The 138,104-nt window shown below is 38.4% G+C and overlaps 5 protein-coding genes across 6 annotated transcripts in view; 1 reads left to right on the top strand and 4 right to left on the bottom strand.

Annotated features, from left to right (window-relative positions):
• The window catches only part of LOC146315127 (lutropin-choriogonadotropic hormone receptor-like), a 16,045-nt gene extending 2,525 nt beyond the window's left edge, over positions 1–13,520 (top strand). Inside the window, exons 3-11 of the mRNA XM_084736277.1 lie at positions 2,858–2,932; positions 3,193–3,267; positions 5,929–6,003; positions 6,287–6,364; positions 6,555–6,623; positions 7,032–7,106; positions 9,747–9,935; positions 10,108–10,161; positions 11,967–13,520. Of these exons, the coding sequence (XP_084592403.1) occupies positions 2,858–2,932; positions 3,193–3,267; positions 5,929–6,003; positions 6,287–6,364; positions 6,555–6,623; positions 7,032–7,106; positions 9,747–9,935; positions 10,108–10,161; positions 11,967–13,116 (1,840 nt within the window). The 3' untranslated portion in view covers positions 13,117–13,520. The remainder of the gene's footprint in view (positions 1–2,857; positions 2,933–3,192; positions 3,268–5,928; positions 6,004–6,286; positions 6,365–6,554; positions 6,624–7,031; positions 7,107–9,746; positions 9,936–10,107; positions 10,162–11,966) is intronic.
• A 1,607-nt stretch (positions 13,521–15,127) lies between these two features.
• gtf2a1l (general transcription factor IIA, 1-like) lies at positions 15,128–21,192 on the bottom strand. Its single transcript, XM_084736276.1, has 9 exons — positions 21,062–21,192; positions 20,360–20,461; positions 20,065–20,188; positions 19,804–19,856; positions 18,797–18,890; positions 18,138–18,703; positions 17,132–17,371; positions 15,804–15,893; positions 15,128–15,713 (listed from the first exon to the last, which is right to left on the bottom strand). The coding sequence occupies exons 1-9, from the start codon at positions 21,083–21,085 to the stop codon at positions 15,606–15,608; spliced, it is 1,401 nt and encodes a 466-aa protein (XP_084592402.1). The 5' UTR covers positions 21,086–21,192; the 3' UTR covers positions 15,128–15,605.
• Positions 21,193–46,450: 25,258 nt separating this feature from the next.
• On the bottom strand, positions 46,451–63,033 carry ston1 (stonin 1). Its single transcript, XM_084736225.1, has 4 exons — positions 62,849–63,033; positions 49,843–51,758; positions 48,634–48,836; positions 46,451–47,826 (listed from the first exon to the last, which is right to left on the bottom strand). Exons 2-4 carry the CDS (start codon positions 51,671–51,673, stop codon positions 47,761–47,763), a joined length of 2,100 nt encoding a protein of 699 aa, XP_084592351.1. The 5' UTR covers positions 51,674–51,758; positions 62,849–63,033; the 3' UTR covers positions 46,451–47,760.
• A 2,934-nt stretch (positions 63,034–65,967) lies between these two features.
• On the bottom strand, positions 65,968–90,568 carry ppp1r21 (protein phosphatase 1, regulatory subunit 21). Of its 2 annotated transcripts, none has more exons than XM_084735698.1 (22): positions 89,902–90,568; positions 87,673–87,741; positions 86,227–86,343; positions 85,892–85,993; positions 85,625–85,789; positions 85,488–85,546; positions 84,104–84,198; positions 83,818–83,870; positions 83,059–83,208; positions 82,815–82,916; positions 82,148–82,236; positions 81,937–82,073; positions 81,440–81,532; positions 77,953–78,080; positions 77,201–77,350; positions 74,818–74,910; positions 72,346–72,600; positions 71,902–71,937; positions 71,651–71,767; positions 69,402–69,500; positions 69,190–69,318; positions 65,968–67,498 (listed from the first exon to the last, which is right to left on the bottom strand). In XM_084735698.1, exons 1-22 carry the CDS (start codon positions 89,959–89,961, stop codon positions 67,469–67,471), a joined length of 2,328 nt encoding a protein of 775 aa, XP_084591824.1. In that variant the 5' UTR covers positions 89,962–90,568; the 3' UTR covers positions 65,968–67,468. The 2 variants fall into 2 exon arrangements, with proteins under 2 accessions (XP_084591824.1, XP_084591823.1); XM_084735697.1 differs by having other exon boundaries at positions 86,197–86,343.
• Positions 90,569–93,815: 3,247 nt separating this feature from the next.
• On the bottom strand, positions 93,816–121,663 carry foxn2a (forkhead box N2a). Its single transcript, XM_084735815.1, has 6 exons — positions 121,520–121,663; positions 105,654–106,231; positions 101,165–101,289; positions 100,832–100,881; positions 100,120–100,188; positions 93,816–98,421 (listed from the first exon to the last, which is right to left on the bottom strand). Exons 2-6 carry the CDS (start codon positions 106,215–106,217, stop codon positions 97,997–97,999), a joined length of 1,233 nt encoding a protein of 410 aa, XP_084591941.1. The 5' UTR covers positions 106,218–106,231; positions 121,520–121,663; the 3' UTR covers positions 93,816–97,996.
• Positions 121,664–138,104: the final 16,441 nt, after the last annotated feature.

Consider the following 138,104-nt stretch of genomic DNA (forward strand, 5'->3'; position numbering starts at 1 on the left):
TTCAAGGACTGAAATATCAGACCAGAAATATCATCACCTAAATGTAAGTGAGCTGTTCCTTATAGTTATATATCGTACTAAAAACAGACAGAAGAGAGAAAACATGACTTCTTTTCATCTTAACTGCTGATTAATTATGTCTCATCTTTATCGTGTTTACAGCCACTAAACACTCAGTCCTAAAGCTACAACATGAGCCTGAATTGTTTCAGTTTAATTAATATATGGGTTTGATGAGCAGATAACGTCTGTTAGCCTGCGGTGAAAATCATTGTGAACTGGAGCCGGTTTGTGTCGAGCGTGTTTGACTCTGCTCCCTCTGCTCCTCAGGGACGAGTCTTATCAGTCTCAGATACTTACAGTACTTACATGTGATAGGTTCATTATGTTCCAATTTTGTCTCTATCGCAAAATAGTTGGAAGCGATAAAATACATTCAAGTTTAAATGAGGTTACTGTCCTGAAGCCGCAGCCCTTCATCCTTTTGCAGCCTGTAGTGGCCAATAAAACCCGTGTCAAGGTGGAACGGCACGAGGAGCTGTGTTGATGACGCAAACTGTAAATCGCAGCTTTTTACGAGCTGTAAGTGGTCATTTTGACGCTATAAATAATGCAATCAAAAGTATGTAAGCAGTGCAGATGATTTAATTGTTTCTTCTCTTGAAATGGAAGCAGAGTGACGATAACCTTAGAAAAGTGTCGGCTGATTACAGCAGAGTGGGAGCCGTAAAGCGATGATTAGATGAAGAGCGGCTCTGAAAAGGAGCCATCAGAAAACAAAAGTGTTCAAGGACAAATCAGGAAGTCTTGTTGACTTTGTTTGTCTCCGACGGTCTTTGTTTAGTCCTCCTTTTTAAACATCTTCACTTAGTCTTCTTGGCCCAGATGCATCGGTGATGTATCTTTGGAGCTTTTCCAAACATGAGGTGAAGCGTGTGTGCGTGTGCGGCGCGGTGCCCTAGAAGTATGAAATGTTGTTGGTGGTATTTTAATATTTCCCTCATGGATTGTATCCCAATATCAATCAACTCTGTCCTATTTCTAAAAGAAGTGCATTAAAATGTAAGGAAGGAAAGGGAACCAGTGTCACTCTTAATATGAACCCCAATTCCTAAATGCAAATAAAAATCAACTTGCATTCAAGATATTTTATTGTATTTTTGTAAATAAAGACTAATTTTGAATTTGATGCCTGCAACACGCTCCAAAGAAATTAAAAAAAGGAACAACAGAAGACTGGGAAAATTGGTGAATGCTTAAAAAACACCTGTTTGGAAAGAAAAGTGAGGGCTTTATTGATCAGAATAGTACATCAGTATAGATAAAATTCATACCACTGAACCCTGAGGCGCCACTTTGTGAGAAACTGCATGGACAAATATTCCAAAAACCAACCTTGCATACACGTGACCTTTTACCTCTCAGGCGGCGCTGCGTTAAAAAACCCAGATGACTGCTTACAGGATACACTGTAAACACTGTAGAAAGTGTCTGTAAACACAGGTTATTGCTGCATCTACAAATGCAAGTTAAGACTCTACCATATATAGTGAAAGCCAAGTCTCAACAACATCCAGAAACACCGCCAGCATCTCTGTGCCCGAGCTCATCTGAGATGGAGCGTAAAAGTGTGCTGTGGTCTGACGAGTCCAAGTTTCAGATTGTTTTTGGAGGTCAGTGAAGGGCTCATTCATGCTGAAAGACACATCCCAGTGAGCATTTTTCAGTTGAAAAGACGTTTAAAAGACGACTATGGTCACCACTGACGAGAAGTTTTTTTGCCTAATTAGGAAAATACGTTGAAATTTCTCAGTTGAGAGCCAGAAAAATTATTTGGCTCATGTTGGTCGTAAATTCAGGTCAACCGGTCAACCAACACCACTTCCTGTCCTCTTACGTATGTTTATCGCTCTTAATGTCACAGTGCATTAATCTTTGGAGTAGATGAAGTTGTAACCAAATGCCCAAGTTCTTACACGTGTGCATTAGGCTCCAGCAAGAAGCGATTTTTCTTTATTCTTACATTAAGAACTTCATCAATTTGATGTCCTTTTTATACATTTCTTTTTCTTTTTTTTACAAAATTTTGTACAAATTTTATACAAAAAAAGTTGTTGTTGTTGTTATAACTACACTTTAGCTGGATGAGAAGAGGTCTTAGACATTCAGACTGAATACCAACCAGTTTTCAGCAAGAATTCGATATTGAAATCCCAGCTGGTGCTCACTGGGATACAGGACATGGAGAAACACATGCTGTCATCCAGACGACAGCAAGACAACGCCAAGACACATTCTGCACGTGTTAAACCAGCGCTGATACGTCCTAAAAGAGTTCAGGTACTGGACTGACCTGCCTGCAGTCCAGATCTGTCTCCCACTGAACGTATGTGGTGCATTATGACGCACAAAATACGACAACAGAGACCTCAGACTGTTGAGCACCTTAAGTCTTATATCAAGCAAGAATAAGAAAGAATTTCACTTTCAAAACATCAACAATTACTCTCCTCAGTTCCCAAAGACTTACTGAGTGTTGTTAAAAGAAAAGCTGATGTAACACAGTGGTAAAAATGCTCAAATCTCAACTGATTTTTGGAACATATATTTACAAAAACAGTTTGAACTTTAAATAACTTGTCTTTCAGTGCAATTGAATATCAGTCAAAAAAGGATTTGCACATCATTGCTTTCTGTTTTTATTTACGCTTCATACGGCATCACAACTTTTTTTTGGAACTTGTGCCTGTTTCACTAAAATTCCACATTCACCACCAGACGTTTCAAGAGTAATTTGTTTACCAGCTCTTGTTAATCTGTTGACTGATGTGGAGCCATTTTTTTTTTTGTGCCACAGCGAGATCTCCCAGAGCGACTGCATCACGCAGATACAGCGACATGCCTTCCTTTCCCTCCACAGCCTGGCTCAAATGTAAGTGACACTTTACCTTCCACCGCACGTCAAATTCAAGCTGCACGGTGAAGGCAATTATTCATTTGAACAGCTGGTATGTGTTTTGCATTTCATTTAAGTTTCACAGGATTAGCCTCTCCATTACAAAGCAGCGTGTTTAATCCTCGACTTTCGGAGCGCCTGACGTGTGAATGGGCTTCGCCGTGTTTGTTTGTTGACAGCCACACTGACAGCAGTATTGTAATTACTGATACTTTCCCTCATTTTTATTCCTGCAGTTCAGTGCGGAATATCAACAGTCTGAGGGTTATTGAAAAGGGGGCCTTCACTGACCTGCCAAAACTGGAATATTTGTAAGTAATTCTGTTTTACTTCATTATTATTCACCTGTTTAAACCTCGCTGACGAGCAGGTGGGCCAGTCATTAAAATCTTAAGTCTCTGCAGCCATGATTTGTTCAAAGTCACGTGAGTTTACCTTAAATTTAGTGGAGATCCGAAAGTTTCCATCAATGTCAAATAAATGAGGCTGAATTTATTCCAAATTTGGCAGATATTCGTGCAGAGCTCCAACGATTCTATGATTCATTGATTAGTTGGTTGAGAACCCAGTTATCAATGCAAAAAAAACACCAAGAACCCAGATATGAAGGCTGAACTTGTCCAGATTCTCTGATCTCAGCTTCTCAGATGTAATTATGTTCTGGTTTCTTTAGTCCTCAGTGGCAGTAAACTGAATATCTTTCGGTTGTGGACAGATAAAGACATTTGAGGACGTCTTCTTGGCCTTCGGGAAAAAAATTATCAATGTTTTTTCATTTTATGGACCAAACAACTAAGCGATGAATGGAGAAAATGATCAACAGCAGCCCAACATTCATGGTCCCCAGATTAAGAATCCTAATGACTTTGGTTAACCACTGACGATTACTCCAGCATCAGGATAATATTTTTGGTTTTGAGTGAAATGTTTCAACAACTATTGGATCATATGAACTGTAAAAAACTTTAGTGACCTTTTAACTATTGATTTAGTGTTGTTTGGTGAAAATTATTATTTTTATGATACCTTTTATGACAAAATACCCGCAAGGAAATTAAATAAAACACCCACCAGCCTCAGCTGCACTTTGTATTTTGTGCTAATTAGTAAATGCTAGCATGCAAACATGCAAAGATCATGAGCATGGAACATATTATACCTGCTAAACATCTTAAAAAATTTCAGCCCAGAGCACCGCTGTGTCTGCGTGCAGCCTCACAGTATAACAGCATGGCTGTAGACTCTAGTCTTGCTATTGTATTACTGGTCATGTGTGTTTTTCTATTGAGTTGCATGTATTTTTATAAAGGTCCATGTGGTCAAGGGCATCTCAGACAAGCTCAGGCTATAAATGCTGTGGTATGTGGTATTGGTCCACACTATGTACTCGTCCCTGTGAAGATAAACATCACATAAACAGAAAGAAGGGTTGAAAAAACCCAATACAGAGTAGTCAGCACTGCAAGACTGTGTCGAATAGGATGCTGCACAAACGGGCAAATTAAAGGGGCAAGACTGAAGAAAGATAGTTGATTGTTGAGTCCCAAGTTGAGACTCAACAATCAACCCTTTTTCTTCAGAATCACTCTCCGCACCTTTAAAGGGGGACTCCAGCCAATTATGTCTTCAGGGTTGTTTTGAGTTCAGCTTCAGACTTCAAGTATTCGACAAAAAAAACCCTGCAAAATAACTGAGGTCACGGTGCTTAAAGCATGAAAGAATTTAATAAGCAGAGAGCGTCTAGCGTGAGGGTTGCAACCTTTAATATCAAAAGAGGGAAAAAAGAAAGAAGAAAGAAATCTGACTTACGCCACAACTATTAAATTCTGCATTTTCCTTCAGCGTTCACAATTAGCCGAGTCTCAAGACTAACCCCGGGCAAAATTTAAAGAAAAAGGCACCAAGCAATAGACGTAGGCTGTGACACACATTTTAGTTGATGAAATATTGAAACATTCCTTTTATGTAGAGGCTACACCTTTTTATAGTTTTACAAAGAATCACTTTAGGCCTACAACAATAAAATCTGAAAATTAAAATGTTAGAGTAAAATAGTATTATTATAAGTGTATTTCCATATAATTTTTCATCAGAGCCACACTGTGGAGGGTCAAAAGAGCCACAGGTAGCTGATCCACAGACTCATAAGAAGTGCTGTTGAATTGCATTATGGGAGTTGTAGCACACAATATTTTGAAGACTAAGAATCACATGTTTTTTCTAAATCTTTTTCTCTTTATTGTTGTTATTATTTTTCCATGTCTCTGCGTTGAAAAGCACAGATGTGTTCGATATTAATGTTTTTATTTTTTCACTTGCCTGGTTGTGCAAGTGGGTCAGAAATCTTGGTCACTCAAAGTTTTACTATCCCCTGTACAAAGTTTTACTTCTTAGTAGTTATTAAATAACAACAAAGACTAAACTTAACTGTTTAATCTAGGGCTGCAACATGTCTAAAATGTCAGAAAATAGTTAAAAATCTCCAAGGCTTTGTCTTAAAATGTGTTTGTTTTGTCTCAAACCCCAAAATAATATGATAATAAACTTCAAAAAGCGTGAAATCTCCACATCTGAGAGGCTGAAAACAGCATTCTCTGCCATTTTGCATGAAAAATAACCAATTATTAATCGATTATCAATGTGGTTTAATAGGTTAATTCTTTTTCTTTTTACCAGTACCACTTTGCAGTAATTTTATTGTGGCATCTTCCTGCAGTCACCTACTGTTTGGACTGTTTGTTAATGAGAATTCAAGTCAAGTTAAATGCGAAGAAACGCGTCAAAGGTCACGATCAGGCAGCGACATGATGTGATGAATCACATTTAACCTGGAGTGTTCTTATAGAAACGATTCCCGAAATTTCTCCTGCAAACTAAGACAATCTGCAACTCTGTGACATTTCGTGGGCACTTTGAAGATTTGTTTCTCATCCGTTCATAATCATTTCTCACTTTGATGCTCGTCTTCACAGGAGCATCTCTAACACAGGAGTGATGCACTTCCCAGACTTCACAACTGTCTCCTCCTTGGCGGCGAACGTTATTCTGTAAGTAATCACATTTAAAAATAGTGTTAAGTAAGTGGATTAAGGTCTTCCCGCGTGTTGCACGACTACATGTTCTTCTCTAAGCGGAGCCCAAGTTGTTTATTCTGAGCCCAGTTTTACTTTTATCTATCAATGTCACGATGCCACCGACCCTGCCGCAAATCCTCCGGCTGGGTCACAGTTCATCGCTCTGCTCTTTTTTTTTTTCTCTTTCTATGAATATACATAATTTTGTCTGACTGATAAAAACAGCTCGAGTGTTCGTTATCTCCTCTGTCTCCAGAGAAATGGCAGATAACATGAGGATCGACATCATTCCCGCTAATTCTTTCCAGGGTATCACAGAGGAGTATGTTGACATGTGAGTACGCTGACCAAATTCTTTCTGCTGCCACAGTATCGGAGCTAAGAGCAACAGTTTGTCACATTTTGGGAAGAATGTGTTTTGATGTGTCTCAAAATGCTTATGTAATTGGATGTTCAGTTCTCTGACCTTGCAGATAGGTGCCTTTGAAAGCAAACTGAAACTTATAACATCGTGTCCTTCACAGGAACCTGGTCAGAAACGGCTTCAAAGAAATAAAATCTCACGCGTTCAATGGGACCAAGCTCAACACACTGTAAGCATTTTAATAATCAAGATTATTAAGCTAACAACAACACAACATACACAGAGTGTTGTCCAGGTTTAAGGCTTTTATTTTCTAATCATGAAAACTGTACCACCAAACAAACGTTATGTAAGACTAAACAAAGATTGGATGCCCCGTTGTTTTCTTGCTCTGCCCCGTACTGCTGAATGTCGATGGGGATGAGATATGTGCAGACACCCTGTAGTCTAAAAATAATGCTCATCTCCCTCAGTGTCAAGTCGAGAAAACAAAAAGGAGATGAAAAATGGTTCGGGGCTTTGTTGGCCATTAATGTGTCGTCTTAAATCTTTTGCACGTCGACTGTAAAACTACAGTTTGGACTCGAGGTCACCTCTGTTACAGTTCTTTCTTTTTTTTTTGTTATGTCTTTTGCAGAATTTTGAGAGACAACAGGTATCTCCGTGACATCCAAGAAGACGCTTTTGAAGGAGCCACAGGTCCGAGTTTTCTGTAAGTCACTGTAATATAAATTAATAAAAACAATACAATCAAATCCTTTTATTCAAAGCTGCTCTAATCACAAGTGGAGGTAACTAATTACAAATACTCAAATTACTGCAATTAGTAGTAGTAAATCATTTTTTATGAGAAGATTTTCAAGTATGTAATTTTACTCGTACTTAAGTATGTATGTCACCATGTAATCTGTTTAGTCACATTTAAAGCCATAGTTGAGTACTGAGTATAGTTTTAATTCATATCTAAACCTTTCATCTGCATTTTAGTAGCCAATCAGGTAATAATTAATATACAGAATATAGAATATACACAGAAACACACACTTTTATTAATGATCCGTCAAAAGTGGATAATACAGGCAGGATATTTTACAATTTAAAAATAAAGTTTATTGTCCAAAATTATATCAGAGCACTGAAACAGAAAACTTGATCCAGATTTTTTAATCATTTTAAATAACATTAAATAAAAAAAAACACACTAGAGCAAAACACGTGTGTTTATTAAACCTGAATCAAGAAAAAGGATCAAACCTACGCAGGATGCAGCCTGTAAAGGTAACAGTTTTTTAAAAAGAAATCCTCATTATGTTCTGTTAAAAGAAAAAGTTTTCATATCAGTGCATTTTGGAAAACATCTACATGATACCAGCATGGACTGATAGCTGTGAAAGAACAATATCAGGTCAACTGTTATATCATTCAGGCTCTAATTTATATACTGTTGGGCTGTTAATCTATAAAAAAACACCGTAATTTATAATATATATGTAGAAACATTGTCAGACAACTGTAGTGGAGTACAAAGTACAGTTTCCCTCTGAAATATAGTCAATTATAAATATAAATACTAGAGTAAAATTGTACTTGAGTAGGCCAAATGTACTCAGTTACTTTCCCCCACTGCTGAAAATGAATCGGTCCATAAAAAGGTTCATGTTTCACAGATAAGAGGCTAAAATCGAGGAGCAGCAAATGTGATTGTGTTGCGAAGTTAAATATGAGAGAAGACGATCATATATTCTCTATCTTCTGTTGTTTGAATCAACAGCATTAAGGCGGCCATATTTGAACTGGGTCAGTGAAGCAAGATTAATATTCATAACAGTGTTTATCATTTTATTGTATAAACATTAGGGCGGTGACAGTCTGTCTGTGTAAACAACCAACAAGGCAGGCAGGACTGCTGAATACTGATTAGTGAGCAAACAGGCCGGTCTGCAGAGCATGCAGCTTACAAGGTCTCTGATTTCAGGCAATCCACTGTAGTAGAAATGAAATTTCCTCTTATTTTGGTTATGAATTAGCATCTGTGGTATTCACTGACACGCAGGAAATGCCAGAGGTCTTTGTTTTGCTTGTGTGGGGTCCAGTGTGGTGCTTCTGGGTATTTTTCCATTTGATGAATGTCAGATTCCAAGTAGACCAATCAGACAACAACAAAGGAGATCCTGAATGTTATTTTGCTCCGGATAAAAAGTATTCAGGCCTCAGTAAATGTTAGTAATTGCAGCCGGTATTTCTGTGATGAAGCATTTTTGTTGTGAATGAGCGTCTCGAGTATCGGTTTGATGAGTATGAAAACTAAATTAGGTCTTGGCTGCTGCAGTCAGGAGAAGTGAATGAGCGCATCTGTGGGAGATTCAGCAGATTTGCCTGAAAAAAAGCGTTTCTTGCCACCATCAACAAAACCAAATGACGGCTCCTTTTTGTTGGAAAGACCGGCTTTGTAAACCTCCGACTAAATTTAAATTTACATGAGAAATCCCAGACAAGACAGACCCAACCTGTTCTAGTGGCTTGTGCATTAATTTGTTGAATTAAATACCAATACCAAAAACTCAGGGTGTGATAATACCACAATAAAAAGTCAACAATACAATATTTATCATATGGTAAGTTATTCTACAAAAGCTATTTATTGTTTTTTATGTTAAAAACAAAGAAAAATGGGGGATTGGAAAAAAAAAAACTCCTATATTAAATAATTACTGTGATGTGTGCACCATTTTTTGTTGGTGTAAAATTAGTTTTTCCTTTCAACGTCAAGTGTTTCTGCTTTCCTTCTTTATAAAATACAATAAAATAACAATAACAACTGCAGTACAGTTACAAGGCAGTCAGTAGCAGTCCTTTTATGATATAAAATAAAAATAATTAAACCCGTAATATCATCGTATTATCGAAAATGTGATCACTTTTACCTGTTTCCGCCGTACACGGTCACATTGACCTTGCAGAAATTGCCATGTTTATATTCTTAACCTTTTTTTGCGCAGCTGGCGATGCCTCTGGTTGCTTAGCAGCGTCTCTGTCAAAGAAATGTCGCAAGCCTACTAATTAGCCTACATTAAAACGCAAATAGTCAAGTTAAATTGTCCTAATCAGTAGAATAATTGAAGGATTTTTGAGGGATGTAAGGAGCGGAGACCAGGGACGGTTGCAAAAACATGCATTATTTAGCATTATTCTGGGGTAAATACTGATGGAAATCTGGCAGTTCTAGTGGTCATGGTGGTTATTTCACTGTCTTCACTGAAATATATGTGTGTGTTCTGTGTGTGTGTGTGTGTGTGTGTGTGTGTGTGTGTGTGTGTGTGTGTGTGTGTGTGTGTGTGTGTGTGTGATTCAGGGATGTTTCGTCCACAGCTCTGAGTTCCCTCCCCCCGAAAGGCTTGAGGCAGGTGAGGTTTCTGAAAGCCAGCTCTGCGTTTGCTCTGAAGACCCTCCCTCCTCTGCAGAGCCTGGCCGAGCTGCTGGAGGCCGAGCTCACGTACCCCAGCCACTGCTGCGCCTTCCACACGTGGCGTCGAAAACAAAGGTAACCGACAAGCCGCCCGCCAGAGGTGTAACTAATCCATTCACATCTGCATTAAGAACAAAAGCCCCGTCCAATGAATACAGATCGTCGGTTGTTTGGTAATTAGCAGCTGAGTTTATTGACATTTTGTGTTGCGGTCTAACCTTTTCCCTTCTTTTTGTTTTATTTAAAGGGAAAGTGCCTTAAAGAACTTCACAAAGTTATGTGACCTCAACAAAGCTGAAACGTAAGTTACTTCACTGCTCACTTGGGGATCATATAAAAATTATTGCAGTGCAGAGGGGCTGAATTTTATAGTTTCATTTTTTAAAAATTACAACCAAACATTAATATTTTCTCCAGTCCCTGCCCTTAACAGAATAAATGCAACAACCTCCCTCAATATCTCAGAATAATGTGACACTTCAGATGATCAACTCTATTTTACACTTAATTGAATAATAATTTTCACATCGCACCCAAATTGAATCAAAAGTTTAGAATTAACATTTGGGAAAATTATTGAAAAAATAACCACATCATGTATACTGTTGACTAAATATTCCAGCCATCCTTTATTCTTAAATAATGTCAGTGTCACATTTCACATTTTTTGACACATTTAATCCTGAATAAAATTACTTAAATAACAAACATCCACCTCTAATCTGTTTATATAATGATATATTGATCCTACTACCTTCCAGAAGATTTTAATCAGAGAAACCCCTTAAACAGAGACAATTGTTGTATTTATACACTAAAAATAATCAAATTGTTTTAACCTAAACAAAAGTTAATGTCCAGGGAACCTTAAAATTGAAAAGAAAAGTTAATTAAATTCAGTTGTACTTCATAAAACATGTTCAATAAGCTTAAAATATTAACTTGAACCTTCAACTTTTAAAATCAGATGTTCATTTCACACAAAGAACTAACAGCTGCTCCTGTTGGAGATATTTTGTTCCAGCATTTTAACAAAGACAAAATGTTTAATTTTGATGTAAGATGGTGGAGACTTAATTCAACACTAACCTTCATCAGGGTTCGCAGTGTTTTCATTACTGTGAAAACAAACAACCATTCTCAAACTTAAGAACGCCGAGGGTCAGTTTGAAATCTGAAACTCTACTTTAATCATAACTCTGGTGTAAATGTGAGGGATCTCCAAAATACCTGTTGAAATGGGTCAGACAAATGAAGAGTAACATGTTATTTAAACCCCAGAGCTTTGTTTTATTAAATCTGATTAGCTTTTCAAATTAAAATATTTCAGAGACTCTCCCTTGATAAACAAGACACGGGAACTTCTTGTACTTTTTCTGCAGTGTTTCTGTCAGCAAACTGTACGTTTACTGCCAACACTTCTAAACTTTAATCTTTCTGCTCCGAGCTCAGCCACCACCACTTTTTGTCTTCAGATGCTGCAGTGCTTCTGCATCATGTTTTTGAAAAATGAGTCAAGTTTACACAATGCATTCTGGGAAGTCAAGTCAAAGCGTTTATTGTCACATGCACAGTTAAAAGCGAGTTTCCCTGCACAATGAAATCCTTCCTTTGCCTTTGAATGCTGTTGAAAAATTAGACAAATATAAAAGTAAAGACAAATATAAAGTATAAAAAAATTTCAAAGTACCGATATAAAATATAGAAATACAAGACACATAAATAAAGATCAGGAGGGATAAGAGAAATACAAGACACATAAATAAAGATCAGGAGGGATAAGAGAAAGAACATAAGTAACTGAGGAACGCCAAAAATGTGCGCAAGATGCAACGTCCAACACACAATAACCGCTGTCAGAGACAACCAGCAAACTAGCAGCATTTTAAGAAATTAATCAGCATAAAAATAAAAGTATCAGGAATCTTTTTAAACGCAATCTAATTCTGGAATGAGAAGAACTGACCCTTCCTTCAGCAAAAAGAAAAATTAAATGTATTGTCTCCTTTCCAGACTCCCCTCGTCCCCATCACTTTCATGCCATCACGTCCTCAGATAGTTGTTCTGGGATTTGTATGCTAATCTTAACATCTGTGTATATTTCAGAGAGGCCGCTGCAGATGGCGTGAATCTTCTTGACGACATCAACTTTCAGTATCCGGACCTGGAATTCGACTGTCTCAGCAACCCCTTTGTGAAGTGCACACCAAAGCCGGACGCTTTTAACCCCTGTGAGGACCTGCTGGGCTTCCCCTTCCTGCGCTGTCTCACCTGGATCATCACGGTCTTCGCTGTTGCCGGTAACCTGGCTGTCCTGGTCATCCTGCTAATCAGCCACCATAAGCTAACCATCTCCAGGTTTCTCATGTGTAACCTGGCAGTCGCCGACCTGTGCATGGGGCTCTACCTGATGCTCATCGCCTTCATGGACTACCACTCCTGTCACGAGTACTACAACCACGCCACAGACTGGCAGACGGGGCCCGGGTGTGGCATCGCGGGGTTTTTGACAGTGTTTGCCAGTGAGCTGTCTGTGTACACGCTGACTGTGATTAGCCTTGAACGCTGGCACACCATCACCAACGCCATGCATGTGAACAAGAGGCTGCGGATGCACCACGTGGCGGCCATCATGGCGGCAGGCTGGGGCTTCTCTCTGCTGGTTGCGCTGCTCCCCCTGGTGGGCGTTAGCAGCTACAGCAAAGTGAGCATCTGCCTGCCGATGGACATCGACACGCTGGGCTCTCAGGTGTACGTGGTCGCTGTGCTCATCCTCAACGTTGCTGCTTTCCTGGTGGTCTGCTACTGTTACATCTGCATCTATCTGAGTGTTCACAACCCGGAGCACTCTGCCCGCCATGGAGACACCAAGATCGCCAAGCGCATGGCCGTTCTCATTTTCACAGACTTCTTGTGCATGGCGCCCATCTCCTTCTTCGCCATCTCTGCAGCCCTGCGCATGCCCCTCATCACCGTGTCTCACTCGAAGATCCTCCTCATCCTCTTTTATCCCATCAACTCCCTCTGCAACCCGTTCCTGTACACGCTCTTCACGCGGGCGTTCAGGAAGGACGTGTGCCTGCTGCTGAGTCGCTGCGGCTGCTGCCACGCCAACGCAGACTTCTACAGGTCGCAGACGCTGGCGTCACACCTCAACTCTGCCCAAAAAACATCCACCACTAAACCTCACTCGCTTACTTTCTACGCCTATCACATCAAGATGAAGGGTTGCTTTCTAAACAAGGGAGCCACATGACTGCCAACGTAGAGAACTTATCATGAACTTAAAGGCTAAAAATGTAGCATTTCATCAAAATTTAGGTCGGGGTGGAGCGATTGTCAGTGTTGTACACAACAGGCATCACATCAGATTTGATGTAGGTTAGTTACAAAGTGACAATTTCATCAGACAGCGGCAAGAGACCTAAAACTGAAGACAACAGGTGCTGCAGACTCCACTTGTGCACAGGAAATGTGGTGCACAGCAGCAGATGAGAGGAGGACAAGTGAAACCAGTTTTTTGGTGGTCATTTCACTGTGATTGTACTTTATACGATTGCATATTGATTGTTATGAAGATCAAGATGTTACAAGAAGAGACATTTAGTTCTATTAAAGATCAAAAAGTAGACGTTATTTATTATTCTGTCATAAAAGTTGAGATTTTGAGTCTGAATACAATGAAGTACATGTGATCAAATCTGTGTTCTCAGAGGTGGTTTTAGTGCCATCTGTTGGCCTGTTGCACTCAGGAGACATCTGGACTGGCAGACTTAAAGACTGCAGACATGGCTCAGTCAAAGCTGAGGCCTGTTCCAGGATTTTCCCAATACGATGTTTTAATAAAAGAAAAAAAAAAGTGAGGCCAATTACTTTGCCAAGCATCTTTTTTCAGTTTGCAGAAGCTGTCAGTTGTGTGTTTAGAATATTGATTCTCACACTGAACATCCAGTTCTATACTGCTTCCTTTCTGAGAACATGGTCGAGTTTGCTTTTCCGTCTTGGCTGTTACGAGTGAAATCTGTCATAAAACACTACTCAGCACCATCTCATCAATGATGCCGCTTTTCGCAAACAAGGAGGCAACATGACAAACTAATTTCAACACCCCGAGCAGAAGCATCCAATTGAGCATAAGGAGCCAAAAAAATCCTGCGAGGACAGTTTAACAGCTATTGTGAGATGTTTCTAACCTCATCTGTTTATGACCCTCGAAAAGCAATGCAATATCCATTCGTGGGTGGCAAATTTCTACCAGGTTCTACCAAATTCAACCCTATTTTTCACTGATTTTGATTGAATAAGTATAGCCAGTAATTTGCAATGAAAATGTAATTTCCTGCTTTAGATTTTTTTCCTTACACTCAGTTTGGAAAGTATCCTACGTCTTAATGTGCACGCTACATTATTTTAGACGTAATACTTAAAACTACTATAATGAATGTTTTAGAGAGGACAGCTGAAGTGAAGAGAGGAAAGGAGCAGAGAGACGATTCCACGCAGCAAAAGGCCACACGTGGTAGTCAAACCCACAGCTGCTGCAGAGGACTCACAGTCTCGGTACACAGACCAAATACTCTATCAATTGAGCTACCAGGCTGCCAATATTTTCACTAATGTTTTGTTGATTTTGAAGGCACGTGCAGACAAAAGCGGCTGTGTTTTCACCACCATGACCACATAATTTAACATCAAAAATAAAATTCTCTAAATAAAAATCTGCTCCTGCTTCTTTTTAACCGGCTAATGTATGACTAACTGTGCGTCTGTCTGGTAAAAATGTAAATGCAGGAGTGTTTTATCTGATTTCAAGGAGAATTTGACCCTGGTCTTGTTTTCTTATGTAGGACACAAAGCGGCATCACTAATAAGTTGTTTCACAATATCTCTGGCAGCAGCTTTAACAGAATGATAAACGGCCTGCACCCAAAAAAATTCTTCAAAACACTGCCAATTTGAAAATTAAAACTTGAACAGTAAAATTATTTTCCGAGGACTTGTCACTGAGCTGTTGCAGCAGCTGTCACACCACCCTTAATATATTTTTTTTCCAACTGCGAGAGTAGCCATCCAAACCACAGTCAAAAAATAATTGATTTTAGTGTCCATGCTGGCATTTATAAATTAATTTTGCCATGTTCCAGTGAATTTGTATATAGGAAGCCACTGGGACCCGTTTGGTTTCAAGAGTGACAAGAAAAAGCCTCTTAGTTCATTATAAAAAAACGCTGAGTACATGGCTGCACAGAGAGAAAAGAGTGCATGAATGCAGCACAACAGTGCAGTTGAGTGTATTTGAAGCATGATTAAAGGCAAGACATTACAATGTCTGAAATCAAACAGCACATTAGGTACCTTCAAAGCAACATGATCATAACAGAGGAAAACACATCTCAGGTCAGATTATGTTTTGTTCCACTAATAAATCAAACTATTTGCAGCAAAATATTATACAACATAAATTCATGCTGTTTGTCTCAGCAGATTGGATTCAGAGGCAACGCTGCACGTAATTGGTTGCAACATCGTAAATGACTTGCGGTATTGCTCTGATAATTACATACTGGAAAAAAAAATAAACCAACAGAAGTGGTAGTGATTCTGCACAGTGGTGTTTAAACTGCCAGCTCCGTGAGCCAAATTACACCACCAAGAGGTCTAAATTCACTGATTGTTTTTCCATTTTAAATCAGTTTCCCTACTTTCAATACGATTATCTGATGTGTGCAACAGAACTAAAGCTCATTACCACTCGGCTTCCCCGACAGCTTTGGAGAACACGTAGTCTCTGCCTCCGTAACACATCACTCCATCTTTCAGATGAAACTTCCAGCGGTTCTTGCTGCGGTGAATCTGCCAAAGATAGAAAGTGTCACAATATTAACAATCACCATTCAGCAGTGGGATTTCTTGGGAGGCAAATAACGGCCAATATGTCCTTACTTTGTCATACTGGCAAACGATTACGTTGTCAGTGTCGAAGAGATCCGGGATGTCCTGCTCAATCACATCATCACCCGAATTCAAAGGATCCTGAATGAAAGAAAGGAAAAAAAAATAGTTAAAGGGATAGTTCGGATTATTTGAAGTGGGGCTGCATGAGGTAATTATTGATAGATAGGTTGGCACAGCCTCAGTTTAGACAGGAGAACTGCTGTGGACAGGGTCAACAACAAAGGGTATTTTAGCCACTTAAAAAAAATTCAAAATCAGTTTAATTGTATGCTATATTTAGAGTATTTCCACTGCTTTATCTTGCTGACAGGCTGCCTTTTCAGATGGGAAACTGCACTTATATAAGCAAAAAATTCCCTCCAAACCAACCAAACTCCATTAGCGAAATCTGTAATTTTTACCTCTCAGAACACAGGAGTTGCTGGGCTACTACTGCCTCGATTGTTTTGTTTGTTTGTGTTATTGTGTGACTTCAGTGATTTTAAAAGAATTGTTCAAATTCACACAATAACACAAAAACAGAACGAGGAAGCAATAGACCAACAACTTCTGTGTCCTGTGAGGTCAAATTATTGATTTCACCTATGGAGTTTGGTTGGTTGGTTGGAGAGAGCTATATTTGGCCTGTGTAGCATCTGTTTCCTGGCAGAAAAGGCATCAGACAGCAGTACAGTGATAAAATATTCTAAGTATACACTTAAACTGACATTGATTTTTTTTTTTTTTTGGGTGGACCTTTCTAAGTGGCTATAATATCTTATGTTGCTAACCCCTTCCTTAGTAGCACATTGCTTAGCTTCCATGCTGCTTTTTCACTGCTTGAAATTAAGGACGTCCAATTGTTCCGGGGACAATAAACACAGCACCAGAGACACAAAGATGCAGTGTCTGGGACAATTCTGGGACAGTAGAGAAACCTGTGATTACAAAAACATTGGAGCAAATTTCCAAATAGGCCTTGTTTGGATAAAGTGACCGCATGCAGGAAATATAAATGGTTACATTCTCACTTGTAAAATTTTTAATACTTAATAAAATGACATCAGCCTGACATCACCCTTGTTAAGCAGAGCGAGGTTTGTAACATTTGGCTCTTTGTGTAAATGGTCACGAAAACTAAACAGAATATCTATAAGTACCTCATACAACTACATCAAATGATGCAAAATAACCCTTTAAAATGTCCAATTAAAGGCATTGATAAAGTCTTTTAGAGGAAAAGCTGCACAAATCAGCTGTTTTTTTTTTTTTCATGCACTGACGTTTTAGCAGCAAAAAATAAACCGTGACAAAATGTGCATTAAATTCACTCTCACCTCTTCCTCTACGTTGGCGAGTTCATCCGCCGCCTCGCTGTCGCTGCTGGAGGAGATGCTGTCGCCGTCACTGCTTCCCTCTCCTTCCTGCAGGGCCTTTATGGCCTCTGCGTTGATTATACCCAGAAAGTCGTTCTCTTCCAGGGGAACTCCCTCTTCCTCCTCCATGTCAGAGTTGTCCGCAGGACCGTCCAGCTGAACGATCTCTGACAGCTCACTGTAGCTGTAGTCCAGGTCCAGCTTGGCAGGAGTTGCAAGAAGAAATGTAACAGTTAGGAAGTTGGAGTGGGTCTATAACTGCTATGGTAAAAATTCTATGCTTTGAATAATTCAACACTGAACACCTGAATTGGCTTCAGACAGCACAGCAGTCTGTCTGAAAATGCGATTTTTGTTGAGGACTTCGTAATAAAAAAACTTTGGGAAAGTTTGATAACGTGAATGCAGAATTTATTGTAGCTGGAAACATTTATTTCAGACTGATTAAACTGCCACTGTAATTTAGGATTGAACTTGTATAAAGTGAAAAACAGTGTGGTCAAAATTGACGCCGCAGAGGCAGAGATGTGTAGAATTTTAGTCTTGTGTGTGGGTCAACCACCAAAAATGATCTACTGCTAAAGTAGTATCCGTTATACAGTTATGTGGGTTTTCAATGCAGTTGCCTGAGGGGTCAAAGGTCACAGGTATTCAGTGTTGGTTTTCTGCATTGCCTTAAAGACAAACAATAAATTTTATCAGTTGGAACATTAAATATCTTGCTGTTATCCTGTATTCACTTGACCACAAGTCAAAAATCATTTACAAATCATTGCATTGTGTTTTTATTTACGCTTTACATAACATCCATGCTTTTTTGGAGCCGAGGTTGTACGTATTTCTCATCTAACCCTCAGGAAGAAAGCTAACAAGTCTATTGCCTAAAGTTTCATAATACCCAGCTGCACCTCAACAGGTAACCTTTTCTTTTGTGTTGCTTAAGAAGTGAATATTCTTTTCAAATTACCCCGAGATCAGCCTCAGACTGGTTGCCAGTCTTTGCAGATGCCAGACTCCTCGCCCTTTCAGCTTTCTCCCTCTCCTCCTCAATCACTTCTTTCAGGATGTCATCAATGTCTCTGCTGCTCTTTAATTGTGCCGTCTGTGTCAAAGCCTCCTCGCTGCCGATCTGGAAGTCTAATAACTGCCTGCGGGGCGAGGCGGTCACACTGAGGTTCACAGGTTCGGGTTGTGGACTCGGCTCATTTTCATCCGGCCTGACCTCCGGCTCTGGAGAGCGGGCCCCCTGGAGCTGTGAGGCGTCAGCAGCAGGAACCCGCGGCTGCTGGGAGAGGATGCTCTCTTGACTGAGGCGTAAATTGGTCCTCTGATGTGGAGGCTGTGTGACAGAAGTAGCAGGAACAGAGGACGGCTCCCCCTCCTGAGGATGAGAGGTGTTTGGTGGGACTGCAGCTGACGGAGGAGCGGGAGTTTCTCTCCACTCGGTGACTTTCTGTGAGGGTTGGGACACAGGATGCTGACCTGCTGCACTTTGAGTGACCACAACGGGAACATTGACTTTGTAAAGTTGACCTTAATGAGACAAAAGTGGAGAGTCAAATGTCATTAGCACATATTTAAAACTAAGACAGATTTAGGCCCATAACAGGTGAAATGATTGTGTACCAGAAGCTGTTTGCAGGGTGACTCCAGCTGGGATCTGCACAGGGTAAGCTAATCCAGCAGGGAGAGAAAAAGTAGCCAGTGTCTCCGAGTTGTTCTGCAATGAACAAGGGAATAATTCAGCATAAAAATGATTTACAGAAATCTCCTGCAAAACTGCAAAACACTGCACATTCATGTCTGATAGTGTTTCACTGCGACAGACAGACAGACAGACAGACAGACAGACAGACAGACAGACAGACAGACAGAGACAGATGCTGCCAAGAATAAAATCAAGCCTGAATATGATTGATCACACAGGTTTGTCCTTGGACACTTACTTGGTAACCCTCATGTTCAAGTTTGAACTGTTGGTGTCTGAAATTTACAGATCCAGCTGAAGCTGGTTGATTTTTCAACCTGACTTTGCTTTTCATTCAGAATTGAACTTTCTGAACCCTGAAAAAATAGTTTTGAGGGCCAGAGTGTGGGACTCAGCGGCATCTAGTGGCGAGTTTACAGACTGCAAACACTGAATGTGCAGAAGTAACTACAGTGGTCGTCAAACTCGTACAAAATGCATAAGACCCCCATCTATAATTAGTGTTTGGTTTGCCTGCTCTGGGCTACTTTAGAAACTAGGGGTGTCATGATTCTCCAAATCCACGATTCAATTTGTCTTTTCATTTTATGATCAGAAATCAATTTGATTGACACATTTGCCAGTGTTCGCAAAAAACAGCTCAATTTAAGGTAACATAAATACAACGATTCTTATTTTTAGTTGACTATACACTACTGAAAACACACTTATTGTCATATTTTCCTAATAATTCACCATAAACCTTACACACTGGACCTTTAAAACCAAGTTTCTGAAATTATACCACTTGAAATTTCCTTCTGGGCATTAAAAGAAATCTATGCTATGAATACTTACTCAGTAGTGATTAAATTTAACAATGCGAAATGTAAAAATGCAGCAGAGGTCGTGGAGGCGGCGTTCTGTAAATCTCAGTGACACTTGCCTTGAGCCTCGGGAAACTGTGGATATTCTGAGTTGCAGGAATCACGACTGAAGCTGAGAGCAAAAATCAGAGCAGAGCAGGTGATACAAAAGTCGGTTACATCAGTGCATTAATGCCACAAACACCCAGTTTTAGATCTAATCTGCTCAAAAACTACCTTCAATTCAGGATAGTTTTAAAGTAACGTTTAAATCTGTTTGACAAGCTGCTTTAATGGACAATATAATTAGATTTGTTTAGTCAGAAGCAGCACTGTGTTACCTGTGACCTCTTGATCAGTCTGACTGTAGCCGGCAGGGAGCTGCAGCACAAAGTTGGATGAGTTGATGTTGTTTTTCCTGAAGTCTTCCATTGCTTTTGACTGCATCATCTTTGACTCCCAGAGCTGCACAGCAGAAGACACAGCAGTCTGTCTTCCTGTGGTAAGGTGTACACTTCCTCACTAGATGATCTAACATCGCTGTAACTGTCAACTTGAGTCAAAGTGTTTGCATTTTATATATATTTATGTGGCTTTAAAAAAAAATGGAGCAGAGTTATGCGGAATATAACTCACGTGTCTTAAATCGTCCAGGACGCGGTCTTCAAGCCCCTCATCCAAGAAGAGCTCCCTCATACTCTCTATCACATCATCAATTATGGACAAGTACAGCTTGGCCTGCAGATGTTTACAAAAACTGAGAGTCAGAAGCTGCTGAGCTGCTTGTGAGAATATATCCCAAACAGTTTGTGCACATTTTGATAAGTACTAGACCAAACTCCATTCAAAAAACTGCCTTTTCTGTGTTGCTGACTGTTGTAGACTCATGTGCTCACATGTAACTCAGGATATTCTCTAAACATATCAAAGTTACTCTTCAATTCAGGTTAGAAATGATATGTAAATAACCTGTATTTCCTGCCAAAATCAGATAAGATACCTCCATTAGACTTCACTGTGCAGTCTAGTCAATTCTATAAATCTTAGTCAAATAAAACTCTTCAGGCTTCAGGGCAGACTTCTTAAAAGGGTTGAGTTGGCAATATAGAAATCCATATGTGACCTAAGATTAATTGATAGGTTTTTGAGAGAGATTTGTCTTGACAACATGATGAATTAAACCACACTGAGCTGATCCAAAGAAACGGCTCGAGGCTCAGAATGTGTTTGAAATGGTGCTCTGAGAAGCATACACACAGACCAACACACAACTGTTAGTTAACTTAGCCTCGAGCAAAACTAGCTTTACAAAAAAATAAAAAGAGCAGCTTTACTTACCACCGGGCCTGTGTTGGTCAGCATGATTTAAAGCAGAAATAACAGCTCCCGTGACTTCAGAAACATGACACACACAGGTACAGAGGATGAAGTCAGATAGTTTTTCCTGCACCAGCTTGATGGGAAGTGCAGACACACACACACACACATACACACACAGGTGATAGTAATCAAGCTTCACAGAGAAGTGATTGGAGCTGCTGAGAGCTTCATGTGTGTTTGGATGAGGAGTCAGAAAGCAGTGATAATTGAATCACTGTTTTATATTTTAGTCTATTAGACACTGGAATAAATAATAAGATCTATTACTTGAGATCTAAAAGTAGAAATACAAGTTAAAGTCCTGAACTGAAACTGACCAAGTGTGGATCTGTGTTAGATACACAGAACAACCACTGACTTTAGGTAGACAGAAAGTAATAATATTACATTACTTTAATATTCTGATACTTGGAACAGGTTACTGAGTACAACAAGAGCAATTTAATGTTGTAGTTTGTCAATGTGGAGCCAAGTTTGTGTTTTGTATTCTAACAGGTAGATTAGTGGTTTCGTACTGAATCACATCATAAAAACATTTTATGTTTTTTTTTATGTAAGAAGTGACTAGTAACTATCATTGTAAAATAAATGTAATGGAGTAAAAAGTACAATATTGCCCTTTGAAATGAAAAACTCAGTAAATGTACTTATTTACTTTCCACCGCTGGTATTTGAGTAGTGTCGAAAATATCTGCTTTAACTTAAAATGTTTGTGGAATAATTTGAATTTGAAAAGTTTAGGGTTTCTCATTCATGTTCGATTCAACCTTGGTAACAGTTGATGACATTTGGTCACATTTCAACAAGATTACTTTTTTCCCAGCAGCCATTTTGACATGAAATAGTTGACTAAACACAGGTGTTAACAAAGATACTAACTAAGGTTTTGTTCCATTCAGATCCAACAGAGTCACAGTGCTGCTGCTGTGCATGTTGGCTCACTGGAAAGGCTCTGCTACACTAAATGGAACGGGACCTGAAGGCTACCACACCCACAGGTGGGATGTCAAGTATTGTATTACAGCAGGAGTAAAAGCTACACACAAAAAAAACATTCAAATGTTGAATATGGCTTCAGTACCTTAGTTGTCAGTAGCTTATCTGTGGTTGTCCAGCCCCCCAAATATTTCTGTCCAACACAACCTTTCCAGCTCCAGTTTTCTGGCTACTTTCAATATAAAGGTTACTCTGCTGCACATTTTCCACAGTGCCGGGAGTTCAGTACAGTCTCTCATCCCAAGAGTGCACAATGCCCGGAGTTAAAAATATTTCACCCTTTACAAAACATTTCATTTCAAACTCGGTGTTCAATAGAGTTGTAGCGGCGGCGGCAGCGGGAGCCTTGACCCCTGCTTCCTCCGAGCATCTGTTTGGCGATGGCGGCACTCTTTCAACACTGTAGGTTGACTCCTCTGATGAGGATGAGAGGGGCTGCGGCTGAAAAGCAGCAACATGAGACGCTCCTGTGTACACTGCAGTCGCTGAGACTAACAGAGCCGTCACTTCACTACAAAGACACTCTGGTCTCAGAGGGTCTCCTTGAAAGATGATGCCCTCTTTATTCCCATATATGACTAATACTACATTATCTGTTGTCTAGATTATCAGCCTATCAGTCATTTTTCAAGCAAATTTACTGGTTCCAGCTTCATACACATGAGAATTTGCTCCTTTTCTTTGTTATTTATGAGAGTAGATGAAGAGTCTTTGGGGTTTTGACTGTTGGATGGACAAAAGAAGCTATTTGAAGACATCAATTTCTTGACATTTTATAAATTAAATTAATAATCAAGATTGTTGACAATGAAAATAACTGCAAGTAAGTCAGTAGTTCACAAACGTGGATGAGGTGAGGTTCATCGCTTTGTGAAAAACTGTGAGGTCAAATAGTTCGACAGTTTAAGAACATTTCTCAACACAAACCTGCAGGAATTTAGGGGTTTCACCATCTATAATCCATATTATCATTAAAAGATTCAGAGAAATCTCTGCACGAGGCCAAAAACCAACACTGAATGCTGTGACCTTTGACCCCCTCAGACAGCACTGCAATAAAAACTGCATTAAATATCCACATGACTGTGTAAAGGATACTACATGGACTCTGGAACACTTTGGAAACTCGATGCTGTCAACTTCTCTCGGGCCGAGCTCATCCGAGATGCAAAGAAGAAAAGTGTGCTGTGGTCCAACGAGTCCACATGTCAGATGGTTTTCAGAAATCATGGACGTCATATCCTCCAGGCTAAAGAGGAAAAGGACCATCCAGATTGTTACCAGTGCAAACTTCAAAAGCCAGCATCTGCGATGGTATGACAGTGCGTTTGTGCCCATGGCATCATGGGTAACTGTCACATCTGTGAAGGCCCCATTAATGCTGAAAGGTACGTACAGAATTTTGGAGCAACATATGCTGCCATCCATACATCACTACCAGATCATACAACATAAGTGAAAAATGACAAAGTATAAATACCCAGAGACCCTAAAAAACATAATATCCCATTTTTGCCCTGTCACATCTCCACAATGCATCCCTTTAAATGATGCGATACTTTAAAAAAGAGGTAAAACCATAGGGAACCATTAACAATGCTTTAAGTTGTCACGTGACCTCCAGGAAGCGATTTTGAAACCCTTCTTGGCGGGCTTTTTCTAAGGAGACAGCTCTGCTATCTTGCTGCAAAAAAAGACTCTCAAAAAGTTATTTTTTGTCCCTTTTCCACCTGGAAAAAAATGTCTTCACACTAATAGGTGAGTAAACTTTAAGTTTTGATAGTTTCATGCAACTTATTTACTAATTTAATAGTGGATACTTGTTAAAATGCAGCTGTTGCCCTGAGGCAACAACGTGCCATCATGGAAAGTTGCAATGTTGCCTGCAACAGTGAACCATTATGGAATCACTATAGCAAACACAACACTGACCACTGGCCTATTTGGGTGGAGAAAAAGGGCAGATGCAGATACCCTGGATGTAAGGGTATAGTGAAATCACAGTGCACAAAATGTGTCACCTGCCTGTGCTTCACTCCTGAAAAAGAACTGCTTCATGGAGTTCCATAAGCACTGAGCAGCAACACCACAAGTGATGGCAACACATGTCAGGAAAGACACAGGGGACTGACACAAAACATGCACTGAAATGAAGCAGTGATGATCAAACACTGGAATTTGTTGTTTTTGTTTTTCAAATGGTTATGGTAATGGTTATCTTTGTTGATTTAAGTAGTTTAAAGTTTTATACTTTACACATTTATTTCAATGGGTTATTCCTAAATGGTACAATGTTGCCTACAGGCAACATTTAGCCAAGAAACTTTTTAAATTCTTTTTAAAATTCTTTTTAATTTGAAATTTAAAATGAATTGTGACTTCTTGATGTTATTGAATATTTTTACGTTCAAATTGGAAAAGGAACGTTCTTTTTCACTTATGCACCATTATGGTACAATGTTGCCTACAGGCAACGAACCCCAAAAACTTCAAAAAATAAAAATAAAATAAAATTTCTTCAGATTATGTTTATTTAGTCTGTTTTGAGACATAAAAACACATTTCCCTCACTGGCATCATAATGTGTACCATAGAGGGATATGACCATACATACATACATACATACATACATACATACATACATACATACATATGAGCATACATACATACATACATATGACCATACATGCATACATACATACATACATACATACATACATATGAGCATACATACATACATACATACATACATATGAGCATACATACATATATACATACATACATATGAGCATACATACATATGAGCATACATACATACATACGTACATACATATGAGCATACATACATATGAGCATACATTCATACATATGGCCAAACATGTGACCATGCATACAAGCATACATACATATGACCATGCATACATACATACATACATACATACATACATATGACCATGCATACATACATACACACATACATATGACCATACATACATACATACATATGACCATACCTACATACATATATACATACATATGACCATACATACATATGACCATGCATACAGTCATATGACGATACATACATACACACATACATACATACATACATATGAGAATACATACATACATATGACCATGCATACATACATATGAGCATACATACATACATATGACTATGCATACAAACATATGAGCATAGATACATACATATGACCATACATACATACATACATACATATGACCATACATACATACATACATACATACATACATACATATATATGACCATAAATACATACATACATACATATATATATATAAATTCTTTTTATAATTCTTTTTAATTTAAAATTTAAAATGAATTGTGACTTCTTGATGTTATTGAATATTTTTGCATATGTTTATGAAATAAACAATGTTCAAATTGGAAAAGGAACGTTCTTTTTCACTTATGCACCATTATGGTACAATGTTGCCTACAGGCAACGAACCCAAAAAAATTCCAAAAATAAAAATAAAAATAAAATTTCTTCAGATTATGTTTATTTAGTCTATTTTGAGACATAAAAACACATTTCCCTCACTGGCATCATAATGTGTACCATAGAGGGATATGACCATACATACATACATACATACATACATACATACATATGACCGTACATACATACATACACATACATACATATGAGCATACATACATACATACATACATATGACCATACATACATACATACATACATACATATGAGCATACATACATATGACCATACATACATATGAGCATACATACATACATACATACATATGACCATACATGCATACATACATACACACATACATACATACATATGAGCATAAATACATACATACATACATATGAGCATACATTCATACATATGGCCAAACATATCACCATGCATACAAACATACATACATATGACCATACATACATACATACATACATACATATGACCATGCATACATACATACATGTGACCATACATACATACATACATACATACTTATGACCATACATGCATACATATGACCATACATACATACATACATACATACATACATACATACATATGACCATACATACATACATACATACATATGACCATACATACATACATACTTACATACATACATACATACATACATACATACATACATACATACTTATGACCATGCATACATACATACATGTGACCATACATACATACATAGATACATACATACATACTTATGACCATACATGCATACATATGACCATACATACATACATACATACATACATACATACACACATATGACCATACATACATGTGACCATACATACATACATACATACATACATATATATGACCATACATACATACATACATACATATATATATAAATTCTTTTTATAATTATTTAAAATTTAAAATTTAAAATGAATTGTGACTTCTTGATGTTATTGAATATTTTTGCATACGTTTATGAAATAAACAATGTTCAAATTGGAAAAGGAACGTTCTTTTTCACTTATGCACCATTATGGTACAATGTTGCCTACAGGCAACGAACCCCAAAAACTTCCAAAAATAAAAGTAAAAATAAAATTTCTTCAGATTATGTTTATTTAGTCTATTTTGAGACATAAAACCACATTTCCCTCACTGGCATCATAATGTGTACCATAGAGGGATATGACCATACATACATACGTACATACATACATACATACATACATATGACCATACATGCATACATACATACATACATGTGACCATGCATACATACATACATATGAGCATACATACATACATACGTACATACATATGAGCATACATACATATGAGCATACATTCATACATATGGCCAAACATATGACCATGCATACAAACATACATACATATGACCATACATACATACATACATACATACATACATATGACCATATATACATATGACCATGCATACATACATACATATGACCATACATACATACATACATACATACATACATACATACATACTTATGACCATACATGCATACATATGACCATACATACATACATACATACATACATACATACATATGACCATACATACATATATACATACATACATACATACATACATACATATATGTGACCATACATACATACATATATATATAAATTCTTTTTATAATTCTTTTAAATTTAAAATTTAAAATGCATTGTGACTTCTTGATGTTTTTGAATATTTTTGCATATGTTTATGAAATAAACATTGTTCAAATTGGAAAAGGAACGTTCTTTTTCACTTATGCACCATTAAGGTACAATGTTACCTACAGGCAACGAACCCCAAAAAAAATCCAAAAATAAAAATAAAAATAAAAATAAAAATAAAATTTCTTCAGATTATGTTTATTTAGTCTATTTTGAGACATTAAAACACATTTCCCTCACTGGCATCATAATGTGTACCATAGAGGGATATGACCATACATACATACATACATACATACATACATACATACATACATATGACTGTACATACATACATACACATACATACATATGAGCATACATACATACATACATACATACATACATACATACATACATATGACCGTACATACATACATACACATACATACATACATACAGTACATACATACATACATACATACTTATGACCATGCATACATACATACATGTGACCATACATACATACATACATACATAAATACATACATACATACTTATGACCTTATTACATACATATGAGCATACATACATATGAGCATACATTCATACATATGGCCAAACATATGACCATGCATACAAACATACATACATATGACCATACATACATACATACATACATATGACCATGCATACATACATACATGTGACCATACATACATACATACATACATACTTATGACCATACATGCATACATATGACCATACATACATACATACATACATACATATGACCATACATACATACATACATACATATGACCATACATACATACATACATACATACACACATATGACCATACATACATATAACCATACATACATACATACATACATACATACATACATACATATATATGACCATACATACATACATACATACATATATATATAAATTCTTTTTATAATTATTTTAAATTTAAAATTTAAAATGAATTGTGACTTCTTGATGTTATTGAATATTTTTGCATACGTTTATGAAATAAACAATGTTCAAATTGGAAAAGGAACGTTCTTTTTCACTTATGCACCATTATGGTACAATGTTGCCTACAGGCAACGAACCCCAAAAACTTCCAAAAATAAAAGTAAAACTAAAATTTCTTCAGATTATGTTTATTTAGTCTATTTTGAGACATAAAAACACATTTCCCTCACTGGCATCATAATGTGTACCATAGAGGGATATGACCATACATACATATGTACATACATACATACATATGACCATACATGCATACATACATACATACATACATACATGTGACCATGCATACATACATACATATGAGCATAAATACATACATATTTACATACATATGAGCATACATACATATGAGCATACATTCATACATATGGCCAAACATATGACCATGCATACAAACATACATACATATGACCATACATACATACATACATACATACATACATACATACATATGACCATATATACATACATATGAGAATACATACATACATATGACCATACATACATACATACATACATACTTATGACCATACATGCATACATATGACCATACATACATACATACATACATACATATGACCATACATACATATGACCATACATACATATATAAATACATACATACATACATACATATATATGACCATACATACATACATATATATATAAATTCTTTTTATAATTCTTTTAAATTTTAAATTTAAAATGAATTGTGACTTCTTGATGTTTTTGAATATTTTTGCATATGTTTATGAAATAAACAATGTTCAAATTGGAAAAGGAACATTCTTTTTCACTTATGCACCATTAAGGTACAATGTTGCCTACAGGCAACGAACCCCAAAAACTTCCAAAAATAAAAATAAAAATAAAATTTCTTCAGATTATGTTTATTTAGTCTATTTTGAGACATAAAAACACATTTCCCTCACTGGCATCATAATGTGTACCATAGAGGGATATGACCATACATACATACATACATGCATACATACATACATACATATGACCGTACATACATACATACACATACATACATACATACATATGAGCATACATACATACATACATAGGACCATACATGCATGCATACATACATACATACATACATACATATGAACATACATATATACATACATATGACCATACATACATACATACATACATATGAGCATAAATACATACATACATACATACATATGAGCATACATACATACATACGTACATACATATGAGCATACATACATATGACCATACATTCATACATATGGCCAAACATATGACCATGCATACAAACATACATAAATATGACCATACATACATACATACATACATAAATAAATATGACCATACATACATATGACCATGCATACATACATACATACATACATACATACATACATACATATGACCATGCATACATTCATATGACCATACATACATACACACATACATACATACATATGGTCATACATATGACCATGCATACATACAGACATACATACATACATACATACATACATATGAGCATACATGCATACATACATACATACATATGACCATGCATACATACATACATGTGACCATACATACATACATACATACATACATACATACATATGAGCATATATACATACATACATATGAGCATACATACATACATACATACATACATACATATGACCGTACATACATACATACACATACATACATATGAGCATACATACATACATACATATAACCATACATGCATACATACATACATACATACATATTAGCATACATACATACATACAAACATATGAGCATAAATACATAAATACATACATACATATGAGCATACATACATACATACATATGAGCATACATACATACATACGTACATACATATGAGCATACATACATATGAGCATACATTCATACATATGGCCAAACATATGACCATTCATACAAACATACATACATATGACCATACATTCATACAAACATACATACATATGACCATGCATACATACATATATACATATGACCATACATACATACATACAACATGCATACATACATACATACATACATACATACATATGACCATACATACAGGCATACATACATAGATACATACATACATACATACATATGACCATACATACATACATACATATAGACATACATATATATGACCATACATACATACATACATACATACATATAAATATAAATTCTTTTTATAATTCTTTTTAATTTAAAATTTAAAATGAATTGTGACTTCTTGATGTTATTGAATATTTCTGCATATGTTTATGTAATAAACAATGTTCAAATAGGAAAAGTAACGTTCTTTTTCACTTATGCACCATTATGGTACAATGTTGCCTACAGGCAACGAACCCCTAAAACTTTCAAAAATAAAAATAAAAATAAAATTTCGACATACATATGAGCATATATACATATATACATATGACCATACATACATATGACCATACATACATACATATGAGAATACATACATACATATGACCATGCATACATACATATGAGCATACATACATACATACATATGTCCATGCATACATACATATGACCATACATACATACATATGACCATACATATATACATACATACATATGACCATACATACATACATACAGACATACATATATATGACCATACATACATACATACATACATACATACATACATACATATATATATAAATTCTTTTTATAATTCTTTTTAATTTAAAATTTAAAATGAATTGTGACTTCTTGATGTTATTGAATATTTTTGCATATGTTTATGAAATAAACAATGTTCAAATTGGAAAAGGAACGTTCTTTTTCACTTATGCACCATTATGGTACAATGTTGCCTACAGGCAACGAACCCCAAAAACTTCCAAAAATAAAAATAAAAATTCTTCAGATTATGTTTATTTAGTCTATTTTGAGACATAAAAACACATTTCCCTCACTGGCATCATAATGTGTACCATAGACGGATATGACCATACATACATACATATGACCATACATGCATACATACATACATACATACATGTGACCATGCATACATACATACATATGAGCATACATACATACATACATACATATGAGCATACATACATACATACATACATACATATGAGCATACATACATACATACATATGACCATACATACATACATACATACATACATACATACATACATACATACGTACATACATATGAGGATACATACATATGACCATGCATACATTCATATGACCATACATACATACACACATACATACATACATATATACATACATACATATGGCCATGCATACATACATACATACATATGACTATACATACATATGACCATACATACATACATATGACCATACATACATACATACATACATACATATATATGACCATACATTCATACATACATACATACATATAAATTCTTTTTATAATTCTTTTAAATTTAAAATTTAAAATGAATTGTGACTTCTTGATGTTATTGAATATTTCTGCATATGTTTATGTAATAAACAATGTTCAAATAGGAAAAGTGACGTTCTTTTTCACTTATGCACCATTATGGTACAATGTTGCCTACAGGCAACGAACCCCTAAAACTTTCAAAAATAAAAATAAAAATAAAATTTCGACATACATATGAGCATATATACATATATACATATGACCATACATACATATGACCATACATACATACATACATACATACATATGAGAATACATACATACATATGACCATGCATACATACATATGAGCATACATACATACATACATATGTCCATGCATACATACATATGACCATACATACATACATATGACCATACATATATACATACATACATATGACCATACATACATACATACAGACATACATATATATGACCATACATACATACATACATACATACATACATACATACATATATATATAAATTCTTTTATAATTCTTTTTAATTTAAAATTTAAAATGAATTGTGACTTCTTGATGTTATTGAATATTTTTGCATATGTTTATGAAATAAACAATGTTCAAATTGGAAAAGGAACATTCTTTTTCACTTATGCACCATTAAGGTACAATGTTGCCTACAGGCAACGAACCCCAAAAACTTCCAAAAATAAAAATAAAAATAAAATTTCTTCAGATTATGTTTATTTAGTCTATTTTGAGACATAAAAACACATTTCCCTCACTGGCATCATAATGTGTACCATAGAGGGATATGACCATACATACATACATACATGCATACATACATACATACATATGACCGTACATACATACATACACATACATACATACATACATATGAGCATACATACATACATACATAGGACCATACATGCATGCATACATACATACATACATACATACATATGAACATACATATATACATACATATGACCATACATACATACATACATACATATGAGCATAAATACATACATACATACATACATATGAGCATACATACATACATACGTACATACATATGAGCATACATACATATGACCATACATTCATACATATGGCCAAACATATGACCATGCATACAAACATACATAAATATGACCATACATACATACATACATACATAAATAAATATGACCATACATACATATGACCATGCATACATACATACATACATACATACATACATACATACATATGACCATGCATACATTCATATGACCATACATACATACACACATACATACATACATATGGTCATACATATGACCATGCATACATACAGACATACATACATACATACATACATACATATGAGCATACATGCATACATACATACATACATATGACCATGCATACATACATACATGTGACCATACATACATACATACATACATACATACATACATATGAGCATATATACATACATACATATGAGCATACATACATACATACATACATACATACATATGACCGTACATACATACATACACATACATACATATGAGCATACATACATACATACATATAACCATACATGCATACATACATACATACATACATATTAGCATACATACATACATACAAACATATGAGCATAAATACATACATACATACATACATATGAGCATACATACATACATACATATGAGCATACATACATACATACGTACATACATATGAGCATACATACATATGAGCATACATTCATACATATGGCCAAACATATGACCATTCATACAAACATACATACATATGACCATACATTCATACAAACATACATACATATGACCATGCATACATACATATATACATATGACCATACATACATACATACAACATGCATACATACATACATACATACATACATACATATGACCATACATACAGGCATACATACATAGATACATACATACATACATACATATGACCATACATACATACATACATATAGACATACATATATATGACCATACATACATACATACATACATACATATAAATATAAATTCTTTTTATAATTCTTTTTAATTTAAAATTTAAAATGAATTGTGACTTCTTGATGTTATTGAATATTTCTGCATATGTTTATGTAATAAACAATGTTCAAATAGGAAAAGTAACGTTCTTTTTCACTTATGCACCATTATGGTACAATGTTGCCTACAGGCAACGAACCCCTAAAACTTTCAAAAATAAAAATAAAAATAAAATTTCGACATACATATGAGCATATATACATATATACATATGACCATACATACATATGACCATACATACATACATATGAGAATACATACATACATATGACCATGCATACATACATATGAGCATACATACATACATACATATGTCCATGCATACATACATATGACCATACATACATACATATGACCATACATATATACATACATACATATGACCATACATACATACATACAGACATACATATATATGACCATACATACATACATACATACATACATACATACATACATATATATATAAATTCTTTTTATAATTCTTTTTAATTTAAAATTTAAAATGAATTGTGACTTCTTGATGTTATTGAATATTTTTGCATATGTTTATGAAATAAACAATGTTCAAATTGGAAAAGGAACGTTCTTTTTCACTTATGCACCATTATGGTACAATGTTGCCTACAGGCAACGAACCCCAAAAACTTCCAAAAATAAAAATAAAAATTCTTCAGATTATGTTTATTTAGTCTATTTTGAGACATAAAAACACATTTCCCTCACTGGCATCATAATGTGTACCATAGACGGATATGACCATACATACATACATATGACCATACATGCATACATACATACATACATACATGTGACCATGCATACATACATACATATGAGCATACATACATACATACATACATATGAGCATACATACATACATACATACATACATATGAGCATACATACATACATACATATGACCATACATACATACATACATACATACATACATACATACATACGTACATACATATGAGGATACATACATATGACCATGCATACATTCATATGACCATACATACATACACACATACATACATACATATATACATACATACATATGGCCATGCATACATACATACATACATATGACTATACATACATATGACCATACATACATACATATGACCATACATACATACATACATACATACATATATATGACCATACATTCATACATACATACATACATATAAATTCTTTTTATAATTCTTTTAAATTTAAAATTTAAAATGAATTGTGACTTCTTGATGTTATTGAATATTTCTGCATATGTTTATGTAATAAACAATGTTCAAATAGGAAAAGTGACGTTCTTTTTCACTTATGCACCATTATGGTACAATGTTGCCTACAGGCAACGAACCCCTAAAACTTTCAAAAATAAAAATAAAAATAAAATTTCGACATACATATGAGCATATATACATATATACATATGACCATACATACATATGACCATACATACATACATACATACATACATATGAGAATACATACATACATATGACCATGCATACATACATATGAGCATACATACATACATACATATGTCCATGCATACATACATATGACCATACATACATACATATGACCATACATATATACATACATACATATGACCATACATACATACATACAGACATACATATATATGACCATACATACATACATACATACATACATACATACATACATATATATATAAATTCTTTTATAATTCTTTTTAATTTAAAATTTAAAATGAATTGTGACTTCTTGATGTTATTGAATATTTTTGCATATGTTTATGAAATAAACAATGTTCAAATTGGAAAAGGAACGTTCTTTTTCACTTATGCACCATTATGGTATAATGTTGCCTACAGGCAACGGACACCAAAAACTTCCAAAAATAAAAATAAAAATAAAATTTCTTCAGATTATGTTTATTTAGTCTATTTTGAGACATAAAAACACATTTCCCTCACTGGCATCATAATGTGCACCATAGAGGGATATGACCATACATACATACATACATACATACATATGAGCATACATATGACCATACATGCATACATACATACATACATACATATGAGCATACATACATACTTACATACATATGAGCATACATACATACATACATATGAGCATAAATACATACATACATACATATGAGCATACATACATACGTACATACATATGAGCATACATACATATGAGCATACATTCATACATATGGCCAAACATATGACCATGCATACAAACATGCATACATGTGACCATACATACATATGACCATACATGTGACCATACATACATATGACCATGCATACATACATACATACATACATACATATGACCATACATACATACATATGAGCATACATACATACATACATAGATACATACATACATACATACATATGAGAATACATACATACATATGACCATGCATACATACATATGACCATACATACGTACATATGACCATGCACACATACATATGACCATACATACATACATATGACCATACATACATACATACACACAGACATACATATATATGACCATACATACATACATATATATATAAATTATTTTTATAATTCTTTTTAATTTAAAATTTAAAATGAATTGTGACTTCTTGATGTTATTGAATATTTTTGCATATGTTTATGAAATAAACAATGTTCAAATTGGAAAAGGAACGTTCTTTTTCACTTACGCACCATTATGGTACAATGTTGCCTACAGGCAACGAACCCCAAAAACTTCCAAAAATAAAAATAAAATTTCTACATACATATGAGCATATATACATACATACATACATATGACCATACATACATACATACATACATACATACATACATACATATGAGAATACATACATACATATGACCATGCATACATACATATGAGCATACATACATACATATGACAATACATACATACATACATACATACATATATATGACCATACATACATACATACATACATATATATAAATTCTTTCTATAATTCTTTTTAATTTAAAATTTAAAATGAATTGTGACTTCTTGATGTTATTGAATATTTTTGCATATGTTTATGAAATAAACAATGTTGAAATTGGAAAAGGAACGTTCTTTTTCACTTATGCACCATTATGGTACAATGTTGCCTACAGGCAACGAACCCCAAAAACTTCCAAAAATAAAAATAAAAATAAAATTTCTTCAGATTATGTTTATTTAGTCTATTTTGAGACATAAAAACACATTTCCCTCACTGGCATCATAATGTGTACCATAGAGGGATATGGCCATACATACATACATACATACATATGACCATACATGCATACATACATACATACATACATATGAGCATACATACATACATACATACATACATACATACATACATACATATGACCATACATACATACATACATACATACATACATACATACATATGACCATACATACATATGACCATGCATACATTCATATGACCATACATACATACATATGACCATACATACATATGACCATACATACATACATATTTATGATCATACATACATACATACATACATATATATAAATTCTTTTTATAATTATTTTAAATTTAAAATTTAAAATGTATTGTGACTTCTTGATATTATTCAATATTTTTGCATATGTTTATGTAATAAACAATGTTCAAATTAGAAAAGGAACGTTCTTTTTCACTTATGCACCATTATGGTACAATGTTGCCTACAGGCAACGAACCCCAAAAACTTAAAATAAAAAATAAAATAAAATTTCTACATACATATGAGCATATATACATACATACATATGACCATACATACATACATACATATATATGAGAATACATACATACATATGACCATGCATACATACATATGAGCATACATACATACATATGACCATGCATACATACATATGACCATACATATATACATACATACATGCTTATGACCATACATACACACATACATACATACATATGACCATGCATACATTCATATGACCATACATACATACACACATACATACATACATATGGTAATACATATGACCATGCATACATACATACATACAAAAAAACTTCCAAAAATAAAAATAAAAATAAAATTTCTTCAGATTATGTTTATTTAGTCTATTTTGAGACATAAAAACACATTTCCCTCACTGGCATCATAATGTGTACCATAGAGGGATATGGCCATACATACATACATACATACATATGACCATACATGCATACATACATACATACATACATATGAGCATACATACATACATACATACATACATATGACCATACATACATACATACATACATACATACATACATACATACATATTTCCCTCACTGGCATCATAATGTGTACCATAGAGGGATATGACCATACATACATACATATGACCATACATGCATACATACATACATACATACATGTGACCATGCATACATACATACATATGAGCATACATACATACATACATACATATGAGCATACATACATACATACATACATATGAGCATACATACATACATACATATGACCATACATACATACATACATATATACATATGAGGATACATACATATGACCATGCATACATTCATATGACCATACATACATACACACATACATACATATGTACATACATACATATGGCCATGCATTCATACATACATACATATGAGCATACATACATACATATGACCATGCATACATACATACATACATACATGTGATCATACATACATACATACATACATACTTACATATGACTATGCATACATACATACATACATATGAGCATACATACATACATATGAGAATACATACATATGGCCATACATATGACCATGCATACATACATACATATGAGCATACATACATACATATGGCCATGTATACATACATATGAGCATACATACATACATACGACCATGCATACATACATACATACATATGACCATACATACATACATACATACATACATACATGTGACCATGCATACAGACATACATATGAGCATACATACATACATACATACATATGAGCATACATACATACATACATACATACATATGACCATACATACATACATACATATGACCATACATATATACATACATACATATATACATATGAGGATACATACATATGACCAGGCATACATTCATATGACCATACATACATACACACATACATACATATATACATACATACATATGGCCATGCATACATACATACATACATATGAGTATACATACATACGACCATGCATACATACATACATACATACATGTGACCATACATACATACATACATACATACATATGGCCATACATATGACCATGCATACATATATACATATGAGCATACATACATACATATGGCCATGTCTACATACATACATACATACATATGAGAATACATACATATGGCCATACATATGACCATGCATACATACATACATATGAGCATACATACATACATACGACCATGCATACATACAGCCATACATATGACCATGCATACATACGTATGAACATACATACATACATACATACTTATGACCATACATACATACATACATACATACATGCATGACCATACATACATATGACCATACATACATACATACATACATACATATGACCATGCATAAATACATACATACATGAGTATAAATATACATATATACTTATGACCATATATACATACATATGACCATACATACATACATATATATGACCATACATACATATGACCATGCATACATACATACATATGAACATGCATACATACATACTTATGACCATACATACATACATACATACATACATACATACATATAACCATACATACATATGAGTATACATACATACATATGGCCATACATATATGACCATGCATACATACATACATATGAGTATACATACATACATATGGCCATACATATGACCATACATACATACATACATATGAGCATACATACATATGAGCATACATTCATACATATGACCATGCATACAAACATACATACATATGACCATACATACATACATACATACATATGACCATGCATACATACATATGACCATACATACATACATACATACTTATGACCATACATACATACATAAATACATACAGACATACATATGAGCATACATACATATGACCATACATTCATACATATGGCCAAACATATGACCATGCATACAAACATACATACATATGACCATACATTCATACATACATACATATGACCATACATACATATGACCATGCATACATACATATGACCATACATATATACATACATACATACTTATGACCATACATACATACATACATACATACATACATACATACATACATATATACATATGAGGATACATACATATGACCATGCATACATTCATATGACCATACATACATACACACATACATACATATATACATACATACATATGGCCATGCATTCATACATACATACATATGAGCATACATACATACATATGACCATGCATACATACATACATACATACATGTGATCATACATACATACATACATACATACATACATATGACCATGCATACATACATACATACATATGACCATGCATACATACATACATACATATGAGCATACATACATATATATGAGAATACATACATATGGCCATACATATGACCATGCATACATACATACATATGAGCATACATACATACATATGGCCATGTATACATACATACATACATATGAGAATACATACATATGGCCATACATATGACCATGCATACATACATACATACATATGAGCATACATACATACATACGACCATGCATACATACATACATACATATGACCATACATACATACATACATACATACATACATACATACATGTGACCATGCATACAGATATACATATGAGCATACATACATACATACATACATATGAGCATACATACATACATACATACATACATATGACCATACATACATACATACATACATATATACATATGAGGATACATACATATGACCATGCATACATTCATATGACCATACATACATACACATATACATACATATATACATACATACATATGGCCATGCATTCATACATACATACATATGAGCATACATACATACATATGACCATGCATACATACATACATACATACATACATGTGATCATACATACATACATACATACATACATACATACATATGACCATGCATACATACATACATACGAGCATACATACATACATACATACGACCATGCATACATACATACATACATATGACCATACATACATACATACATACATACATACATGTGACCATGCATACAGACATACATATGAGCATACATACATACATACATATGACCATACATACATACATACATACATATGACCATACATACATACATACATACATATATACATATGAGGATACATACATATGACCATGCATACATTCATATGACCATACATACATACACACATACATACATATATACATACATACATATGGCCATGCATACATACATACATACATACATATGAGTATACATACATACATATGACCATGCATACATACATACATACATGTGACCATACATACATACATACATACATACATATGACCATGCATACATACATACATACATATGAGCATACATACATACATATGAGAATACATACATATGGCCATACATATGACCACGCATACATACATACATATGAGCATACATACATACATATGGCCATGTATACATACATACATACATACATATGAGAATACATACATATGGCCATACATATGACCATGCATACATACATACATATGAGCATACATACATACATACGACCATGCAGACATACATACATACATATGACCATACATACATACATACATACATATGACCATACATACATATGAGCATACATACATACATATATATGAGCATACATACATATGAGCATACATACATATGACCATGCAACTATACATACATACATGCATACATACATACATACATACATACAGCCATACATATGACCATGCATACATACGTATGAACATAAATTACATACATACATACTTATGACCATACATACATACATACATACATACATACATGACCATACATACATATGACCATACATACATACATACATACATACATATGACCATGCATAAATACATACATACATGAGTATAAATACATACATATATACTTATGACCATATATACATACATATGACCATACATACATACATATATATGACTATACATACATATGACCATGCATACATACATACATATGAACATGCATACATACATACTTATGACCATACATACATACATACATACATACATACATATAACCATACATACATATGACCATACATACATACATACATACATACATATAACCATACATACATATGAGTATACATACATACATATGGCCATACATATGACCATACATACATACATACATATGAGCATACATTCATACATATGACCATGTATACAAACATACATACATATGACCATACATACATACATACATACATACATATGACCATGCATACATACATACATACATACTTATGACCATAAATACATACATACATACATACTTATGACCATAAATACATACATACATACATACATACATACATATGAGCATACATACATATGACCATACATTCATACATATGGCCAAACATATGACCATGCATACAAACATACATACATATGACCATACATTCATACATACATACATATGACCATACATACATATGACCATGCATACATACATATGACCATACATATATACATACATACATACTTATGACCATACATACATACATACATACATACATACATACATACATACATATGACCATACATACATATGACCATGCATACATTCATATGACCATACATACACACATACATACATACATATGGTCATACATATGACCATGCATACATACATACATACATACATACATATGAGCATACATGCATACATACATACATATGACCATGCATACATACATACATGTGACCATACATACATACATATGAGCATACATAAATATGAGCATATATACATACATACATACGACCATACATACATACATACATATGAGAATACATACATACTTATGACCATACATACATATGACCATGCATACATACATACATATGAACATGCATACATACATACTTATGACCATACATACATACATACATACATACATACATATAACCATACATACATATGACCATACATACATACATACATACATACATACATATAACCATACATACATATGAGTATACATACATACATATGGCCATACATATGACCATACATACATACATACATATGAGCATACATACATATGAGCATACATTCATACATATGACCATGCATACAAACATACATACATATGACCATACATACATACATACATACATACATACATACATACATATGACCATGCATACATACATACATACATACTTATGACCATAAATACATACATACATACATACTTATGACCATAAATACATACATACATACATACATACATACATATGAGCATACATACATATGAGCATACATTCATACATATGGCCAAACATATGACCATGCATACAAACATACATACATATGACCATACATTCATACATACATACATATGACCATACATACATATGACCATGCATACATACATATGACCATACATATATACATACATACATACTTATGACCATACATACATACATACATACATACATACATATGACCATACATACATATGACCATGCATACATTCATATGACCATACATACACACATACATACATACATATGGTCATACATATGACCATGCATACATACATACATACATACATACATATGAGCATACATGCATACATACATACATATGACCATGCATACATACATACATGTGACCATACATACATACATATGAGCATACATAAATATGAGCATATATACATACATACATACGACCATACATACATACATACATATGAGAATACATACATACTTATGACCATACATACATACATACATACATACATACATACATATCACCATACATACATATGACCATGCATACATTCATATGACCATACATACATACACACATACATACATACATATGGTCATACATATGACCATGCATACATACATACATACATACATATGAGCATACATGCATACATACATACATACATACATATGACCATGCATACATACATATATGTTACCTTACATACATATGAGCATACATACATACGAGCATATATACATACATACATACGACCATACATACATATGAGAATACATACATACATATGACCATGCATACATACATATGAGCATACATACATACATATGACCATGCATACATACATATGACCATGCATACATACATATGACCATACATACATACATACGACCATACATACATACATACATACATATATATGACCATACATACATACATACATACATATATATTTAAATTCTTTTCATAATTCTTTTTAATTTAAAATTTAAAATGAATTGTGACTTCTTGATGTTATTGAATATTTTTTCATATGTTTATGAAACAAACAATGTTCAAATTGGAAAAGGAACGTTCTTTTTCACTTATGCACCATTATGGTACAATGTTGCCTACAGGCAACGAACCCCAAAAAGTTCCAAAAATAAAAATAAAAATAAAATTTCTTCAGATTATGTTTATTTAGTCTATTTTGAGACATAAAAACACTCCAAACATTTTTTCCCTCACTGGCATCATAATGTGTACCATAGAGGGTTAATTCTTCGGGTGAGACTCAGAAGGTCTCAGGTTGCGGCTTTGCTGAGCAGTGACTCATCACCACAGGGGCCCGTGTGAAAATTACTGCATTAAAAAACAGCAGCACTCACAAAAGTATAGTGTTGAACATGGAGTTTTAAAGTGTGTTCCCAGAGAGCCACGTTTTAATTTGGGGTGAGATACTCGTCTGTACCTGTGCACTATCGCAGTTAATCAAATGAGACTATCACACAGCATGCAGCACTTTAAAAAGATCATTTCCTACAAATCATGTCATTTATTGAGCTGCAGACTGTCATTACTCACTGCTGGATGTCTCAGCCTCTCAACAAGTCTGTGATGATGATGACGACGGTGATGATGATGAGTTGAGCTGTGCTGTTTTGACACTCAGTTAGGTGTTTGTGCAAAACTTTTGTTTTTCTGTGGGAAAACTTAAAGCACAATGATTGTTTATCAGGCTCCATTTTAACAGCGCTGTCATTATACACTGTATATATGAAATTTTATTTATCACCTTCGGCATTTTGGATGGCTGTGCAGATGAACAGAAATCAGCCTCAGCGGTGATCTCACTCCTAACAGTAACAGAGTTTATGTCTCATTATACAACATTTGCATGCAGGGTAGATTTAGGAACTTAATTTAGCAAAGTATAAACTAAACAAACTACAAAGTTTGTTTCTGTTCCAGACAAAGACACTAAGGTTCAAATCTGATATTTTGCTCAGATTTGATGTTTTTGTTTGACAGTTAACATTATTTTTTAAATATATAATATGATATGAAATTAGGTTCCAGTAGAGGAGGGAAGTAATTAAGTAAAAATACTTTGTTACTGTACTTAAGTAGAGTTTTCAGTTATCTGTACTTTTTTTTTTACTTTTATTTCCTACATTTTAACACAAATCTGTGTGCTTTCTACTCAAAAAACTCTGGCTTGTTTGTTCAGTTTTAATGCATTTGAGGTAAATTATTGATTATTTTTATTCTGCATCATTTCACGCCACCTTCACAGCAACAAGACCGAGTTCAACCTAAATGGATGAGACAATAACGCAGAGAAAAGATGATTCCTTGGTGTATACATCAGTCCACATCACACACAGCGGATATAACGAGATGAAAGCGACATTGAAAGAAAGCAGCTCCGATAGATTCTACTGCAGAAAGAATTCCTACATGAAAGCTCACAACAAGGTGTGTGGATTATCTTGAGTAACCGGGTCGTGATTTTTGGAAAGAAACACTGGTTTTGAATTTTTCAAATGTACTTTTTGGTGCTTTGAGCAACATAAGCTGAATGCCATTTAGTCCCATTATACTGGAGAGAAGCCAGACATCTCTACAGCCGATGACGCCAAAATTCTGCAACTCATACCGAAAAATATGCCTTTTTTTGATTTAGGTGTGACCTGTCCCTTTAACTAGTTCTGTCCATGCCTCCTCACAACAGTGACTGAGGTCAAATTGCAAAAAAAATCTGATTTGCATCTGTTTTAGGATCAAAAATAAAAGTGGCCCAAATCAGAATTTAAAAGATTAAATTCCATGTGACTTGTGCTGTTCACACGCTCATTAAAAAAATCAGATCTGAGTCACATCAGATTTTGCTTGCAGTGTAAATGTATCCTAACATCCATGAAGAAGTACCACGAGTCATTCGGATTTAATTCAAATTTTACTCTTGATGTACATAATATCCAGCTTAAGCCAGGTACCTCATACATAAAAGTCATCATTGAAGGCCTTGTTGGTCACTATGAAGCTTCACCATTGTTTTTTTTTTTGTTTTTTTTTTTTTATCCAACCTATTCACAACCCAGAGGCAGAAAAAAATCACATAATAAAAGATTTGATTTGTTTAAATAAAATTACAGACCTCCAGAATACAACCTTGGTATAAAGTCAGCTTGAGGTAAGCAACAAAAGTAATGAGTTGTATGTGGAAAAAAAAAAGGAAAATGAATATTAATGATATTAGCAGCTATGTTGCATAGTAAATTTCAGACCTTAATACGCACTTTGTCTCTGTTTGGCAAAAATACGACAGTCACCCTTCAAATATGACATTATGTTATAGCTTTTTTAGGCCAATGCACTTAACTGTAATTTGGGCAAAAAGATTTAATTTTGTGTTTTCCCCCGTTTCTTTAAACCTTTATCAGAGTTTCACTGCTGAGAATAGCTGCTAATTGGCACGGCCTGAGTCAGTTCAACCAAACTGTTGTAATAATTGTGATTAAGTCACTTCAGACAAAATGCTGCTCTGTGGGACTCAGCATGATGTGACCCACCTTTGAACTGCTGTTTCTGTGCAACTATAATTATGTAACTATAGTCTTTTTTTCCCCACAAGGTTTTTACATTGTGTTTGTCTGCTGCTGCCACACAGAGTTTAGCACAAATGTGGAGGATTCGTAGCTAAATGAATCAGTTTGGAAACAGGTGAACTTTCGGCATTGCTGGGCAACAAAAGGTCCTGACCCCTAAAACATCTGCAGATAATTAGCATTTGTCAAACAGTAAATATTGCTCATTACTTAAGCTGTTTATCTCATACAGCCTGTTCGGCGTACGTTTATTAAGGCATATATTAAGGATGCCAATCATTCTGGAGGGCAGTGCAGATGATGCAAATGCAAGCTTATATACAGTACATATATAAACTGTAATCTTACAGTTAATAAATCTATTAAATGTAAAGTGCTAGGCAAAAGGACCATGTTAAATTGTCTATTAGGTCTAGACTAATTCAGTCTCTGTTAAAGGATACAAAATCGGTTAACCTCCATGAGAAATACTACCAGGCTATGTGTAATTAGATGAATGTGACACCGGATATATAAGCAGAAAGTCCCTCATCACCCTCGTTTTTGTTCAGTTTTCGCTGTCCCTTTTCCTCATTAGGAAGATTTTGGCAAATGTCTCGGACCAAAGGGATGACGTCCTCTTCAGAGCTTCTTTAACAATCACTGTGTCATACAGCCAGACTGCCTCTCTGTCTCTGTTTCAATCCATTTCTTCTCCACTTCCACCTACAAAAAAAGAAGAAAATGTAGGTTAGTTGCACTGATAAGTAGATGTTCTCTCATTCTACATTAATGTGATAAATTGGATTATTTGCTGTGGGGTTGTAGGAGGAACTTATCAATAGTCAGTGTGTTACCTACAGTAGATGGTGGTCGGCATGCCCCCCAGTTTTAATGCACACTAAATTTGCAGTATTTGCCATCGGATGGCCGTTTCTGACAGGAAATGGCTGTTATACAAGCCAAATATCGCTCTCTCCAAACCAACCAAAGTCCATGGGTGAAATATGTAATTTTACCTTGCAGAACACAGGAGATACTGGTCCACCGCGGCTTTGATCTGACTGTTAGTGTTATTTTGTGACTTTGGTGAATCCAAACTATCCTTTCAAAACACGAGTCACACAATAAGAAAACAAACTAACAGATCAAGGCAGCGGTAGACCAGCAGCTCCCGATTTCTGCTTTGTAAAATGACTGATTTTGCCAATGAAGTTTGGTTGGTGTGGAGATATTTGGCTTATATAACAGCAGTTTCCCACAAGAAAAAGCTTTCTGACAGAAAAGGAAAGGGGTAAAATGTTCTAAATATTGTATACACAGAGTGGACAATTTTTAAGTGGCTAAAATACCTTTTGTTCACAACAACAACAACAACATTACTTTGCTTCCTTGCTGGCACCCCTCTCTGCTTCCTTCAAACTGACTATCACCAAGTACCTCATACAACCCCACAGTAAATAATCCGCACTATCCCTTTAAGATTGGTGCATGCATTGACCAACATATTATTCCACTGATGAAACATCTTACTTGGCAATGGTAGCGTGTCCAACTGGTCACATGTTTCTGCGGCTGGATGTCGTTGGTGGTGCCCAGTGACTTCACCCTGGTCTGTGACACGACCGCGCCCATAATTTCACATTCCATCGTGACAAAAGGGTACCAGTCACTCGGGATCTCCTGATCGGATCCCAGCTCTAGCTTGCAGGAAAAAGAATGGGGATGATCCACTGCTGCGGAGGAGAAAACAAAGGTCGCTTGTAGTTAGAGAGTCACACCACTGAGTGGCAAACACACTGTACACATGCACAGAAAGCAAAGGTTTAGATTAATCATCACTGATTAATCGGTTTTTGAGACAGAGTTGGTGGCCAAAATAATGAATATTTGAGCCGATATAAAAATAGACCCTTTCTATGTGGATTTTGTACTGATATGACCATGCAAAGGTACTCAGAAGTCTGCCTTCTTGAAGCAAATAACTTTATTATAGAATATCATATATACATATGCTAACCAATTGTAAAAAGAAACAAGGTGCTCCTCTTGTCCTCATAAATGTCCCCCATCATGCTAAATCTAAATCATCCCAAGCTTCATTTTCTGAATTACATGTTCAGTAAAATAGTTTTCATATCAGAGTGTATCAGTAAACATATATCCCAATACTGACCATTATATATCTACATCTATGACAGGTCATAGATCAAAGATAATCATTTAACTGTCATACAGGAGTAAAGAAACCAGGAAATATTCACATTTGAAAAGCTGAAATCAGAGAATTTGTACATTTTTTCTTAAAAAACAAAGACTCAAAATGCTTAACTGATTATCAAATAGTTGGTGATTGATTTAATAGCTGACAACTAATCAAGTTAATTGACTATTTGACAGCTGTCACATTTTCAAATTCTTCTTTAAAATAATAGTCTATATGGTATCAAGAGTGATGTGATATGACGGCCAGTAAGTTGCACTGCATCATCTTAGGAGTTTTTTTTTTTTGTTCAGAAAATCACCTTACTTTAGTGTAATGCAGCCTTTAAAACCAGGAAAACACTTTGGTCATCTCATGATAAAACTATATCAATAATAAATCTAAGAGGATAAATCGTCTCATATCATGATATCGATATAATAATAATATGTTGCCCAGTCCTTCCTACAACTAATCATTGCAGTTGTAGATATGTCAGGCTGTAGTGCAGAGCTAAATTTTAATCTCTCAGAAATTACCCGTGTTCTTTGCCGGCAGTCTGTCGATCCTCCACACGATGGCTGAATATACATTCTCATACTTGACGGTACCGACTGACACCTGCATGACGGGCTGCGAGTCTGCAGCGCTGACGGCGCCCAGGCAAGTGTTTCTGTTCATACGGGCCTTCAGCGACCTCTGCCGCAGCAAGGCCACGGTCTGCGTCACTTTGACCCAGTCGCCCGGCACCGGCACACGGATCACTACATTCTCACACAGTGGGTACGTGTCAGACACCCCCACGGAGGAGAGGAAGGTGGCTGACATGTTGAGAAAGGCCTGGAGCTCCACGTAGGCACCCTGAACTGTGACCACAGCTTTGATTGAGAAGGGAATTTCTGTGCAACCCAAAACCGCCGTCTTGTACCGTAGCAGCTCCACCCTGCAGGCATCAGGAGGCGAGAACTTTATCAGCCGGGATCTCTGAAACTCTGTCTCGTTTACACATTTGTGAAAATAGCTGTCAGCGATCTCCATCCAGAGTTCCTCCTCAGACCCGTAGCTGGAGTTGAAGCGCAGCAGCCCGAGATCATTCAGGGCGAGAAAACAATCCCCTAATCCGTTCAGAAAGGCCAGACAGTGAATCTGGGTGAAGGCTGTCCGCTCTATGACTCCTCCACACTTATCCAGTTGTACCCAGATGTGATCGGTGATCTGCAGCGACAGCTCCTGCTCTTCGTAGTGCCGCCTCGGCTGGTGGGGTACGTTCAGTTTGAAGATCTCCTCCTCCATGGAGACGACCAGGTCCTCCATCTCGTCGTGCACCGTGGAGCCAAACTTGAGCAGCTGCTCTACCTCCGCCTCGTGGCTGACCTCCAACTTGGGGTGGAAGCGTTTCTTTTCTGTGTACGAGAAATGTTCCACCTTGAGCGTGAGGACTTTGCGGGGCTCGCCGTAGCTCTCCAGCTTGAGATCCGATATCCTGCACTGAGGGAGGAGCTGGAACTCCTTGTAGGGCTTCTCCAGTCCTTTCTCATAGTACATCTGCAGCACGCCGCCCGGCAACAAGCGCAGATAGATCGGCCCCCACTGCCGAGAGGACATGCGGTTCTTTTTCTCGGGAATCCTGATCATGACAGACCAGCCGTCTCTCTTCTGGCTACGAAACAGACCCCGAGGAACGAACTGAGATGAACCCTCGCTTAACACCTCATTTTTGCAACTTAGCCGCCTCTCTCCATCTTTTTCTGTCTCCGTCTCTGCTTGCAGGCCCTCCAGTTTGTGGCAAACGTAGGAGAAGGAGCTCTGGAGTTGCGCAGGCTCGCTGCCATCTTTGGTCCGAATAAAGAAACGTGGTAGGCTGTTGTCAGTCTCTGAGTCTGAGGAGGAGCTGTCCACATCTGCGCTGTGTCTCGATCCATCCCAGAAGGGATTATAGTGTCCTGAGTTCGCCTGGAAAGACGGGAAAGGAGTTGGTCCATATGAGGTTTGATTCAGTGCCTCCGGTGCAGGAGAGGGAGCAGAGGTGGATGACGTGCTGGAGAAACTCCGGAAGAAGTCGTTCTTCTCCCATGTGTTGGTGTGAAACGGGGATGCGCTGCTAGGAACCCCACTAACAGGAGTGCAAAAGGGCGTGTTACACGGTACACAGGAACTTCCACTAAGACTCGAGTGGCTTTGAGGGGATTCCAAGGAACTACTAAAGCTCCAGGAAGTATCTCTGATCGGCGGAAGCACTAATTTCAGACCATTGGGACGCGGGACTGATGCTTTGATAAGCCCAGGCGACTGTAGGGGCTTCTGAGGTGATGCAAGCGGTGTGTTGTCATCTTCAAATGTGACCCAGTTTGAGTGATTTGTGGAACACATGGCTGAAGAGGACTGATGACCGGTTCAAAGACAAGGATTCCTCTTATGTTGGGTTTACTGTCCCCGACTTCAGAGGTCTTCTCCTCTGAAAGAAAACAAATGAGAAGAAGAAGAAAGTAATGTATCTATTTTTAAAAATAAAATGTCAAGATATTCCAGAGGTAAAACATCTTGAAACAGATCAGTTTGAAAGCTTTATCGTGTCAGTAGAAAGACAAGAGAAAGAACTGCTGGGGATATAAATAAAACAGATTTGCTTAAGGTGCCTAATTAAAACTTAATGAGCGACTGACCCTTAAACCCTGGAACATGTTTATATATGTTATTACCACAATTAACTGAGGCAGAGAAGCAGCAGGAGACTTTCTCTCAGTGTAACTACAGAGCAGAGCTTTTGTTTATTTCTTAGTTTTTGCAGAAACCTTCATATAAACATTTATAAACTGAACTATCTTGCAAGAGCATGAACAAAAAAAGTATCAACAATCTTTGTGGTTCTGCCATATGTGAAAAGTTCAATAAAACAAAATGCCAGCGGATGTATTTTTCCCTTTTTGTCTATTTGGATTATTTTGCAAGCAAGACAGAAAAGCATGCAGCACTGCAGCCTTTATTCCTCTGGAAATAACTTTATTTAACCATCATTCGCACTGTGGGGTTGAAGTGATACATGAGCGGGCAAACACAACTGCACAGTGATTCTGCATTTATTGCAGCTAATTCTAAATGACACATTCAGAATTTGTGCTAAAAAAAACTGCAGTTGTCGCAGAAAATCTTTCATTCCTGTTAATTACGACAAACTGACGCACAGTTTCTACAAGGATTGTCATCGTTTATTTCGGCTGCTGACTGCTTTTTAATATACAAACACCTATTTCATCATCACACACTCATGTCTATTTTTAACTTTTACTTGTTTAGTTTTGTCCTTACTCTTAGCTGTATGTGCGTACACATACTCTGGGATTTTTTGTGATACTGAATTGATTTGTAGCCACACTAGTCATTGATGGCAATGTCTGTCTGTCTGTCTTTGGTCCAGACTGAAATGTGGGGGCAGTGGTGGCCTAAAGGTTTTTGAGGAACGAGCTTGTTGCCGGTTTAATCCCCAAACTGGCAGGATAAATCTGGGTGGTGGCAGTGAACGAGCAGCGCTTACCCCACTGAAGTGCCCCGGAGCGAGATCCTTAAACCCAACCGCTCCAGCTAAAGAGTGTATTGCTCTCAGTGAAATTCTCCTCAATAAATACAATATACAGCTACATATCTCAACAACAAAAGTTTCTACAGACATTCAGGGTCCACCATTATCAAGTCCAGTTTTTTATTTGTCTAGTTTTCTGGTTTATGATCAAACAAAACTTCAAACATCTCCATCAGCCTCAGCTTTACTTTGGGTTTAGCTTTATTACCAAATATTACCATGACGCTGAACTGCTAAACACGAGCATGTTGTCATTCTGAACATATAACTGTCAAATATATTTAGCTCAAATTTACACGATGTTTAGTAAAGACTCACAGATGGTAGCATGGCTTTAGACCAGGGATACTCAACTTTCTTTGCCCAGGGGCAACTTTTGCAAAATGACACAAGGCTAGGGGTTAGTTAATGAAAAACAATGATAGCCGAATACTTATCAGATAAAATGAATAAAAATTAAAAAGCTGATAGCTCCTCTTTCTTGTCATTTTCAAATTAAATGACTTATTAACGTATTAACTAAATTATCTTGGTGCAGGGATCACTGGGTCTACGTGACAGATAAATCAGATATTTTACTGTGTCTAATAGCTGCAACTGAATTTCAGTTGTTTGACAGAGGTTATAAACATTAAACGCAGCTGGAAAATCCTCCACCATGCGATCACTCAAACGTTGGAATAATTCAGAAACTGAAACCATAAACAAAAAGAATAATGAAAAATATATTAAAGCTCTTTTAGTCTGTCTGTAGGCTGATATGCAACTTCTCAAGCAACAGCCAAGGGACATTATTAAACATTTATTAACTGGTATAAACAAACAAAAAATTCCCAGAGTGAATCAATTTATTTTCAGTGTGAATGGAAAAATAGCTGGTGGGCCACCCAGCAACCCGTCACCGGCCAGATCTGGTCTCCAGGACTTAAGTTGAGTATCACTGCTTTAGACTCTTAGCGGGGCTGCATGATTAATGATAAAAAGAAGAATCCGTAAGTCTGTGCAATCTCATTTCTGAATGACAGTGATTCATTCAGGTCATGCTGTAAACTCGAGACTTTTAAGTTTAAGCCCAGAACTTTGATAGGTGTTATGTTTAAGGCCAGCAATGTGAAAAGTTGCATGTTTAAAGCCCTGTCTAGACAACAAGCGTCTCTCTTAGTTTCATGATGATTCACACATTATGATTCACATTTTAGCAAGAATCGTGCAGCCCTAACTCTTGGGCTTGTTAGTTACTGTCTTGTTTAATCAATCAGTTTGAAAATTATGAAAAATATTGATTCCTAAAACCCAATATGACATCCTTAAATGTCTTGTTTTGTCCACAACCCAAAGATTCTCATTTTATGGTCATAAAAGACGAAAGAAAAAAGAAAATATTCACATCTAAGATGCTGAAAACAAATCATTTTGACAAAAAAACCTAGTCAAACTGATGAATCAAAATAGCTGGCAATTCATTTAATAATGGATTCATAATCAATTAATCATTGCAGCTATTTGTTTTCCCTTTTCTTCATTTTAGGATACAGTGCTGTGGCATTTACTCTAAACTGTGTTTGTTCTGCAGGTTTGAAAGAAAAGAGAACCGCTCTGGTTATCTTGATTTAAGGGCGAGGCCGATAAAACAGAGCTGCGATTCTTATTGTAATCTGATACGTTGAGATTTGCATTGTGAAATCTATTCTTCCGTTAAAACTCTGGAAAACAAAGATTAGTGCGGAGGAAAACTCTCTGGAAAACTGTTTATCTAAACCAAATCCACATTCCAGGTGAAAAACTTTTGTATCCATTAATTCTGACAGACTGACACCAGGTTTCTCAAAGGGCTGTGATGCAGAAGCAGAATATCTGAAAAATCAGGGAGGGGATAAAAGAAAAGGAAATGTTTCTGTTTTCAAAAGGAGTGTAAGTTTAAAAGTTTTTCTGGAAGTTCAAAGGTTTTGTGATGCAAATTGGTGTGGTAGAGTCTTGTATTTTAGACATATTGTGCTTTGATAGGAGCATAGTCTAAATATTTAATAGCAAGCCTGCTCTGAAATGTGTGTGAGAAAAGTTACCCTCGCTGCAAAGATCCTGCTTCATTAACCAGCAGGAAGTCAACTGTAAGCGCCAGGTATAATGTGGCACAGCAGCTCGCAAAGGAACAAAGCTGGTTCAGTGTGTATGGCAACTCCAGACGATGAATGTTTTATCCTCTTTGGTATTGGAGCTGCAGAGCGTCTGTATTAAATGCTGAAAGACTATGGGAATGTTGCTAAACAGGAATGGTATTCAGCTTAATTAGCCGATGGGCAGCAAAGAGAAAACATGTTGTCATCTTTGTTCATTTAATTTCCCTGCTAGTCAATCAATCTGTCTTCTGATGTGCTGTCAGCTCCGCTCTCAGCAACATCCAGCTCAGAGGCCACAGAGAAGCCACTTAAAAATGTCGAAGCCTCATCTTCCCATAAAAATCTTGAAAACAATAATTGAAAGCAGAAAGCCTCAATTACAGCCTCCCTCCTCCCTCACAGATCACAGCCATGACTTGCATGAAGGAGACATCCAGTGGCAAGTTCCTGCAGCTATAAATAAACAGGGAGGTGGGGGCTCCAATTCTGACACGTCTTCAGTCAAACTCTGCAGAACATCTTTCTAATGAGAAGATGTTTGCGGCGGCGCACGGACGTTTCCACGAGTTCATCTCTCCTCTCCCAGCTCGTAGGATCCCTCAGCTTTGGTTCAAAGAGAGGGATGAGTCCTCCGCGGGGGGTTACTGACAGGCTTTCAGACTCATTTCCAGTCGTCTGCCGTCTCTTCCCGGGCTCTCTAGCAGGCCGTACAGAAACGAGACTCTGCTAAATCTACAGAGGACAAAAGAATACATTCCACACATTCCTCTGGGACAAGCAGCTTTGCACACAGGAAATACCAGCCGGCTCCATTCGTGTGAACTGACAACAAATATTATCTTAATGTCGTTTAATTGAATATCAAAAATGCAGCAGATTTGCAGGTCAAACTCTGGTCTGTCTGGTTATTTAACGGTGTCAAACTTAACAAAACAGTGACAAGGAAGGAGCTGAGGGATTAAGATAGGCTTATTATGGTACTCAGTAACGAGGTATGATAATATCTTCATGTTATCAGTATTTACCCGCGAAGGATTTAAAATGAAATAACATATCGACCTGAGATGAACGTTTCCGCCAATAAGACAAGATGATAAGATGAAGCTTTAATTATGTCAGTAGGGATGTTAATGATTGATCTATTAATCTATTAATCGCCATTCAGAATGTAACCGATTAAACCGTCTGGTCGGTTTTGTTAGTCTAGAAATGGTGGTCATTTCTCACCATTTGAGACGAGGGCCTTATGGTTTGGTTATTCTAGGGAGGGAGGGAAAATGCACAAAATGTGCAAACAATTTGTGAAGCAGAGCTGCAAAGATCAATCGATTAATCGACTGTTAATCTATTATTAAATTAATTGCAAACAGTTTTGATAGCCGTTTAATCAGCTTGAGTAATTTTCAAGAAAAAAAGTCAATATTCTCTGATTTCAGCTTCTTAAAGGTGAATATTTTCATGCATGCATGTGATCCTGTGTTATGATGCCCTGTCTGCAATGTCTCAAATTATGATGTTGTCTTTGTTTTGTCAAATAATTACAACAAAAAAATTAAATGTTATAAGAAAATAATCATTAGTTCTATTTTTCATGACTCTGCTGGGCAGCCATCACAATAAGAGCAGTTCATGTTCATTCTAATACACAACAGAATTGATGTTCTCTGCAAAGAGGTGGGAAAAAATGTGCATATACTGGTAGCATTGGAAATCAACCAAAGTGAAATGGATAATATTGAATATCTGCAAAAATCCAATAGTGTGCATCCCTAGTAATTAGATACTTTATAAATATATTAAAAAGTCTGAGGAATTGTTTGCACAAGTTTAACTGTATTATTACTATTATCATCCCAAGACCTGGGATGTGAAGACATCACACACGGTCACAAACCTTCTGTAAAGCTGAAAGAAATGCAAAGACAAGAACAACTTCAAGTCTCTCTCACAAATACTGTAAAGGTTTGGTCCCAGTTAAACTGCAGCAGAGTTGACTAATCCCAGGCACCATCTCAGGTTTATCATTACTGATTATTACTATAATCTGCAAAACCTGAAGGAGGCAAAATGATGTACACACCTCATGCAGAAATTAATTAAAGTCTGAAGTCATTTAATCATAATTACTGGGTCAAACTGAGTCAGAATATGTTGCCAAAGAGATGCATTTATGCTGCTTTAAAAGAGGCCAGTCAGCACTTCAGATAGATCAAAGTACAGGTGACAAAAGTTATTTAAAAGGTCCAGTGTGTAAGATTTAAAGAAAGTTATTGGCAGAAATGGAACATAATATTCATAAGTATGTTTTCATTAGTGTATAATCACCTGAAAATAAGAATTGTTGTGTTTTAACTACGTTCGTGTCCTGTGGTCATTTCTTGCTTAAACTCTTGGCTACGCTGCCCCCACCATTACCAGAGGTACTGCTCCGTTACGTCCGTATCCGCAGTCTTTCAATCAACATGCAGAAATATGGATAAAACAAGTGCAGCGTGCAGACATGAGGCTCTTATGCATATCTAATGTAGAACATAAATGAGCCGGAAAGAAAGGAAGGGAAGGGTGAGGCAGCATGTTTGTTATCTGCAAGCTCACCTCCAGAAGCCTCTAAACCCCACACACTGCTCCTCTGACACTGCTACTGTGTGTCTATAATATCGTGACAGCTTATTGCAAACACAGAAATTTAAATCCACAAAGAGGAACAGCAATCACAAGTCGATACCAACCAACAGGGATATGAAAGAACAAACTACGCCTCAACACTTAACCTGATATGACCTGCCTTTACTGCAGTGATTTTAACAATCATTTATCTCAAGATTAAAGTCCATTTTCCATTAGAAAGTTCCATACTTTTCCAGACTATTCTGTAGATTTTCTGTAGATCTTTGACATATATCTCTCTTTTTCTATTTGAAATCCTCAGTCAGCCATGCTTTATTCTTGCAATAAAATAACAAAGTAAAGTAGTCAGCCAGGTGGATCTAAGCACAGAAAAAATCTGGCCTAAAAAGCCTAAAATTGATGGTCTCTGACCCATTCTAATGCCACTCTTCCATCAGATGCACGGTTCTTAATTATTGCAGATTTTAATAGGTTTGCCTAACTGATTTTAAATATGCAACGACTTATTGTTAAGTAGGCTTATTGTGCATTTTAGCTCACACACAGCTATAAAACATTTAAAACCACTTGTTTTATTGTGTGTTTGCGACGTGTCTGCTGCAAAGAGCTCAAGAAAAATAAAGATAATTCATTCCTTTGTTCATTAATTAAGCACATAAACCTCTGTGTGCTGAATATGGAATAGAGGCAATAGTCTGGAGACAAATATTTTTCCATACTCTCTTTTCTTTTTTTCATACTTATGCAGACTTGGAAATTATCAAAATTAAACTCCATACTTCTCCATACGTCCATATCTTGTGTACTTCCTGTTCTGACTATCATGACAGACAGGACAAACTCCCTGATGACAGGAAGCAGTTTTCAGTCGCCTGACACATGATGACTGAGTGGAAACCGATGTGGTCCAAGAATAAAACTGCTGAATTAAAAAAAAAAGCGCATTTGAACTTTAACTTTGGTCGGCAGATGCTTCCTGATTAAAAGAGGCAACATCCTGTTGGATTCTCTAGATATTCCTGTACTCTCTCACACTACAGAGTCGATGGTTTCCCTCGGAGGAGTATAAATAAACAAACTCAGACACTACCCTGTTTAATTTGACGGCAGAGTACTACTGTTGTGACCACACTGACTGTGTAATCTGGTGCAGGGCTGAAAATGTGATGACCCATTTCCAGTGGCAGCAGTCTGCACAGTGAGCAGCTCTGCCCTCCCATCAAACAGAGCAGAAGAGAAAGTTCATGCTTTTTGTATTTTCTCACGCGCCCACACTGAGTAAATCAGTATTATGTCAGATATATAAACTCCAGAGCTCCCAGCATCTATTATGGGGAAGAGTTGTTCCAGTACAGAAAACCATGACTGGAAAAAGAAACCCAGCATGAATGAATGGGAGACGTGTGTGTCAGTCAGGGGATGTACAGTATGGATTTTCTTTTTCAGCCAATACCATTAACCGATAATAACCAATAAGATAACTGATAATTTCATATTTTTGTATGTTAAGGAAAAGGTCATACAACCTGTAGTTTATTCACACCTGAGGATAAGAAAAACATGTAGTGTGAGCAAAGATGGGTGATTTAAAATTTCATAGCTCTGACTAGGGCTGCGACAAAAGATCATTTAATTTATTGATCAATCTGCTGATTATTTCCACAATTATCCAAAAAAAAATCCTTTAGTCTACATAATGTAAAAAAAATGTAGAAAATGCTCATCACCCAAAGCTGACATCTTTAAATTGCTTCTTTTGTTCAAACAACAGTCCAAAACTCAACTATTCCTCATTTACTGTCATAATAGTATTTAAAATGCTGGAACCAGAAGATATTTGACATTTTGAAAAAAAAAATATCCAAACAGTTGACAACCAGGACTGAAGGATTTTGAACGAACATCTAATTCTGATTAGCCTGACTGATATTGCAATATGATTTATGATATGAATGATTCACTGAAAAACAGTAAAATGATTACGGTGCGATTACGATTTTTGCACAAATCTGTACCAAACCAAGACATTTTCTGTAGAATATGCCGTGTCGTCCAGGATATCTCAGCAGCATGACTATATTTAACTTGAAATGGCATTTAGCAAATATCTCACCTCCTGCAGTTTGAAAATTGCAGTCAATAAAATTTCAAATTACTGTTCAGGGCAAATAATTTTCTTTTGTACCATTAATCGTTGCAGCGTCAGCTAAACAAACCCAGCTGGCATCACGATTACAACAAAAAAAGAACAGCTCTGACTCTTCAAATGTTCATGTATTTTTTTCTTTTCAAGTCATCAAAAGAACTTCAAAAACATCCCCATAGCTACCATGAAGGACACCAAGGTCCTTTCGTATTCCTTTCTTTATAATCTCTTAAAAGAAAGTGATAAATTGCTAAAACTACTTAGTTGTATAAAGTGTTATTGACAAAAGTTGGCATCATCTCACCAGCAGCTCTGCTCGTGCAGCTCATTACATTATGTGACATAGAGCGAACAAGCTGCTCATGTACGGTCGTGTCGCTCTGTGGGCGAGGAGGCTCTCACCTGCAACACTTCATACAAGACCAGTCAACACTGTGTCTGAATACAGTTTGTTTTAAGCACACAGGACTGACTTATCCATGTGATATCGGTGATAATATAGAGGACACATGTCTACAACTCAGAGGAAAAAACAACCTCAGACACGGAGAAGTGCAATGTAATGGTTAATCAACTAGGAAGGTCAGGAAAGATCCATCTAGAACCGAGCTCGCTGACATAAACACGCTTGATAGAAGTCTCTGTGATCGGGCCTAATGTCTGCTATAATCTGTTAAATCAGCTGCTGTGGATGCTTTTTAAGTTCACAGACTTGCTGTACAAACATCAGTTTGCTGCGGATGTCCATCTTTTCCCGAGCAGGAAACACGGACGCCTGCATGAGACGCATTTAGATTGGAAGTCAGGAATACTGACTACTGAACTATTGACTTCCCACCTGCAATGGATTGCAGCATCAAACCCTGGCTATGGCCCCGTTTACAAATATACTTCAGCTTTTATAAAGCAAGAATTAAACTAAATGATTTGACATAATCTGTCAAATCTGATATATTATGGCAGATTTTATTCAATTATCTGGAAAATAAATAAGATTAATTTCCCATTTCTTGGCCCAATATTTATCGTGCATCGCTGATGTCATCTCAATAAACTTTTCCAACATTGCTCTGTTTGTGATTCCTTTTCATCTCAGGCATTTAGGATACACTAATAATAAACAAAACAGACTGCAACTTTTGAAAGAACAAACTTTTTTCCCTTTACAAAACAAAAGCTCCATTCATAAACAAGAAAAACTGCTAATTCAACATATTCAGGGGTTTTACTGCTTTAGTCTTAAACAGTTTGGTAGCGTTTGATTGTTAGAAGGACAGTTCAATCAATCAATCAATCAATAATTCTATATTTTTCCTCTTACCTGTAGTGCTGTTTATCCACCTAGATTTTTTTTGGGTGTGAGCTGCAGAGTTTTGGAGATATCAGCTGTAGAGATGTTTGCCTTTTCTCAAATATAACTAAATAAATACATAGACTAAAATAAATAAACAGAACCGCTTCCTGTCTGCAGTAGAATCGACCAGAACTACTTTAGAATCTACTGGAACGACTTTATTTTCAACTAGAAAGAAAGTAGCTCCAACATGAACCTGCTCACAACCTGCTCTGAGCAGCGCAGGTCCAGCTCCATATAGTTCATCATGTTGGAGAGAAGACAGACATCTCTGCACCTGACATCTCCGAAACTCTGCAACTCACACCAAAAAAGATCTAAATGCATAAACAGATTATCAAAATAGTTCGCAACTACTTTTCTTTTGATTGACTAATCGATAAATCAATTTATTGTTGCAGCTCTCATGATTTCAGTGTTTTATTTTGTATATTAGTGCAGGGAACAACTATCAGAAGCAGACAGACATGTTCTGTTTACTGTAAACAAAACAGAAGATATTCACATTTAAGAAGCTGGAATCAGAAAAGTTGGACTTTTTTCTTAAAAAATTACTCAAATCAATTAATTGATCATCAAAATAGTTGGCAGCTAGGTGCTTAAATAACACTTTTTGATTTGGGGTTGAACTGTCCCTTTAATAAACTTGTCCACCATTACTCTGCAGGCAGTTTACCCAAGTAGTAGTGATTCATTTTGATCTCAGACATTTTGGAAAAACTAATAATAAACTTCTGATATTTTTAGAGCATCCTCTGAGAGAATGTAACTTCTGAAAGAACAACACTGTCTCCCTTTACAGAAAAGAAAAGTTTAATTTATGAGCAATAAAAACTGCTCGATCAAACACATTGAGGAGTTTTACTGCTTCAGCCTTGGGCTTCTTGGTTTGGCATGTTTTGGTTGTTGTTAGCCAGAGTTAAGTCACCTTTAGCTGGATATTTAGGGATAAAGTAATAATAAAGTTACATGTCACGTGTATTTTTCCAGTATCTTTGAAGGAAGACTATGCAACTTCTCAGGGAGGAACACGTTCGTTCATTTTTACAGTCGTAAAGTTGAATTCACTGCTGCTTCAGCCTTGCTCGCGTTAGTAGCTTTTGGTTGTTAAATGTTAATCAACTTTAACTAGATGTTGCTCTGAAACAGACATTACTGGGAGAGTTTGCCGATTGTCACTTTTTTCAAGTTACACGGACACGTTTGCAGTTTTTAAATAAAACACAGCACATAAAAATGTCCACGGAGACACGAAATTCCGACGAATGTCGTCTAAACGTGCAAATAAATGACATCCTCCACATTGAAACACGTCTTGGTGCACAGTTACTCTGTTGTTAGACGCATTCCTGTAGCGTGGGGTCAGTAAATACCAGACAAACACACGAGTTGCCGGTAAACAACTTGATTTTTCTTCGCCCGTAGCAACTCGGACTGGAGAGACAAAACAGTACCAGCATGCTGTCACCCACAACAGAGCCAGGCCCATGTCCCGGAGCACGGAGGCCCACTTCAGGGTCCACTTCTCCGCCTTTGTTTTGATGCACAGCCTGAGTAAAGTTGTCACTCTGCGTTACTTTTGTTGCACTCTACTTTGCGCACGTTTCATTGAGCGCAACACTCACGAACCGAGACTGAGTCGACATTAGAGAAGAGTGGTTTTAACTCGTTTCTAACTATCGCAGCTCCTTGAAAAAACAGTCCAGAGGGGATAAATACTCACAGATTCACAGAGGTAGTTCGGTCTTTCGGGTCATGACTTGTGTTTAATGGACGCAGAGGTCTGAACGCTGATGTCGGCCGGTTCTCCTCAAAATGGCAGAGTGTAAATCCTGTGAGTTTTAACAGCGCAGCGCTTCCCCTCCCGAGTTCACACAGACTGTCTGTCCTACAGCGGGACACTGCAGGAATGAACACAGCGCCGTGCTGCGTTCACGACCGTAGGAAATCCTGACATCAGCAGCGCTGGACCTAGAGAGGGGTTACGCATCAAATACACACCTTCAGGGTAAACAGAACTTCAAATCTGCACTCGAGTACAAATACTTTACTGAAAAATTACTCAGATCAGGTAAAAGAACAAAGTATTTTTACTTACAGTTACTTTTTAACCTTCAGTTTTTAATGCAACTCCTGCTCATTGTACTCGATTATTATTTATTTTAAAAGTAACTAAGTACTGAAGTGTGAGTAAAAGTACAGGCTTGAAAATGCACTCATAACAGTAACCCAAAAAACTACAGTTTTTTGAGTATTTGCAGTTTGTTACTTCTACCCCTGAGGTAGATAATTAAAGGGACAGTCCACCCCAAAATCAAAGATACATATTCTTCCTCTTACTTGTAGAGCATCTAGATTATACAGTTGTCACTATGCCAGAATTTTTACCATAACTTTGTTAGAATTAGAGTATAAAAAAAAATGATACTCGATATTTTGCAATACCACAGCAAAAAGGGAAAAAAGTCCTAGCCACACAAAATAGACAGAAGAGTGTTAATAAGTCGCCAACTGCCTTAGGCTCCATAAAATGCCTCACAAATTTCTGCTTAAGATTTTTCTTTGTAACCTTTCGTTAATTTATCATGTCTGTCTAAAAGCCCATAAGCTAAAATGGCATCAGAATTAGGATGACTAGGATCCCAACAAACCAAATGTGGGGCAAAGATGTTTGTGTGGGACAATGTGGAACACATTAGCAATGATGAGGGGTCGTCTAAAATCTTGATATTAACAAAATAAACATTTCTGTTCCGCTTCTTAGCTTGTAACATTCCTATGCTTTGCCCTCTGGTTGATTCAGCAAACAAACAGCTCAGTGTGGTGTACAAACTTTTGAAAATTAAGCTATGTTTGGTTTGAGTTGTCAAGTTTTGGAGATATCAGCTGTCGAGATGTCTGCCTTCTCTCAAATATAATGGGACTAGATGACACTTTGTTTGAGGGGCCCAAAATGCCAAAAAAAAAAAAAACACAGACCTTGTTGTGAGCATTTTCCAGGGGTGGATTTAGTCATTTTAGGGCCCTGGGCAAACACAGGCATGAGGCCCTTCACATCTCTGGTTCTCCCTCTTTTTCAGTCCTTGAACAAATAGCCCGAGACCCGTAGTCTGCAGGTACGGCAGTGGATACTTCTCTATCTCTTTCCAGATGGCAGCAGGGTGATGTGGCTGGGGTGGGTTTTGTCTTATAGTATCTTCCTGCTTTTTTTGCACCACTGGAGCAGCTTCACTGAATTTTTCAACAGTCAGTCTACACAAGTTGGCTGCAGTCTTCCTGAATTATTTCTGCAGATGTGCAGTAAGATCAGTGACTAGTCCAAGTTAGCCCTGACACACTCATGAATTAAGCATTTTACCGTACAGATTCTTAGAAAGAGTTTAAATAAAAAGCCCTTTCTTAACCATAAGTTTATGAGGTGCTTTATGGTGACCTTGCCTAATGTCCACCCCAGGTAGTTTCATGTTGGCACCATTTTCAATCCAACTGTATCACCGTGCAGAAAAAAACATGCATCTACTCATGGACGAGAGGCTCCTGCTCTTGATAGTGCAGGATGTAAACATTAATGCCGTCCTCCTTGGTCAGAACCTCTCATCCATGAGTAGATGCACACTTACTTCTGCACAGTGATACGGTTGTTGGGTGGTGTTTGGCAGAAAGAAAGTAGTTCCTACATGAAACTGCTCACAAGAAGGTCTGTGGGTTATCTTAATTAACCAGGTCATTAGTTCTGGAAAGAGACATTGCTGTTGAGTTTTTCTTTTTTTTTTTCAGGCTTTGAGCACCACAGGATACTGAGAGAAGGCAGACATCTCTAATGGCTGACATTTCCAACATGTTATCACACACCAAAACAAAGTAGATGGATAAAAAGCACTACAGGAAAGAGGAAAAACGTATTTTCAATTTTGGAATATGCCCAATGGTTACATCCCAATGGAAAGAAATAAACAATGTGTTTATGCTTTAATAAACATATGAACGCTGCTTTTATTTCATTTTCAGAGTTGAGTTTTTACAGGGTGTGTATAAAAAAACAGTCAACTGTATTTATAAACATTAGATGCAACTCTAAATGTATGCAGCAGGCCAGTGAATGGTATCTAATTACAGCTTGTGGTGCAATTCTACATATTTAGCAAAGGATGGACTTGATTAAAAGGGTGAATCACAGTGCCTACAGGAAGGGTCAGAATAAAATGTTAAGTGGGCCAATTGCTCATGAAGAATTAAAGGGTTTGTACAGGAACCAACCGTTTGTCCCGTCATTATGTTGATGGACGTTATTTGTAAGAAAGTACTTTAAATACTGCCTTGTCATCATTTTGGTTTACCATTTCAAGGAGGATATTTTAATAAGCCACTTTTCCACCTCTGTACACGTCTCTTGTTATGTTACTTTGTTAATTCTGCAGCCACTGTTCGTCTTTGCTTCTTGAATTAAAAAAAAAAAAAAAAAAAAAAAAGGAAAACCACAAAAAATAGTCTTGTTACACGGTGTATTTTTCAGCATTACTGGTTCTCATAAAAGCTCTGCTACTCACTACCACCTTGACCTCTGGAGCAGTGTACCAAGCGTACATGAAAGCATCATGAGTTCATCTAAAATGACACAACATGTTTTTCCTTCCAAAACAAAGTGACGGCATCAAACAGTAATCTTCCAGTTCTCATATGTCCAGTTAAATGCTGCTGCCTCATTTCCCAGTGGTTAGGGTGTGTTACAGGCTGGATTTTTTTGTAAAGGCAATTTAAAATCCCATCTCCTCCAACTCCCAGAAACGCAGCACGAAAAGAGAAGAATCATTAATAACCAGGCCAGTCTAAATAAATGGAGCATTTAAATTTTTAACAAGCTTTTTATTTTGTTTCACATATTTATATGTGCTTTTGAACAGGTTACACTGTGAGAATACAAGTATTTTTTTTTTTTTATTAGTTTTATGGGGCGTTGGCAAATCTTTGTGTTCAAAGATTTGCTGGCAGGTGTCGACTGGCGAACAGGAGGTTTGAATGAACTGCTCATAGCCACTGCTGGCCTTTTCTTTCATTTACCTCAAGTCACTACAAGCCAAAGAGGTTCTTTTTTACTGTAAACTTTAACTGCCCTCTGCCGTGACTCATCAATCAGGTTGTCTAAGCACCAGTTACAGTATGGGCCAACCCCTCTGTCACGCTTCCCAGAGATCTAACTAACTATCTGCAGACTCAGCTTTCCAAATTTTGTGGAAAATAAAGATTTCTAACCTCTGAATAAATGCCTTTTTTTGTATATATTTTTAGAAAGTATACAGTACAATTATATCATGATTTCAAATGAGTGTATATTCACATTAACCCTTTTTGTCCATACATATTACAACATGAATAAAGAGACCGTTGTGCCACATCAGGCTTCTGAGTGCACATCCACACTAACTTTGGTGATAAAAACGACTATTGTTACAGAGTAACTTCACAGAGACAGACTGACACCATTTTACGAGCTCCGACTTGTCCATCCTACCCTTTTCGTCTAGGTAAACACGGTTAATCAGTGCTTCAGGGCAGACTTTTTCTTTTCTTTTCTCCACCCCCGGAGGACCGAAAATTTTCCAAAATGAGGAATGAATTCAAGTGTGTTGTTCAGTCAGGTTTTAAAGCCCTTCTCTACAGAAGTCTGTGATGTACGCATGTGTTTGAAGGGGTATTTATGCTGCATGTATGTAGACATACAGGCCCTTGGAACCACTTGCACAAATAATCTCAAATTTGATCTAAAAAATCTAAGTGTAAAACAATACTCACATGTTGTAAAGCCCGGTGCCACAGTCACACAATGAGACAACACTCTGCACACACACAGCCACACCAACGTTTGCTCTGTTGGCCTGCTCCCACAGATAAGCAGTGAGTTTCATTTGCTCTCACACGAACGTTAAGCAGGAAAAGTACAGACACTGATCAACAGGGTTTGGTCTTCAAGTCTTCAGTGAGCATTTTATCATCCTCTGTCCCTTTTGAGGAAAAGCTCTTCCTCTCCCACCCTGCTTTGACCATAAGGTCAAGCATCAGCCTCCGTTATTGTTTCACAAAGCATTTTTAGCCAATCATGTTATGTTATAACTGGTACTGTGACAAGGAAAAGGGGAAAAAAAGGAAGCTGTCCAAGTCTCCCTACAGTTTATTTGTAGTGCCACTGCCTGACAGTGGAGGAATCTGAGGCTCATGTAGCCACTCCTGTGGTTTGGTGACAGTGGCGGTGTTGGTACCAGTATGCTGCTGGGAGGCTCCACAGACCAGATCTTCTCTCAAGGTGCCCTTTGTGATGCCAAATGGAGCCAGAATTTTGAGGGCAGCTCTAGCGTCCTTTGTTCTTTTTGGCATTTCCCTAAAAGAAACAAAAAAAAAAAATACGAGTTCAGCTCTGCACAACATTTAGACACACAATTCTGGGTCTCTCTCTCATATTAAAACAATAACAAAAGACATAGGTTTTGTTAAAGGGGACCAATTATGCTAATTTCCAGCTCTATATTTTCATTCTGGGACTCCACTAGAGCAGCACTGCATGATTCACGGTTCAAAAACATTCTCATTTATCTTATCTTTTTGTCTCTGATCTTTCTATCTGGCTATTTATGCAGCGTCTCTAGTCGCCCTCTGTCTGAAACTCGCTGTTTTAGCTCCTGTCTCTTTAAGCCCCCCCCCCCTCCCTAAAAGCCCACTTTCCTCTGATTGGCCAACTTCTCGGACTGCAGGGAGTGTTGGCCACCGGGGCCTCACTGATTACTGTCAAAAAACACAACTTCATTCACAGATTTTGGTGAAACTGGATCATATTTCACAGAGAAAATATTTTCTGGTCCCCCCTGTGATGTCCTCCAGCTGCTCCGCCTCAAGTTTCGCCTATTTACGCTACAAATTTTATGTTGTTAGTGGAAACCTTGGTTGGAAAAAACAATAGAGACTGCTGGAGCGCAGTGTTTCTGAGGAAGCACACAACTTTAAAACTTTAATCACTGATTTTTGTGAAACTGGATCATATTTCACTGAGTAAATATTTCCTGGTGTTCCCAGTGACGTCCTCCAGCTGCTCTGCCCCAACTTTGGGCGATTTATGATAAAGAGTTTTCTGATTGCCAGACAAGTTTTACATATTGTTAGCAACTACTTTAGCTGCTAGTTGGCTACAAAATATAATGTAACAAATAAAATTATCTAAAAATCTCCTCCTGCTTCAGTTTAACTCCACCTGCAAAAAATGTAAACATTGTTTTATCTGACTTCACAAAGAATCCAACCCCACAGCAGGCATTAAGAGTAACTGTAGAAATAGCTGATCCTCTTGTGGATGGTCTCATTTAGTTTTGTAGGTCATATGAAGACCTCAGTAATAAATTACAGCCATTTCATTACTAGTTAAAAACTCCTTCATGTAGCTTTAATGCAGAAGTCTTACAAATTATAGCTCTAAATTAAGTCACATTCAGGACTGATACAAAATGAAAACTGCTGTGTTGCGTTTAGGTGCAGTTAGTTGGAAATGATCAGATTTGTTTTGCATTCTGTGTCAAATCCAAAAACATGCTGATACTGGTCTCTGGCCTTCAAGAGAAAATCACCACCTTCAGCTCACAAACGTGTTCCATCCTGCAACTTCCCAACACGCAGCCATCTGTGTGCCTACACGCAGGAACATGTAAGCTTAAAGCAGCCTCTCCATTTCTGCGGCTCCAACTTAACGACTTCTTCAGATGTTTCCAGCAGGTGCTTTTCCCATCAGGCCCAGGCAGCAACCACAACACCACCAACGACCTCCTAAGTTCACCTCATAAATGACAGAAACTTTACAACGTCCCATTTCACCGCAAAAACCTGAAATGATCCTGCGCACTCCCTGTAGCCACTGGATTTTTACCACTCCTCTGTAGTGATAGAGCTTTTACATTTATTTATATGGAGACTGACAGGATCTGACAGCTGAAAACAAACCTGAGAGGGAAGCAGAAACTTCAAAAGGCAGAATTTTTTGACAAAAACTTCAATAAAAAAGCAGAAAGAACAGAAGAAGTGTTATACCTTGCTGCCCAGTTTGAGTGTGTCGATTTCCTCTCTCTGCTTGCTCAAAGTCTCATTCATACTGCACAGGTGGTCGCTCATCATGCTGAGCTGGTCTTCGTAGCTCCTCTTAGTTGTAGTCAACTCATCCTGCATGAGAAACACCGCAGTTACAACTGAAAAGTCTTCAGAAAAATGTCTATACTCAGACAGGAAGTTCTTTGGTCATTTACCTGCAAGCGCGTGATGTTCTGATTAGCCAGTTTGACCTCCTCGCTCAGAGTCTCCCGAGATTTTTCTGCGATGGCTAATCTCTTGGCCAAAGCTCGACACTAGAAAGGGGAAAAAAGGAAAGTAAACAACTGCTGTCTCCCGGTGGGTTTGATGCACGTCTGGCACCTTTTACAGATCGTTCTGAAAAGGTGCAATAAAGGGAGATGTTTCTTTGAGTAATGGGTATATTTGAGGACAGCGCCAAAGGTAAATATGCAGTTTGAGAAAGTGACAGTTCAATAACTGAGACACTCAACATCAGGTGCATCCCTGTTGCTACAATACAAAACAACGATGACTGACACGCCGGTTAGTCACAGTGCGACAGGGTGTCACTTAGACAAATGTCTCCATTCAGATCAAGCCTCACCGTAACGCTAAAAATATATAGTGTCACTTTCCAAGTAAAAAAAAGGCAACACTTGGTAATAATGGGCCTTGAAAACCACTTCCAAAGTACAGAGGAAAGAACACAGAAACAAGGTTAAGTTTCTGTGCTCTGTGTTCTCAAGCAAATTAAAGAAGCAGACGAAAATAGTTGTGGAACGATTATAGTAGGGAACACAGGAGGGAACAGGACACTAAGAGTTTCCATATCTCTTCCCAGATGACATCCAATGTAAGAATGGCTGCATGTTGTGAAAAGGTCAGTTCTTTGCTGAAAGTAGCAGTTAAAGGCATAGTTAAGATTATTTGAGGTGGGACTGTGTGAGGTAGTTATCCATAGTCAGTTTATTAACTACTGCAGATGGCGGAGGGGGCGTCTCAAATTTGGAAAAACAGAGTATCAGCACAGAAGTTAAGCAATGCACTGCTGTGGACAGAGTCAGCAGCAAAACACGCTAAAAAATGAATCAGTATCAGTTTAAATGTACTTTATATTTTGCATGTTTTCACCACTTCACCTTGCCATCAGACAGTGACTGTTTTATATACAACAAATATCACTCTCCAAACTAACCAAACTCCATAGGCGAAATCAGTCATTTTATTTCACAGAACACAGGAGTTGCTGGTCTACAGTTGCATGAAGCAGTTAGTTTGATTGTGTTATTGTGTGCAATAGGTGTTTTAAAAGGTTAGTTCAGATTCACCAAAGTCACACGATAACACAAACAAACTAACAGGTGGAGGCAGCGGTAGACCATCAAAGCACCTGTTCTGTGACGTAAAATTACTGATTTCGCCTGTGGAGTTTGGTTGGTTTTTGAGGGGCGGCGGTTTCCTGCCAGAAAAGGCAGCCTGGAATGGATCAACATCCTACGTAATTTAAAGTACATGTCAAGAGATGTTTTCACACTAGGTTAATTCAGTTTAATATTATAAACCGAATGTATTTGACGCCCTCTAGACTGTACAGGGTTCAGCTAAATGACCCTGTGTGCTGGAAGTGCCCCAGTGAGGGTAAATGAACTCATCTCCTATGGTACTGCCCTTAAGTGCCGAACTTTTGGACATTACGTCATTATGAGATTCAAAGAATCGTTGGTTAGGAGGTCCCCTTTTGCATGAGTTTATTTCTACTGGGGGATCCATCTACCAAGAAAGACACAACTCCCTCCATCTGCTGGGTAGGAGACTTATGGTGCACAGACTGACATAATCTGCTTGCTAGGGTGGCGGCATATGAACAAGCATTCTTCATTTTGCTGGTTGGGACAGAGGGGTATTATTTGAAATGGGAGCGATTTCTTCAATGCATTAATGGCCTGTAGAGACAAACCTATGGCTTAGCTCCCCTCTTTGTACACACAGCCATTCATCTGCTTGCTTGGTCCTATTTACAACACTGTCTCTTTTCTACTTTCTGTTATCTGTATTTTGTTTTCCATTGTGTCTAGTTAAGGTCATCTGTTTTAAGTTACATATGTATACACTGCCCTTTTCACCTTGTTTTATGTGTTTATATTCCTATGTCCTTCTAAAATTCAATAAATTGCCAGTCATAAAAAATAGAAAAGGTTGTCTAACAACAAGGTGAAGCGGTGAAAACTAAATATAGCACACACTTAAACTGATAATAATCCACAGCAGTTCGTTGCTTATTTTTCATGCTGGAGCCCCTCAGTGCTTCTCCAAACTGTGGACGTGCCGACCACTGTCTACTGTAGGTAATACACTGACTGTTGATAAGCACTTCATACAACCCCACTTCAAATAATCTGACCTTTCCTTTTAAATAAGATAAACATTCTAGTTCGTGTTTCACCTCAGAGTGAAAGTGCACAGCTTTGCTGTCTGAAATCTGGAGCTGTGTTGTGAGCTCTCCCACTCTGGCCATGTAGTGAGTCTTTATCAGCTGCTCTCTGGACTCCTCGTCTCCCACCTGCAAACACAGACACAACATCCAGCTAGACAAGACTTTATTTTCCTACTGGAAATGATTATGGTTCCAAATTTACATTTTTATGTGTAGGAACTTCTAATTCAAATGTTTTGGTTAAGTGTAGGACAACTCACGTGCTCAACTGTAGGTGTTGTGCACAACATGCCAACCTGATGACAAGACAAAAGAGGAAAAACATATCAGGAAACTTCCATCAAAGATCAGATGTTATAAAATCCACTTCAAGCACAGACAGGCCTCTAACATTGCTGGGACAAACTAGCCGTGCTGGAGATAAGAGTTAATGCACAAGTAGTACAGAGACAAACTGCTCTGGATTGTGACTGCGCTGTGAACTCTGCACCGACTTATATAAACAACAGTATTATTCTTTTCTGCTGCATCAGCACATTGGAAGTCTGAGTTTTATTAAGCAAAAACTTGCTTAGCATGGGGGCTACAAGAAAAGAACGATAATACTCCCTTTGTTGAGGCAAATCAGACACCAGTGCCATGGGCAGAAAATTTCCTCTGCAAGCGAAAACTAACGAGCACAGCAGCCAACAGAGGGACCATACCAGGCTGGTGCACAGCGTTGTCTCTTTCCCCACAGCTTTCTGCTCTTTCTCCGCCTCCTCATGGCTCTGCGCGAGCATGTTGGCTGCAGCTGCTTGCGAGTTTGGACTTCCCCCCAGAGCCGCCGCGAGCTGTGCTTCCAGGTCCGCAATGCGCTGGTTCTCCTTTTCCAACCGCACCTTCCCCAGCTGGGCCTCCAGGAGCCAGTGCTCCTTCTCCTGCTCCAGCCGAGCGATCTTCTCCTGGCTCTGCTGAACCTGCAGGAGGCCAATGGGGAGAGGAGAGGAGCGGACCGTGAGCTTGTGGGAAGAGGGCTGAGCAGAGGTGGGGGGAAGTGAAAGGGCAGTGGCATTTAGGAAGAAATGGGGAAACTGAATAACAAAGCAGCTTGTAATTGCACAATATTTGTTAAAGCATTTTTTAAAGACATTAGTTTTTATGGGCCAATTTAAAATGTGGATCTGATTCTGAAATTGTTCCTTCCAAAACATGGAGGCTCAAAAAGAGTGCTGAGTCTTGGTTTTCTGAATGGGTCTTTGGTTAGATGCCTATTGAAAAAACTGCAATGATTTTCTATTCAAATATTTATGTAAAAAAAAAAATAATTTCACATTAGCAATCAAAACAGATGTGCTACATGAGACAAACATAACATATATATATATTTTTTTTTTTTAAATCATTCACTAATACGGGCAAGTCAGCCCGAAGGTATTGAAAACAACACTGGCTTTGTTACATTTAAACAGAAATTCATTGTTGGTCTCTCAGTGAACTGGCAGAAGTTTCTGCAGCACTTGTTGCATCTGATCAGGTAGAGACAGGACGAACACGAGACGTCACGAGACAGTAATTATTCAGGCCATTGCACAATTTTTAATTGACATAATGAGTCGCTGATAAAAAGAGCACTACAGGCCTACATTTTTGTCTGAATGTTCAACAAAGCCGGCGGGCCTTTGAGTTAGTGTGTTTTCACACCTGTCATCCGGTTCATTTGGTGTCTGTAGCCTACAGAACCTACTGAGAACCTGTGTTTGCTGGCCTCCTTGCTGACCTGCTCTGGTCCACATGTGTGTAATAACACAGAGACAGAGACACTGTGGTGCAGTGCTGTGTGCACTGTACATGCAGAAATTTTGTGAAGAGAAGAAAAGAATAAGCAGAAAGCATGAGGATTTTTGTTAACCCTCAATCAGGGGGAGAGAGAGGGAGAGAGATTTTAGGTTGCCAACTTTACATCTGGCCAGGGACTACGGATGAAAACTAGCCTTTTGGCTAGTTCTGGCATATTTACACTGATGTTTATTAATATGCACTGTCCCTGAGAGAGAAATGAATAAATAACTAAGAGAGCGAGTGCATCTTTCCTTCACCAGACTCTTCATATTACCGTGAGATCACTGTCACCCACTTTTTAATCAGATACACAGAGGAGGAAACAAGAACAGCAGTTTTAAAAGTGTCTGACTTATTAATCAGGGAAAATATCTGCACTGAATGTCATAAATACAGGCTATACAAATCTTATACAGGTTTACAATTTTCCAAATGAGCACACAGATTTATCAGTTTAGCTTTTTAAATCACATCTTCTGTTATAAAATCTTGTGGTTCATTCGTTTACTTTCACACCACAAACAAACTGCACCAGACTGTTTGGTACCACACCAAGACCCGCCTTTTCAGGCAGGCTCAGTGCGGTTGTTTGGTCTGCACCAGGGCTCCGTTGACAGCTTTCACACCAGCTGAAACTAAGCACACTAAACAAGCAAACGGACCATGGTCCATTTTAACCAGACCAAGTGAGGTAGATGTGAAAACGCCCTTAGACATGCAGGGAAAACCCGGCTCTACGGCAGTATGGAGTATGGTCGTATGAACTTTGTACTTATAAGAGCAAACTTGAGCAAGTTTAAGCAGGTTGATACTGGCCGAAGGAAATTTAAAAAAGAAAACAATTGCCTAGGACAGCGTGTAAACAGGCTCACCGGCCAAGCTTTTCACGCCCTGTCCCTAAAGAATGACTGTTTGCATCTCATCCAAAATATCATATGACTGTGTTGCATCACTCTAAAACTAAGGTTTCTGCGTTTGTTAAATAATTCCCTTACTTTATAACCAACTTTTCCATATCCTCCTATTTTCTCAGAAACCACTGACGCTGTTGTTCTGCTGTTTCCAGATTTTCATTTTATTCTTTAATCATTTTGCGACCCAAAGAACACAAAGCCACAATAAACATGTGGAAACATTTTTGTCTTTATCTCTGTGTTATTATACTCCTGCGTTCAGCGCAGCCAAAGCTGGCTGACACACTGACTCAGACATGGTTACCCGCTCCACACATCACCGAGTGTTGCTCTTGGCCAGATGCGACCTCTTTAAAAAATGATTAGCAAAACCTTCAAGATAACCGATTCTAAACAAACAGAAATGGTTTATGGGAAAATGTATTGGGTTGAGTTTCATACCTGCTGAGTGAGACCTTCTCTGCTCTCGGTGGAGCTGGTGAGTATACGACGGTTTGACAGGGCTTCTCTGTATGGGACAGACTGTGGCCTCGGCTGAACAGAGAAACAAAACAACAAGTACAGCGAGAGACGGGTTATTTATCAAATTAAAATGACAAAAAAGAAAAACAAGCATAAAATATTTAGAATGCACTTGTTTTGTATAGGACTGTTCTCAACATTAAGGGCTCCTACGTCTTTTCAATGACAACTTCAAGCACTTTCCAAACATTTCCACTGTGCGTTTTCAAGCTTTTACAGAAACTTACAGCTGTGGTAAATGACATGTTTATACACACTTGATATATAGTCTGTCACTGAGAAAGATAAAGCCATATTTAAGTTCTACACATCAGATGTTATTGTCATATAAACAAGCAAAATTGTGTTTTGTGCCAGAATTCTACAGATGAATGTGAAACACAAAGATGTTTCACGTTTCAAAATGTGTCACCTGTCTGAGTACACTACAGTATATAATGTGAGTGAGCCAATATAAAACAAATTACTCAAACAATCACTAGACAAATACATTTCAAAGAAATGCTATTTATTTTTTCTTTATTTTTTTGTTTTCGAGCCGACAATCACTGAAACAGCAACCTCCTGGCGTGCTGTCGTCTGTTAGCCTCCCACTCGTTGTTCCATCAGAGGGCACGAGTCAAAAAAACAAAGCCTGTCCGATCACACTAAGTGTAGCCGTAGTGGCAAGTCATCTTCATTTTGCGTGAAATGCAAATGCAATTAGGCTCCCTGACCTATTCTATTTCTTATCTAAAAGGAGAACTATTCAGATAGAGATTTATTATGAAAGTAAATGCAATTTCAAACAGTTTTAAGCACTTCATCCAAAATCTAAGCACATTTCAGAGCCTGGAAACATTGCATTAAAACTGAAGCATTTTCAAGGATTTCCAGCACCCTTGAGAACCTTGTAACAAATGGAAAAGAAAAGAACAAAGAACAAAAGCAGAGTAAAAAACAAGAAATTAAATCATAAAACATAAGGGGGAATGACAAAAACATAAAATAGCAAAAGTGGAGACATAAAACCAGATGAAACATATGAAATATTCATTATAAAAGAATGTTTTAAGAAGCGATTTAAAAGATGTAGTCTTTGTAATCTCAATGGGCAAAACGTTCAGATGTTTTATGACTATAACTGCAGAGGACAGTCTCAGCACGGGCCAGGTCCTAGAAATAACCGGCAGCGCTCGAAATCGAGGATGTGACACTGTCCTGGGGACAATAAAAATAGCACCAGGGACACGAAGATACGGTGGCTGGGACAATTCTGGGACAGTAGAGAAACTTATCAGTACAAATGAAATTTGCTAATGTTCATGCGTCGTGGAATGTATATCCTTTTAACTAGTGAGTGTTCAAATTCAAAAAATGTATGGTGACACTGGCACAAGCTCAACGCTGCATCACGTCTGCTTACATTACAGTACATATCCTGACATACACATTATCTCTAAGATTCTCAGATAGCGCAAACATACGATAACCTAACATAAGAATATTATGTGTTACTGTAGATTTAATCACCCCACAGTATATATAGCATTTAACACAATTATATTAATAAACACAAATAAATAATCAACAGTAATTTGGATACAATTGACGTTATATCATAAATTCATAGATTACATTACTGCACTCTGATGCAGCCTTTAAAACCAGGAAAAAAAACACAAACTTACGCTCTATCACAATATGACGGTATCCAAAATCTAAGACGGGATCAAGTCTCACATCACGATATCAATATAATTTGGACATATTGCCAGGCCCTACTGTCATGGCGTTTAAAATTCTCATTCTCGTTAAATGTTTTTTCTTTATTTTTATAAACATGCTTCACTCCACATCAACAGTGTGCAAAGCCGTCCTCAGAGCAAAAGATGTCGACTATGAAGAATCTGAAACATCAAAGAGCAAAAACATGTGCACACCTTAACACTGACAGTTATGTAGGAGAAATCAAATCAAAGATTTAAAAACACTGTTCTTATTAAATCTTAATTTGCAAGTCCAGAAGACAGTGTCTGAGAGTATTTTGCTTTTTAGGAAACTAAAATAAAAAATATTTTGTTTTGTTTTCACATTTTTTGCTTACTACATAATTCTATATGTTATTTCATAGTTTGATGTCTCCAGTATGCATTTAGAGCGGAGAAAAATAATAAAAATAAAGAAAAAAACATTAAATGAGAAGGTTTGTCTTAACTTTTGACTGGTGCTGTTGTGAGTTATGATGAAAAAAAGCACTTTGACAGGTTGTGGGACAGTGAGGAAAAAAAGATTTTGAGCCTGTATTTAAGAATATACTAACCTTCGTGATAGCACTGATATAAGCAGCTGCTTTCTTTTTGTTGGCCAGCATGCTCTCTGCTTGCAAAGGGTTGAGGGCCACTGTGCTGCCTCGTGGACTGTAGCCTGATGATGTGAAGAAGTCCAAGTTGTTGCTGAAGAAAGTGGCAATCTGCAACAAAGCATGGACATTAAGTCTCATATCATTCACACAAAACTGATCTCTACTAAAGAAACACTAATTAACATCTACAGTCCTCGATGCAGATTCCCAGCATTCTGTTTAGCCTCAGATTAACTGGTGTGTTTACATCAGAAAGAGCGTCCAGGATGAGAAACGTCTGAGAGAGCTTTTTGCCTGCGAAGATGATCACACCCAGAACTCAGCTCACTCCACACATCGTGTGCCAGCGTGTTATTCAGCGCTGCAACCCACCGGACTGTGGCTCCCATCAGCCGACATATCTCAGCCAACGGTTCGCTTGATTCACAAAGAGAAATCACTTATCGCTCCTCTCTGACTGGGGAGCAGCTGTACAAACTGTGATTTGGACAGTATCTTTGAACATTTAACCGCTGCCCACCTGAGTCCCGTCGCTCTACGTTATCACATCAGTGGCAAATTACCAACATCATCCAGTTGCAGTGAAAACTCACTGCTACTCACAATTAAGCTCTTGTGCATTACAGATAACATATAACACATGCTGTTTGAACATACGCTATAGGAATACAGTAGAAACCTGGCTCGGGCCTGCCCCCTGTTGGACGTACCTTGCCGGTGCTGCTGGTCAGAGAGCCCAAAGATCCCAGCAGGCACTCTGAGGTGGTGCAGAGCTTCTGGGTGACGGTGGGGAGCTCCTGCTCCAAACTAGCTTTCTGGTTGTAGTGCTTTGACATCTCTGGACACACAGACAGGGGAAAAACAGCAAGAGAGGTGTTTATAGCATCTATTGGCTTTGAGCGCCATCAGCTACATGTGAAATGATCATCTTTTAAGATCAAAAGGCGACCATATTCTCTCTCATACAGTAAAAGTGGGCAGAAAATATAAAATGGCCGAATCACAATGTTAGATACCACCTGGTTTAACGTTACCATAACACACAGGGTTCCTACACCTTTTCTGAAGTCAAATTCAAGCATTTTCAAGTTGAATTTTCAAGGTTTTCCAGCACCTTACAGCTGCAGTAAATGACTGAACATGTTTAAATCAGATGTTGTTTTGCTGTAAGCAACCAAAGTTATGTTTCATGACAGAATTTTACAGAAGGGTGACAAATTAAAGGAAGACTTGTACACTTGGCATCCTATTAGAGTGGAAACTATTAATCAGTTAATGGGATATTCACTGATTATTACATTGATCTCCAACTATTTTGATAACTGATTAATCTGAATCATTTAAAAAATCATTTAAAATGTCCAAAATCTCAGATTTCAGCTTTCTGGTTTCTTTACTCCTCTCTGACAGTAAACTGAATATCTTTGTGGACAAAGCGAGATATTTGAGGACATCATCTTGATTTTTGGGAAACACTGATCAACATATTTCCCCATTTTGTGACATTTTATAGACCAAAGAATGAATCAATTAATTGAGAAAATGAAACAGAAGAATCCATTAAGAAAATAATCATTACAGGAAAGACTTGAACAAGTGGATGTGTTTATTTACTCCACATTTGATTGTGACAGAATTAATTAATTGATTAATAAGCTTGAGCCATTTTTATGGAAAAAAAAGTCCTTTGATTTCAGCTTATTAAGTTCGATTATTTTCTGATGTCTTTACTAAATTAGACTCTCTGACTTATTTTATTTCTTTATCAAAAAAGCAAACTATTCAGTCAGATAGTGTTTTATTATGAAAGCAATGCAACTACAATTTCAAGCGGTTTCAACACTTTGTCCACAACCCAAGAACTTATCAAACCTTGAAAACACCACATTAAAATTGAAACATTTGAAGGATTTCCAGCACCCGTAAGAACCCTGAACACGGGGGTTTTCCTCTTTTTTTTCCACTTCAGAAGCCTAAAAAAAGCACATTCACCACATCTCCGATTTTTCATCAATCATTATCGATGATATGTGAAGCAACTTAAGGAAAACTAATAAAAATTATCTGATGAAAATTGAATTTTAGTGAAATAAAGCTCAACACAACGTAAATCTCCACAGGTGGGACTCTATGTCCTACAGTCTGAGAACCACAACAATAACAGCAACGGTGCAGAAATTACTTATAACATGGGGGCAATGAAGAAACATTTAGAGAATCAATTTATATGTGACTACTACGACCAAAAACACATTCTGCATGCTGATAATCCTAATATTTCATGCTTGGGTGTCGACAAAGAGTAAATAGGATGCTGCCGTCTTGCTGTCTTCATACTCCGCTGCTTCAAGTGCTCGTGCAGAGCAGTTGTACTGCTGTGATGAGCAGTTTCCAATTTGGAAAGCTTACAGAGCACCATATTGTGTCTGAAACACAAAACTCTAAAACACTTCAGATGATCAAGTGCAAAGATTTTTTAGCTGCAGCCTTATTGTTAACTGGAGGAGTCGTGCTTTGGCTGGGCAACGGCTGCCATGTCTGCGATGTGTTACTGTTGTAATCGATTACATCCATGAGTCCCAGCTCTTGCCGCAGCACAGAGCGCTGTTCACCTGTTTACTCAAAGTTTATTAATAGTGAATGTATCACGTGTCCAGATGGCACTAAATTTAACACTGCACTTCTTCAACAACACACCTGCCGAGTAGGAAGTAGATCAGATGAACGGTTGTTGAGATTGGTGTACTACACACATACACGATTTGTTCAGTAACTGTAACAGTAACCACGATGTTTGGCCAAGTTGGAGGTACTGGGATGTAAAGAACAGAACTGATTAGAACCTGAATAATTAATTTAAGTGGATTTTAGGAGGTCTTCACCATGGAAAAGTTCAGGAAAATGTGTGGAAGCTGAGCAGGACTGGTCTGAAGTAAAGAGTACGACACTTTGTGAAACTAAGGTTAAAAGGTGGTAAAGATCCGTACAAGCTGACTCATTTGGCTAAGAATGACTCAACATAGTGAACGACCTCATTCAGCGCCGCCAGCTGGAAAATAAAACAATACTGTGCTGCAATAGTAAAATTATCATATTTGAACACACTGAAACAACGTGGGAAGAGGTCAGGATACTACACTGTACGGGGAAACTATGTCGTGTACCATAAGACTCGGAGGCTCTGTTGTCAAACAAGATGGCATCTGTGTGTCGCTTCACACAGAGTCAATCACAGCCCATTACACAATCACTCCTTCCACTCTAATCCGTCAAAACAAAAGCCCCAGATCGTCACTGCTTTACCAGCTGCTTGATCAGTGTGGTGCTGATGTGATGCCGTGATCAGTGGCGGTTGCTCTCAAATCACAAACAAGCTTTGGTTGTGGGTTTACTGAAATGGCAAAATTATTGTTCCTTCTGCCTTTTTTTTGGGGTTACTGATCATTTGTCTTACAGTTGTTAAAATTATGGTACAAATGCAATAATAACCGTACATCTGGCAACAATGACCTTGTTTGTTTGCCATGTTTTGCAGCTGAGCTTTTGTCAGCTGGGCTGTTGGTCAGCTCGTCAGGTCTTTTCCTTTTCAAAAACACGTGCGTTTTTGTGAGTTAGCACTAAATGTCAGGAGCAGAACAGCTTTGTGGCAGGTGGCAGAGCAGGTCAACACTGACAGCTATTCTGCCATTTTGCATGAAAAATTACTTTAACATTTAATCAATATGAAGAGTTTTAATTTTTTTTTACCACTTGCTTGATCGGGCTAGTGACTTGCCAGGTTTCCGACTCTGACATGGTATTTTACTTGCCCTGGGCAAGCAGGAAGTTCCTTGTTATTGAGTCCTGCTGTCCCCACAGTAACCAAGACAAACAGAGAATGACACTCATCATATAAACACATTTCCACTCAGCTCAATGTGCCAGTCATACACAAGTGACTCTTCTCTGCCAGAGAGCACTAAATCATACTTCCATTTCATGTTGCAGTGTGACAGACACTACAGTGAAGCCTCTGGATATTTACTCTTCAGAATCTGAGCTGGTGGGTACCGTTGTGAAAACAGACAGAGTGTGGCTTTTATGAATGGCAACAGCAGCTAGGTGGGTACTCAAGGGAATCATTGTGCTACGTCACGCTGGTTGTGAACGGCCCCGGGTCAAAATAAAAATTTAAAAAAGGCTCACGGTGCTGCTCACCTTTAATGGCATCATGAAGACTGTGCAGGCAGGCGGCCAGCTGGGTGAAGACAGCTGAGGTGCTGCTCTGTGGCATGGCATCCTGACGAACACCTGAGACACAGTTCACACATTTGTATCGCTTGACAGCACCTTTTCTTTCCATAAAAACAAGCAAGTTCAACCTACAATTCCTTACATTTATTATAATCGCTAACTGAGGTTTTGATTACAAAATGTTGCTACTATAATACATAATTAATTTTGGCATATTAGTCTTTTATTAGGTAGCAATTTGTCATGTCCTGTCTTGTCTTTTTATTTATTTCATTGTATGTAATCAGCGTTCACTCGATGTGTAACTTTGCTGCCTTCTTGGCCAGGTCACCATTAAAAAAAGAGATTTTACTGCAACTTAAATAAAAAGAGACAGGAATTTTAGGCTTATCTCTGAAACAACTCACCTCTAAGAACTAAACTGTAACATATGGTACAAATTTCTGCCCATGTTAACTCACTGGGTAAGGCCAAAATGTTGATGTAGTTCTGCAGTTTCTCAAACACAGAAGTTACTCTCTTCATGTCACTCTGCAACTCCTGGTTTTTCGCAGTGAGGGCGGCAGTACAAAGAGGTGCCTCGCACTCTTCTTCCAGGCTGAAAGGAGAAGATAGCCATCAGTTCAGTCTCCTCCACTCCATTTCTCTCTCTCACACACACACAGCACTGACCTTTTCAGCTGGTAGGGAAGAATCTTTTGCAGAAAGTGGGTGTATGAGGAGAAATTATCAGCGAAGCTCTTCAGCTTGACCACAGTCTCCTTCAATTCAAAGAATAAAAACACAATAAATGGCTGATTAAAAGATAAGACTACATAAGGGATTAGACTAAGTGCTATATAAATACATCATTATTATTGTATTATTAATTCCAGCATTAATTAACTAATGCATTGATATTTTCATTGAAGCAGAAATGTACATATTATCCTGCCTGTATTGTGTTGAATATTAATAACAACAAAAAAACACACAGGAAATTGTTCTGGATGAAGGTCCTTGCTGCATGTCATCACTTTCATCCTCATTTCTTATTCCACTCATGGATGCTGACAGTAATTGCAGTGAGACTCTAATCTTGGGCTGACAGATCAGGTGGGTCCTTGTTCTCCACCTGTTTCCTTATTTTTCTTCTGTTCTGTTATTTTTTTTTCCCACATCAACTTTAATGTCAAACCCTTACTTTTGTCTTTTTTTTACCTAAGAAAAAGTCTTAATGTAAGGGGACACAACATGTGCCGCCTCAGTTAGTCGTGCCAAAATAATTATTTTAAGTGTATGTTTACACACATATTAGTGAATGAGGCCCGATGTCCCCTGTCCAAACAAAACCACTCACCAGTACTGTGACCGTGTCCTCTGTGATGCTTTGGTGTAACTGCAGAAAGCTGTCCTCCAGGGGGCGCACATAGGCTGCATTCTCATGAAGATACTGAGAGAACTGGTAGACAGAGGAATGATGCTTTTTTAGTTTGAGAAGCAAACATTTCATATGTCAAACCACCTACTGTCTTTTATAGTTCAGGATTTTGTACATGCGTGATATAAGAGGCAGTCTGTAATTCTTCTGTTTGACTTTTCACCTTCTGGTTCAGAGGGGAGATGGGCTCGATGGAGGAGTCCCGGGGATAGATGTGCACTCTCTGCTCTGTGTAGGAATGGAAGTTCAATAGAGCAGCTACAAGGTCTTGAATGAAGCTGAGGGCCTGACCTGCCAAGTCCCGGGCTTTAAGCTACAACCGCAGCAAGAAAACACAAAGCACACAACGTTTCAGTAATGTTTAGCTCCTTTCTGTGAAAGGAGCAAAGTCCTAGAATCTGCCACCCGATCAATTTTCTGCAAGCGTCATCACTTTTAAGGGAGCTACCAAATCCTGGTTCATTCAGCAACAAACCTGTTCTCATGTCTAGTTGTTACATGTCATGAACATTTAATTGTATGTCTCAGTTTACTGACTTTGCAACTCACAGTTTGAATCTCATATTTTCACTGAAGCTTTCATTACAAACACTGTACTTGAATGGGATAATTGTTTTTAGTTTGTCTATGTATATTATATTTGTCCCACTAAAATAAACTGTGATAATAATACAAATAATATGAGGAAGAAGAAGAACTAATCTGTGACATATGGTATGTATGTTTGCCTAATGGCTAATTGAATGGGTAATTGATTAGTCGATTTAAGTCAATTAAATCAGCAGCTATATTTATAAACGATTTAGAATTTTTAAGTCATTATAAAGCCGTAACACTAAATGACACCAGTGTTCTCTTTAGACCAATGAAATGCATGTGCACTATGAACTCATTAAAAAAGTGGGTTTGTTTTTTCACTCACCTGGTGCCTTCGATTGTGTGGTGGCACATTTAGGCTGTTGTAGTCACTAAATTCTGCAGGGCAGGAGAGAAAATCAGTTCAAGCAGAGCAGAACCTCACCGCACTGAACTTTATTGACTCGACAAACATAACTTAAATGCTTTAGCCTCCCGCCTCCTCGAGTGCAATATTACAGTTTGGTGTAGCATTACACTATTTACTCCAGGGCAGAAGGTTGTTATGGTATCTGTGACAAAGGCATAAATGTTCTCAGATAGATGTCTGCTCTGTAGTGGCAGATACTCACTGGTGTCATTGAAGGGCACTTTCTCCTGGATAACACTGCTGCTCTGTTTCACCTGTCGGTTCAGCTCTGACTGGCACCGCCTCAACTGCTGCTGACTGCAGACAGACAGAGAAAAACAAAGACTTTAACAGATGAAAGATGGTACAGAAAACAAAATGCAGGTTTATAAAGCTTATGTCGAAAGCTATTTCAGTTACAGTGATGAAAATAAAGAGTCCAGAACATAATCTGTAAACAGTATGCAAACATATTACCTACCAAGGCTGCACAATTGATCTTAAAAAAAAAAAAAAAGACAAACTTGATTCATACATCTTAGCAATCTCATTTCTAAATAATGAAGATTCATTCGCTCTTCTTTCCCTATGCATTCACTCTGCGCTGCATTCATGTGTTTATCTGCGTCGTACAATCCCCGTTGCTTTATCAATCACACTTACGCAATGTAAAGCAAAAGACTATTAATTCAACATTTGCACGTACAACTCAATCAGTGTTCTCTCATTTCCCTTCCTCATTCACCGCCCTCCACTGTCAGTCCCTGTGTACTATGTGGAAAATTGACCATTACATGGCTCCAGTCATCAGTTGGATTTCAGCTCTTTACTGCAGATCTGTGACGTGTTACCGATAGCAACCAGTAATTAAAAGCATTTAAGGACTGTAAAATTAGATCAGCAGACTCTGTGTGACTGTGTGGATACTGTTGCAGTAACCGTGTTAACTGTGTGTTCACGGTTAAGATTATCACTAGAAGAGGCTAACTTCGTAACTTGCTGAACTGCGTCCTTACCAACATTAAAGCAGTTCAATAAATACACTTAACATCAACAAGACAGAGCAACATCATGAAATACAGAGAGAGAATCGAGTTACGGTGCTTCATGAACCTGACAGCACGTCATCAGTGACTTCTGGACTGTAGCAGTGTCAGAAAAACAGCTGTGTGATGAGCGGGAAGACGAGGAAATAAAAACAAGTGTGTAATTTCAAAATAAAGCAATTATTTTGTTGCTTCCAAGGGGGTGGGGGAAATGCTAGTTTATGTCATCTGTTTAATGCCCTGTCTAGACAGCAAGCGTGTAAAACAGTTTTAACAAATGCACTCTGAACTGTACCCTGAGAATCAGGTCAGGAGGGACGTGTTCACACGTTGGAAATACCCTGTATGGTTTAGGTGATGGGTGGCGCCTGCAGAACGTGCAGGAGGATGCAGGCTCTGTTTTTGTGTTGGTATCAATACAATCCAGTTCTCAAAATTAACCAACTGATGGAAGCGGAGAGTGTGACACAGAGATCAGCTGATTCCAGTCTGCCTGACCAGCAGACATCACATCGGTTTGATTAACTTATCGTCACGCTGTTTATAAAAAGGAGGTCTTACCATTCTTCTGTTCGCATTCTGCACTCTTTTGCTTCCCTCTCCAGAGTCTGTGTTTTGACCTATCAAAAAGAAAGGAAAATTTATAAAACCGAAAATTACATAATGCACTCCATTTTCCTCCTGATGTTTTTCCTCACCTCTAAACGTGCTTTGTCACTCTGCAGCCGCTCTATTGTTTCCATGTACTTAGTGGTGAGTCCATCCACAACAGCCTGGTGCTGCTCAGAGTCTTTCTCCAGCTCCTGTAATCGTGCCGTCAGCTCGGCCTTCTGCCTCCTGTGCTGCTCGTCTGCTTCGTAGAACTAATGAGCAGAAAACAGAGCCATCACATGCACGGCCTCCCCGGTACATTAGCGGTACATACAACGGTGAAAGACCAATAACAACAGGTCGTGGATGCTTACTTGGATATGAAGTCGCTCATTTTCTTCAATCTTTTTCTGCAGGTCCTCATCAAAAACACTCTGGGTCTCCAGGCCATGCTGTGAAGGCGAGTCTCCTTTATTCTGGAGGAGAGCGAGATAAAAGAGGAGCTGTTAATCAGGATTTTTTACCTCTGCAAACATCACTGTTTAATCATAATCATTATTGAGTTTACCAATTTCACAATCACTTTTAAAACTAATGTTCTATGACAAATAATACACAATACACCCTGTTCCCTCTACCCAGCTGTGGGGCCCCTCCCTTGATCACCCCTCATGATCACCTTCCCCTTTTTGCTCTTGGCTTCACTGACAGCGAGCTCCTCTTGCAGCAGCTCCACCCTCTTGGCCAGCTGTTGGTTCCTGAAGCTGAGACTGTCCATCTCCTGCTCCTGCTTCCTCAGGCTCTGGTCCCTCTGCTTCAGCTGCTCCTGATGACAATAATCAGAAGCATGTGTCATCTATAGCAATGTCTGTACTTGTCTTCTTACAAACCAGTGTATTCAGCAAATCACTACATTTAAATCACAACAACGTCTCTCTATGCACTGTCACAGAAGTAGTAGCGCTTGTTCTGACTGAAAAAGAACAGGCACAGGTCAAATATGGAAGAGGTGTCACTGTGCACTCACTTCAGACCTAGTATTAAAATGCATTCTGGGTGATTCAATCACAAGTGGACAGTACAGATGTGAACGCACTTGAGATCACTCAGACCACATTTGGAGGTGGTTTGGGCTGCATGTGACCACATTCTTTTAACTGTGTAAACACAAATGTGGCCTGAACCACGTTGAAAGGCCGCCTACTTCACTGACCTCCTGCAAGTACATTGCTTGTTTCTTACCTGCAGCGAATGCTTGTGAACACACTACTTACCCCAGACTCCAATCAGAAATCACACTATTTTGAGAGTTGTTAAGTGAAGAGAAACTTAATAAACTTTTGAAACGCTGTCTGTGACTATTTTTTAATTATTTGGGCGTTCTTGTGAATTCAGCAAATGTTATACAATAAATTATTTCTTCCTTGGTGGAAAAATGATCATGTCTGTTTGTCCCAGCGGGACAAAAAACCAACGCATTTTGCAAACATGTTTATTTGCATGCAGAGCGGGGAGGTAAACCGGCTACAGCAACTGCAAATCAGTTGTTCCTTCTAGCAAATTCAGCATTAAATGCAAAACATTAAGTTGACTGACTCTGTCATCAATAGTTTTCTTCGTCATCTGTGATGTGAAAACATCCAATTTCCACACAGTCAGAAACAGTGAAAATGTGCTCGTCATGCTCATAGTTGTGTTATAAAATCCCAGCCAGCACACCATGGAGCTCTTCTGCCAGGCTGCTGACAGCACAGGTAAAATACAAGGCTCACTGTCGGCTAATAGAGGAATTTAGTGCATGGAACTAAAAAAAAGGAACAAATAAACAATCAAATGAACAGTAATGGTAATTCAACTGACAAAAAAGCTCTGGTCTTTATCTGCATATGGCACGTGGAAGTTAGATCCAGTCAAAAATGGTAACTCAAGACACATCTGGAGACGCATCTGGAGACGCACTGTGACAGCAGGTGTCAACTCAGAGCTGTCCACTTGTGATAGGATCTGGATTTACTCAGCAATTAATGCACGGACAAAATTAAACTTTATGATATAATCTGGATTTCCAAAAATATTAGAGTTGTGGCTTAATTGTGTTCCCTGTATATTACATGTGCCTTAATCATTATTTTTCTTGTTTTATGCAGAAGTTTACCTTTAGTGAGACAGAGTTTGCCTGTTCATCCACAACTGCCTTCTTCAGTACCTGGTTCTGGGCACGGAGCTGTGAAAACACAGAAGAAAATGTTGAGACATAAAACATAAATGCAACCAGGGTTAGGATAGCAAGTATATGTTCTTTTTGCCAGTATCATGAGCAGTTGTCCTACAAATTAAAATACAAACAGCCAAAATGTCCAGTGGGAGATATACAAAATAGACCATGTAAAATATCTAAAATAAATATAGCATACTTTTAAAAAATCTAAGTGAATTACTTGTGATTATCTTTTTATTTAATGCTGAAGTTTGCTCTACATACAGCAGAATTAAACAGTGTTTTGCAAGAATAACATTAATTGACACATCTGGCCAAGTGGCCCCATCCACACTACTGAAAGGAATGCTGGGGGATTTAATTGTGACCTTTTGATTCGTCATACATGATCACATTCCCTTTGTGTCCAGATAAGGAAAGAACAAACAAATGAATTTGAAATATGGCTTTTTAAAACATGTCTGGTAATTGCTCTTTATGGCAGGAATACTGGAAGATTAACAGCTATATTAGTTGCTAAAAAACAGTAAAAAAAAAAAGTCGAGCCAAAACTGAATGTAGCATAAAACTATATCAGGGGACAGAGTAGCAAAAGCAGTTTTCAGATAAAAACAATGCAATCTGTAAGCAGCATCTTAAACTGAATTCACATCTGCCTTTAAGCAGAAAATCTCTGCTATACAGACTCATGTGCGGCTGCTGATTTTTCATCCTACTCTGCATAATATGAACTTGAAGAGCCACCAAAATATGTAAATCTCAGTGCTCTTTACTGTTTGGCTAGTGGCCTTTCAGCACATCGGCAGTTTGTGTGACAGTTAACACAGTCAGCACTTCCTCAGCAGGATATGGTGCTTGGCTAACGGGGAGATCAGAGCTGAACAGGAAATGGCACACACTCCCCGTGCTGTCAGCTGACACCGAAACAAAGGGCGCACACAGCTCACAAGAGAAAACACAGACTCTTTACTGTCACTTGTTGACATATTAACCTTTGAAAGTGCTGATGGCACTCAAACACAGGGTGATTTTTTACCCATTATTCATTAAGACAAGAAATAAGGCAGTATAAAAAGTTCATATTGCAATTACAGTCACCAAAATTACTGTGGTATCGATAAAATGTGCTGAAAATACTCAAAAAGTGATACACACACTGACATCATGTCACCAAGTTTAATATTGAATAATTCTCTGCAATTTGAAATGGCCTCATGTCCTTTGCTATGTCACAAACAAACCCACATTACATGCAGAACCTGTGTCTGGGGGACTGTTGCTAACTTTGGTTAATGCTGGGCAGTATTTACCTAGAAAGACAGATTTTTATGTCTAGAATTTACTTTAAGTATTTGAGGGCACGGTATTCAAACAGGATTTTAATGGTAATTTACGTTCGAAACAGCAGTAGGCAATTAGGCTAATCATCTGGGATTTATTGCAATTTAGTGTTAAATCTGTTATCTTTTCATCTGTAATTAAAATCCCATAATTACACAGCCTTAGCGTAATACAGTGAACTGACAACAAGCTAAATTGCATAATGACAACCACAATCCTTTGATAAATCTGTGCTGTTTTATAATCAGTGTAATATCAGAGTACACTCAAGTGCCTGTATGCTTATTATTATGTAATTATTATATTACTATACACCCGGTTTAATCTGCCTTCTTCATTAAGTTAATAGTATACCTAAAGATGTTTCTAATAAAATCAAGTATTTAATATTACCTCCTTTAAAAAAACATAGGGCCCATCAAGCCATCCTGAAGTATAAAAAAAAAGTAGACAACACACTTGTATCAAAATAAGAATCACATATTCCATATACATACAATATAATATAACTTTCTTGAAAGTTGGCTTTATTACAGGGATATTTTTTAACTGGAGTATAGTACCTTAAGCTGGGTAAGTGTAAGAGTGTCTCTTTGCACTGACAAGACGTCTGCAGGGTCAGCTTCAAATATGAAATTCACTCCAGTAAATTGCAATATTGCACAGGTGGCATCTGTCACTGATTACAGGTGCATACTGATAAAGTTACTGGAAGAAACACATTGTGAGCCTGTGTGTCCCAGCCTTGTCAATAGCTCTGTGTTTAACAATAACACTAACTAACTTTATGAACATTGAAAGGGTGAATAATAGCGATGTTTTTACCTTGGAGTACTCCTGTGCCAGCTTGCTGTATTTTGTCTGCAGGTCTGTCACGTTAGCCATGGTCGATGGAGACGTTATCCTGCTGCTAATAGTGGATGCTAGAAGACGGTTTCCTCCTAGCTAGCCCGGCTAGCTGACGTTAGCCCGCTCTTCACACCGCCAACTGCTTAAAATGTTGACAACAGACACGGTGAGCTGTAACCTGGCTAACTCAGGTTAGCCAGCTCACTGTTATGATTAGCTACTTCCAGGCGGCTTGTTGCGTTACTTGGTGAAATAGACCTCAAAAACATTGTGACAGAGGGTCGGCAATGAGCCCCGGAGACACAACTGGTGGCTGGTCATCTGATTTACGCTCATTTCCGACTTGACATCAACGCTTTTTTAAGTTAGCACAATTAGCTGTGCTAGCCTGCTAGCTAGCTGCTAGCTAACTAGCTATGTAGCAAAACAAATCCCGACAGCGAGTCACACATGTAGGTCATGTTATATGACAGCAACCGTGTAACCCGCCGCGTCCGCAAATCGTATTAAAGAGCGAGTGTAGCTTATGGTAAGCTAGCGAAACAGACGTGTCAATCCATTCATCCGCAGGAATACTTTCATTTTCTGATCCGCAAAATCCTCCTCGAATGAGATCCGAACAGACACAAGCACAGAGGTCAGAGGTCACAAAACAGAGAGGCGGGGAGGTGGTGTGAGCAGGGCGCCCTCTAGCGTGTGGAGGTGTAGAAAATGAACAGACAGACAGACAGATAGATAGATAGATAGATAGATAGATAGATAGATAGATAGATAGATAGATAGATAGATAGATAGATAGATAGATAGATTAGACAATCAATGATCAATTGAGGATCACTATAAAATTACAGTTAACCTTCACTTATTGTTCCAACTTCCAAAAAACTGTGGTAAAAGTTAATCAGTCAGTAATAATATTCCAATAAAATGATTATACAAGACAATATGAGACACTGAAATGTACAATTTCAATTTTTTTTTATACTTTCATACTGTATTTTGCTGATTATTCATGTACTATGACTTCTGTAACAAATTTAATACAGGATATTTATTTAATGGGAGTATTTTTACACTCTGGCATTACTGATTTTAGTGAAGTATGGGATCCGAACTCATCTTTTATTATTTTCAATATAATATTTGCAAGCCTTTTAATGTGTGAGAGGGTTTTCTTTTTGTTTTCCCCCTTTATTTTTTGAAATCTATTTGATTAATGTTATTGTTCGTTCTATTATCCATTTACTCTGGTTATATGTCACTGTGTACATTTCAAAAAATAAAGCTGAAAAAAGTTACATTTATCATTTGTAAATATTCCAATAACATAGTTATATAAAATAATATGACAGTCTGAAAGGATCAGCTTTTAATTTTTTTATATTTAATACTGTGTGTTTTGCTGATAATGTGTATACTATGACTTATGTAACAGTTTGATGCAGCATTTTTTACTTGCAATTGCATATTTTTACACTATGGCATCACATTTTATTATTTTTGATATGATATTTGCAACCTGTGGGATTTGCTTTTTGTTTACCCCCCTTTATTTATTGTTTTAATCTCTTAAATTGATGTTGTTGTTTGTCCAATTAGCCATTATTGAGTTTATTCTATTATTTTCTGTGCTTTTTTTGTGCTTCACATTTTGAAAAATTAAATAAAAAAAAACAAGTAAGGGATACCCAAGTACTAAGATACATATTACAATTTAATATATTATATCTGTCCGTTTGCTTGTACAGGTGATTATAGGATCTGATATTAGTATGATTGAAAATGGAGATGCTGTTATTGTTTCCTTTTAGCTCGACCTACTGCCATTCACAATTAAGTGCTGTGATTTCAGTGATAAATTATTTACTGCTGAGTTTGAGTGTGGTACGGGGTTGTATTAACAAAAACAAGGTCAGAAATCACATGCGGGTTGCAGCAGAGTCTCTGTGATTTCCTTTTAAAACGCACATGACCTCGTTTAGACTGGAAGTGAAATGACATGTTGCTAATGCAGCCATCACCGCTCAAATCCTACACGATTAATTTCACCTAATCCATAATAATCTCCCCATATTTTCACCACACAGTATTACTGTTTCTTTAAAGAAACCATAACTGTGGAGCTCTTATTCTATCAGCTGTTATAAACTTCTAACAAAATAATCACAGAAAGGGGGTTTTCTTGAATGTTTTGTAGCAAAGAAAAGCATTTCCTCTGCTGCTGTTTCCCTACTCCTGATCTTAAATGCACACAGGCAAAACACAAACTCTCTAACACGCACACCACAGCCAGTGGCTCCAGCATTGTCTGGTTGCCTGGCAACTGTCGGCGTGGCGTGGTTGCTAGGGCCGTGTGGGAGGGGGGGAGGTGATGCTGCTCTGATTTCCAGCTGAATTGAGGCAGTCAGTAGGGAGAAGCCCCCCTCTTCCAGTCGACACACAGGACTCTATTGAACAATAGAGCTGTGCCAATGGGCCTGAGGCTAGTCAGACAAGCCCTTGTTCAGGGTCACACTGTGTTCATCCCACAGTCCTCCATGACTAATTAACTTACAGCGGAGAGTGTCGTTAGGACATCTGATGATGCATCCATCACTGGCACAGCCCTGGAATTTACATGAATGTGAGGTGCGTCTCTGGCAGGCTGCCATGTTGGTGCATTCAGGAGACATGCAGAAGAAAAAGACGGGGAAAGTGTGGTGGAGACGCCACATGCAGTGCTGAACACAGCCCGCGCAGTCAAAACAGCTCTGAACTGCTGCACTCGGTGGGAAATATTTGTCAGCTGCAACGTGGTTATGTGAAAACTGAGAGAGCGGCCGCACAGAGAGGCAGCTTCTCTAAAGAATGGACTATTATTAGACAATATTTTGATCATGTGGCCTTCACAGCAGGTGGCAATGTTGATCAAATATCTAATAGTGTAGGCCACAGGTTCTCAGCTTTTTCTCAGCCAAGGACCTCTTACAAGATCAAAAATATACCTGGGACACCCTCATTTATGTCCCCTGAAATAATTTAAAGGGACAGTTCACCACAAAATCTAAATTTTCATCTCACATGTAGGGCTATTTATCCATCTAGATAGTTTTGGTGAATTGCAGAGATTTGATGTTATCAGCTGCAGAGATGTCTGTCTTCTCTCTAATATAATGGGACTAAATGGTGCTCAAAGCACCAAAAAATTACATTTGAAAAACTGAAAAAAAACAGCTATGTGTCTTTCTGAAAGTCATGACTGGTGAGTCAAGATAATCCGCAGACCTTGTTGGGAGTAGTTTCATGTAGGATCTACTTTCTTTCTGCAGAAGAATCTGGGTGTGGGACTTAGGGCAATAAAATTGTTTCTGGGAAGGAAATAGTTTGTGTAAAGTCTAAAAAAAAAAAAAAGAGTCCCCTATTTGAGAACCACTGGTGTAAGCGACTGATGTAAAGTGATGGCATTCTTGTGTTGTGGAGAGGTCAGAGAGCAAGAAACGTGTCAAGTCTGATTTGCAGTGATGAAACGTTGAAGTAGAGCTGCAGCTCAGACTAGAACAGTGATTGTCAAAGTGTGGGCCGTGAGAGGTCATTAAAAAAAAGAGCTACTACAAGGAGTTTAAACTGGTTATGAATCAGCCTCTATATGACCTGCATAAGTTAACAAGAAGATTATGAGAAGATCAGCTGTTTCTGTATAGTTGCTCTCAATGGTTGCCACAGGTTTGGATTCTCCTTGAAATCAAACAAAACCTGAGCTTGTGTTCACATTTTCACAGGCAGAGTGACAGAGGGTAGTGCATCACCTTACATAATTGTAGTTAGATTTTGTGGTTATTACAGTCGAAACGCAAATGTCCCTTTAAATTTGAGACTGGTTGGACTAGAATGAAAAAAGATGCTCACAGGGGTAACAAGAACAGGTTTTTATTAATATTTTGTAATACCATATATAATGCAATTGCATATCTTTGGCGAAAATAAATCTTATAAACATTTTATCAACAGAGGTTAGCATACAAAAACCAAAAGGTGTGTCGGTCCAGTAGACATGGCAGACAACTGACACAAACTGATACTGGGTTGGCAGCTTCGTCAAATGCAACAAAATGTTCATCATACCCATAAGAACTGCAACAGAATTTTGAGAATCACACAATCAATAATAAACAACAGCTGCTGAGAGATGAGACAGCTGGGTTTTGAGTTTGGTAAGTCGGACCCCAAAACGTTTAGGTAGTCTGACTCGGTGTCGCTGTGAGACCAACATAACATTTCTTTTTCAAGTGCTACAGAAAGAATGAGTGAGATTTTCCTCTACAAGTCTCTCCATAAGTTTTCTGCATTTGTCCGTGTACGTAAATGTAGGTCTGAAACAACACAGCAGCAGTCTGGGGGACTGAGTTATTCAGAGATTCAAAACATCCCATAACACCACCTGGAAGCATGAGTTATGAGTGGCAGTATTTCTAATCCGATGAGGTCGAGAGCTAATCTTCAATTTGTGACTTCTTAAGTCATAATATCTAAACATAATCATTAGGCAAATGTAAAAATGATTCAATCTTCTTCTACGGTACATGTGGGAATGTGTCCATCTTACATTTTACACCCCAGCTGTACATCAATTTTGGCAACAGAAGGTTTCAGGATCAATGTTAATTAATTGTCTTATATCCAGTCTAACACAGAGCAAAACAAAACATCAAGAAAACCTGGCAGTAATGGTTAAATTGAAAAAATAAAATAAAACACCCGCTCTAAAAGACAATAGACATTGGCAAAATACTTAATCACTATAACATAGTGAAAGAAAAAAAGGTGTATTGCTGTAAAATAAAATGAGAAAAACAAAATACTTATTAAGAGGAGTTCACAGAGGGAGAAAAATAAATGTGCCTCGTCATTTGTTTCAAATGACCAGCGTTTGATAGCATTCGATAATCCCATAAATTAATGTCATAAATAAGTTGATGATTAATGAACAATATTTTGTTCTTTTTTCACAGCTAAATAAGACCAGTGTATGCAAGTATTACTTCTGAGAGCTGCAGCTTACTCTGCTGAGAGCAGTTCCCACTCTAAAGCGACAAAAATAAACCAAAGGATTGGTTAAGTCACTGTACTGACTAGAGTCCTCTCCCATTTCCTGTTCGGATGATGCAGAAAAGTAGGGCATTGTTGCTCTAAATCACAACTACGCTGTGGCAGCAGGGGGATATAGTGAGTGACCATGGCCCTTTGCAGTTTTACGTCTGTGGCACAAGAAAAAATGTTTGGCACTGCCCATGCACGCTATACTAACAGTTACTGTGACACAAAGTGATCCAGGACTGTGGGGGAAATAAAACTGTAATTTCCAGTTGTGCGCTTCCATGCTACCGTGTATTGTATGCCACCAGTATGCAGCCTTTTTTTTTTTTTTTTTAAAGAAAAAAAAAAAAAAGCTCAGACGAGAATTGTGTCCTTTTACACAAGTGGCTCACAACTTCCCCTCGGTGAGCTGCATGCAATCAACTGACAATAAACACTCCATTTCACAGCGTGAGAAGAGAGCATACACTTCCTTATTTTGTTCGAGGAGGAAGAGCGAGGACACAACACTAATGGCCAGCCAGAACTGAGGGCACAACATGAGAGCAGCACACATCTGCACAATACCTCGCCTGCGAGCGACTGCACATATAATCCAGGGGCGTCATTCATAAAACTGACCTGTGATCAATTTAGCCCTGTTTGCATTAATTAGAGCTCAAATTAATGCAGAATGCTTGCCTAATTACTGTCCGTTTATGAGCTGTAAGAAATCCTTAGTAATCATTTAGGAGTAGATGTTTATAAGGGTTAAACTGAGCAACACATTAATGGAGTCTGGTTTAGCTTTATACTGACATCTGATCAACTTACAGTGTAGAAATTATCATCGCTTGTTACTGTCAGTTTACAATGTTGTACGCGTCTTGCACTCCTGCACTGTTAATACTAACTAATTTTTGGACGTGCAATTGCTACATATTGCTCAAAACACCTTTTAAGTAGTTATTTACAAAACCTTACTTTGAGGTGGAAATGATCTTATCCCTAAGCATAATTTAGACTTGATTGAAGTGATTTTCCTGCTGGTTTATGTCGGGGGTATTGCTGTTGCTTGGGGATGCATATGTGCCTGAGCCTGTGGTGGACTTGTGATAAGAATTACGTTTAGCTTTGTGATATTTAGTCCACTGAATAATATGCCTGGCTTCAATCTCCACTACCTTCACCGTCCTCTCATCTTCCAAAAAGTTTGCTCTTTTATTTTGTTCCACGGCTGTTCCTGACTAAATTGTGATTTGTGCAGCATTGTATGAGGGGAAACTGACAGGGAGGCAAGTGTCATCAATTTGAAGGTAATTTGACATTTATAGAGCACAAGTGTGTAAGTTACAAATTGGCTTCATCGAAACTGTATAAGCAAGGTTTTTTTATGCATTGAATATAAACACACCGTCAGAAATAATCTGAAGTTCAAGTACAGATCTAAGAGCAGTTTTATAAATGAGACCCCAGTTCTCTCTGGCCATGACTGCAGTGTCCCCTTCTCGCTTTATACACTTGAATATCCTCTTCACTCTTTGTTATTTGAACCAGAATAGAAACGCGTTCTCACAAATTGTGAATTAACTTGGCCACAGGATCAGCCAGCTGAGAGTTAGCTGTAACATGTTTGTAATTTTCAGAACACATGGAGGTATAATCAAACTGCAAACCCAAATAATGGAGCAAGAAGTAATTTTCTGCCCCGCTCCCGTTGCTGACTATAAACCAGCTCTGCATTCAAAAAGGGACCAGAAGCAAGCCGAGTACCAAACAGCCCTACAACACAGCTGTAGCAAGGAGATCTGTCATTACACCAATCACATTCATTGGAGCAGTACGACTACTTTGTCATTAGGAGAAAAGCGTTTGACCATTTCAAACTCTTTTCTGTCACGATGGTCATCTCAGGTTCAGGCTGACATGCACTATGATATAAACACACACACACGAAATAAAATTAAATCTATGGAGGATAACCTATGAACACGCAGTGAACATCTGGCAACACACGGCAGATGTTCACTTTGCATAGGCCGTCACCAAACGTGAATATATGCTGTTTCTGCACAGTAAATGTCAAAAACACACTGATGAATGAAAGGGGACGACAGCAGTGAGCAGTGGATTTGCAAAAAAAATAAAAAAATAAAAAAAAGAGCTTACACGTGTACAGCACAGTAATGGCCGCACAAAACTGAGCGAAGTAGTATAGCTAACTTTGCAACCAAATTTGGCAGTGGCAGAGTAATACTATTTCCACGTCTTGCTAATCCTGAAAACAAGAGCCGGAGCTCGTGTGTAATAAAGTTTATCGCATAACAAGATCATAGTACTACTCCATTATTTCTCTTAATTGTAAAGTTTAACTAGCATACTCGACTCTGAAAAATGCCACCAGGAAATAATCAAAAAGTTAAGGTTGTGGATTAATTATTGCATCTCTTGTACAAGAGGATTCGTAGAGCAAGAATTCCTTTCAAAACTGTGGCGTTTTTTTTCTTTAGCACAAAAAAGGAGAAACTGATAACACCAGGAGGTTAGATTTCGTCTGTTACAAACATGCACTCATTCGCTTCATAAATAGATTCACTTGGAAGAGGATACAGGTTTGAGGAGGAAGCATGCAACGCTTTGAGTTAAAAAACCTTCAGCTTTTTTTCCCGTTTTGTCTTTCAGAGGAAAATTCTTGAATCAAAATCTTCTAATCCAACAGAAGCAGGCAGGTCATTTTGGATAGGTTTCTCGATAGGTTCTCCATAGCCCAAGCACCCACCCCCAGCAGTTACCCCCGAAGTTACAAAAGTCTCTATATGGCTTTGTTCTCCTGTGTGAACGATACTATTGCCATTTGTTTTGTTGGACAGGGTTATTCCCAAACAAAAAAAAGGCTCGAAATGGCCAATGAACGATCAGATAAGGAGAAGGAGGCACACTGGGACACACGATCAGGGGTCAGAGGTTAGGGTTCACAGGGTCCGAGGAGTCTGATGGGGGCAAAAAGAAAAAAAAATCTTCATTTCCTGTTAAGTTTTGTGCTCTTGACAGTGCGTTTGGAGCCCTCCATGCAGCTGCGTATACCGGCGAGGTGCAGCAAGGAGCCGGCGGCCTCCTTCAGCTCCTCGTCCAGCTCTGGCTTGACCTCGCGCCGTGGCCTCTTACTGACGGGCCACTTGATGGCGGGCGGACGTCGAGAAGTCTGGTGGACGCCCCTCTCGTCCCAGAGGTCGGAGTCCTCGTCGCTGTGGAAGCCCTCGCTGCCGGCACGGCGGGACTGCCTGCCGTCGCAGCCTCCTTCGTCAAGGGAGGAGAGAGACGAGGAGGAGGAGCGGGAGGAGCAGCGCTGCAGGGCGACGCTGCTGTAGTTGTGGTCCTGCTTTGGATCGCTGCTCACCAGGACAGAGTCGGGTCGGGAGAGATCCAGTGGGCCGTCAGAATTGCCTGAGGAGGACAGGAGATGGAAAAAGTATAAATTTAAGTGCAAAAGAAGATTTTAATAGCTTGTTACGGCACTATAAATGCCACAAATATTGCATGTTATTGTTTTGGAGCGACATATGCTGCCAACCAGAGAACATCTTTTTCAGCGATTTGGGACTGTATGTAAATCCAGATGGAACTTTACAGTAAACTAGCAATTGATTTGGGGTTTGTTAAAGACTTTTTTTCTGAAGAAGAAAAAGCAGAAATCAGACACAGTAAACCACACAATGTAGATTTAGCTTGCTTTGTTTACAAGTATAAAGCAGAACTAAGACTTGTCTCACCCCAACAGGGAAAACCTGATTTAAAAATATCTTGCTGCATGCATGTTAAAGCAGAATTACCACTGATGGGGAAAGTACAAATATTAACCAAATCCAATCACACTAAAGTGATCATTTGACAGCCTTTGCAGTAATTAAATCAAATTAATTAAGTACAGGACAAATAAATTATGTTCTAATGTAAAACATAAGCATGTTTTTATTAGTCTTTTTTGTCCAAATCATTACAACTTAATACACTTAAAAAGCATGAAATTAATGATTTACCTCATAGAATGACCCTGCACTCCTAACACTGACTTTAGCTGGTAAGATTCTCAAGAAAAAAGATTCTGAACATTTTCAGAATCCACTTGCCGAAGTATATAAACGGTTTTATTTGTTAGCAGTTGTCAAATAACAACAACAACTATAGGTAACTGTTATGTTTAAACCATATTTAAGCAAATTAATCGGGACAAGGTCACAGTGTGTCTTGGATACAAAGCAACTAACATTTCGTGCATATCAAAAATCGCAGTTAGATTTTCACCTACATCCTCTAACACAACCCAACTAAATTCTTGTTTCCAGGATAATTAAAATGCTTGCTTGTGCTTCAGCTCATAAACTTTCTCTTTACCTGCTGTCATTTTCTCGCATGGTACTCCACATGTGCAACTCTAAATAGAGATTAGAAGGACGTTACTCATTAGGTACTTCCATCATTAGCTCTGGAAAAAAAATCTGTTTTCTTCTTTTTTACCACTCGCTTGATCAAGAAAGTGAATTACTGGATTTACTAGCCCAACATTGCATTTTCCTTCACCTGTGCAACACGGCAATCCTTATTGTTGACCCCTGACTTATTCACTTTCTGGTGGAGATGAGAAGGACCAGTAACTGTGTGGAGTCTCCAGTAGTTGCCTGGCAACTGTTCCTTTCCAAAAAAAAAATCATCTGGCACATAATTGCTGTTGTTACACTTTGGGTTTTGTGCAGATTAAACAAATAACATTTTAATTAGTGACTATTAGAGGTACTGGTAGGTGGATTTTGTCACTGTGGGACAGAGTCTTCTAAGCAGTTTCCCCCTTGTCCAAAACTTTGTGCTAAGCTAAGCTAACCAGCTTATGACACTGGTATTTCCCAAATGTCAGACTATTCCTTTAATATGATTTTAAAATAAAGTCCATGCGAGTAATGTTCTCAAAACCTTTTCTGTGCAAGAACCAGCGTTTTATTGTACAAGAACAGGTGACGCACACATCACAAATCAAAGCACACAAAATAAAAGAAGATTTAAGCAATGACAGGGTGGTATGTCAGGTGGAAGGAGACAAAAAGAGTTGGAAGAATAGGTGAATGTATGGCTCCTCGTGGATTGTCTTACATGGGTCAACGTGGTGCCCGGGGGCAGAGTTTAAGAGCATCATGGCAGTGGCAGCATCAATGTCAGACTCTGGAAGAGGAGAGAACATGCATGATGGTCAGTCCTAAGGTGTGAAAGCATGGTAGCATGGCATCTCTGCTAGGACTGGGAGGACTGGGAGGACTGGGTTCTTCAGATAATTTTAAACTGGAGACATAGTGACCCAATCAATGTTCACCGAGTGGATCTGCAGAAGGTTCACCGAAACAAACCAGAGGATAAATTCCAGCCACTGATATTGAGAGTGCATCCGATCTTTTCAGACCTGACAAAGTGTCTAAAAGCCTCATAGCTCACTTCTGGGGCTCTAAATTATTAATGATTACAGTGAGACTGAGTGCTCGACACTCTGCACCAGCAGAACCTCTGCCTGTCGTCAAGGTTACAAATCCAAGAGGCAGAAGGGGGAAAGAGGAGGCTGAGACATCGACTGGGAGCTCTCAACATTATGGTCTACATGAGGCATCAATGACTTGAAAGCAACAAATCAAACCAAGAGTTGAGGATAAAAGCACAGTGATGCTGAATGTTCTGGGACTGAAATGTGCCAAAGCAACATAATAAAATTTACTGCACAAACACAAACTGAAACAAACTGCACAGATAGTTCTATACATCTGCAGACAAGCGTTTATTGCACGTAAACAGAGAGGTAAGTCTGCTTTGGTCTCACCTTTGAATGAGCAGCCTTGTAGAAAGAGATGGCGAGGGGGTGAGGAGGCACTGCAGAGGGTAAACAAAAACATGAAGGGTCAGATTTTGAGTTTGAGTTTGCAAAGACAATGTAAAGAAATGTCAAATGTGGCAACTAAATGTCAAATGTTAGAAATACAGATCTCCAAAATAAAATAAAAATCTGTTATGATATGCTAGTCCAGTTAAACAAAAAAAAAAAAAGATTTGACAGACACAGAGCTGATGCGCCAACTCTGCTCTGCAAAGCAACATCAAAGCTGACACAAACTCATAAATCACAACACCCAGAGCGTGGCTGATGAAAGTTTACCTGGGTGGGGAGGCGGGTGGTGTGCAGAAGGCATGTGCGGCAGGGAAGTGCTGCTTCTTAAGGGCTTGGATCAGATTGGGGCGGTACTCGGGATCGACGCACCAGAGAGAACCTTTTCCATTGGCCTGTGGAGATAAGCAGGGACAGTTAAATTTCTACACCAAGGTTACACACAAGTAACTTGCCAGACACTTGAGGCAAGAATAAAGATTGGAGCCGATAAATTATCAGCTGATATTGGTCTATCCAGCAATATTATCTATATCAGCATCGGGGTATATTAGCCACTAAATATCAGCTATAATAATATCTGATTTGACATTATTTTAAAGCCTTTAATTTTAATTTTTAGGCAAAATGCTCTATAAAAGTAAAGGTATATTTGGTAACATTTTTTATACAGTCTACTTTACTACATTTGAAGAGTCAGAACTGTTCTTTGTTTTTATTGTAACAGTGATGCCAGTTGGATTTGCCTTGGTTTGAGCTGGAATATTAAAACATCCATTTTTTTCTTAGCCTTTCTTACCCTTAACAGTACAGAAACTTAAATTTATATCAACTTGTTTTTAAAATACAAAAATGTGAAATTACTGGGTATCTTATCAGTATCAGTCATGAGAAGCAGGTCATTATCAGTTATCAGTATTAACTGTAAAAAATCAGTGTTCAATATTTCTCACCAGATTTTATTGTGTGTATCCTTCCTCATAAAACATTTGCAAAGCAGCATTTCTTGTTATTGTAAATCATGCATTGTCATTATATTCTTGTTTTCTAGCTTCCAATCTTTTTCACTGTCTTAATGAGGGCACTAATACACGTCTTTCACTACTACCAACTGTCAGTCGGTGTGATAGGATAAAACCAGCAGCAGGACTATGTTATCACATCGCCCATGTGCATGCATGCTGGGTATGTGCGTCCTTGTATGTGTGCACAATGCAAATTAAATGAGGGCCTTCTCGTAAAAACATGACTCCACTGCATTACCAATAGTCAAAAACTCCACACTGTGCCTTTAAAGATTCACTGGGAAAGTACGCAATCAATTTTGGTGATCTGGGTAATTGCAGAGTGCTGCAAATAATTGTTATTTATCATGAAAAAGGTAAAGTGTAACCCTAACCTTTAAGAGATTAGTCACTGTGGCAAATAAATCACTTTTTCAACAATAAGGTCCATAGCATCTTTTACACAAGGCATGCTCATACTGCTTTAAAACAAAAATACTGACAGATTAAACTATTTGTAGCAATATATAATTCTTAATCCATTAAAATGATGCACTGAATTATTTGTCAAAGGGCTTACATTCAGAAAATTCTCAGCTGCCATAATCTGAGTACTACATAGTGTTGACTGCACTGAAAGTAGAGTAGTGTTGTGTCAGATGTCATTTCAGAAAGTCTCATTTTGCACAAACGGCAACAACTTTAAAGCAACAGTCCTTAGAGGAGCACTTCATCGAAAACAAAACAGTGGAAAATAGCAAACGCCTAACTAAGAATTCCTTAACAGCCTGGACAAAAGGAGGAAATAACTGCTCCAGGGCGCTGCGCGAGGAGTGAATTTGTCTGTTGGTGATGTGTGCGGGAGTGTGTTAACTGTCACTTTATCTGATGGCGGCATATTGCCCAGTCTGGGAGGAGAATAGAGCGAGGGAGGGAGGAGAATAACCTTGACTCAGATTACCAACCAGCCCTGATGCAGGAAGAAGGAAATGTCTCCATGGCAACGGAAACCACCAGCCAGTGTCATGTGAAACTGGTGCTGGTCTCTCAGCAGACGAAGAAGGGCTCACGCTGTGCACCTGCATGCTGAGCGGCCTGCGCCTCACCATGTTGCTACTCGCTGAGCGATAACCGCCATCCCCTCCCCGCAGTGGGAAAATACGAGGTCTTAGCCAGGCACAGCCCTGGCACCACGGGCTCTACCGGTCACAAGTCTGAACTCATACTGCAGCTCAATATGGCTACCATTGTGTCACTCCCTGGATCAGGATAGCAACACACAAACAATAGTCTGACACAGGTCTGACTGTACTCCTAAACCGCCCTGCCTTCATCCTGAGCAACAGATGTATTCTGAAGAGAAACAAAAAAAAAGCTTAGAATGTGTAGGGTATGATTTATTGATTATTAAATTTTGCTAATCAATTAATCAGTTTGAATCTAAATCCTCTGATTCCAGCTCCTTGTGTGAAAATGTGAACATTTGCTGGTCTCTTTACTCCTCTCTGACAGTAAACTGAATAGGATGTCATCTTGAGCTTTGGGAAACACTGATTGACATTTTCTGACATTTTATGGACCAAACACCTCATTGATCAGTGGAGAAAATGATTGATCGATCGATGACTAGAATAATTGTTACAGGAAAGACTTGAGAAATAGGTCAAATCGTGTGGCGTACACAAATGAACAGCTGTGTGCACCACATGTTTGGGCCTATTTGTCAACTGACAAGCTTGTGACAGTGTGTTGTTATTGTGTATTAATTAATTGATTAATAGCAAAAATAATCAACATATTAATTGACATTGAAAATAATAATTAATTACAGCTCTAACAACGACTTACTGTTGACATGTTCTGCACTTAAACTCTTATCAGGCTCTGCAAACCAATTTTCTTAAGTAGCTTCTTATTATGAGCATCAAGTTCCTACATGAACATTTTCTGTCAAAGTTAGAACAGTTCTGGTTATTTCTCATGAGAGATTTCTGGCTTTTTTTTCCAATGACAGCTTTGGGGTTGTTTGTTTATGTTACGAGCCACTGTCAATCAAATCTGATCAAACAACAACCTCACCCTCACCACAGGGGGTGGCGAGCAACCGCAACAACTGCAGCGTTCATGTTTTCTCTTTTTTCCACGACTTCAATGAATGAATCAATACTTCAAAAAATTTGACAAGCAATACATGGGTCGGTAACGGTTCAGGCTCAAGGATGGATCGATACCAGCTGTACGTGACCTGACTTCAAACATGGGAGCTCAAAGTTTTGCCATGTTTATGTTGTTTTAGTGTTTATTGGGTAGGATGACCTATTGACTGGGCGTTAGCATGCTGCACAGCTAATGTGGCTACTCCCATAGGCTGGAGCGATGTTGGACAAATGTTATAACATTAACGGGAAGTCAAGAGACACTGCACAGATTAAGCCTCATGTGAAGCCAGCTAAATTACAAGAGTAGTAGGTCAGATACCAGTAACTTACTTTTTGTGGAAACTTTTGGTTGGTTCTGCTCTATGACCTTTGTCACCAGTGTGTGGGTGTGTTTGTGTTGCTGCACTATGTAAATTTACTTGATAGACTCGCCCTGAAGGTAACAATATAATCATATGTGAAAAGGAAATGGCAAAACTGCTACAATTAATTTGCAATGTGGTGTAACTGAGTAGCATTCAGCAGCTAGCTAGCTCAGAGCATAACGTTGCGACTGAGCAGTGAGGTGAGAGCCACAGATAGCATTAGCATTAATGTTAGCATCACTGCACCAAATTACTTAATTAATTCCAGTTTTCAAACAGAAAAATCAGTGAAGGGGGGTGTCCAAAGTCCAGACAATCTGTTCACTTGTGTACACCGTCACACCACACACACCCATTTTCTGACGGTGTGCACGCGCACGTGAACATGGCTCCAGGCTAAGGACCAACAGTAAACACTGGACCTTCAGTCGGAATGAGGGTGAGTAGAAAATGACTGCATTTTCATTTTTTGGTTCATTTCTGTACATTTTCATATTTCTAAACACAAAGGTTGGAAAGCTAAAAATCGAAATCGCAACCATTAGGAAGTAAATTCAGTTTCACAACAAACACTTCACTCATTTCTCTCTGTTGACAAGCATGTTTTGCACAGGATATGCAAGGCTGCATTTAAGCATAAAGATGAGAAGGTCAACTTCTCTATTTTTTCTTTGTAGACTATAAGATAAACACATATGAAAACTAGAGACACATAACTCTGCCAGGACCGGGCTGGCAAACATTCTTCCTACAAACTCATCTCTGCACTTTAAGGTCACATTTGCTTCGTTCTCGCTGTATGAGGCTGAGGTTTCCCACTGTGGGATGCTTCACTCCCTGGTTAAAACAGTTGCACTACCTTGTAGTGCTCCAGGAGATAAAGTCCTATCTTGGTGTGCTGTGTTTGCATTTCCTCTGAAGGAGTATCTGTGACCTTGACTGGATTCCGCCGTTATCGCAGCAGAGTCAGAGGTCCCTGCGGCTGTGCTACAGCCCCGGACACTGTCACATGAGCCAAACTGCAGCTTCACACTGAAATACAGTTAACTGTTTTTCGCTGCACAAAGCAGACACAATTTTGGCTCATGGATATTTAACTGTCATCAAACAATGACAAGAAGCATAATTTAAAGCTACTACAAGGAACTTTCAAGTTTTTGTTTTGAAAGTGTAAACAGTTTTCCAAGTTTAAATCTGTGTATGAAAGTTAGAACATAGTTTGCCAACCTACCTTTCCCAAACTCCTTTCGACCTTGCGGAAGCATTTGTTCAGGGACAGGTTGTGACGGACTGAGTTCTTCCAGCCGGTGGGAGCATTGGAGAAATAAGGGAAGTGCTCGAGAATCCAGCCATAGATTTCTTTAACAGGCAAAGACTTGCTGGGAGACTGCTCGATGGCCATGTAGATGAGGAGAGAAAACGAGAAAGGGGGCTTAGACTTCAACGAGTCCCGCTCCCTGCCTCTGCCGTGTGACGAAGATGAGGAGGAGGACGATGGGCCCTGGTTGGACCCGTAGTCTCCCTCTATGTCGAAGAGGGGGCTGCCGCTGGGCTGAGCCTCCGGACCTCCCAGAGTGAAGTTCTGCAGCAGGTTCTCATGCAGCCAGTTGAGGTTGGTGAGCTCCTCATCCTCGTTGCCTCCGGTACGATCCACGCTGGTTGCCAGCGGACTGGACGCGCACTCCGCCTCTGGCAGTGTTCCCACACCACAAACACCTCTGAGCCCTGTCCGCTCCTCTTGCATACCCGGAATTTCCGTTTTCTTATCTGGTGACATCCCAATGATTGGACCCATTAAATCAAAGAGGTCTGGAAAGAAAGGAGAGAAGAGGTTGTTAATGTTTATGCAGAAATCACAGGTCTTGGTGGTGAACTGATTTTAAAAAGTGGGCAGTATGAAATAACTGGATGTGACATAATGGAATGATGTGTTCTTCCGAGCGTTGACCTTGTTTTCTTAAGGTTTCCCTGGGGGCACACCCCCTGTAGCTGTGTCTGTCTGCCTCTACCGCAGTCCCTGGCCCTCTCACTGCCCCTCTCCTCCACGCCTGGCGAGGACGGAGAGGCTCTCAGCTCTCCGCCCCTCTTAACTCCAGCCGAGGACCTTCGAGGAGGTCCTCTCAAGAAGCCGAACCGACTTAAGGCTCCACTCCTTGACGCCCACCTCGTTTCAGACGAGAACCAGCTGCTTGTTATGTGTAAATGAGCCTGAGACCATCCGACGACTGCAGGATTGAGTGGAAGGCCTCCATCTTACAGAGTGGATGGCTCTTACAGAATGATCTGCATTCAGCCAGGATCAAGTCTCAATTTGTCACATGCCAGATTAAGTAGCGTAAAGAGGCTACAGACCCGAGAGTTGTCAGTCATTTAACAGCTCTAGGAAATTCAATATTGCCAGGAGGCCTGTATTATTAACCAATTCCACCCAAGTACCCTTATTAATAAGACAATGAGACTATTTTTTACATGAGCTCAGAGGAAGAACTGGTAGCTTGTTATCTTGTGCAAAAGCAATGATCCTGTCAAAGTTCCAAGTTGAACCTAATGTACTGAGCAGAAATATAACAACATATAACATTTACGATATTGCAATAAAAACATGTCTCAATGCTGTACCAGACTGTGGTGATAAGGGCTGTCACAATACCAGAACTTTAAACTTCACTAAAATACTATTAAAAAGAAAGAATAATCAATACTTATTTTAATACCTCAGCAAAAGGAAAACAGGAGAAAACTTCTTTGCTTTTTTTTGTTATTAACAACCTGCACACAGTGCTGATACAGAAAAAGTCAATGAACACTGTCTGATTTTGCTGCAAGACAAATTTCAGGAAGCATAAAAAAGACTGAACTGAGTTCTTGAATGAGCACATGGATCATTTCCTTTTTTTAGCTTAGGAACTCTCGCCACCATTAAGAGTTAGTATTGTATTGTTTTTAAACGTGGTATTGAAAAAGTATTGGAAGTATCAGTTTTTTTTGTTAACTTGTGGCAAAATCTGCTGTGATAGTACATGGTCAATTATTTTATTTTACTGTTTAATTTATGTTGTTAGGCGACTTCATTCATTTCCAGAGATAATTCAGGCCAGTAGCCTATTCTATTCATGAAAGAAGGAAAGCAGAATACTGGATCATGGACTGATTACTGTGGTATTATCATATCTTGATTTTTTTTGTATAGTTACATGCCCAGTATTGAATTTTGATTTTAAGAGAGGCACAGAAAAAGACTGGTCAAAGTCTCCGTGCACTGACATAAGTACTTCAGTACTTATTTGAAAATGCATTTTGTTTATAAAACCTGAGTAACTCAATACAAGCTATGGTCTTGCACGTTGGGTAAGTGAGGCCAAGAGCACAAAGAAATCACTCTCTGCCTCAGCTCACAACAAGCTTTATGTCCTGGGTGTCACCATGACAACCCTGCCGTCCCTTCAATTAAGAGCAGAAATCCCACAAACAAGATATATAGATATAATAAGAAAATAAGTAATGCGTGCTGGCTGGTTCTGTTGCAAAACGCTCCTGCCGCACACATGGGTGGACACAAGGTGTCCAGGTCCAGGCTGGTCCGGGATGTTCTGGACCAGGTCTGAGATGCGAGTGTGTTTGGGAGGTTCGAAAGGTAAAGGCGCACATAGAATGGTGGATTGGGATATCTTTTCATTTCTGTGATAAGATAAGAATTGGGTCAAATGAGAGTGTTTGCACAGTGGGTGAGACAGGAGAGGGAGTGTACACACACACACACACAAAAACACACACACACACACAAATGAGTTTGTCAAAGCCTGTCAGCGAGAACAGGAGGGGGAAGGAGGCATTAGTGCATTTACAAAATGACCACTCAACTCTCAGTGAGGGGATAAACATGTAGCAGGCAGATCCTATTTTGGTTTCGAATGACTTCTAAATCTAAGGGCATTATTTATTCAGCCTTTAAAGGATATATGGAGTGAATTTGTTTAAGTTTTGTCATAATAGTGCATCCTGTCTGCTCTAGAGTTGACTGACTGCCTGCGTCTTCATTTGTCAGCACCATTGACAACATAAAATTCAGCGATATTTATCACCAAAAAGAAGGAAGTGAGTCAAAGAGGTTTCCAGGACAAAGGCAAAGGACGAGCACAGAGGACATAGGAAGAGGCATTACAATAGAAAAATCCTTTTATGCAAAGACAGAGGAGGACAGAAAGAGAGGCCAAGTGACTGAGAGGAAGACAGAGAGCCAGCTGAGACTCAGTGGTTGCGAGTTAGGCTATGTAAGTTATCCTCAGTCGAGGATGAATCACAGCTCTCAGCAAAGTAGAGCAATCAGATATGTCAGGCAGCGAGAGAACTGCCCATTTGTGTTAAAAGAAATTCTCTGCTCAAGAGACCAAAACACAAAAAGATATCCCTTGACATGACAGGTTCCTACTCCGAGTGAATTTACAAATAGAGCGAGGACTGTGCATGCAGACAAGCCTGCAGTTTTGGAGGACAATATAATTTACCCTTCCAGGAATCTCTTTAGAATTTAGCTAGCCATGTGCACATGCCAAATATTAAATGAAAATGTTTAGATGAAATTAAATTAAAAAGATCAGATGAGTGAGGATACCAGGCTGTTCTTTGTGGTTATATCAGGTGCAGATCCATGACTGTGCTAGCCAATACATGCTGATGACAAGCACTGAGGTCACAGTAAACCACAAGCCAACACAGGTGCAGCAAAGTCAGCCTCAAATGCATCAGATCTTTGTTTGATTAAAAGGTGTGGTTTCTGGATTCAGGGTCAACACTTAACCAGATTCAGCATTAACCATGGCCACAAAAAGTTACTCTGTGGCCACCAGATATTTCTCATATGTGTGAGCTTTTATACCCCTACTGCGAGTCTTCACCAACATGTCACAGTTCGATTCCTTCAAGCTTTTTAGTTCAACATTCAGCAAAAACAGTGAACAGGACTTGTCACTAGCCAGTTTCCAGTATGTCAGGGATATAGTTGCACTGCTTGAACTGCTAATGTGATCCTTATAGACGAACCAGAAACAGAAAAGGACGACTATGAAAAAACAAAATGGTCATGAATGTTTAGGAGTAAATAAAAGACGCATCTAAAAATGTCACGTACTGTGGTGTGTGTCATCAGTTTCCTCATAGCTGAGAAGTCTAGCTTGTTTTTCATTGGAAACTATGCCTTCAGGAAACACCACATCACAATCGATAGGAACAGCAGACAACACAGCGTCACAGTTAAGGAGGGCTGTGTTAAATTGTCTTTTCTGTGTTGTTTTTACACAAGTTTATATTTGGGCCACTAAAATTAGGGGCTTGGTGGCCCATGAGGCCAGTGCTTAAAAAAACTATTAGCATCTGTTCCTGGTTAACACCAGGGATGGCTCAATGCCACTTAAGGTTGTCAAAAATAATGACGCCTCAATACCACATTGTTTAAAACAGTACTAACATTAGACAGGCTCGAGAGTACCAAAGTTATAAAAAAGAGAATCAATCTAAGTGCTTGTTCAAGACTTCAGTTCTGTTTTTATTTTCCTGTCCGAAATTTGGCTCGCAGCAAAACCAGACAGTGTTCAGTGACTTTTTCTGTACCAGCACTGTGTTCAGGTTGTTCATTAAAAAAAAAAAAGAGATCCTATTTTGGGTGCCTAGGACTTTGTTTCCCTTTGTGTCATGGTATCAGAAGAGGTACTGACCATCGTTTTATTTAAATTAGTATTGTATTGAAGTTTAAAGTGCTGCTATCGTGACAACTCGTTTGGTGCCTTGAGTATCCGTTGATACAAATCAGATATTTTTCTCTCTCTTAAACAGCTGTTAATTACACATTTTTATGGATGCACTTTGCTTAACCAAGCTGTCTAAAAAACATCATGCTCAAACTGTGAAACAAATATTCTACAACCATGAAGCAAGAAATACACAACCCACAGCATGACTCAGTTCTGCAATACTGCTGCTGCTGTTTAGTTTCTTACAGAAAACTTTTAGCAGCATTTTTAATCAGTCAGCACCCTTAAAACATTCAAAATAACATTTCAGTAAATTGCACTCGCCTGTTTTGCTTTTTTCCTTTCTTGAGCTTAAAGGGACAGTTCTCCCCAAAACTGAAAATAAATATTTTTCCTCTGGCCTGTAGTGCTATTTATCCATCTAATTTTTTTTGGTATGAGTTGCAGAGTTTTGGAGACATGAGCAGTAGAGACGTCTGCCTACTTTTGAATATAATGGGACTAAATGGCACTCAGCTTGTGGAGCTCAAAGCACCAGAAAATACATTTGAAAAATTTAAAACCAGTGTCTCTTTTCAAAATCATGACCTGGTTACTCAAGGTAATTCACAGACCTTGCTGTGAGCAGTTTCATGTAGGAACTTCTTTGTTTTTGCAGAAAAATCTATCAGAACTACTTTCTTTCTACTTGAAAGACAACATATTTAGTCCAGTGATTGTGGCAAGTATCAGACTGATACACATACTGAGTACTGGATCAGGACATCCTTGGTTAAAACTCCTGGTTGCCCTTTCTTCCTCAGCAGGCCATGAATTACTGCCTGTAAACCTGATTCAGTTTTGTGGCATGGAGATGAGAAGAAGTCACTGACCGGTTAAAGTGTCTGACCACTGATTAACCTTAAAGCACAAGAGAGCTTCACCTCAGTCCATCTTCACAGCCCTGACCTCTCAGCTGGGCCCTTGGGTGCCTGGGAGCGCTTATCCTCTTTTTGAGCAGCTCCTCCAGAAGCCCGTCATTTGAATATCAACAGGGGCATGGTGGACGACGGAGAAAGCTGCCTTGCATCCAGCCAAACACAGGAAGTGTTTTACCGTGACTGCAGCTGGTCAATTACCACTGCTGTTGCAATGATCGCAGTTATCATTGCTCTTATGAAAAGGCATCAAAGAGCGGCGGCTGGGAATGCGATGAATAATGGGACACTAGTGTGTAAAGAGTGGCGAGGGGAGAGGGAGCTAATAAGCCGCACTGGCCTGTTGACTGCAGCTCATCCTTGAAAATACACCAAAGCTGCAATGGTGCTGACCTGATGGCTCATCTGCAAGTTAAAATAGCCCCGCGCACCGCCAGCCTCATCATATTCATGTGCAAACAGGCAGGCACTAACAGCAGGTGCCAAGGCACATTTTTCCCCCCTTTCAAACTGCTCTTTTATCCTGTTAAGCACTTAGCCTATTCAAAAATACACAAAGACATATGGAGATAGCTTTAAGTGGCAAATCAAGCCGTTGACGCGTCAAATATGTACGGGGGAATGTAAAGGAGATGATAGCGGCATCAAAAATGAAGAGGTGCCGGTTCGAGATGTTTTCTGGGAGCGGATCTCACGATCGGGACTCAGTTGCCACGGCAGCCAATGTTGTAAGGGAAGCAATTGTGCTCATGTCTGTGCATGAAGAGAGAGCTAATGTGGGGGAGATCAATACAGGCGGAAAATGCTGAGGCCAGCAGTCTGCCGCCGTTCTCCACAAACCTGTCTGACAAAGAGCAGTGGGAAAGGCCACAGCCAACCTGGATGTCATGGCACTACTGACTAAGAGCCATTAAGGCATACTTTACAGGCTAATACACATTCCATGCACCAAAAAGCTCATTTTGTTCAGTAAAAATAAACAAACTAACAGGATTTTGGAACAAAAACTCTAGATATTGTGCATGTAAAAGCCTTCAGTAGTTCATACACAGATGTAATTGTGCCACACCCTCTTCACAAGTAATAAACCAGTTGACACAAACCAGTTACACCTCTGTAACAGATACACAAAGGTGTGTCGCAAAGCCCCATGGCGAGGGCTGTTATTTGAAACCCTAACTGATATTTAGGTGACTACCCAGACTGGCTGGAGCTCTAAAAATGTGAATGAGACAAAGGGGGGCTGAGTTAGAGCGGGAGAGCCTGGGAGAGAGAAAGAGGCCGTTCCAGAGCGACGTAGCCAAGTGGCAGTCTTTTATTTTATGGGAGGGTCAAATTATGTCATAACAAATAAAGCATCCATTAATGTGAAGGCTAATCAGACTACCGCTAAATGATACATTCTCTAATAAAACTACTCAATGGATTAAAACGATCTACTGAGCACCCGAGGTGAAAGCAAATGAAAAAAGCTTGCACAAAGCATTACAATTGGCCCCACACTCGGCTCGTACAAAGGAGCAGTTGTTTTTGCTCTAGTCATGTTTCAGAAGCGCTCAGTATTCACCTCACAGTTTCAAACAGAGGACCGGGAGGGAAGGAAACACCTCCTGCCTGTTGAGGAAGTTCATTTTCAGAAAACAAATGCAGACTTCACACAGAGACGGCCGGGCCTGCTCCACGCTGAAAACAGTGGACTTGAGCAGCTAGGGGCCGAGAGGCAGCGTTTATTGAAGCGGCGGTATTTACTTTGGCAATCTATGAATTCCACCAGCATGTAGCTTATAGACCTGCTGACAAACACCCGAGTCGAACCAAATGAATTGACTGTTGCAATCACTTAACAGTCTGAGGAAAAACTGGCAAACAAAACAATGGATAATGATAGTGATTTTCATCAGAGACATTAACTTCACACAAACTTGCACACACAGGACTGCACTTTGACTGTCCACCGAGGTGAGGCCTGTAAAAGTACATGCCAGCCCCCAGCCAACACTGAAACCTTATCTCTTGGGTCATGTGGCTCTCGGTTCAGTGTACACTCACTGCCAATCGACCCACACAACAACCTCATATACTTTTACACAGAAAAAAATCCCTCGTCGCCAAATCATTTGCTCTAAGCCTGTACACTAGGGTCCAAATCTTTTTTTTTTTTTTCAATAAATTTTCTGTATATTTGGAGGCACACTGAATGTTCCTTTAACTGTTCAGTTAAAGTTTCAACATAAGCCCTTTCAGGAATGTGCTCTGTGTGAGATTACCCTCCATGTAAACACTACAAGTGTTTGCTAGTGCATTTTGCGTGCAAGAAACAAGAGAAACCACCAGTAAGGCCCTGCAGGACAGTGAAGTGACAAAAGCATTTATTCATCACTCAATGCAAACTAATGAAGTCTAGAGCTTCAGCACTAATCACTAAACTAATCACTGTTTTAATAACTGATTAATAGTTTTGAGTATTTTTTTCTTTTTTTGGGGGGGGGGGGGGTAAATTCTCAGATTTCAGCTTCTTAAATGTCAATATTTTCTGGTTTCTTTACTTTTTGCGACAGTAACCTGAGTATCTTTGGGCTGTAGACAAAACAAGACATTTTAGCTTGTTATCTTGGGCTTAGAGAAATGCTAATGTTGACATTTTCACCATTTTCTGACATTTTATAGACCAAACAACTCATCGATTAATAAAGAAAACAATCAACAGATTAATTGACAATAAAAGATTGTTAATTGCAGCCTTAATGGAATTCTTCATTAGATGTCCATGTCAAATACAGTGGGAAGACAGGCCTCTTACACAGACCCAAAGAAACCAGCATAAAGACAGCCTGAAGTGCTTTCAACGAATGAAAATATTTGCTGAAGCTTCTGAAGTGAGTAAATCAACAAATGTGCATACACAGCAAAGCATGAACATGCAGTTATATAGGCTAACATAAAGATGAGCTCAGTGCTTTTTTGCTCTGGCATCACTGAAAGGTTGGCGATCTGCATGTTAGTCTACTTTACAACCTCTTATATTTTGTCTTGCTCTCACTTTCAATACTGGCAGCTTCTGCAAATATTAAATTTTTTGGGCTGAAATTTCAGTCACCAAGTGTAGTCGGTGTGCAGGATGTCCATAATGATTCTAGTGAGGATTCTTGTGATAATTCTCTCTGACCAATCAGTGGTCACCACTTCATTTCAGCTCAGCTGACCTGGAACCTCCATCAAGGTGATATCCCAAAAAGTACCAGGTACTATCCACAACTTTTGGCAGTGCAAAACAGGAGTGTGCCATATCGTATTGTTCAGCTGGAAATATTCTGACTTGTTGACAGAATGACATCACACTATTAGACACTGCAACAACAAGCGTGGTTGAAAGCGAAAGTAATGCTGCTACCAGGTCGACGGTGGAGGACTTCGCTCCAGAAAGGGGATGACTTCAGTGTTGTGGAAGTGGTTTGGTTACAAAACATGCGAAGTGCAAGAAACCACAGTAATATGTAAGAAGTGGAAGAAGACTGTAATAGCAAATGGGGGGCATAAAACAAACTTATTTCACAACATCAAGCAGACGCACCAGGTTGATTACACAGAGGGCCAAAAACCCACTAGAGGAGCTCAACAGCTATTAAGAACTCTAAGCCAAAATATTTTTCAGTATTTTGTTATACCATCAAGAATGTCATTATTGCAGAAAAAGCTGAAATATTGTGATTATTTTAGGGCTATATCTCCCATTCCTACTGGAAAACTGAAACAGAGCAACTTGAGTGGAGTCAAGCCAAGCCAAATGGCACATTTCTGTCTGCAGAAACCTTATTTTAATACAAAACAACCTGAATTTCCCTAAAGAATCAAAGTTTAAGGTCTGAAACCCAATAGCACAACAAGAACATTTCCTGTGAGCTCACATGTGCCAACTCTCAGTACGAGGAAAGTTTATGCAGTGCTACAAAAATTAATTGATTTTATAGTACCCGGCCTTAACTTTCACCATAAAATATCCCACAGAGACAAGAGCAAATTAGTCACGACAACTTGGTGGAATCAGAGGAACTACAAGATGACACATCAAAGAAATTTTTATACAACACCATGGTGATCTGATGACAACACCAGACATTTAAAAAAAAAAGCAAAGTTTAGTACTTATTCATAGATTCAAGTGTTTCAAGTACAGAGCATCTCTACAAAAACTCTTATTTAATTGAGAGTGTAAGATGGCTTTAAGGCCAGGACTAACTAACTATTTACCAGTTCTGTTGATGACACTGTTTTCCAACTGAAAATTAAATTGTTTAAGTTCTGTGGCACCTCAGTTGGCACTGGTTCAAAAATTGTGGTGAAGTGACAAAACATTCCCCATCTGCCCCACCGCACGTCCTAGAAAACCCTGATCATCTGCAAACAAGCTGGTCATCCCACATTGTTGTTGTCATCATAAGGCCGTCAATTAAATAAATCCCGTTAACTCAGCCAGGGGTGACGAGACAAAGACCCATTGTGACACAGGACACAGCCGTGCTTCCTTCTTCCTTTCTCTCAGTCAAGGAAACGATCACATCAGTGTTGCTTTCAAGGAGGCGGGCCCTAATAGGCTGCTTCGTCTTGAGTCCACCCCGTCAGGAACGAGACAGGCACAGGGACAGTTAGAGGGTTAGAGAGGGACAGGGAAGAGAAAGAGGAGGGGGCTGCTCACTATAGAGTCAGTGCGTAACCACTGTGACCAATCAAGAGATGTAAAACAATAACTGGAGTAGATGGACCACAACAAGAATACACACACTACCCATATTCAACTTCTGTAAACACACACACTCAAAACAAACTCAAAACATTCCCCATTCAGACCATGTATTTTTAGATTTGCAGAACCAAACTCGTCCTGTCTTTTCGTTGACGTCATGACATTACCTACAACAGGTTGACCCCGGTTTGTAAAATAGTGACAGCTGTTAAGCAGAAAGCAAAGAGGATAAAAATAGGTGCCATTTAGCTGTACGCTGGTCTCTCGGGAGATGCTAAATGACGTGAAACATCACCCAAAAAAAACCCCCAAAAAAAACAGACAAGTTGATCAGGACAGCAAAATAAAATCATGACCAGATTAAACTCAACCAGCTAAAGAAGAGAGGGAAAACATGAGTGCAAAGCGTGCCTCTACAGGGGTTAACATTTGCATCTCAAATTCAGAGCTAGCACCTCTGTTTGATTAGCAGAATGTCACAAGCTCGAGCCAACAGAAGACGACCTACTCCAGGGGATATCCCTCCATCAGAAAACGCACGGGGCGTGAGCGGGTGATGAAACGTGTGCAGCGTCAATCATTCAAGCCAAACACTACATAACTGCTTGAAGAAGTCAACTCCACAAGCCAAATAGGTCAGCACCAGCCATAACTGGTTTTAGTAGGAAAAAAGTAAAAAATTCTCTGATTTCAGCTTCTTAAATGTGAATATTTTCCGGTTTCTTGACTCATTCTTGATAGTAAACTGAATAACTTTGGGTTGTGGACAATACAAGACATTTGAAGACGTCACCTTGAGCTTTAGAAAACAATCTGATCAACATTTTTCACAATTTTCTGACATTTTATAGATGCAACTAATCTATTAATTGAGACAATAATCAACGGATGATGCAGCCCCATATGCGATGGTCAATTTAATAACCCAGGCCCTCATAATGGGAGGACAAACACATAAACATAAAAAAACTTCTATTTATACGCTCTTTGGCTGATATAAGAAAAAGAAACACTAAAGAAGCAAAGACTGTCTACCTTCACTTCCTTTTCAACACATGCTGTGTTTATTTTAAGTCATTTTCCACTTTGAATGTGTAAAAACACTGAAATGTGCACACAACAACATAATTATGGGGACACAATCATTTCAAGTGAACAGAGACTGTCAACTTCCTTATTCTGTCAATCATCAAATTGTTCAACCTCCTCCATTACAACAATAATGGTTACCACAATCCAACTACTTTAAACAGTCAGTAAAAATCAAAGTCTCAAGTGACTGGGTAATTAGGGTTTTCAGAGAACAGTAGGTTATAAAGCTTTGAGCTTTTCTGTTCAGCCAATCCATGAGAAACCAGGTTTCGACTGTGTTAAGCAATCCCAAAAGTTCCTGCCACATGGGTCAGCTTTCGTAAACACAGGCGCTCATATACCTACAAAGAACATGGCGTGTTTTAGAGGACACAACCTTTCATTTACTCTGGGTCAGAGTACACAATTCTGTGATAAGGCTGATTACATGGCAATACCACCATTTTGAAGTGCAGATTCTGTCCCACTTTTGCCAAGACAGGGGCTCACAGCTACCGTCGACAATCCAGTGCAGTGTTATTTCCTTATTAAGATGTTTTATACATTATATTCAGTATGCTGTGGTGATTGAAAAGGAAAACTGAGTTCCAGTGGATTGAAAATGCACTTTGTGCTCTAGAATTTCACTTGATAAAAAGGTTGTTCTATGGTGGTCTCTTTTGTCACGTTGCTTCATTGTTTTCATACATCCTCTGAGGAACATCTTCCTGTTCTGTCATCGGTTCAGTACAATGCAGCAACTTCTTAGGAAAGTGACACCGATGTGTTTACCAAGTTGTAAAAATGAAGTGTGGCATTCTTGAGAGCTGTAGAAGAGCTTCAGATGTACAATACAGACACCACTGTGTCTATCACTATAATAGCACAGTCAAATATTCACTCATTTCCCTTAATTACTTTAAATCTTTATATTTAACTAAAAAATATTAAAGGGGCAGTTCACACTAAAATCAGAGATGCATATTTTTCCCCTGGTCTGTAGTGCTGTTTATCCATCTAAATGTTTTTGGCGTGAGTTTCAGAGTTTTGGAAATATTGGCTGTAGAGCGGTCTGCCTTCTCTTCAATATAACTGGACTAAATGGTGCTCAAAGCACCAAAACATACATTTAAAAATTCAAAACAAAAACAAAATCATGACCCAGTTACTCATGAAAATCCACAGGCCTTGCTGTAAGCAGTTTCATGCATGAACTACTTTCCTTCTGCAGTAGAATCTACCGGAACTATTTTCTTTCTAGTGAAACAAAGCAGTACAAAGTTTGCAGATTTTCTTGAGTAACCAAGTGCCTTTTAGTCCCATTATATTCAAGAGAAGACAGACATTGCAGACAACGCTGCAACTCACAGCAAAAAGAAAAAAAAAATAGATGGATAAAGAGCCAGAAAAATATATCATTCTGATTTTTGGGTGAACAGTCCCTTTAAGAGTAAAATGCCTAAACTTTGATTTTGTCAAGTCTAATGAACATGAAGGCCAACACAGCAGGGTTTACCATCAGGATTATAAGACAAAAATACCAAGTGATTCTATGACTCATGCCACCCAGCCTATTGTCACACTGACTGGCTGTAAATTTCAGTTTCAAGTTATCATCAGTAAAAACATCTGACACTCCAAGTCTGCCGGCTACATTCTCAAACAGTGGATACAGTGAGCAGACCCATAAGAAAAGACTAGAATAATCATAAAGGGCAGTCTGCCTCCTATTTCACCTGTATTTCACCTCTTCCTGAGGCCTTAAACCACAGAGTAATTCTACCTATGGATACGGCCATGTCTTAGAGGTCGATTCCAGCAATTCAAATAGCCTCGTGGCTCACATTACTTAAGATAATTCAACTCTATTGACAATATTTTAGATCCCCGCAGTTATTAAAGCCATTTCACGTCAGCAATAACAGCATCACTGGGTTACGACAGGTCTTATTTATAGTAATGAATGTCAGTAAACTTAGCAGACCCTCATCTATTCTGGGAGACAGAAGTACGTACCCTTCAGAGGCTTCTGTACATAAACATGTACAGGAAAGGATACATGCTACAACTACAAACAACAGCAAGGACAACAGATGGTTTGACCTACAACATGGCCATGGAGATTCTGCCAATAAAATAATGGCAGACTGACAACATCTGTTTCTTTTTTGTCTTTTTCTGTCCCTTAAGCTCCCGTTGCCTTTGTCTTCTGTTTATCACTCTGGCTTTAACAACTGTCAAGCAAGGAGAAAGGAACGTCAGTCTACATTAATGTCATAACCTCACAAAGGAAAAGAAAATTTCCCATCACTTTTTTTGCAAGTAGACACGTAAACCTCAGAGGACCCAATGAATTTTAGATTTGTTTTTTTGTCCAGAACATACAACACTGTCAGATGGCAAGTAGAGAGACAACAAGGGCAGACGTGGAATAACATAAAGTTTATAAAGGCTGATTCAAAAATAGCACACAAAGCAGTGATACTCAACTTGTGGCCTGCGAGCCAAATCTGGCCCACAGTAGGGTGCTGAGTGGCCCTCTGACCATTTTCTAATTTTCAGTGACAATCAATTGCCACAGTTTTCCCCAGGAAGGACAGACAGATGTACCAGTTTTGTATGAAGGGGTTGTTAGTAGGTCTGCAACTATTATTTTCATAATCGATTAATCTGCCAATTATTTTCTCAATTAATCAATTAGTTATTCCATAAAATTTCAGAAATTGGTGGAAAATGTTGTTCACAACCCAAAAATCTTCAGTTTACTGTCATAATGGAATGTCATAAAAGAAAATGTTCACCTCTGAGAACCAATCAGAGATTGTGGATTAGTTAAAGATGAGTTAAAGTTATACAGAAATGATGATAATTCTCACAGCAGCCATGGGTTCAATTCCAAACTGCAGCCCTTTGCTGCATGACTCCCCCCTCTCCTGTCTATCTTAAGCTGTTCTGTCCAATAAAGCCCCCCAAAAATCTTTTGAAACAAATCATTATAATTCTGACCCCATTTATGTGCATTTAATGTCAAAAGTGCTTAAAGCTACAGGAAACTTTCATACTGTGTTGATTTTGGAGGTCCCTGTGGACAAAAGTGGTAGTGTTTCCTCTGTGATAACCACAAAACATAGCATCAAAAATAAAAATAATCTAAAGAAAAATGTCCTCCTGCTTCTTTCTAACAGGCTAACGTACTATTCGCTGTAACTTTGGCTGTTAAACTATAAATACAGGCTTGTTTCATCTGATTTCACGGAGAATCCGATGTGGTGGCAGGCACTGAGAAAAACTATAGAGAGAGATCTTCTCGCAGATGGTTTAGTTGTTAAGTTATGTAGGTCATATGGAGGCATGAGTAATAAATTTAAGACCGTTTTACAACCAGTTAAACCTCATTGTAGTAGCTTTAATGCTGTATTAACTCTTTCAAATGTTACCAAACAATTTACATCTCATCATAGTTAAATATGTGATTTATCTGTCAAACCTGAAACAAGTAAATTTAGTTAGTAAGTTAATAAATCAGTTAGTGTGAAAATAAAGAAAGATGAGTTATGTGCCCTTTCATGTGTATTAATGTTATCTAATATATAACGTTATTATTATTTTGGTTTTTATATTAACTGATCCCTAACCTCTTGTCATTTTGGGCAAAGTACCCCTGATGTGAAGTAAATGCAACTGGATTAAAGAGAGATATTTTTCCTACACTCTGACATTGTTTGCAGAGCACTCTATATCTGGGACAATCTTGTGATAATCCATTACATCATGTGCTTAGCTAGGCAGTGTAGCCTCCCAACCCCTGGTACAGCCGATATATACCATGAAATATTCAACTATTTATAGATATGAGGAGAAGATATGCGTCTAAAATTTTTAAACAAAATGATTTAATATCGGTGTCTATTGATGTTACAACCTGAGAAACCACGCGACAAACAAAGACATTTAATCTGAGCCACAGAAAGTGTTGTTAGCAAAGAAAACTAATATGCTTTGGAGCTAATGCTCGAAACAGTGAGGCATTTAATGACCACGGACACAAGACTACACTCACAACCACAACCACTGACACAATGAGCGATACAAAGTTACGCGAAATGACGTGGACCATTGCACAACACTTCCCAACAGACGCGACGAAGTTACTTATCACCGGTTAGTTAGTTAATTACATTTTAGCTTTAAATAGCTTTAATTAGAGTGAGTTCACAAGCGTTACCAGCGTTAGCTCAGCCAGCACAGCCGAGAGGCAGAGCAGCGTTAGCAGCTGCTCGGTGGGTCAGTGAAGGTAAATCTACTGCTAGCGTTAGCATAACATTTTAACTATCTAGAATATTACAGTACTTCTAGTTTCATGTATCAAGCGATAACCATTCGTTGGTGCTATTAATATCCCTCTCTACTCTTCAAGCTTCGAGCCCGGAGAACAGACAGAAGTATAAAAACGTTAACATTAGCTAGCTTGGCCACATGCTGTCGCTTGATCTGCCATGCTGGCTGCTCTAAGCAAAGTCACTTGACCACATTTACTTTTAGCTTGTTCGAAACACAACCCGTGCCCTGCCGAACACGATTTAAATATGTTAAATTTTAAAATAAACGGTCAAATACTCACAATCATGCACGGCGTGCCTCGGTGCGGTGTGTTTAAAGACACGTCTGTGCGCAGTTTATTCAGATGTCTGTCTCACACAATGTCAGAGATCAGATCAGCAGCTGCTTCCTCCATACACGCAGCGCGCAGATCACACAGCGCACGGCAACGCTACCAAACCCCTTGCCGTCGTCATGGCAACAGGCCCACTTCAGCCAATCAAAACCCCTCCCCTCCTATCTCCCCTGGCAACTGCCGCAGCGCAGGAGCTCCGCGAACGCGCACGCCATCCCTATTTTGCATCGTGCAATGTGCTTTCACTTTTATCGCCAGCTGCTTGTAACGTAACATAGAAGAGGAAAACTGTTTTTAAACAGATTTATTGACTTATAAAGTGTTATTGAGAATGAGGTAGATTAATTCTAAATTAATAAAATGTGTGAGTGATCAAGCCGGACTGGTCCCACACACAAAACACTCCCGCGTTATTTAGGCTACACAAACACCTCGGGGCGGAGAGAAAGGATGTGTCACCACACCCAGCCCCGTGACGATAGTGGACCCTCAACAGGGCCCCTCCTAGAGTAAACGATGATACAAGGAGCCAACATGACCTGTATACACACAACAGACGCATGCTGGGTGATGCTGGAGCACTTAGACAAAGCAAAGAAAGGACACGAGGGGAGAGAAAAAGAAAGAAAGAAAAAAAAAGCACAATTATGTTCTATTTTGCAGTTGCACACAGGACGGATTAACACTTCACTGTGCCCCTGGGTCCCCATGATAGCATTGTAGTACATTTTAATTATAATTTATGATAGAAATGATGATAAAATGTTCAACAAACCAGACTTTGTTTATAAAACTCAGTACAATAGCACACCCCTACAGTAAATGATGTATATTTGTTACTGTATATTGCATACATAGTGTTCCTCAGTTACTTAATTTATGTTATTTATGTTATGTAGTGTTCTTGTTTCGATATCTAACAGTCATCAAGTGCATTCAAGAAAAATTATGATGTGCAATCTGGCTTTGCTGAATATATTAAGTACACATACTGGTAAACACGCCACTGTGCCTTGCCAGGGCATAGATCGAATCATTTTTCAAAATAAAAGGGGGTTAGGGTCAAATTAATTTAAAAATGTGCTTGGCTCTGATGCAGCAGCCTCTCTCTGTCTATACACTATATAGCTGAATAATACTAATACCATGCTCTTTGTATGATTAGTTTACTATAAGATGAAACTCATTACTTGTGCATGTGTGAAAAGTCAGAATTGCACATACCTCATGGTTCCTACACAGTTTGTAGGAACTGAAGAATATGATTTTAGCAATTTCCATGTCTGGATAAGCATGGAAAGAAGAGAATACTGTCCCTGTTCTGTTTTCAAAAAAATAAAATTCATAATTTCTAAGAATGAAAAAGGCCATGCAAGCAGGGAGATAAACAGGCAATGTGTCCTGCATTACTTTTCTATTTTTATTTTTTGCCATTGACAAACTACATAAACTATTGTGAGATGCTCCAAATTATGTTTTAATTATTCTTATTTACAAAAGTTCTGATCAGTCAAGAATAGGTGTGGTTTGAATAGCCATTCATGGACTGGTTGGGCTAAAACACATAAATCCTACTGATTCTATCTGTAGGATCAGTGAATATGATGAAATAGTGGCATTAGGATGTTCCAGAGGCCACTACATTTGGGTGTTTATGGACTGACTAGCTGGCTTCTTTTCCCCCACCGGCTGGCTGTTATTAGAAAACAAATGGACTAACTTTTCTGTGCAAAGTAACCTAGCCTTTATGGCTACTTTCATCATTCATCATTCAATTTTTATATATAAAAGAGAGATAAAATATGGGGGAACAATAATCTAATAGTATTTATTCTGCATGTTAAGGGAAGATAGTATGTGTATGTAGCACCAGTTAGTTTACCTCCATTACAGGCAGAGATGTTTGACAATGGAGTGTCATCCAACATTTTGCATAGGACACAGTGGCCACATCAATGCAAGTTTTCCATTGGCTGGCTTGAGCATTGTGAACACAAAGCCTGGTTGGCTAAATACTCCAAATGGGAAAACAGCTAGATATCAAATATGGCCTGAAGAGTCTACGGAGAAGTTAAGGAAAGTATAGAATTTTGAAATGGAAAATGTGTAGGAACCTTGATACCTGTTATTTACACGACGGAAAAGTGCTCCAGGAAATACCAGCCGGTCGGGGGCAGGTGGGTTTTGTGTCTTTTCCCGGCTATCTGATGAGCTTTACTGGCCAAGTGACTTCACACCAAACTGTAACTTTCACATAACGGTGATACCTTACTCATCCCAGCCACTCCATTTCATAAGCGTACATGAGTAGCTCTCTGTGGACTGATCTAATAGCCTCTCTATTTGCTTTCACTGTGTATAAGACCAAATACCTGCCATGCAGCAGTGCTGTAAATACTCGTGCACCGCTGTCGATGCACACCCTTATTTTTCACCTTCTTTCAACTGGACAAACAGGCTTTGCAGTGGCAACGTAAAAGGCAATTGTCAGAGTGAATACATGACTGATACTCTGGAATGTTTTTTGTTTTTGTTGTTGATCTGTGGCTTGTTACCGCTCATTAAAATTAGGCTGTTTCATATTACAAATAGAAAACTACAAATAGATAAATTTTTGCCTACGCAGAAGATGAAAAATGGCATTAAATGTTTTAATATTCACTTATTCAACAAAGATGTCCATGAAATGAAGGTTAACAGTGCTGGCCAAGCACTCTGGTACAATATTCATTCACTCATGTTTTTAGGCTTTGCTCAGACTGAAAAAAGTGTCAGACCAACTTTAAAAAAAAAAAAAACACTTCAGTTGGTAACATACAGATGGTCAAGTTAAAGCTACTACAACTTGTTTATAAGTGGTTATGAAACAGTCTCGCTTTATAACTGATGTCGCTATATGACCTACATAAGCATAAAACAAGAACATCCAGCCGTACATTAGGCAATTAAAAAGAAGCAGGAGGAGATTTTTATTTAGATAATTTTTTTTTTGATGTTACATTTTGTGGTTATCCATGTGCGAGTTTCAAATCAACAATTTGCATTAATGCAACCGAAATTTAAGGCAGATAAACTAAAAATACTGCTCCTTACCCTACAAACACAAAGTTGTTGCAGGAATGTAGTTGCAAATTCCATTTGAACTGTGGCATGAATCACACGTGATGTTTGACAATTTAAATGTTTTACATGTCAAGAGAGTCACAGTTTGATGTAAAACTGTTTAAGTATCAGACTATGAAGATACGTAATTAGGGCAACTCTCTTGCAACTAGCAACTAGCTAGTGGAAACGCACCATTACTGTCAATAAATTACAGATTTCTCTGTGTTTGAACATTGTTGGAGATATTTGGGATAACTCAACTAAATATATAACACATGTCTAGGATTTTAACATGGAAATGTGACATATTATACTTTCAAACTTCTTTCCGAGTCACCAATAGAAAATGGCGGCTCACCTGCAGCGAGAAACACCTGGAAAAGACGTGGATGCACTGACACCAGACACACAGTACTAAGAGAAACCTAACTGATGTGCTTTTACTGACATAAGCAGAACAGGTTAAGGGAACGGGGTGTAATTTCAAGTTGTTAAAATCCTCAGAAATAGACTGTCATCACTGAAGCAGAAAGCTGAATGGGACTCATTCACAACGAAATACTGAAATACACTTTTTTAACAGTGCAGGTTGCTGTGGCATAATTTTCTTGCACGCTGAGCTATTCTTAGGGCCGGCACGCAGCATAGACTCTGCCCCATTTTTTTCCTTCCAGTATCACTCGTAGGGATGATGAAGTTGCAGCGCTAGCAAATGAGAGACAGAGAGAAGAAGAAGATGCATCAATCACAAGGAAACAGTTGATGGAGGATGCCTTGAAAAGACAGACCCATTAGTGTGTGTGCCTGCAATGGTGCTAATCTGATTGTAAAACTGTTAGGCTAAAACAACATGCCCCACTGACCAGCATCAGATATGTTCAGAGCATTTTCTGGACCATATAACATGCTGTCTGTCTGCTGAGACTGCTGATAGAAATGATCCTTTTTGTGACAGGAAAGAATAACAAAAAAAGGTCTTTGTGAGGAGTGTGTAAACTTAACAATGGGTGAGAATAATTACAGTAAACCGCTCACAGCTGAAGAATAGTAGGATTACAGACTATGAGAGGAGTTCATGTGAGGCAGTAAAAGTGGTGCTGATGAAGGGATGAACAATGAGGAAGCTGATGGAGAGTAGTGACCGAGCATGAATGAGGGTGCAGCGTGTCTTAGCACAGCCAGCCTATGGTGGCACGGCGGTCAGGAGGCCTGCTGCTTTAATGGTCCATAAATCTGTGTGGACTGGCTGGTCTGATGCCGCCCCAGTGAGACCCTCTCATGCGGAAAATGAATCAGACCATTTTTACGGAGCGCAAGTGTGGAAGCTCTCACCCTCCCCTGCTGCCAGCGAGCCGATAAGAGCTGCTGCACACGCACGGCACTCCATTTCAGCAGGTCTGGAGCTCATAAAACTCTCTATTAGTGACAACCCTTGTTTGTATGCTGCTCTTCATTCGATCCGTCCTCTTGCCTTTGTTGTTCGCGCTCTGTTTTCTGTTTTTTTTTTCTCCATAGCATTGGTTTCTGGAGTGGGGACACAGATGCTGACACTTGCCAGCGTGGAGGTGAAAAACTGTAAAAGATAAATCACATTCCAGAAGAAACTCTTTGTTTAAGATGTACTCTTGAGGTGCGCAGAGTATTTATCTGTCTGTATTTGTGCAGAGCACAGTGAGGTTCCAAAGTTATGAATATAAGATTTTGATTATTAGTCGTAATGTTGTAACCATTCAAGGTAAACTGATCACGAACTATGACCAGGTCCAGGTCTTGAATCACCCTAAAGGAGTTAATTTTACAATCATCATCCGCACACTGTACATCATCCAACTTATTCCATGGTTACTTACTCATACATCAATTATTCAATCAGTAAAAAAACTTCTTTCAGAACTTTCACATTTGATTTGTCTGAGGACAGACTTTGAAATCTACTGAAAATAATCTCTCTTGCTCTCTCTGTAAATAAATTTTGCATATCCGTTCAAAGCATGCAGGTACTGCATGTCTACCATTTTCTTTCTACTTGCACTCACACACACATAATAAGCTGTGTAATGACAGAGAGAGAAATGCATTCTGGGTTTCTTTAAGGGGCTGAAAATTTGGCAGACAACTGGACTGTTTTTTTCTAGATAGTTCCACTTTATTCCTCTCGGACAGGTGAAAACATTATGGAGTGTAGTATATAAAGTCACCGTTAGAGGAATTAGAAGCTGTAACAATCACCTGCAGTTGTTATGGGAGTGAGACCGACAGGCAACCGGCACCCTGAGCTAATTAGTTTGAACCTCCTTTGAAATGCGAAGTGGAGGAGTCATCCAGAGAATTGTGACGTAGATTAAAGAGTGCCAACACACATGCACAGACGCACGTGCAGAAACACACTCGGATGCGTGTGCACACACTTGCACTGAGGCTGTATATAGCTTTTCATTTTCCTAGATATGTATGGCCAGACTGGTTACTGGTTAAACAGGTAGTATTTGCATTCTCCCTCAACTGTCTGTGAAGCTGTGAGAGGCCACCTGCTGTGTACAGACATGCACGAGAAGTCCTGAGAGCACAAAAAGCACTGCAGACAGCTTATTTTTATCTTTAAGTATTCCTCAATAAAAGGCTAAATTTATGTCTTTGCAGGTAAAATAGTGTAAACGTCTCTTGAACGCGCCCTCTAACTGTCAGCAGAGCAGCCAGGCGTGGTCAACTTGTTTCAAATGCAACACTTTCTTTGTTCTCCAGGTTTTGTTTTCCCTGGAGGTTCTCCCAGCTTTTGCCTGCAGTTATCCGGAGCTGAAGAGCGTGTTTGCCTACAGAAGCCTTTGTTTGACAATCCTTTCTGCTAACCGGGTCTTATGAATTGTGTCAGCAGTGTGTTGATTGTCTGTTATCTGTCAGCTGATAAGTGCCTCCTCTAATGCACAGGCAATAAAATGCTCAACATGTAGGGCAGAGGAATTATATCCTCAACAGTCAAACAAATATCCTGTAATTCTCTATTGATTCAGTCTATTTGTCCAGGTTAGATTGGACAAACGCTCTGTATAAACAGGCCTAAGTGTCAGTTTGCTCCAGTGGAGGATTAAGCATGCCAGTATGAACTAAGGACACTAAGTTCAATTTGACTTGGGCTTAATTAAAAAGAACTCAACTGTTTAATGAGACAGGACTGTGTAACTACTGCTTTGTTAAATGGTTTTTACCCATTTTTACGCATCTATTTCAGTAATCGCTGCTCACTGAACGACGGGGTAAACAAAATGTATTTGTAGCCTAGTTAAGACAAGACTTCCATTGACTGGGTATAATCATTTCAAAGAGCCAAAGCAGGGGCGTAGCTACAAGTGATTGCCCCCCTAGCAGGTTGTGACCCTGAGCCCCCCCCAGTTTATGTGCATAATTAATACAAAACCCTCCTGCTTGTCTGAGAGGCTCATTCTTGCTTAAAGCCTCCACCACACCCACTAAACTTAAATAGGTAGGAGGGTAATGGATTACCTTCAGTGGAGCCGCAGTAATCAGGCCCTTTTAATACAGCCTTGTTTATATACACATCGCTGCTGATTGGATAACACCTGCGACACACCCACCAAACAAGGAAGACGTATCTCAAAGCCCATCGCGCACCACATTCTGAGGAAACACGTAGTTCAGTCTGCAAACAGTGTGCAAAAGGGTTCTCCTTGAGGGGCAGAGGTTTTAGCCAGAACCATTTGCATCTGGAGAACCTTTTTAGAAGTTCTCAACCTTTCGGACTCGCGACCCCCCAGAATAATCAGCCTGGTGTTTGCAAATCCATATTGCACAAAGTCAGGGTGATATTTCTGAGCATACAATATGCCTAAATAAATAAAATAAAATAAGATGAACTGACACAAAGTGGAAAAGTGTTCTGTGGTCTGACGAGTCCATGTTACTGATTATGTTCAGATATCATGGATGTGAAGAGAAGGACCATCCAGATTGTTACCAGCATCTGTGATGGTATGGGGGTGAGTGTGGGGGCATCATGGATGATCAGGGGAGAAATATAGAGACAAATAAAGTAAAATGAGTAAGGAAATTAAAAAACAAGAGTTTACTAATGCTGTAGTGCTAAACTTTATTTTATTTTTCATATTTTTGAATCACAATATTATATATAATATTTATATTCTAAACAACCATCTGGTTCTGACCCCATGGTTGAGACAGAAATAAACAGATTAGTCTTTTCTTTGAGCTTCCCATCATTTTACTGATTACTTTTAAACAATCAGTAGTTTGTAAGTCATTACGCTGTAAACCAACGGCAGCACTTTCCCAAACATGACTGTAACAAGTTAAATAAAGACTGCCTTTATTTACCTGACTGTTTACTTGTCACCAAACACACAGCCCTGGACTTTGGTCTTTTTTTATTTCATTGCCTTCTGCGCTGTTTATTGACCAACATTCATGCTATCTCTTTGCACTTTTAAGTACACTAAAACTGCATGACTCCCATATAAAGGCCTTCGAATGGCTCTGCTATACAATACACCACATGGAGAGGCAATTGAATTAACCCATTGATCCCTGGCTGTTCCATTGCCAAGCTAAATTTTGTTATTCAACCTTAATGACTGCTCCTTGCAGGCAAATGAACACTTGCAGTCAATTAACTGCGAAGCAGGGGGAGGATAAAGGAAAGACAACCCACTCGGACATGTACCTCGAGTTAAAAACGCTCCATCAGCGACATGAAGGCGTGACGTCTGGAGAAACATTTGACTTCACTGTAAACAACAACGCAACACCGAAAGCTTTGTTCTTGGACAGTCCCCTTATCTTTTCACAGCATTGGGTCCTCCCCGCCTCGCCTTGGTCACAAGCGCACTTTATCTTGTGGGACAATGGTGGTCTTGTGCCCAGCAGTGTTGTCTGGCACTACCAGCTCCATAGTGGGCTATGACACGTATGAGGGATTGCTTGAGTTCTTCCAACAGAGTGAAAAAGTGTGTGCTGTGTTTTCTCATGTATATACATTACACATTACAATTATCTGCCTGCTGTTTGGTAATATGAATTATACACAGCTGAACAATGACATGAATTTTTACATGCGGTTTAGACTTATCATATCCAAATAAATGTGCACTCATAAATTCACAACGTCAGCCGACAGCTCTATCACTGAGGGCTACATGCACTCACTGGGGTACCGCTGCAGCTGCCAGAGGGCAGCCGACACTGAGAGACTGTGAAATACTGATTTGATTAAATAGAATTTATAATATGTTTTAAGAAAGGTAGATGCTATTTGCACCCAGGGTGGAATAGCAAATATGGCTCTTTACATTTGGATGTAGCCTAGCATGGTGGAGACAAACATACAGATCTGTAGCCAACAATGCTATTTGGATCCTGGGTGTAATAGCCAAGGTGAATATTTGCACTATCTCAGTAATGGATTCATTGTTGAAACAGTAATGAATAAAATACTGTAATACCCAAGATTATTAAGATTAAAGTCTTTTAGAAATGGGCTAGCTAAAAGTATGAAATACTTTCAGATATTTGAAAAAAATTACGATGAATTACCTAAAAGTTGCAATAGTTACCTAAAAATAAAGGCCTAACAGATAAACTGTTGAAATATAGCATCTGCCAGTCCTGCTAGTAGGCTAGTATCAGAGCAAGGCCACAATGCAAATGTAACCAAACTGACCTAAACACTGCCAGCTCAATTTTTTTTTTGAAGAACCCACTATTATATTGACTTTTATATCACTACTGCTTCATATGATATCCTGTTTAAAGGTCCAGTGTGTTAGAATCAGAGGGATTTATTGGCACAGTATAGCAGAGATGGAATATAATATCCATGAGTATGTTTTCATTAGTGTATAATCACATGAAAATAAGAATCATTGTGTATTTGTTTGTATATCTATAGAGGGCACAGGTCCTCCTCCCATGGAGGCCATCATTTTGCACCATCATGTTTCTGCAGTAGCCCAGAAAAGACAAACCAAATAGTGGTTGTAGATGAGGCTTTCCACGTTTTTCACAGATTTTGAGGTGACCAAAGGTTCTCCTACACATCTGGAAGGGGAGGGTGAAGCAAAGTGTTTGCAAGCTGTAAACTCACCGCAAAATGCCACTCAATCCTGCACCCTGGACCTTTAAAGTCAGTTCAAAATAACATATTTGGAGCATGACGGGTGGTGTTAGTGAAGGTGGGTGGCACAAAAAGGGGCAGAAATGTTGGGAATCACTGCTTGGTGTGACCTCCCAGTGTTGTCTCTGCACTATGCATATAAAGTGAGTGTGACCCGATGCCTGGGGGGGCAGCGTAGACCCTGCCTGGGTCTGAGGGGAGCTTGGCTGTGAGCGGGCACACGGCTGTAGTGTGGAGAAAGTGGTGCAGTGCCTCTCTGTGCCTGGCTGAGCACTGGGTAATGAAGCGTGGCAGAGGAGAGAGGAAAGGAGTGTGTCTGCAGGGTAGGCATGGCCCTCGTGTTCCTATGCAACCAGGGCGGATGGCTAGGTGATGCAGGACCGCCTCTATTCTGCTTACTTGTCATGCTGCTGCCACGCTTTCTTTCCCCTCGTTCTGGTTAGTTGTCCTTTTCTCCCTCCTCTTCAATCCCTCTTCCCTCCCAACACATGCATGCAGTGCTGTCAAACATCCTGCTCCAATTCCCAGAGGACAATATGGAAGACGTCCCAAACCTAATCAACCAAAATGAATTGTTATGGCAAATCAAAAGAAATAAAACAAATTTTGCTATGTGATCTCAGATCAAACTATGACAAAAACAACCATACTGATGTATTTATAGCTAAGACTTTTTTTTATGTATGTAAATCAGACCATCTTGTTTTCTCAATTGATTTCTCCTCCCTCTTGTCTGTGAGACAGTTGGCTGCTCTTGAACTTTCAGCCAGAGGTCTAGTGAGAGCAGATGTGCTATTGTTTCAGAGGTGGTGTCTTGACTGATGTACTTTCCGAGTGCCTCACCTCACCCAGCACTTCCCTTTTTTGGTGCCCTCCTGAGACCCAGAAGAAAAAAAAGGTTTTGATGTTTATTATTTATTCACACATTTTTTTCTCATCAATTTGGTAATGATACATTTTCATTTACATTTCTTTTTCACTCTTTCTCATTTGATGGATATTGGAAATAAATATATTTGTAATAATAAAGTAAAAGTTTTGGGCTTTGAGACATGTTGCACTTTACACACATGACAAACATCTTCCAGCTGCATGCCTCTCCTCTGCACCATTTTTGGAAAATTAAGTACATACTATGCCCTATATCGTTTGCAGGTCTGCCAGTGACTCGGTGGTCTGACCTGTACTGGATCCAGCTGTTTGTGGTAGACCGACTTCTTTGTGTGATTTATATTAGATATGGACTGATCATGTGGTCACATGGACTAAAATCTGCTCTGCATCACTCAGTGCTCTGTTTCTTGAAGTAAGGGCAATGGTTGAAAATGATAAAAATCAAATCCAACTCTCCCCCATTAAGGACATGGGTTAAAATGTGCATTTTGACATTTATAGTTAAGGCTCTCATAAACAAAAAAATAGCATCCTTATGAAGATCAGAATAATATATATATATTATAATATAGGTGCCCATGTGTGTTACATCAATAGAAAGTCTAAGATATTCTTTTTAGAGGACATCAGGTCTCAAATAAACTGCATACTTCAGTGACATGTCCCCTACAGAGGACAAATATGGACCATAAGGTCTTAGGCATAGGTGTAGTAATGTTGGAGTGCACCAGACTGCACCAGAGTGGCACCCCATCATTTTTTTCTCCAAATAAGGAAATACAATATTCACAGTTTTTTTAAACAAGTGCTCCAGTATCAAATCATCACTGAAGCATATGGCCCCGATCAGACAGAGAGCAGGTTGTTTTGGCAGTTTTTGCACTGAGAGGTGTCATTTTTCAGCTGTTTTCTATATTGATGAGAAAACTGTGATGCAGACTGGCGGTGCCCAGAGAGTGAGACATTTGATTGTGTGGTATGTAAACTTGCCACCACAGTAACCGTGGTTAAATAACCTGAAAGTAGCCACAATTTAAGCATGAGCGAGCTTTCCAGGTGATTTCTTCATTGCGTGTTGTATTGATGTTCCAGTGATGTACTAATGACTTGAGAGGCTGCTTTCAGTTTCATATCTCTGCATGCAGAAATGTCACTGCAACAAATACTGTGGGACATTTAAGCAGCAAAACTCTCTGAAACTCCAATAACTTGTTGAAACTTGACAGGACAGAGCATACTGAAACAGGATTACATAATCAGTTGTGCTGCTGTGCCGCCATGTGTAAAAGCACACGCAGCAAGTGAGCAAAACTTAATTTAATGTTGTGCATTTCATTCCAGTGTGCTGCAGAGAAAGTGAGCCACAAAAGTTGCAGCCACAAGAACAGGTGTACTAGACCAATTGGGATACAAAATAAAAACAAATTAAGACCAGCCACCAGCCAACCACTAAAATAGAAAGACATGAGAATTGAAACAATTTATAAAGAAGAAAAAATAAAATAATAAAAACCAACAATTGCACTGGGGAGACACACACTGTTTTCCACCCACACCAAAACCATTATTAATCAGAACATTAATTTTTATGACTTGGCCTGTCCGTTCCACTGATTAGCCACACTGCTCATGGTTGCAACTGTGGTCCACGCATCAGTACTGCGTGTGCATGCGTGCGCACATCATAGGTGTGCTCGGGTACTTAAGCAAATAGCACAACATCCCTGGTCTTAGGAGGGTAAAATTTCATACGGACGGATACATTTAATGAACATGGCAGTCATTAAAAATAAGGGCAATGACTCGAATGGTTATGCTCAGATTTAAAAAAAGGGGAGAGATTAAAAATATCAGAGATGTGGCTGAAAAAAAAAAAACTTCCATGAGGGGTTGGGATTTGTTCATGTTAGTTTCATGTTAGAACTTTATATACAATAATTGACCAAACCATTGCCATTAAGCGTTTAGAAGAGACAGCCTGTGATTATCCTCAGTGAATGATTTTCATCTTAGAGAGAGCATTAATGCACTACTACAAAGACCAACTCTTAACATATTATCATCTATTGTGCAGCCACACGTTTCCTGTGGGCAACAAGTGTGGATCTATTCTTAGCTGATGGCCTGGGCTTCAGCACTTTCTGCTCCTGCTCCTCATAGGTTGGACAGGATGAGGTGTGATTCAGCCCTGCCAGGTCTCACTGTGTCCGCGTAGCCTGTGTCCAGCTGTAGAGACGGTGGGGCCCATCGACCATCTGTCCCCGGCCAGCAGATTCAAGGCTCGGTCCCCAGAGCAGGGAGCGAGGGGGCGGGAGCGAGATGAGGTCGGATGGGGGAATCAGCTTTGTGTTGCCATAAAGCTGTCTTTCCTCTCTCCTAGCAACGGCCTCCCATTTCCTTGGTTTTGGGCGGCATGGTCCTGTTGGTCGGTGTGCTCGGCCCCCTCACTCACTCTCTCTCTCTGTCCTATTTATGGTAATGAGCCATCTGCCCTCTCTGTAACAGCCGCCCAAATAGAGGAGAGGCAGAGAGGGGGGGGGGGGGGGGGGGGGCTGTCTCTGACAGACAGGAGTCTGAGACAAAGACGCTTATCCTGTTGTGTCTGCCTCTGCCCCAGTGGATGCCTTCAGATGTGGATAGGACGCAGTGATGACCAAGAACGGAGACGATCCAGAGACGGTGTTTGCATGAGAGAATATAATGGGAGGCTATTTGCAGAGTTGGGAGGAGGACTTTAAAAATGAATTTCGATACAATTACTAATTACCTGTTAAAAAATGTAGTCACCAACCTAATCCAAGTATCACAATAATAAAGTAATGTAACCTGATTACTTTCCGTTAATTTTGTATTACTTCAGTACAAAATATAGTGAAATTTATAATTTTATAATTATAGTGAATTTATAATGTTGAGTTCTTTATTTTAAAATGATTATCATCATGCTAATAATCCCCATTTTTACAAAATGTATCTGTACATGGAATATATCACCTACTACCTTGCGTTACATGTAATCCATCACTTCCCAAGCCTGGTTACTCGAGTTGTGGGGACAGAAATCTGTTTACACACACGTTCCCCATAGTCACATGGCAGCCATTTTCCTGTGATGTCACACTCAAATGTCGTGCTGCTGTGTAGAGGTAGCTAATGGGTATCAGATGGCCTGATGTCCCTTCAGAGTTTAACTCCACTTTCTGCCTTAAAAATAGAGGAACAGCTCAAATAAATTATAAAATAAAAATAATTTATTTATTTATTTATTTTTAGGTTTTATCTAACTTGGTAAAGTGCAACAAGCCTTGACAACACAAATAATGATGCTGTAATGTTGCAAAGAGGTTTCTGTCACAATGAAAATACAGATTTGCAAAACAAGACATAATGACAGTAACTCGTATCTCCTGTCAGCAGAATGAATAAAAATGATGTCATTCCAAAGTTGTGCTGAGTGACTGGATGTGCTCAGTTATGAATGAATATATTTTTAATATACAGCAATCTGGCAGCACTGCTTCCTGCCCTGAACGTGACGTCAGAGGAAGATGGTCGCCGTGTGAATATGGTGAATGGGCAGGGTTAGGGTAAGTCTTCAGGGAATGAATGTAAGTCGATGTAATGTCCTCTGAAGTGATGGAAACATGACTGTGTGTGTGTCTGACAGAGAAGCAGAGAGAGTGACACACACACAGAGTGCTACCACCTGCAGGTCAGTACATTAAGTTGTTCAACACAAAGAGCATTTGTGATATCAGAGCTAGGGTGACCCCCCCTCCCCAATCACACACACCAACACACACATGATTTTGACTCCTCCTGAGCTGCATATTACACAACCCCAGCATTATTCAGAGCTGTATATGGATGTGCCTCCGTGACTTGGTGACACAGGAGAGTGGTGGGCACACCAGCCAATACAGAGCCACCCAGCATTCAATAGACCTCTGTTGCCACTGGATACTAGATTGGTTACCAAGCCAACACATGTGCCTCACTGTCATATCTCCAACAGATTAGTGTTGAAAACAACACATATCTTGACAGTTAAGCTCTCCACGTTCAGGGCTTAGATAAAGTAGTATGTTTCTGTATATTTTGCTCAGAGGAATGGTGATTCAGTGTGAAAAATGGAAATAAAAAAGATACACAGGACACCTGAATGGAGATTATGTAAGTAAAATGTTCCTTCTGGCCATGGCAACACTGAGTCCACCTATTTTATCATCAGCTGTTTGTGTATCTGTTTGTTTGTGTATCATGAGCACAAAGGCAATTTACAACCCTGCTGATGAAACAAGCCCATTCAGAAAAAGTGATCAGTTTAATTAAATCACTGATAACTATAGCCACATAACTGCAACTTTCACAATAAAAGACACTAAACAGAAACTACAAAAAAGAGCCCTCTCAGTCACTAACGTTAAGTGTTTTGCACAATACAATGTGAGGCTCTCAGTTGAGTCTTTTCATGAGGTCAATCACCATTAACCTCATCAGACAGACAGACCAAATCACAGATGGGTCAATGGCCACAGAGCAACAAATCACAGATGGTCCTGCTGATAGGCGTGGGGTTGTTTGCATTCATAAAACAAAACATTATGAAAGCAAACTGGTGCATAAACAGAAAATATAAATAAAACAAATGTGCACGAAAACGAAGGATTTTGCATCAGTTGTGAGGACGCTGCCACCTAAAGGCATTTGCAGGGAAGTTTTGCAGCTCAGTGTGACTCATTTGCTGTAGGTAGTTAATTAGTCAGAGGAACAGTGTTCATTTAGAGCAGCCAAAAAAATCTAATTAATTACCATGTTGTCACCACAGGCACATATTGATATCCTACAGGCAAATATTTACATCATCACAATGGTGAGCAATGTACAGACTGAGGAGTCAGTCTACGAGGGAGGAGATCATCCTTCAGAGTATTTGACAATTTCACACTATTATTATGACATTGTTGTCATGGCAGCATTCGGGGACAAGGGGTCTGCAAAGAAACTATAATTTACAGTAACGCTCAGGATGTATATGGGGGAAAAATATATTTTAGCATTGACGTGAAAAAAAACCCTGAGTGAGGTGAAGCATCATTTAGACAATAGAGACAAAAAGACACAGAGCATAGAGGTAAAGTGTCATGTGACGCTCATCCTACACTCAGCATGCAGTGGATATTTAGAGGTAGAGATGAGGAGACATCTAGTGGACAACCAGGCTACTGTGCAAGACAGTAGGACAAAATATCAGTTGTCTATATATAGGGATTGTATGAAGTATGTCAGGTCAGCACACCCCCAATTTGGAGAAGCAGAGAGGAGCACCAGGACTGAAATTAAGCGATGTACCGCTGTCAACAGTTAAAAAAAGGTCCACCTACTATCTACTGTAGGTAATACACTGACTTTTAATGTCTTTTTCCCCTGTCAACCTAAAATACCTTTATACACCTTTAAGCAGAGGGAATTTTAACATGTCACTGTAAGACAAGCAACGGTATAGATAATAAAATTCTAACAATCAACTTTCTCATGCAGGAAACAACCCCATTCTTAAGAAAAATCTTGTGGACTATAGTATAAATATATGTATTTAAATACATTTTAAGAGTAACAATGCAATAACAATAATCATTTACAAAATAATGTCAGTGCCAACACACAAATGAAAATTGTACTGTACTGCCCAGTAATTTTTTTTTTCTTTTTTTTTTTACTCTTGGGTGTGGGGTTACCAGAAAGAGACTTGGGTGGTTTCTACACTGAACAAAAATGTTGTGTTCAGTACAAACGAAGAAACAGGTGACAGAAAATGTTTGACTTGGAAATTTTCATTTATCATTTCATTTTTCAATTTTATTTCTTTGCAAAAAATATTGTTCATATGTTCCACAGATTCAAGGAAATTGCATAAAACTGTTGAAAAACATAATATTCACTTTAAAATAAAATATAAATACTATAGATGTTATACTCATTTGCAATAAAATAAAAAGTTATTTCTCATTATTGATCAATGAATTATAGTGATTAATGAGGTATTCCTGAAACATTTTGGTAATAATCACTGGAAACACACCTTCTGATGCATGAAGGTGCAGCAATGGAGGGCAAAATGAGTCACTCTAAAATCTTTAGCAGCACAGTGACCCAGAGGAGACTGACGCCTACATGTGAACATAGCAACTGAGTTTAGCAGTTTGTTACTTTAATTGAACACTCTGCATGAGAGAGCCTGTTCAGTTTTCTCATCTGATCATGCTAAATAGCACCACCATCTGACAAAATACCAGAATTTCTAATTGCAATACGTCAGGCACCATTTCAACCTGCATTTTAACACTTTTGCAAATTGTTTGAGCAATACAACTTTTGCAAAAATTCTTG

Source organism: Lutjanus erythropterus, chromosome 14, assembly GCF_056507025.1.
Source record: "Lutjanus erythropterus isolate fLutEry1 chromosome 14, fLutEry1.hap2, whole genome shotgun sequence".
In the NCBI taxonomy this organism is placed as follows: Eukaryota; Metazoa; Chordata; class Actinopteri; order Lutjaniformes; family Lutjanidae; genus Lutjanus; species Lutjanus erythropterus.

Bases quoted from the DNA above. Each gene is read 5' to 3' on its own strand.
- gtf2a1l (XM_084736276.1), bottom strand. From the start codon at position 21,085: ATGCTGACCAACACAGGCCCGGTG. The intron at 20,189-20,359 runs GTGAGTTATATT...TCTGCTGTGCAG, and splicing joins TCCTGGACGATTTAAGACAC to CTCTGGGAGTCAAAGATGAT. The intron at 18,891-19,803 runs GCAAGTGTCACT...TGTTCATTGCAG, and splicing joins ACAGTTTCCCGAGGCTCAAG to AACAACTCGGAGACACTGGC.
- ston1 (XM_084736225.1), bottom strand. From the start codon at position 51,673: ATGTGTTCCACAAATCACTCAAACTGGGTCACATTTGAAGATGACAAC. The intron at 48,837-49,842 runs GTAATTTCTGAG...TCTCCTCCGCAG, and splicing joins ACTGCCGGCAAAGAACACGG to CAGTGGATCATCCCCATTCT. The intron at 47,827-48,633 runs GTAAGATGTTTC...CTTTTTTTGTAG, and splicing joins GGACACGCTACCATTGCCAA to GTGGAAGTGGAGAAGAAATG.
- ppp1r21 (XM_084735697.1), bottom strand. From the start codon at position 89,961: ATGGCTAACGTGACAGACCTGCAGACAAAATACAGCAAGCTGGCACAG. The intron at 82,917-83,058 runs GTGAAAAGTCAA...TCTGTCTACCAG, and splicing joins TCTCCCCTCTGAACCAGAAG to TTCTCTCAGTATCTTCATGA. The intron at 81,533-81,936 runs GTGAGTTAACAT...ACTGTGTCTCAG, and splicing joins CAACATTTTGGCCTTACCCA to GTGTTCGTCAGGATGCCATG.
- foxn2a (XM_084735815.1), bottom strand. From the start codon at position 106,217: ATGGGTCCAATCATTGGGATGTCACCAGATAAGAAAACGGAAATTCCG. The intron at 101,290-105,653 runs GTAGGTTGGCAA...TTATCTCCACAG, and splicing joins TCGAAAGGAGTTTGGGAAAG to GCCAATGGAAAAGGTTCTCT. The intron at 100,882-101,164 runs GTAAACTTTCAT...TACCCTCTGCAG, and splicing joins CCACCCGCCTCCCCACCCAG to TGCCTCCTCACCCCCTCGCC.